This window comes from Drosophila hydei, unplaced genomic scaffold, assembly GCF_003285905.1.
Source record: "Drosophila hydei strain 15085-1641.00,03,60 unplaced genomic scaffold, DhydRS2 tig00008114-arrow-pilon, whole genome shotgun sequence".
NCBI classification, from domain to species: Eukaryota; Metazoa; Arthropoda; class Insecta; order Diptera; family Drosophilidae; genus Drosophila; species Drosophila hydei.
The window spans coordinates 3250291-3388975 of record NW_022045827.1 but is presented as its reverse complement, the minus strand read 5'-3'; the positions used below and the strand labels follow the sequence as shown (position 1 = coordinate 3388975).

General features: G+C 44.7%; 2 protein-coding genes across 3 annotated transcripts; both read right to left on the bottom strand.

The window, feature by feature from the left end:
• Positions 1-537: 537 nt before the first annotated feature.
• On the bottom strand, positions 538-11353 carry LOC111599184 (homeobox protein goosecoid). 2 transcript variants are annotated; one of them, XM_023314769.2, is made up of 3 exons: positions 10597-11353; positions 9608-9975; positions 538-835 (listed from the first exon to the last, which is right to left on the bottom strand). In XM_023314769.2, the coding sequence occupies exons 1-3, from the start codon at positions 11336-11338 to the stop codon at positions 548-550; spliced, it is 1398 nt and encodes a 465-aa protein (XP_023170537.2). In that variant the 5' UTR covers positions 11339-11353; the 3' UTR covers positions 538-547. The 2 variants fall into 2 exon arrangements, 1 of the variants encoding a protein (XP_023170537.2); XR_003944285.1 differs by lacking the exons at positions 9608-9975; positions 10597-11353 and adding an exon at positions 916-984 and having other exon boundaries at positions 780-835.
• Positions 11354-58483: 47130 nt separating this feature from the next.
• On the bottom strand, positions 58484-138023 carry LOC111599039 (protein dachsous). Its single transcript, XM_023314553.2, has 11 exons — positions 137807-138023; positions 126419-128504; positions 76800-77472; positions 74817-75442; positions 73505-73973; positions 71853-72355; positions 68008-69148; positions 67437-67844; positions 66985-67357; positions 63252-64552; positions 58484-63063 (listed from the first exon to the last, which is right to left on the bottom strand). The coding sequence occupies exons 2-11, from the start codon at positions 128435-128437 to the stop codon at positions 59633-59635; spliced, it is 10944 nt and encodes a 3647-aa protein (XP_023170321.2). The 5' UTR covers positions 128438-128504; positions 137807-138023; the 3' UTR covers positions 58484-59632.
• Between the last annotated feature and the right edge of the window lie 662 nt (positions 138024-138685).

Genomic DNA, 138685 nt, shown 5'->3' with positions numbered 1-138685 from the left:
GTATTATGTTTTTCAAGAGGCGTGTCTCGAATCAGGTGTGAACCAACACGTAGCGGGTCTTCTCCAGCTGCCGATGAACTTTGAGAGTGTAATAAAAAATTCATTTTCTCAGTTTTTTGCTTGATTTCTTTTGGTTTGGTTTTTTATTATTTAAATTTTTTGTTTTGTTTGTTTGTGTTTTAATAATTTAAATTTAACATTACATTTATTTAGACTGTTATTGGCTTATCGCTATCGGTTATCGATAAGTTTACACTTACAATTTAATATGCGCTTTAGTTTTAGACAGGGGAACACAAGACAACTAGATAAAAATTCACATGCACGCACACACAGACACACTCTCGCACACACACACATACATTTAGTAACTGTACATTTGGCTAATTCTCTTACTGCTTTCACTTCAACAACTTAAAATAATAACAAGTTTTTCTCTTTGTTGTCTTCTCATTTTCTTACTTATTTATATACAAAACAAAATTTAGTTTGAAGCGCAGCTGCAAATATATTTACAGTTATTGAAGTTGGCTTGTCTTAGCTTAGCTTAGGCCACCTCCAGATCGGAGGATTCGTCCGCATCGCTATAATGGTTCGGATCGCTTTTGATGTGCACCAACGGCGATGCGTAGTCGCATTTGATGCCGGCGTTGCCAGCTGTCGGTGAGCTCGTGTTGCCAGAACTATTGTTGTTGCTGTTTGTGTTGGTGTTGTTGTTGTTGTTGCTGCTGTTGCTGGTGGTGCTGCCGCATTGCTCCTCCTGTAGCTTACGCAAACGCTCCTGCTCCTCGCGCTTCTGTTTACGCCACTTGGCACGACGATTCTTGAACCAGACCTAAAGAGAGAGAGAGAGAGAGAGATAGAAGTAGAGTGAGTGGGTGAGAGGAGGCAAAATCTTGGCTTAGTCTAGGTAACCTTTGATATGGCTTCAAAAACACTTTCATCCGTTTTTCAAATTATATTTTCCATTATGCCCGACCCGCTCGACTGTAAATATTTTAATGTTTTTCTTTTTTCTTCATCTGCTTCTTCTCCACATTTTCTATGGCTGCTCCTTTGATTTTCTGGTTTATCTGCGCCCAGTCAGTTGCCTGACAACGCCCCCAACGCCTGTTTCCTGCCGCTCGTATTCCGCCTAATTAGTTAGCTTATTGTAACTGTAATTAATGTGTGGGGGGAGATATAAATATATATATATATTTATATATATATATATATATGTATGTGTGTTTGCTCTTATATATATAAAAAATGTGGCTCGTTTTCCGCTTGCTGAATCGTATATTTGGGCACTTTTTAATTAGGCGCAGACCACACCCACTCGCCGAGGACGGCCCGGCCAACCCTTTTCTACTTAGTTAATTAAAACAAAAGCTACAGTCAACTGACTTAGGGGTTAATTTGCTACGGTTAAAAGGGCGCTGAGTGTGTGGGTGGGGCAGAGCCACTCAACCTCTCTCGCTTTCTCTCACTCTCGCGCTGAGCATCTGCTACGCGTATCTCTTGTCATTTTGGCTACTGTTTTTGTTGTTGTTGTTGCTGCTGTTGTTGTCTCATTGGCAACGGGGTGGAGCCAAATAAACTCAGCTCTGGCTCTCGCCCAATCCCATTGCCAAATGCCAATTGCAGTTGTTATTTTGCAACCCCCAAAATGCTTTTTATTATTGTTTGTTAAATAAATACTCGAATTGTTGTTCCTGTTCTTGTTGTTGTTTGCAATTGCAATTGTTGTTTTGAGACAACATCCAAAAAAGTTTAATGAGAAAAATTAGAGCTTTTTTCGTTATATTTTTGTTTTTTAAGTTCAAATTTTTGCTTTTGTTTTCATTGCGCGTGAAAAGTTTTGCGACTGCCACGCCCCTACTGCCTGAAACGGTACAATATTTATGCAGCAAATCGACTAAATTCTGTTGAAATAACAGTGAACGGCAGCTGCTCTGGGCTGCACCAATGACAGCCCAGTGCAGTGCAGTGTTGGAAAATGCGCTAAACTCATAAATAGAGCAGAGCAGAGCGTAGCCGTGTGCCCCAACATGAAAATAGAACACAGATCTGCTTGAGCTCATTTAAGTTTACACAAATTTTGTGTAAATTTGTGCAGCTGTTACCTGTGAGAGAGTGGAGAGTGAGAGCTGGAGGAGGTGGGGGTGGGCGGTTGGCTTATTTGCTTAGGATGGCAGTAAAATGGCGGCGCCCTGGCAACCTTTGAACTGAGCTCAGCTCGACAACGCTGCCAATTTACCTTTGAAGTGTGTGAGTGTGTGTCTGGCTGTGGGCATGGTCACGCCTCGCTGCAGCTGTCAGAATGCATTTGTGACAAAATTTAATAACGCAATCTAATGAATTTTTGAATTCAATTTTACAAATGGCCTACAGCAACAGCTGTGTGTGTGTGTGTGTGTTTGTTTTGCTCTATTTATTTTCATAATTTTATAATTTTATGAGCTTAAGTTATTAAAACAACTCACACACTCACATAGAAATAATCTGAAGCGATTTTAATGCATTTTTCAAAACATCAAAAAAACAAAATAATTTAAAAAAATTTAGTTTGAACAGCTAGCAAATACCCTGTACATTACTTAAATCACTTTCTGCATAAATACTTGAATATATAAACGATTATTGCTTACTTTTCTGCTAGCAGATAATCAAAGGTATATTTAGCTTGTTAGCTGGAAGCAGACTTTACTGTGTATATAAAGATTTTAATATATGTTTATAAAAAGCTCAATTCATTCGCCTTGCCTCTAAAGGCAAGCATTTGCTATCTCTATCTCTCTTTAACATTTCAGCTGCATATGCCCCGTGGACTACAGGGTGTCTGGCTCTATATGCCATGAATTTAGCTAGCCGCTTAACTATGTCAACATGCGAGCCATCGAATTGCCTATGCAGCACATTTAATGCGAATGATCTAAAAATCAGTTGGAAAAATATAAAAAAAAATCGCATTTTTTATATGACTCGCGCTTGTGGCTGATTAAAATTGCATATTTTAATTAACTGGGAGCCAGCCGGTCGGCGATACGCATTGAACTCTAATCCGGCGGGCAGCGGTTGCCCGGGCAAAAAACCTAATCCCGTAATTTCAACGGCCAACAACGTTTGGGCTATGCACATATACATATACATATATTTAGAGTAGTGGGTGAGCGTGAGTGTGTGTGTGTGTGTGTGTGGTCGCGTGACCATTGTCCCTAACCTTAGGCGATTGCCACCCCGTTTAAAATCTGACTAACGCACAACATTTGCAATAACCGCGGGCGCGTTTTTTGCAGCCAACAAAAAGTTGCCAAAAATCGCAGTGAAAATTTTGAGAAATTAAATAAACACAAGTGCAAAAAAATTGGGTGGCGGTGCGGTGCGGTGTGGTGTGTGGTGCTGGCCTATGTGTATCAATGAAAATGGTTCGCATGCAAATCGAGCGGCGGCAGCGGCGGCTGCTTCAGAAAAAATGGCTTGCAAACACAACAAAATGGCCGCCGCTGGAAGCGACAACTTGGCATGCATGGCCAGGAAGCAGGCAGCAGGCAGCAGGCAGCGGCAGCGTCTGGCAAATATTGCCACAGATTTTTCAGGCAAAAGCGCATAAATCGCTGATACGTCGAAATCCGTGCGAGTCAAGTGAACATTCGGACGTTGGCCGGGGCAAGGAGGCAGCGTGACGCAGTGGCAGCGTGCATGAAATCCATTGAACAAACAGACCGACGGCAGTTGATTTTTAATTAACTACAAAAGCGCTTTATGGCCGCCACCGACGCCGCCAACGTCGCTTGGCCAGACACAGCTTGTGAAGGCGCCGGATACATGAGGCGTGGCAGACAAAACGTGGCATTTTCTGTTATTGTTTGATTTTTGGCAACGTAAAATGTGCTGACCAGTGCTGCCCATGCAGGATTACCAAAATGCAGCACAGCGTAAAATGTTGCCACATAACTGTATAAACACGCACACAGCCACAGATATATGTGTGTTCATATGTGAGCACTATACACCGACATTGTCGCTATGCTATGATAACTTTGCGCTTCGTTAATCGCCGCAGCTGTGCGCCTAATTTTCATGTTTTTGCATCCTCGCAATATGTAGCCAAAAGCCAAACAAAACTCTGCTAAAAGTCAAGTCGAAAAATTGTCCCTGCACTTGATTGGCACACGTGTGTGTCGCTCTCTCGCTCTCCCTCTTTCTCTCACGCTCACTCTTATTCTGTATGTAGGTGGGGCCTGGGGCGAGCCAAAATGGCGGCTGCCATTGCACAGTACAGAACGAGCTCGTTGCTCTAATTAGTGAAAATTGGCAACGCAAGTCGGTTGGAAAGTTCGTCACCAACACTGGCAAGCGTTCGTTGTTTTTGTTGCTACTGTTTCCGTGTTGTTGGATTAAAAATCGCGCAGCCGTGAAAATTGCTCGTTACGGCTACAGTTGGGTATGCTTTGGTTTTATAACGCAACAAGGCTGTTGTCGAACCAGGTAAAAAAGAGCCTTTAACTGGTTACGTGCAAGCGGTGTGCACTAATTAAAGGCGTAAGACTTTTATCAGAATTCCTTAATTGCAGTTTTTAAATACATTTCACTTGAAATTTATTGAAATGCTGAGCAACACTAAATAATTATATAACAAATATAAATTATATGGGCTATCAATATTTAAGAAAGTATTAATGCAGTTCAATTTGACAAGTACGAAGCAAAAGTGTGAAAGAATAAGTAAAATAACGGAAACATAATCGAGGCGCAACTGCTTGTGCATGCATCTCTATTTATAGAAGTGATCACAGTTAAAATTGCATACATGTGTAAATGTGTGTGTGTGCTTATATTTAGCTCATGAAATGGTAGGCAAAATTTTGGCTTTGTCTCTCTCACACTCTTTAATTTATATTTCGACCGTTAAGCAAAGAGCAAGGATAAAATGGTCGCAACATTTGTGGTAATTTGATGATTTCCAGCACGTGCGACAGAGATGTCTGTCTTCTTTATTGCATGGGTGAGTAAAGCATTTCTTAATGTTTGAGTGATAAGGTGCGCTGCAATTATGTCAGATCACTGCTTATGCTTCGGTAAGTATGAAAATGCTTTAAAATAATGTAAATTTTAACGAAAAAAACACGATAAAGAAAACATTTTAACAGTGATTAATCGCTGGCCGCAAGCCCGCTAGGTGTGTGAGAGGGGCTGACCTTTTAAAAGCTTAGCGACGTGCACCTGTCCAACTCATCCTTGCCAACGCCCACCCGCTACTTTCTGCACCCTGCTAAGCTCAAGCTTAGCGCTTTTTGTGTAAATTTATGCAGCTTCGAGGCCAATTTTCGCTTCACACAATATTTGTCTATGGTTACACGCTTCGACAGCCAAAACTGTAAAGCAAACAGGAAGCGAATGTACAAAAATCTCTCCCCTGCCAACCACTCATCAGCCCAATCTCACCTCCCTTCCTTTCTCTCTCTCTATATCCACCTTGGTGTGTGCCTGGGGCCACAAACGCACTTTGCGCCGCAAAAGTCCCGCGAGAATTGAGAGGCAGCAAGAGCGACCCTTAAACGCTATCGACACACACACACACACATAGAGTGTAAGGCGTAAAATTGCGAAAGCGAAATTGCTCTCAAGTGTTTGAATAATGGAAAATTATGAAAAATAAAATAACAACAACTACAGCAGCATCGACGGGGGGCCTGAAGTGGTCCGTGCGAGTTTTTGCGGCCAGTGCAACAATGTGGCAGCGCTGCGTGGTGGGTGGATGGTGGATGCTGCGCTCAGTGGCTTGATGTTTGCCCGCAGGCCACTTTATTATTGTTGTCTGAGTTTTTTTTTATTTTTGGAAATTAACGAAAATCTGCTGATTCCAGCTCATTGCCATTTTAATTTCATTTGATTCAAACACTAAACAAACAAGGACAAGAGACAGGGGAACACAAGTGCACTGAGCGAAATAGCTAGTATTAAGATATAACTTGTATGAATTATATAGATTACTTTAAGTTGACTATTTCTAAAACAGTTTCACGGCTTTAATCTCAGCTCCACTTGAGCTGCCATCAAATATGGCTGATTTATTTCTCTAAGTGTACTTCAAGTGTTTTGTGGGTGGGCGTTTGGTTAATGTGTTTATTATTGCTACTGAGAGTTGCAATAATAATAATGATGATTAGAATAACAATAATAGTAAGAGCGATTGCCTAATTGCTGCACCGCAGGTGGCCCAGATCCCGAGCCACTTGATTGTGCAACCCACACATCAAAGCGGCAGCAAAAAGGGGCAAGGACTGCCTCCTACCTCCTCTGTGACTGGGGCGCAAATCCGAGCCACAGCGATCACACAATGGCCCAATGAGTGAGCACATTCTATGCCGACCCTTTTTTCTTCCTCTGTTCAAAAACTCTAAAAGCCAACAAAAATATTTAAAGAGATAAATAGAGAGAGAGAGGGAGAGGGAGGGTATGAGAGTGAGAGAAAGAGGGATATAGTGAGATGCTTACTAATTTCTTGGCGACGACAAAGATAAATATTTGCGCTGCGCTTGAAGAGTTTATTGACTTGGCTACGACTACGACTACGACTCTGCCTCTTATGGCCATAATGAAGATCAGCAATATGATAATAATGCTGCTGCTGCTGTTTGGGAATTGGGAATCGGGAATCCGAAAATGAAATCACCTCAATCACTTGAGCTGCGGGATTAGGCGTATTTGACTTGCACGCACCAACGAGAACAAAAAGGCGACCCAAGACTGAGATTGAGGCCTCGAGCTGAGCGACTGAGCGGCTGTGTGGTCAACTCTCTCGCGCCTAGCTACTGTTTTACCCAGCAGCAAGAAGCAGAGAGCAAGCGAGAAGCGGCGACAGCATGCTTGGCCACTCGACTGTCTAAATAAAAATAATAATTGTAAATGATGAAGTCAAAATAAGCAGATCATTTAAATGGCGATGGGAACCCAATTGCGCATACTATTTGTCAGTTTTTAGTGTTTATCATAGATATACCCTGTAATTGCTGCCAGATATAAGCGCTAATAGTGAAGGACTGTCGTAGGACTATAAGCTGAGCTTAGACTTGACTGTGATGATAGCTGATAATTCAGTGCAGATTCAGCTAGAGTTAATTCTATTTATTATCAAATATTTTTCAAACGTGTATTTTTATTAGCATTTTTAATAATATTACACAAAAAATACGAATCTTTAATGCCTTTCCAAAACCTCCTATATTTTTATTTTAATATTAACTATAATTTATCTAAATAGGCAGCCTCTATATATATGTGTTATACTATAAACTAAATATATTAAATGTTGTTCAGATATATTTTTATATCCTCATTGTATTTGAATTGATTAGCTCTATATTGTTGTATATTAAATTCCTCTGTTATACAGCTTTTCTTTGTTAAGCATATTTTATAAAAATCCTAGTCACTTCATATTTTCTGATACATTTAATATATATATATATATTTTATATTATATAATAATAAAACTGATATTTACTTTTCAATTTCAGAGCACAATAGATTCAGCACTTTTACAGGGTATCTATAGTGCGTATACTCTTGCCTGCTAGCACGCTAACTTGTTCGGTGATTGCTGTTGCTGTTGATGCTGTTGTCTTAGGCAAGATTTTTAATAATTATTGCCACTTATGGCATTGCCATAGAGCCGCAGAGAGCCAGCAGAGCGAGAGGCATTTGCTGGATGCGGAATCCGAAGCGGACGCGGACATGGGCGTAGGGGTCGTTAAGTGGTTGGCTCTCGAGGCACTTGGCATGCAAATATGCTAAACAGTAGCCGAGTGGCTGCCCATGGGGCCACAACTGGTAGACGCCGCTCAAGTTGATTATGCTGCTTAAGTCAATGACGAGCGATGACGGTGCACAAGATTTTGGATTTGGCTTCTTTGGCATAATTGTTATTGTTGTTGTTGCTGTTGTTGTCTCTGTCAGAGACAAGTTTCAAGCCTTGTATGTTAATTAAGCCAGCTAGTCGCTCAGCCTGCCCCCTCTATGACCAGCAACTTTTTGGCTTAGAGCTGCTTGCCCAATTTCAATTAAGCTGTTTGTGAAATATCTAAAACTAAAAAATCAAATCAAACTTCAAGCTCAGTTCCCAGAATCAGTTACAAACCCCGGCACATATCCTAATCCGCTTAGAATGCGACGGCTTTTGAATTTGTCGCCTAGGCGAAGGCGTCAACTGCGCCCGCGGGCTAATGTCACAGCAGCAGCAGCAGCAGCAACTGCAGCTTGTTACGCAATTTAATGCTAAATAGCTGTTGGTTATCTTAAGCCGAACGACAAACACGAACTACAAGCATAAACACAACCCCTTGGCACACACTCGCACACACCTTTCAAGTGAGTTGGGCACACGCAAATGTCAACAAATGTCGCACTTGGCGTGCTTCCGCTGTGCGGTGGGTGGTGCGGGTGGTTGGGCAAGTTTAAACATTGACCGGCAGCATATTGTCAAAGCGACGATAATCCTTATCAAGGACGCTTTAGCCAGCAAGCGCGAAAGCCCACCTTCAATCATCAACCCGCTAATCACTCAACAACAACAACAACAACACGAGGCGTCGCTATCAGCGCCATCAATAAATTGCTTACAAATTAAATTGTCAACTTTTGTCGTCACAGAATTTGCTGTTTGTTCGTCCAGAACACTAATGGACTTTGAATGGCTTGAACCACCACCACCACCGGCAGGCGCACCACTCGCTGAGATTTGTTGCTGATTTGCCTAATGTGAACTCCGGTCACGGCGCTGTGCTCCACGGAGGGTTGTAAGCGCCGCCCGGGGTAGGCTTTGCAGGCCTTGGAGATAGACATAGAGCGACGAGAGCTCGCTGCGTGTTTACATTGGCAATGATACGGCCTAACCTCAGTGCTGAGGGCCAGCCCGTGGCCCATTACTCAAATTAAGTGAATCAGGACATTGTTTTGCTGTTTGTCTGCCGGCGCAGGCAGCGAAGCCAGACAAATGCTAAACGCTGACAACTAAATAAACAGCAAGAAGTTCACATAGAGCCAGATTGCAATGCAGATGGATGTGGCTGCTGAACAAAGGGCCAGCTGGGCGGCGGGCGGGCGGGTGGTAGCACTCAATTGGTTTCGCGCGTAGCATTAAAACGAGCGTGAAATTAAGGACTACGACGATCGGATTCACGCTTTAACCACTTCGTAATTGAAATGGCAGCTTGAAGCTGACTAGCTAATGGTTGGCCTTAAGCCTTGCCTTGCTAGTAAGTGGTTAAGGAGATAGGAAGCTCTTGGAGGAAACTCGTTCTATTACTATTAGAGCTCTACTTTGATACCTTGGTTGATTGAATAACTCTGGCTGACTTAATCATTTTAAGACTTATATGTGAAAGACTTGAATTTACTTATCGAATATATGCTTCTTTCTTTCCTTGCTTCTATACCCTCACTGCCTGTCCTTCGTCTATTAAAGCTTGTCTTAGCCCCTGTAACTTCTGTAGCTAAGAATTTACCCTATCTAGTTTCTCCTTCATCCACCCGCTTTGCTTTTATTTCAAATGAGTAACGATAAAGCTGCTCCGCTTGAACCCCTTTAATCAATTCTAAATTCACTTAGACATCGACTTACCTCCACGCGCTCTTCCTTGAGATCGACCTTTAGGGCAAGCTGCTCGCGTAGCACAACATCTGGATAGTGCGTTTTGTCAAACGTGGCCTCCAGCTGCTCCAGCTGCTCCTCGGTGAAGATGGTGCGATGACGACGCTTGCGTTTCGGCGGCGGCCCATGCCCCAAATGGCCTAGGCCCAAATGATGCTGTGCATGGTGAGCCAAATGCGAGTGCGGATGGGCGTGCGGATGATGCGGATGATGGCCGTGAGCGGAGAGTCCAGCGGCCGCAGCCCCATGTCCACTGACGTGCGCCTGCATCTGGGCGGCGGCGACGTGGGCAACGGCCGCGGCATGCATATAATTGGGATAAAAGTTGGGATAGGCCACTGCAAAGGCAAAAGAAACGCTGATGAAATTCATAGGAAAAACAAATAAAATCGAAGGTGGAGCGAAAAATTCTTTAAAATGCGCATAACAAAGCTGAACAGGCAACGGTTGCCACGTGGCGCGCTTCCGATTGCAATAAAGGCCCCTCGGAAAAAAGGAAGAAAACTTTGACGTTTTAATTCATTCATGCCTAGGCGACGGGGACTTTTGAATTTGAATGTGGCGCATGTGGAAGCCCGGGCCAGCGTTTGCATAAAATTCCGTGAGGGAATCCCACGCTCGAATCAACATAAGACCCCAGCCAATGGACTGATAATAAACCTCCGACATACAACCCCCCTGGGGAAGGACTTACAATGCAAATCCTCTCGCCGCAGAAATGGAACGGAATGCGAAATCATCTTTCACGGATCAATGCCTAATTATGAATAATGCCATTCAGGCAAAAAAACGGAAAATGGTTCAATAAATTTCGGAATCCGTTCAACGATCCAAAACAGATAACCTTAAGGTGTTTGCCAGCTCAGCAGAAGCCAAAGGCGTGCCACTAGCTGGGCACGTCAATCAGCCACCCACCCACTGATTGGCTTGGTCGTCTCTCAGCCATTCACTCTACTCACCTAGGAAGTCCGATGGGGAGGCAGCGAAGCCACTCGCGGCTGCCGCCGCCAGATGACCGAGATGCAATCCAGGATGCTGCAGCATGGCAGGAACCCGTTGCGGTCGGATCGGACTGGCTGCGGCGCTAGAGCTCGAATTGGAGTTGGGCGAGGCTGGCGACTCGGTGCTGCGCTTGACCAGGCCCAGGCCCAGGCTGCCATTGATGCTAATGTTATTGTGATTGATGCTGTTGTTGTTATTGCTGTTACAGTTGTTGTTGCTGCTGCTATTGTTGTTGTTGCTGTTGTTATTGCTGTTGCTGGCCGCAGCAGCTGCTGCTGCATTGCGTGATCCTAGAATGCTGTCTATGGTAAAGAGTGATGCGGCAGCAGCGGATGCTGCTGTGGGTCCACTCACGCGTGGACGCTCCTCATCCAAAATTGTGGCACCCGACTGGGAGCCATCATCGGAAGAGGGCGTTTGCGATTGCGGCTGTTGTTGATGTTGCTGCTGCTGTTGTTGCTGCTGTTGCTGCTGCAGCACAGATTGAAGCCGCTGGCCCAGATAGCCGCATTGCTGGGAGTTTAGGAGCATGGCGGTGGTTAGATGATAGGCGGCATTGCTGGCATTGGCAGGCGAACGTGAGCGTTGGATTTGACGCGGCGGCTGCTGTTGCTGCAGCTGCTGCTGATGATGCTCGCCCAGATCGGAGGCGCAGCGCTTGAGCACGTACGCCGCCGGCGGTGAATTCGTTTCGACCATGTGACCGAGTGTGCTGGGCGGTGGCGTTGGGGGCGGTGAGCCCGGTGAGGGACTGGGCGTGCTGACAACGGTTATCTTGAACTTGGCCTTGGCCGAGCTGCTGTCGCTGCTGGCGCCTCCCGCTAGCTGCGACGGCGTGGTCCACAGTGACGACAGAATTTTGGCGGATTTTGTGTTGCGACTTGTATAAGAAATAATTGTTACGTTTGCTATTGGCAATAGTCACTGTAATTGTAGTTCACACACACACGCACAAACACACGCACGCACAAGCACTTGAAACACACACGCGACGTGTTTTGGCTTGTGACTGAGAAGATTTTGCGTGCAACTGAAACTGAACCCTTCTTGTTCGCTCGAGCTACGAAACTGTTTTGAATGCGACGTTCAGTGACGGCTGCGGCGGCAGCAGCAGTAGTAGCAGCAGCGACGACGCGCACGACAAGTTGTCAATCTCTCTAGCATATAAACTCATGCACTCCCTCTCTCTAGCATTCACAGGCACACACACATGGCAGACATTTTCGTGCTTTGGCCAATCAGAGTGCAGCTGGACTTAGCTGAGTCCACGCCTTTGCGCTCGCTCTGGCTACCATATTGTAAGTATAGAAAGAGAGAGAGAGGGACAGAGAGAGAATGGGCGCGAGAGCATGTAGCTGCTGAGAGCGCGTAGTATAAAGTTAATGTGGTTGTTGTTGCTATTGCTTTTGCTCTTGCTCTGCTTTGGTGGTGGTGGCTGATATGGTGGACGCCCTCTGGCTGCCGCTGTGCGTTGCGTGAGTGCGACATCTACTTCATCCGCATTTACCGTTACCCGTTAGCTAGCCGCAAAGATGGCGCGCTGAAAAGATAATGCTGAGCTGTCTCTCAGCATAAAGCTTCCGTTTGCTACTGCTGCTGCTGTTCCGACGTGGGAGTGCTACTCTCTCTTGCTGCCGCAGTTGCTGATGCTACTGCTGCTGTTGCTACGTTTTTTGCTGTCTTTCTTTTCCCTTCTGACAGTTATTTATACAGATAAAGTCATCACTGACAGCCCCCGCGGCTCGCGCCAGCGTGCGAGCAAGCGAGTGCGCTATATATAGGCTAAGCAGCTCGCACTCACACTTAAACATTTTGCCGTAATGTGGAAAATTATGTGCTGGAGTTCGCGCTGCCGAGATTGGGCTTGCGCGGGGGGTTGCGAGGCTACACTGCTCTACTGTCGTCGTCGGCTGCGCTGCGCGGCGCCGTATCTTAAGAAGATAATGACTAAATTAATGCTTTTATGTTTTTGGCAACACATAAACATCATTATGCGCTCAATCCTCGCTCGGGCGCACGCTCCTCCAGCGTTGGGCCGGCGAGTGCGGGCATGGGCGACAGCTGCGGCTGCGTCTGCTTATGTATTGGCCAGTTGAATGTGATGGCTTGTATATAGACAGTGTGTGTGTGTGTGATTGTGTATGTGTGTGGGAATCTCTGAAGTCAGCGCCATTTACTGATTAACTGGATGGAGCAAGAGCTGCATTGTGCTATGTTAGATCGGGTAACGAGACATTGTTAACTGTACTTATGCACATGTATGCGTGTGTATCTGTGAGTGAGCGTGTGTGTGTTTATTTGTGCATATGAAAATATTTTAATCTAAAGTTTCTACATCAAACATGCCCAAATGCAAATCCCAAATGTCCTCCGGGCCACCAAGCCAAATGCAGCAAAAGCACAAACTAACCATTGACTAATGATAAATGCAGTGGCAGAGCCAAACCTAAACCCAAACTGGACGCCCCAAAACCATATGTTAAGCTACGTACAAGTTGAGTTGAGTGGAGCCGGAGTGGCTTATGTGCATGCAGCTCGTATGTAACCAACTGATTATGTGGCCACCGCCCGCGCTCTGTAAAAGGATGAAAGGATCTGAGCGACATGGGCGACATGTGCGACATGTGCGACCTGTGCTGTTGTTGTAGCTCTGCTACGCTCGAATGTTGTCAATGCTTTTAGAAATTATTGAATAATTAAGCATGCCAGCAGCAACTGCTGCAACTACAGCCTCGCACTCTTGCTGTCAGCCAACCATTGGAGCGTTAATAGTCAGCATCAGGCTTTGTGTGTGTGTGTGTGTGGGTGTGGTATTCGTAGTGGACCTCGCTCGTCTGTCTACTATTTGTTTTTGCTCTGAACTTCTTACATGAACCAAAACCAGCAACTCCCGACGGGAATTGGCGACACACACACACTCACACATGCACAAGCACTCACACACATATGTATATGAATGTAAGTGGAGTGCGCCTCGATAAGCTCAAAAGTTGTGCTGAAGCGGAAGGATCCAATTCTCCAACTTTAGCATTATTTGGATTTTTATTGTTATGCTCTTACAGAGGGTATTAGAAAATTGTTAGCTGGTGTGCAATATATTGATATATATTTAATATTGAATATATTTTAAGTTGTTATAGAAAGTTGTCTATAATATATAATAAATATATAATATATAAATATAAATATAATATATAAATATAAATATATAATATATAAAGTTGTCTATAATTAAATAAGCTCAGCGATCAGTGCAGATTTCTTAATGGGACTTGGAAAAAATGTTTCTCTTTATGGACTGCATAAGTTCATAAGAAAAATTAAATCTATTTAATATATTAAATAATTTATTTATTTAAAGTAATTAATATATGATATGCTTTTAAAAAACTAAGTTTTTGTCTAAAATTTAAGTTTTTAAATATTTGTTAGCTTTTAAAATATGAATTTTAGACTTAGAAAGTTGCTGACTTTTGTGTTATATTTATTATTCAATATTTTTGTATTTATGAAGAGCATTCAACATTGAAATATGACAATTCTGTGTATGCAAAATTTTCTCATTGAGTATTTTATAAAATGTTGTCTAGAATTTCTTAATTATGAGTTGAGTATTTAAATACTCATGTGGGCTATGTGGGAATATCTTAGAAATTATGTAGGAATATCTTAGTTATTTAGAAAATGTGCCTCAACTCTATTACAACTAAAGCTATGAAGCTAGAGTTATAATATCTAGCTTTGAATTTATAAAATGTTTTTTAATATTTATTTGTTTTCTTTTTTCCAAATTCCATTCCATATTTTCTTTTATTATATATTAATTATATATTAATATTATATTTATATATATATATATTTGTACTACAATTCTATCATATTTCGAGTTTCTAGCAACATTCATTGATAATCTGGAATAGACCATTTAGAAAGCTTCCTTATAAAACTCACTTCAAGCATATATAAGCTTCGGCTACTTCCGAGAATCCTTTCTCTTCCACTTTTTTTCAGCTACTCACAATTTTTTTCGCATATTTTTTTTGACTCGTTTTTTCTTTGTTTCTATCTGAAACTTTGATTCTGTGTTTTGCTCTGGCTGTGGCTGGGTGCAGGCACTTTTTGTTTTAGTTCGTAGATTGAATTTTAAATAACAAATTAAATTAACTCGACTAAGTATTGTGCGAGTCTTTGGCAACGTTTTCAACTGTGACTGCTCGAGCGTCCACTGGAAAAAGTTCAATTGGCAAAGGACTGTGTAAACACAGTGGGAATAAAAGGTTTTTCTACTTTTGCTACTTCCTTTGGCTTGGCCCGATGCTCGGTTCGTTTATCATGGATTTTTATTTTCATTTCGAATTCGATTTTTCAATTCGATTTTGATTTCGCGCCGGCGGCAATTTGTTGCTCTTTGCTTGAGCTTCAGCGCTTGCCAAATTAGAAAAGTTTCCATTTTTTTCTGCACTCACTGACGATTGCTTGGCATGGATGGGTTTGGGGGAGAGGGAGAAGCGTAAGGGTGTGCGTGTGAGCTTTGGGTATTTGTCTAGTTAAAAATTTAAGCGAATTGCGAATGGAAGCCATGCCGAAGCCAACTGCTGCCTGGTGCCTGCTGCTGACATTGATATGTTAATGGAATCGTCGTCCAGGCATCATCTAATCCTCGCCTCTCAGCCACCCTGTTCGACGCCGGTTTCCCATTCGCTTTTTACTTGTCAATTAAATGTTTAATCCAAATATCGTTTTATGCGTCGCAGTTGCGCAGGCATCAAGGGATCAAGCCCCGGGATCAGTATCCGGATCAGTTTAATCTTGCGATATGCGTAAGCGTGCAAATTGCTATGATTACGCATGCGTCATGATCAAATGCGCCAGCAAGAGACAGAGCAGCGCGCACTCAGCGTGCCAGAGCGAGAGCCAGTGACAACAATCGGGCACAACAAAAGGTGCAATAAAACCTTGCATGCGGCCGTACATAAAATGGAAAACTGGAATTGCACAAAGCCCTAATTCAAACTGAGAGAGACAGAGAGAGGACGAGGGCGAGCGAGAGCGAGCGAGTGATAAATGTGGATGAATGAAGCGGGGCGTGAGGCGAGCCAAACAAAATGGTTGCCTGGAGTGGACGATCCTGCAGAGCAGCAGCAGCTGCTGCCCCTCAAACACAAGCGAGTGCAAACAAGCAGCGCACACTTTGGTCTGTGCTCTGCGGGTTTCTGTTTGGCCATAAACAAATTGTAAATTGTGTTTTCAGACATTTGCGTTTATTTATATTGACATATCCTAACCATATAAATATGTGCCAGTTCCCTGAAAGATCTCCTCCAGATTTGCATTAATTTTAAAAGTTGAGGCTTAGGCAGAGGCGGGGATGCTTGAACTTCTTACTGCCCTCTTAGAGCTTAACTATCTTTTACTTTCTCTTGCAGACTTATATGTATGGCATATTCTTCATCGAATCTGCTCCGAGCTGATCTCGTAATCCGTCTTTTCATTGCCATGTGTTTTGCCTATAGACATTATTACACTAGGTGTCTTGTTTAATAAAGATTTTATACTTATTAGGGAGTATGTTTTAGATCCACATTCTATGCATTTTTATAGAAACTAAAGAGTATTTGTCATATTTACATTTAAATTTATATTTTTCGGCATTCTGAAATAGCTCGACCATTTAAGTTATTATCATAGTCTCTACCATTGACATTGAAACATGAATAAATAATTTGCAACAACTCAATCATTCATCTAAATAAAATTTCCAAGATCTTTCAAGGAAAAAGCTGATTGAGTTAAAGAACCTCGAGTTCCTTTTTACGGTATTCCCTTACGATATTGGTAAATTGCTGAAATTTCTTATTATTTATTATGTACTGAATGCTAAATAGACACATAAAAAGTTCCTTGCATAAGTTTTACGATATTGCAATACGATATTGGGATATATACAAATATGTAATATTTTTTGTTATATAAACTATCTGCTGAATGCATAATTTATGTATAAAAACATGTATTTATGAATGAAAGTTTCAGACTATAAGAGTTTGCTCATAAGACTAGTTACTTAACAATAAAATTGTATTCTACATTAATGAACTTCCTAACTGAAGTTTCCACAGTTCAAACTCAAAAAATTTGTGTTAAAATTGATTGAAATTGAAATGGAAAATTAAATAGAAAACAAATTAAAGAAAATTCCAAGAATATTCATAATTCTTGTCTATCTGTCTAATACTATTTTTTAATGGTAATTTATATTAAAACTTTTATAAATAAACAAATTACGAATTTATATCATAGAATTCATGAAACAGAATAAGAATTTCCAATTGTTTTCCTATTAATTCTCAGTAAATATTCTTCTGCTAGCCATTGGAATTTCATTCTGAATTATGCACAGCATTTGGAATATATTACAAATTACAAATTCTGATCGAGTATAATCTTTTGTCTAGTAGTTGTAGTGGTGGAAGGTGCCTTTGCCTCACTCTGCCTCTCTGGAGGCTGTCATAATTTTTGTGTTGATTTGATGCGTAATTAAAAATTTAAATTATGTGCCTTGAGGATGTGCGCCAGGAAACAAAAGTGGGTGGCAAATATTTGCGAATGGAAATGGCTGGTAAAAGTCAGGAAAACATATATTTGGCAAGTCGCAAAGGCAAGGGCAAAGGCAAAGGCAAAGGCAAAGGACGTGAATAAATTATGGCTGGCAAAAGTGAAAAGCGAATCTAAATTACTTCAACTCAATTAATTAGCCAGTGCTGGACGGCAGGACAACGCGTGTGGCCCGAACTTCGGTTCGTCTGCTATTTGCCTTAACTCTTTTTCCACACAAATCTCACAATGGGGCTGGGGGATGGGGCCATTGTGCATGGGCTGTATCGAGTGCTAGGCACCTTTTGTCAAAGGCAGCCAAAGCCAAACAGGAGTCTACTTTTTATGCCAGCTCGCAAGCAGGCAGGCAAACAAACATGCAAACAAACAAACAAACAGACAAACGAGCAAAAGGCTTGCAAAAGATGCCAGAGAAAACAGAGCCCGAGCAGCAGCAGCAGCCGCAGCAGCAGCAGCAGCAGTTGCCTCTGCTTGGAGCGCCTCGCAAGACGGCGCAGCTCGTCACGCTGCGTTTGTTTGTTTTTACAATTGTCGAGGCCTACGAGGCCTTCTACTGCTTGTTCTTGCTCTCTTTTGTATATGTTGTTGTTTTTATACCCTGTATTATTAGAAAAGGGGGTGAGTGGATGTTGGGTATGAGTTGGCGACATGTAGAGGGAGGCGATGATTCTCGATTAGAGAACAAGAAAAGAAGCTGTGCTCATCTATCAACTATAACACTCAGTCTTCATCTGCATATCTAATAAAGATATGAGATGCATCAGATAATAATGATATATATTGAATGATACTGTCTATACAGATCCAGCTAATATCAACTTGTTTCATTTAGAGATCTGCTGATTAGCTTTTGCTCAGCACATTTTCTTTAGAGTTGGGGCATTAATTGCTTTAAGACTCTCTAAGGTATTTGAATACAAGCTTTCTGGGTCTCAAAAGTGTTGCAGCAGCAGTTTAGTGTTGGTTAACGCTTAAAAGTAAAGAAAGTTAGCTCTGCTATTGATAAGACTTAAGCCAATCCAATCTGATATTCTAGTAGTATAAGCCCAAGATTTTGAAGGCGTATCAATTAAGTGTTGGCTAATGCCAAAATGTTAATATAACTAGAAAACTTAAAGAAGCTTAGCTCTTTGGCTGAACGATTTGTAAGCGAAGCTAAATATATGTGGGCAGATCACTTAACTGAATTTAGTGGCAAGCGCAGCTGCTGAAGGCACTGTCTGACATAAAACTCAGTATCTGGATGCATACAAGTTAGGTAGCTTACACATATATAAATATAATTATATCAAATGTATTAACAATTTATCATCTTACCAGACTTTAACTCAGTTCAAGCTCAGATTTGAGTGCAACTTGAGCTATCATAAATTATAAGATAAATTAATATTTTTTTATTCAATATCGATTATTCACTTTATAGCATCAAAACTGATAAATATCGATTGATGCTGATCATAAATATATTTTTTTCTTGCTTTTCATTTGACTATAGGATATTTTTATAGTCGAACCTACTCCCTAACTCTGGCTCATTTTCTTACTATTCTCTAACTATTTCTCTACCTCTCTCTCTCTCTCTTGCTTTGTATTCTTTTGCTTGTTGTGTTCTGTTTTGTTGCCTCTATTTGCCGCGCCGGCCATAAAAAACAATGGCAAAACAATGGCAGCTACTGAACCAAAGCAAAACCAGATCCTGGACCAGTTTTTCCTTCAACTGCAATCAATTGCAGTTCATTTTTATTTTCTCTGTCTCTCTCTTTCTCTCTCTCTCTCTCTCTCTGTCTGTCTACATACATGGGCATTATGAAAAGCGATCGTTTTTCTGGCCGTTTTTCAATTGACCGTACAAATCGCAACAAGGCTCAGCCGGGATAAGCCCCGTTGTAGCCGCAACAGAGTCTGGCAGGGAGCTCGGCTCTGCTCTCCTGGGCTACATCTAGCTGGGCACTTTCTGCTGCTTGCTGATGCGCATTTGATTGCTGTTGCCATTGTTGCTGCTGTTGTCGTTGTTGGCGATCCTGGTGCACAAAGCGTGTGTAAGTCCTTGGAAAATCGCTTCACTCACTTTTTTGCGCTGCCTTTTTTTTTGTCCCTTTCAATTTCCTGCAACTAATTGCGAGAAAAATCCCTGAGAAACGGCGCAGATTAGACGTATATCTCTATATATATATATTTATATATATACATAATTGGAGCTGCATGTAGATTTGCAGATGGGTCAGCTGTAATGAAGACTTCATCGAAAAGAAAAGGGTGTGAAGTGGTAGCTGCGACGCGTCCACTTGAAAATCTCGTTATCCTGTCAACGCCAGACACAGAGCGTGAAACATGCCAGTCACGACGCGACTCGGTGTTCAGATTCTTTGGGGATGCGCCTCATCAAGTGGCTGCCCCAGCAATTGGCAGCTGCTGGTGCTAGCGTATCGCTTACCATGTTGAATGAAAAGAGCAAAACAGTCGCCCGCCTACAACCACCAAGTGGATCAGTGGCAGCAGCAGCAGCAGCCCTTTTGTCCCATTGTGTTTGTCCTGCTGCTGCTCGGATTGCCGCTCGGGTTGGCTTAGGACGCGGCGTGGTTAAAGCACAAAACTGAGTGCACTCAAACGCCTCGACGGGACTCAATTGTTTTGAGATCAATTTGCAACTTAATTGAAATCCATTTAAAGTAATGAGAGTTACTAACTTGCCTACCCCTAGCCCAGCCACCGGCTCTACCCTTTTACGATATTCCTCTCTATCTTTTTTTGCCTAGTCTCGGCCAAGCTGCGGCTCATCCCGTGCTCAAGAATTATAATCCCACGCCACGAGCAGTACCTGCCGCTCAGCCGCGGACTAGATCAATTTGCAAAACCCTTTTGTGAAGGCAAATTGTCATCTTGGCCCGTTCGCCCGTTTGTTGAGTGTTGCTGAATGCTTGGAAAATTTAGTGTTGAGTAACGCTTGACTAGCATTTCCTGGTGATCAGACTTTGGTATAACTTTAATCAAAGCTGATTCTTTCATGTGAGACTCTAGAGCATAATTATAATCAAGCAGGCACTCCAGTGTTGGTTAACGGGTTAAACATATTGTGAAGGTGTTATATAACAGATATTATATGATGGCCATTTAAAGGTTGTCAAATAAGAAACCCAACGGCAATAGGCTTAAGAAGTAAATCTAGTGTTGGCTAACGGCAAAATGTCAAGTTGTTGGCAGAAAATTTAGTATGTGCAAATATTTCAAATTTTGGAGATTGGAAAGCATCGGAGTGAAAGCTTTCGGAGCCTAAAAGTTGCTTTAGCAAAACCTTAACTGTTGGTTAACGCACAAAAGTAACTGAGGAACGGAGTTATACGACCGATAAGACTAAGGTAAGTTTAATTTGAGATGCTGATAGTATATATTAAGGATTTTAAATTTTTGATATATCTTTAATTGTAAATGCAAGTGTTGTAAAATGCTAAAATAATAAAAACTCGAAAACTCACTAGGCTAAGCTGTTAACCTATTCAATTTGCGAATACTTTCAGATAAATAATATTTTCAAATGCCCATTTAACTAGCAGTATCTTTGAGAGCAGTGTTGGCTAACATGCAAACTCTTAATGCTTTTCACTGACTGCAGCGACTGTACAGTTTCCCATATCCGCACAAGATCAACTCGCAAGTTGATCTAAGTGGAGCGTGTGTAAAGCGTTAAAGCGAGCTGCCAGTGTACAGTGTTGGCAATCGTCAAAAAAAAAAAAACAAAAGTAATAGCAGAAAAAAGTCATAAAAGTGGGGCATTATCCGCTGGAGCTGGCAAAAATATGCAAATATATATGTGCGCAAAATACATTGGCCCGAAATGTCAGTCGGAGTCCATTAAAAGGGAATAAGTGCGTGCAAATCCTGGCCGCAGGATATTTTTCATATTATCAGCGTATATTACTTCATCGAAAATGAAAAGCCTCGCCCCACTCGCACCCTCGCACACACAGAGGAAGCAGCCAAAGTAAACACATGTGGAGTGCCAAGGACTTTCGAGTGGCTCGTGAGTAGTTGAGGAGGATTGTGGATTGCTTTTTATGGCCGCGCGACCTCGCGCCTTGCCACACACAAACGCCCACGCATACGCAAATGGCAACGGACAGACAGGTAGAGCGAGAGAGATGGAGAGGCATAGGCTGGACCACATATAAGTTGATCCCTTGTAAATCTCTAAATTGTTTTATGACCATATTGGAAAAGTAGGTGTAAACCTAATTTTCCTTTATAGGCCCGGCTCGACCTGCGCCCGGGCAAAGCTCATACGAATAACAAAAACAGCAACGAATGAATAAAAGGACATTTGTTGTTCCGGCTTGGACCGCGCGCACAGCAGGATATGCACTCAATCGGCCGCCTCTTCCGCCCTTTGTTTGAACGCTTGTGCTGAGCCTCATTTAAATCATACCGCTGGCCAATTTGCATTCGCACCACAAGCAAATTGATCCGCCCTAATCCCAGGCCAAGCTAGCAACGTAGTCGCAACTCCTTCGAGCTGCGGTCCAGACTCAAGCCCAGAACCTGCCCAGGATTTTCATTTAAAAGAACAACACAACAATCATTGCCTTTCAGCGCAGGCCTTCGGCTTCCGAAATTGAAGTCAGTCGGTCGACCAAGCGGCTGGTCAGCTGGCAAAAAGGGGTTCCTGAAAAGGATTACACTGCAGATCCTGCAGAATAGTGTTGCAAAAGAGAGGAAAATGTTATGATGTTGTTCATTTCTAGTTAAGGATGTTTCAGTTATTTATACAAAAATAATAATTTATATATAATCAATTAAAATTTTGGAATATCTTAGTATTTTATGAATTTATCTCCTACTCAACTGAAAACCCATTTTAAAATTTAACTGTCTAAAAAGTTACACTATCGCCATCTATGTTTCATTTTATGTATTGTTTTAATGCTGCCCAGGTGGCAACGCTGTTCAGCACAGCTGCAGTTATTAGCTATCTGGCATCACTACGACGATAAGCACAAATTCGATAGTCAAAACATGTAAAGCAACAATATAATAAACAAAATTATGCTGAAAACGATAAATAATAATAAGAAATAATACGGACAAGCAAAGCTATGGAAATGGGCAAGCAAAAGAAGCGACGCAAGCAGCGCAAACGCAGACATCAACGCCGCAAGCAAAAGGCGACCACGACAGCTGCATCAGCAGCAGGTGCTGTGGGTGCACCACAGTTGCCCTCTGAGATCTGGTGCAGCACGTACAAATCTCTGCTGGCGTGGCATCAGGCGCAAGTGCGCAGCGTCTGTGGTCAGCAAATAGAGTCGACGCAAGCTGAAAGCTGCAGTGAAAATGAGGAGGAGGAGGCGTACGAGCAGCTGGAGGAACAGCATTGGGTTGCAGACACTGACGATGTGGAGGAAGTAGACGAGGAATACCTTAAGTTTCTGGAAATAACGCTAAAGCATCAGCAGGAATTGAAGCGCTCGCGCGCCGCAGCTGCAGCAGCAGCCGCAGAAGCTTAACTGCCAAAACCCACCGAAAACTTAATTTAAGATTAGGCTTAAGTTTTTATACGAACATACAGTGAAAGCTCGCTTACTGGGACAATATCTGCCGAAACAGTGAGCTAAGAGAAGGACAAAAATAGTTTAGTAAACGTAAAGTGAAATCTAGCTTAAGCCACAATTCGTAATTGAATTCCAAATTTTTGACTTGTAATCGTAAATTTCAATATTTTGATTTGTCTGTTAAATGTCAAAATAAGCGAATGGAATATGACTTATTCTCATTGTGTATTCTTAGCACTAGGAGTTACTGTAAATTAGGGAAAATCTGGAATTTGAAGAATTAGACATACAATTATTTAAAAACAAATTTGAAATTGACGAAAGTTATGATTCTTAAAATATTTTGGAGCTAAAAACATTTACTATAATATGTATAAATTGTGAGATCATTATATTCCAAGATATTACTTTAAGCAACTTAATATATCTAAGATACAAGTAGATTCTGTAGAGGGATGCATAGAGCTATGAATACGTTCCATGAATAGGTTTCTTACGTTCCATAAATAAGTTTCTTACGCGTCATGAGTACGTGGCTTAATTATGCAAGCGCATCTCTTTAAAGTTGTTTGTCCTAGAGAACAGTTGGTTAATAGAGTTGTTACTGTAGACAACTAACACTTTGTATTGCTAGCAGGCGCCTTTGGCAGTCGATGCGTGGGCGTGGGCGTTGCGTATGCATGTGCAACTGTAAATCTGGCCAGAGGAACTGCTTGGCCACATTCCCAGAACTTTTCTTGGCCAGGCTAATGAAGTTGGGAAGACGCACATTAAACTGACCGAGACAAATGGGAGGCCATTTGTAAGCAACACACAAAGAAAGCTTCAAATTAAGGCTACCAACGAAGAGAGAGACAGAGCAACATAAAGAGAGAGCAAGAGAGAGAGAGAGAGAGGTAGCTAAGCTGGCATTTCATCAGGGCAAGCCGAAAAAATATTTAACAGTGTAAATTTATGCGGGACGCCCATTAATATTGGGAAGCAGCAGCCAGATCTCTTACTCTCTCTCCCGCTGCCTTCGCCCTTTCTCTTGTTGACTGGGTCATCAGCGAGCTTTGTGTGCTGCTCCAGTTGTAGGCGTGGCAGCGCATTAGCCGCCTTTCGCGCCGCTTTTCGACAGAAAAACCAAATTAAGTTATCCGATCGTTGTCTCAGCCACAGCTTCTAGCTCCGAGCTCAGAGCTCAGACTGGAAGTCATTCGTTTGTGGAGCAGCAGACGCTATCTGCGAGCCACGTCTGCTGCTCATAGGCCGCAGGTGTCGCAAACTAGAAACGGGAAGCGACCTTTCTATAACTGCAAGCTGCATAAATCATGCAGTGGAAGCAGGTGAAAAAGCTAATACTTAACCCAGGAACACTCAGGGAAGGCCAAACTGAAATTGGGCCTCAAACTTGCAACTCCAATTCATGCTCTTTGCTTAGGATTTAAACTGACTGTCCAGCTTAGCTTTGGCTATATGGGCATATGATTTTAATGGGAATGAAGCTCACTTTTGGTTGCTTTTCTTGTTGGGCAAGCTACAATAAACTCTGTGCTGTGACCTTAAAGAGTGTATTTTTGGGCGCAATAGCATTGATCATATTTTTGTATAGTTTTAAAAAACCTGTGTATAAACATAATTTATTTGTTTAATAACAAGCAAGATATAAAAATAATAGAAGCTTTGCTACCTTAGAAAAACTGGTTGCCGACTTGCTTTCCACTTTAAGTTCAGCTTGAATCAAAGCTCATTAAAAAGAGTTTTTTTTTCGTTCTTTAATGCAAGAGATTTTTAAGCCAACTTTTAATACTGATCAATTTTTTTTTATATGCAGAAGTTGTATATATTTTTTAACCTTGAAACGAAACCACTTTCCCAAACAAATCCATAAGCTAAAACAATCTAATATATAGCAAAATTCTCTTAATTCAAGATGATCAAGATGAAAATGCAATTTTTTTCTAACAATAAAAATGTTATTAAAAACTAAAATTAAAGTCTTAAAATGTTATTGGAATTTTTATTAGCGTTTCTAATAATGTATGAAATAAAGCACACATTTTTTTTAATTAAAAATTTTAATGAATCTATAATAAATTTATTTCATGCTTAACAAAATAAAACTAGACTCGAATCGGGTTATAAGAACATATATAATGAGAATATACTTCTCTCAGTATTAACAAATTTACCTCAAGCTTACTCGAATATCGTTTTGTAGTTGCAGCACTTGCAGACACTCATTTGTGCCAGGATGATGCAAAAGATCATTGAAAATGGCCGCCGGTTCCGGTTGCTCAATGATGCAGCAATTGGCAATGTTGTTGTTGTTGCTAAGCGACAGCTGTGCGAAGCAGAAAGCAGCAGCAGAGGCCTCTAATTAAATGGGTGTAGCTGCTGAATGCTGCTAATAACCAACAGGGTAACAGCAGCAACAGCAACAGCAACAGCAACAACAGCAGCAACGAGCAGTCAACGATGTGGAAAACAAACAAGCCAAACCCAAAGGGCTCTGCTCTTGTTCTTGCCACCTGTTGCCATCTCTTTCCGCTAATGGACTCTTTCATTTTATTTTGCTGCTAGCAAAGTTGGGTATATAGATTTTGTGTTTTGTTGCAGAGTTAGTTATCTATAATTATGTGAGTTCAGGTTTTACTCAAGGACTTACAAATAAAATGAGCCACACTGAAACGATAAAATAGAATAGAAAATGGGCTTATAATATATTTGTTACCATAGAAATATTTTTTTAATTTAGTATTTCATATATTACATTTCCATATGTATATTTATATATAATGTAAAAACATCCACCATTTACTTAAGCTTGCAAGGGTATAAAATCTTCGATTTGCTAGTCTTTCGTTTTGCTATATTTTTTTAGCTTGTTCTTGCGCTACGTGCTTGTCCGCCATGTTGGCAGGTTTGTGTCTGAAGTCTTTTGATTTAGCATGCGATATGAAACACCCCCGACACAGAAAAGAGATCAGGCGAGATCTTGATGTGTCGCATGTAATGCATATATTTTATGACACACCAGCTGAAAAACCTGCTGTTGCTACTGCGCGAATGGAGGCCAACGGGCCAGATTGCTGGATGCTGTGTGAGCGGGAGAGCGAGCGAGACAATCTTTGGTGCCAGACAAATTGTTGCCTACAAATCAATTAAATTGCTAATGCAGCGCGACAACAAACAAAACGGCAGCACCAGCAGTAGCTACGACAACAACAGCAACACACAGCAGCAGCAAATCGTGTATTGGGCTCATAATTTAATGGAGCCACATTCCAGTGGCTGGGCAAAAGCGCCATTGTCATAGCTCCAAAGTCAGCCAATGCCGCCAAAGCGACCGCAAGAAATGCATAAACATATTGCAGATTGTTTTTTTTTTCTTTTTTTTTTTGGCCAGCCTCTGGAGCAACAATAATAATGAGAGGCTCCCCTCCCACATGCAGCCTACAATTTGAAATGGACGTTGGAGTAGGCATACGAGCCTCCATGGAGCTGCACGAAATCAAAACACAGACTGAAACAGAAGCAAATTTGATGGCAAAAAAAAAGAAAAACAAAAAACTCCGCGGGATACTTTTTAGTTTGAAGATAATCCCAAATCAAAGCCAGAGAATAAATGCAAATAAATTTTTAGTAAATGACATAAAAAGCAAGATGTGAGAGGATGGCAGATAGAGCTGCAGCAATTCTAGCTAATATTATCATAAATTTACGATCAATAGAAACAGAAAGAATGCTGCAGTTGGACATAAGCGACCAAACTAATTTCTATCTAATGCCTGAGAAAGAAGTTCACTTGAGATCAGAATTATATGTATGTATATAGATATAAAAATAATATGATAGATTATAGATTATAGAATTATAAATAATAATTCTAACTATACCTATACATAAGCCATGAACGCAAAGAATTTCCTTGCTATTCAAGCTAGAGAGAGGTTGACACAAAAATATGACTAAAAGTTAATTACGTGTTCAATTAAATTATATTAATTTAGTGTTAATTAAGTGATTCAATAGTTTTTAGAATATTGAATATTCTTACTTGTTTTTAGCTCGTTTATTAAAGAGGAAATATTAATTTATTTCTTATGAAATTTCAGTCTTAATCAGTGATGCTGGAGTAGACCAAGCTAGCTAAGTAGTCCTAATAAACTTGTGAGTTGTATTCACGTTCAATAACTGCCGTCGCTGATGAAGAGAATAGCGAATAACATGATCGCTTCTTGGTTATTAAGCGGTAAAATTTGTCAAATTGTTAATGTAAGAGAATTATACTGAATAAACAAAAAGTTTATTATATGGATTAATCTAAGTATTAATCTAAGCCAAATGCCTTTTAAATTAATTTTAATGTGTGACAATAATAATATGTAAAAGCAATAAGACAGCAATTCATAATAATATTAATTTAGAATATATTAATTACATTACATTTAATAAGAGTAATCATAAATCATGACTGTATATAATATTAGATTATCTCATATAATTTTATTGTGCTACAAAACGATTTCTCATTTAGTTTTTGCAGCTTTGTGCCGCTGGTGGTGCCTGCGCTCTAATTCACACATTGATATTTTCATGCGTCCAAACAGCCTCCCACTGTTTGGGCTGTTGTCGTTGTCACCAGCAGCAACAACTGCAATTGTAAACAGGTTGTGTTGCTGGCAGTTCTGCTGAGTCGCTGTCGAAATTCATTGAATTCAAAACCAATTTCAAGTCCAGTTTCAAGTTGCATTTGTTTTAGTTTCAGTTTTTAGTTTTGTTTTGTGTCTGTGTCTTTTCCCATTTGTCGCGATAGAAGGGGCGGCAGCAGCAGCTGCTCTGGCAGCTATTGGGGCGGGGCGGGGCGGGTCGGTGCGGTGTGGAAGCGTGAGAGAGAAAGAGATCTCAGCTACAAACTGCGCTAGCGCACGCGTTCAATTAGCTGCAAATTGCAAATCGTGCGGCGCATGCGCAACGTCCGCTGTCCAGTGGCAACAACATGTTGCTGGTGCTGCTGCTGTTGCCAGCAACAGTTGCTAATGTGTTGTCAACAGAACTCGCGCTGACAGCAGAATCGAAAATATTTCATTTCAAATTTGCGCTGCGTGTGAGAAAGTGTGCGAGTGAGAGAGAGAGTTGTGTTGCAAGTGAGATAGCAACAGTTGCTGTTGCTGTTGCTGTTGCAGTTGAAGTTTGTTTTAGTTTTTTTTCCTTTTTTAATTGTGCGCACTGAGTTATGTTATAGACACAGAGCTCACATCCTGTGTGCCTGGTCTCAAATGTCGCTTTGTTGTCTGTCGCTCATTCTAAGCACAAGCGCTGCTCGTAACTCAGCAGCAACATTTGCATCTGCAGCCGTGGCAACAGCAACGGATTGCATTCCTTTTTGCAGTTCAGTTTCAGCGCGCATTCGGTTTGCAATTTTTGTCATTTGAGTGAATGATAACTGACAGTTAAACAGGCAACCCGCCAGCCCGCGTCCGCTGTCGTTTGCTGCTGCTGCTGCTGCTGCTGTTGCTGTTGTGGCCCTGGCCTGTCGTCTGCTGTCGCCGTTGCATCCTGAGGGCAGTTTTTTGTTTTCGCTCTTGCTCCGGCCAAAGGTAAATGTCAATAAATATTGGCAATGCTGACTGCAGTCGCTGTCATTGTCATGGTTGTTGCTGCTGCTGCTGTTGCTGTTGCTTTGGAATGCCTCAACTGGCAACTGTTGCAGTTCGGCTTGTTATCCCATTCGCGCGCAAGCATAAATTCTATCAACAAGCAAATGGAAATATTAAGTAAATTTAGATGTTGCACTAAGCTAGAGAGGGGGAGTGGCAGGGGCAGGGGCGGCAGGCTGGGTTGCTGCTTTTGTTTACGCTCTCAAAGCAACCGCCGCCGCCAATTCAGCCACTGAGTCTACGGCAGCAATGCGAAACCAACCGCAGTGTAACATACATCATTTTCACACCGAAACACAGTTGATGATGAGACCACGATGAAAGGAAACCTGTGGCAAACCTCAAGGCGAGAATTATGAGCGACAACAACAGCAGCAGCAGCATCAGCAGCAGCGGCAGCAGCAGTAACAACAGCAACAGCAAATGACTTTGAACTGAGAATTTGCAGCTAATAATTTACACAAAAGCGTTTTTAATCATCCTGTGCCGTGGAAGCCTACACGAACGTCCAATAAATTGCCAGCATGGCAGCAACAGCAACAACAACAAGCAGCTAAGGCTAAGAAATATTTACAACAAAGCAATCAATCAGCGCATTGCTCAATACACGGCCATAGTCAATGATACCGCACTGTATTTCGTACCACTGTACCGGGTCTCTGCCTGGCCAATGCATTGTGTCAGTCAAGAGAGACAGACAGACGGAGAGACGGACACTGGGAGCAGTGGGAATGCCAATGGCAATGGCAATAGCATTGCCGATGGGCACCAGATCATTGATAATGATCTGAGCCGCAACTAGAGTGCAAGCTGCTAGCTGCAAGCTGCAAGCTGCACACAGCAGCAACTCCCCCGCTCCAGCCCCCAGGACACATGGTGGAGGAGAGCGCCAAAGACCAAAATCACAAAAGTATGCGTAATGGCCCCAGGGAGCTGAGCGCAAGGCCTGCGGTTGTTTTGCCTTTTGTCTAGATTCTCGCCAGCGATGAGAAAACGCGTCATAAATGCGTAAAGTTGACGACAGCAACAGCAGCCACAGCAGCAGCAGCAGCAACAACTGATGGACAACCTGTGCTTGTGTGGGTTAGGCAAGAGGAGGAGTAGTGCTTGTCTCGGCAGTCTTCATCATATTTAATGGTTGTGTGATAATATGCCACGTTGCTGTTGCCGCTGCTGCTGCAGTTGCTGTTGCTGTTCCTGTTGCTGTTGCTCTGACTGTTGCAGTTTGTACGCCAGCAACATGGCCATAAACAGTCTGCTGCAGTTGCAGTTGTGCACAAAATGCAACGCAAAACTCAATTAAAGAACGCATTGCAGTCACATTGCAGCCATGATACTTTTAGCTAGACGCGGCAGCAACTGTTGCTCATCATTATCGTGTTGTTGCTGCCACGGCTGCTTCGGCGGCTGCTGCTGCTGCTGATGATGATAAACAACTGACATTTTGAAGTGCCAGTTCGACAGCGTTGTTGCTTTTGCTGCTGCTGCTGCTGCTGTTGCTCATAAATATGGCAATTGCTGAGTCGTCCTCATCCCCAACATCATTACGACCAACTGCAGCTTGGGCAGCATCGTTGTGGTCATCTACAAGTTGGTTATTAGTCGCCCGGAATGCTGGCGATGCGCGTTAATTAACTCATCAATTTTTTCATTTTATTCGCTGGCCAGCAGCAACAGCCAAAACGATTTTGGCTACCTACAATACAATGTTGTAGCTGCGCACCAGCCTTAGCTAACAAATCACAATAATTGCCTACCATACCTACCATGCCCTTAGCTGCAATTGTTGCGTGTGAGGTGGCATTCCTCTTGCACCACCCCCGCCTAGCTGTCCAGCCCTTCAGCAGTCTGTGTTTTTTAAGCGAAATTAAGTACCTACTAGAATGTAGTTGAAAATGTCTTTAATAATGACAGCAACTATGTGTGGAACTTGAAAAGCGCGTAAGCATCATCAGCTTCACAACACGTTCATGTGTCGTCGCTCATGTCCATGCCTCTACCCGTTTCCCCTACCTCCGGTGCTGGTCCTTTAGCTGACTGGCTGCTAGTTGCTGCTGCTGTTGCTGTTGCTGCTGCTGCTGTCTGTGCGCAATAATCTGGAACGTCATTTTTATTGCTGCCACTCGCTGGGGCATTCCTCGTGGCTCGATTCGTGTGTCCATTTCTTGATGCCATTCACATTCGTGTGCGCACAGCTCACTGGGCCAACAGTTCAGAGTCACTGACTCAGCTCGGTAGTTCTCTAGCTAACCAGCTGCCCGGCTGCCCAGCTGCCCAGCTGCTTAGTTTCTCAGTTGCAAGTCGCAGTCTCAGCCTGCTCGTTGTCATCTTAAGCAATCATCTCATAATCGGCAGTGGCAGCGATTCTGGCTCCGACTCGAGCTCTTGGTCTAGCTCTCAGACTCTTGCATTTATGCGGCGTCTTCGCTGTCAGCAAATCCCAAGCAGCCAAATCGGTGCAGCAACAACAACAGTCGCTGACACATCGTCAAGTCGCTGATATAAATCTACGCATCGGCTCCAGATCTGGAGCGTATTTTGATTGATTGCTTAGCTTGCTCTGAAGGCGGCTGCAGCGGTGGCCATTTTCTTCCTTTTTGCCGCTTTTGGTGTTAATAATAATTATTTGAAGCGAATTGCCAGAAAGAGAAAAGTTAGAAAGAGAGGTAGATATTAGATAAATTTATATATAAATGTAAGATATAGAAAGAGTTCAGAAAAGTGATTTTATATATATTATATAGATAGTTCTTTAGTAAGATGCAGGCATGTTGCTGAGAGGTAGCCATGGCAACAGTAGTAACATTGCATTCTTTCGCGACGCTGACGTGTGTGGCATGCAACCAAAATTTGTTGGCTTCTGTTGTTGGCTATTGTCATTGTTGAGAGATAGGGAAAGAGAGAAAGAGAGCCAGCAGCCAGCAACAATGTAACATTGCTGCAATTTAAATAAGTGCCCAGCAGCAACAGCGCCAACAACGACAACAACAACAGCAGGCAGAGATAATTGTCGCTCGTTTTGTTTGTTTCGTTTCTAGCGCTCGTCTTTATTTTGCTCCTTTTGGCAACGCCGGCAACACGAAGGTCAGCAGCAACAGCAACAATTGTTGCTGCTGTTGCCTGAAGCCTTTGGCCAGCCGCTTACAAGCGTTGCGAATTCCGCGCGTCTGTCGCCATAATTGTTGCATTGCCCCACTGTCCCTCAACACTTTGAGAGATCAGCAATTGCTGTGGCTGTTTAATGAGTGCAACAGCAACATCAGCGGCAGCAGCAGCAGCAACTGTGGCATGCGAGGTGTCTAAATTAGCTGGGAACGCGTTTTTCGGTTTGGAGAGCGCGGTCATCAAAAGCGGCATATCATCGCCGGTGCCGTCGCTTGTAATTAGGAACAGAGCAGAATGCCAAAAAGTATCAGCAGCTACACTAACAACAGCAGCAGCAGCAACAGCAACAACAATGCTTTGGCTAACGGGAGGATGGTGCCAGAGGCTACACACAAGATTTGTCAGTCGCAGCGGCAAATAATAAAAATCGGTAGCAATTGCAATTGTTGTCGAATGTTCTGTTGCTGCTGCTGCTGCAGCTGCACAAAGGGTTGGAGGCTGTACCGTGGACTCCCTGTGCTCCTGGTGGTGGCCATGGCAACATGTTGATCACTGATATCGTCTGCACGATTTGCACAACAGGTAGACTGCAGCGCCAGGAGAAGCTGCTGCCCATTGCTGTGGCTGTGGCTGCGGCTGTTGCTGCTGCTGCTGCTGCCTGCTGTTTTGTATGGACAGCTTTTTGTGCTGCTGCTGCTGCCTGTTGTTGTGGGTTTTTGTTGATCTGGCAACTTCATTACTTGACAGCGCACGACTTTGATATAGAAGCCCCAGTTCAACTGCAAAAATGCATTTCAAATGACCAACAGCAGCAGCAGCAACAGCAACAACAGCGACAACAGAAGCAACATATAGGCTTTTTGTGCATGTGGCATATGGTTGTAATCAATTTTACAAGTTTTTATTGATGGCAACAGTGTCGCCGCATGTGGCAAGTTGCGTTTGGGCTGGCTGCACACGGTGGTGTCCTTGAGCCAACTGCCAAACAGCCAAACAGCCAACCAGTAACCAGCAACAACAGCGACGACCCACTAAGCTGGCCGGCAGCCAATGGCGGCAAAACACTCGTGTGTGGCATTGTGCAACGTGCCTCAACTGACACCTAGACACATTTTTGCTGTGGCACAAATCAAAAGGCAAACATTTTCACTTTCAATTACAGCAATTAAAGCGAGCAATGATAATAACTTATTTAAGACGCGCTCGGCTACAACGTGGCCAGTTGGCCGTTGCTCGTTGCCTGTTGCCCGTTGCCAGTTGTTGCCACAGGCCAAAAACTGGACGTGCCACGCAACGAGGATGCTGCAACTGCTGCTGCTGCTGTTGCTGGCATTGTAAAACTAGTTCAGCTGCCTCGCAAATTGAATTTTCGAAAACTATGCAACACTCATACGCCCCGTGGGTCCTTGAACCCCGTCGCGCCCTGCCGCTGCTGCGGCTCAGCAATTGCAGCATAAACGCTTTTTAATTGAATACGAATTCTGTTACGCTTCTCGACAGCTGCGGGGCGGTAGGGCAACTGGGGGGGAGGGGGGAGGGTTAGCACTGCCTGTCCTCGATATGCGATTCGCGATCAATGTTGCTGCTGCTGTCGTTGTCGATGTTGTTGTTCTTGTTGTTGTTGTTGCTGTTGTTGTTGCTGCTGCTGCTGCTGTTGTCGTCGCTCGTTTTTGAAGTCATCGCCCAGTGGCTCACTTACAACTGGCCGCCGGGCATCCTTTTTGGTTAGCTGCTTGTTGATTTTTTGTGTCTATAAAGTTTTATATATATAGATTTATATATATACGATAATATATATATATATATATATATATATTTATATATATATATATATATATATATATATATATATATATATATATATATATACGATATATATATATATTGTTAATTTATAGAAGTTTTTGTGGCTGTTGCTGCTGCTGCCGTTGAAATGCCTTGGCCGTTGTCATTAAAACGCGCGATGGGACATCGATTTGTTGTTGTTGCTGCTGCTGCTGCTGCTGTTGTTCTTTTTGTTGTTGTTACTGCTGCTGCAGTTTCTCGTTTTGCGCTGCTCTTCTTTGGCGTTTTCTCTTTGCTGCTTGTTGATTTTTGTCGTTTGCCTTTTAAATGAAAATAACGATAAATCAAAGGTCGCTGTCCACAGCGTACCCAAAATGCATTGCATTTGGAGTGTTTCATTTAGTTACACTGTGCTACACTAAACTGCTTTTGAAAATCATTTTCCAATATGCTATGGTATAAAGATGTAGACAAGCTCATTATAAGCCACACAAAGAGAGAGAGGGACGGAGGGAGTCAAAGTTGTAATTGAAAGAGATTGAACTGAGTTCAGCTAAACATTTAAATCAATATATTTGACTGCATATTCCACTTTAAATCAGTTCAGTCAACAAGCAGGTGGCCAGCTGTAGCTGCCCATTCGATACACACACACACACACACTTATGTGCACACTCACCCACAGAGTGGCGGCCACTCTCCAAGTTTTGTGCTACTGATGAGGCACGATGATTAGCTGAATCCAAGCTGAATCTGCGATGAAGCACGAGCCGCATGCAGTTTGGCTAAGCTAAGGCTAAGCTGATTCTCCGACTGCCACATACCTGTTGCTTTCCAATTGCAACTCGAGCGAAAGTGCAGCCCAGTCACCTGTGCTGGAGCTGGAGCCAGAGCCAGGGCCTTTGGTATTCGCGTATCGCTTAACGATGTTGCGAGTAGGTGGCCCACTGTAACGGTGCCCGGTCCTGAGAACCTGGCGCAGAGGTTAAGCAATAGTCGGCGGCCAGACCAGAGCACTCAGATAGCCCCCACAGTTGCAGTTGGAGCCTGAGACACTGGGATGCCATTGTGGAGGCCTAATTAATTACCACGCCGGTGGCTTTCTCTAATGGCTGCATCGTCTGGCAATTGTTCCCGCCTGTGCCTGTGCCTGTGCCTCGGCTCCTAATGTAGATATTCCATTTGCCATTAGCCAAAAGAGTTGCCAGTGATGAGCGACTGGCAACTGGCGACGTCTGACGACGTCATATGACTGCCTGCCATCCCCTTCAGCCAGAGGTAGGAGGTGGTCTACTCGGTTGTCGATGCTTGATCTGGCTGATGCCTGCGCCTAGCTCTGACTGCTGCACTTAATCTCCAGACTGAGAGACAACAACAACAATTGAGATTATATCTCATCAAAGAAGCACGTTTTTGAAATTACCGTACTAAGTGGGCGTCTAACTGTGCCAGTGTGTGTGTGTGTTTGTCTGTGCTGCTGTCCGCTCAATCTATCCTGCAGCCCCCCCCTTGCGTATGCCACTCATTCAACAAGCTCAGCAAATTTTCTTCAAATTTTCCACGCTTGCTTTATGCAATTTGTCTACTTTGGCGAATTCTGCGCCTACACTAAACTACAAAACTTACAACAGCTTACTTAAAATCAACTTAAGTGTTGTTAGAGGCTATGTTAACCCCATCGAAGCCGTGTTCTTGGGCAAAAGTATTAAGAGCATAAATTTAAATTGAATTATAAGATTTCCATAACATAATATTTTGTTTAAGCTTTGTCTCGTTCTATGTCTAAGCTTGTAGTATAGTGTAATTCTGAATAGTTATAATATACGTAGATAAACCGCAAGCTCAGCTCCATTGCCGAAATCAAAGTCAAACAGACAAACAGAGCTCTGGGTGGGTCTTCGAAGTGCTTATACCCTGGAAAACATATAAAGAAATACATAGAAATATTTATATGATCTAATATTATTATATATTGAGTGCTTAGTCATAAAAGTTTATATAAATTAAGCTTTAGGAAATCTAAAATGTACTGTCTAACGAGGATTCGAAGAGAATGGTAGGTAATCAATTATTTTGGGGCTCATTGAAGTCCTTTATATACCATCATATTGTTTATGCATATGTATAAAGATTTGCTTCTTTAGTTCTATCAAGCAGTCTACTCTTAAAAGCCTAGCTGATTCTGTATATATATAGATCATAGGATGCATAAATTCCTAAGTATAGTTAGTCCAGCAATCAGCCAAGTGGCAAGCTTCTTACGAACTTTCAGGGTATTAAAATGTTTTATTAAAAATATTTTAATGCCATTTAGGATTAAACATGAGGCAAGTGTATTAACCTCTGGCGGTGTGAGGAGGCGCGGGACCACACCGAAACAGCTGCCCTCGAAACGGCTCGACTACCGTCGGGGTCAAATGTGGCTACCAATGGCCATTGGCCATTGACTTGGAGCTGAAGTTGAAGTTGGAGCTGCTGCTGCTGCTGCTGCGACGGCGGCGTTTCGCATTTCACGCGATGCGTTTGTCGTCTTCTGCTGCTGCTGCTGCTCGGGGTCAGGTTCAATTTGATGCGTGGAGAGACGCGCAGAGAATTGGAGGCGGTGCTTGTTGCTGCAACTTGCAACTGGCAACTGGCAACTGGCAACGTGCAACGGGCAAGTGTTGCATGTTATGTTTGGCAGCCCACTGACCAACAGCGGTTGCAGCTGCAGTTGCTCCCCACAGCGCATGGACAATTTCTGGCTAATTTCCCCGTGCAACCCACTTTATTACCCCTCAACCCCCTTGCGCGGGCCGCTCAACTCTCGCGCATTTCTAATAATGCAAATCTCAAGCGCTGCATCTGCAAATGGGAAATGCGCCTGCTGCTTCATGCAGAGCGACAGATAGAAAGAGAGAATACAAGAGAGAGAGAGAGAGAGGGCATGTTTATCACGAGGTGAAGGCAGCGGGTGAGAGGGGCCAACAACGGCAATGGAACTGCAGCAGACAGGAAAAAATGTTTGCAATGCTTAAATAAATAAAATGAAGAAATTGTAGAATCACGACGAGGCAACAGCAGCAGCAACAGCAACTGTTGCTGGCCTGCCATTGGCAATCGCTGCCATATTCTGGGCATATCCGAGGCATATCCATGACTGCTTCGGTTTCATGGCCATGGTTTCATTAGGGCCAAGATTATGCAAACAAACTCCGACAATTGCCACTGATGAGGCAAAGTTGGCCAAGGGGTGGGCCTGCGGCACCACCGGGAGTCCCGTTTCATTTGCAACTGTGGCATTTGATTTGTGCCTTGAATGAAACTTACCTGACATCGTTTAGATACCCTGTGAATATGGCAAGTGCCTTAAGGGGTGTATAATAGTTATAGAATGCAATATCTGATATCAAGTGTTATCGATAAATATCGATAGTGACAATTATAGATTGCAAATATTGATGACAAGACCTGATCGATACTTTGTTGCTACCAGCAGTAATATCGATACGGAAGCTATCGGTTATCGAATTATTGTTGCTTGAAGCACAATAGAGAGATCTGTTAACTCCCTGTGTACTGCATTCGCTCACAAGGCATGGCTAAGTCGGGCATTGTCGCTCAGCTCATTCTTGACTTGCTTCATAATATGCCGTTAACAGCAACTGGGCTAACGGCAACGTTTGTAATGTGTCCAATTGGTTAGCCAGTTGCCTTATCATTGTTTTTTGGCAGATTAACTAGCTGCCGCCCAGGTGGCTGGGGGCCTGGCGGTGCTTGGAGGGGCGGCAGCTACTCTGCTTTTACCAATTTTTCTCACACAGCAGCCATTGCACTGGATGCATGTTAATGATCTTATCGCAGCGCCTAGCATTTAATACCAAATTTTGTTTTATGCAAATGAACCAAGAGCAGGCAGCAATTGCAATTGCAATAGCAACAGCAACCGATTGCAACTGGCAACTGGCAACAGTTGGTGACAAAGTCGTATTGCAGGCGTTAGATTTGATGTTGCTGCCACTTTACGGTATTTAATTGATGTTTAACCTTGGCATGGCCCGCCGTCCGCCAATTGAAAAGTGATACCAGCCAGCGACAACATGCAACGCAATGTTGCAGCTAGTCTCGCCCCCCTCCCCCGCCCCACTCACAACTGCTCAGCTTCTGCAGCCCAAAAAGGCAGCAGATCGTGTGATTTTGAGCCTGCGATAAGCATTGGATTTGCTGCCGTCTCTGCTGGTGCTGCTGCTGCTGCAGTTGCCAAAATTGCCGGCTTTATTTAATAAATCTTTTTATGAATTCAATTTATTTTTCAATTTTTCAAACGCTGCGGCCAGCCCCAAAGAATATGAGGCACAGCTAGCAAGCGGACGGGCGGGCAGCAGGCAGAAGACAGGCGCAAAGGCGATTGCTGCGATGCGATGCGGCTAAAGATTTGAGCTTATGGGGGCCGGAGGCGGAGCTAGTGGGCAGACGGGGGCAGCAGGTGGTTCGTTTGCGTGTTTCATATTTAATCAATTTTTGGCTTATGTTGTTGCTGTTGCTGTAGTTTGCGTCTGAGTCGCACGCTCTTTTATCTGATTAGGCTTCAATTTCTCAATTCAGCCCATTGATTTGGATTTGGATTTGGGTGCGGATTTTCGATTTTGAATTTGTGGATTTGAATGTGGAACGAAGCCAGGAAAGCCGAGATCCGACACGCATACAACTTGTTTCTTGTTAACATTGAACTATTCGTGTTTAGCATTCGATGAATCGATAAAGCGATGCTTATCGAAACAGGACAAGAGTTATGTTTTGAGGGGGAGCTCGTAAGCGGAGAGTGTCCTAGCAGCTACAGTTTGGGCTAAATACAATTAGAAAGGTTTAATAAGGGTTAAATTAAGAGCGTAATAATAAAGGTCAACTTAAGAGTGTAATAAAATGATCGATATTAATAGGCTATCGATATACAGGAAGGCGGCAGTTACTTCATTTTGAAACATACATGTCATAACCGAAGCCCCAACGAAAGCTCTTCTTTAAAATGAACTCAAAGCAGCTTGCAGATCTCGAGCTCAACTCCATTTTCAGTCAGAATCGGTGGCCGATATATTTCACAGCAATACAATAGATTGTGGTGCGATACAATTTCTTTTTATTTATCTATCAGAAGTCGCGGGCCTGCCTTTGTGTGTTCCCATACTTTGCTGAAACTCTTTTTGGAGCTCGTCTAATGAGCGCCTGTTGCAGTGGCACTGTGTTTTCGTTGCCGTTGTCCGGTCCAGAAAGTCGTGCAACCAGAAGCGGAAACAAGACAAATCCCATACCCGACCCAATCCCAATCCCATTCCCGATCCCAATTTCAATTCCAATCCAAATGCTCAGCAGACAATGCAACAGCAGCCGCTGCACATCATGACTTATGCGCTGAGAGAGTTTTCCGCGAAATTTTCGCCACAGAAAGCAACAAAATAAAATAAAACCAGAACACCTCTGTTGCTAGTGTTTGCCATTTGAATCAATGCAACAGCAACAGCAGCGGCAGCGACATTGTCGTCATTCAAGGCCAACAAACTGCTGGCTCACAATGAAATCTGGTCTTGGGCTTGGACTCGAATCTTTGCTTTGACTGTGCCCAAAGCTGAGGCCATAAATTAATCAAGCTCTTGGCGCTGGCTTAGGGCCCTCTCTCCCTTCACTGCTCTCGCGCTCTCTCCCTCTCTCTTCTTTGCATTTGACAATTGTGTGGCGGCTGTCTGCGTTTGTGTGTGTGCATCCTTGTCTATTTGCCAGAGGCGCACTTTTGCTTTTGGGGGCCCTAGCGTCTGTCTTGAATGCGTCCATCTGCAAATCGCTGAGATTCGGTTATTGACAGCCGGCGGCGGCGGCAACGGCAGCAGCAGCGGCAGCGGCAGCCTCTCGATTCGCTTTTGTCTGCGCATTTTGGCCCAATTGACAGCCTGGCAGCAACTGGAACTGAGACTTGCGACTTGGACTCCAACTGTCGACGGTCGGACGACGTCGCGACGTTCCCTGGGTTCTCTTGAGCATTTTGTCCGCCGCTTGGGCGTAGATAATTTATGTCCTGGCATTTTTGCATACACTCGTAATCGCAAGCGCACTTATTTTTACTTTTACTTTTGCCCAGTTGCTGCTGCTGCTGCTGCTGTTGCAGCTACTGTTGTTGCTGCTGCCCTTTGTGGTTGCATCACTTGAAGTAGCCGCCGTTTACGTCGCGTCCCTTTTGTTTTAGTTCTTTTGTAAAAAATAACTCCTTTGTCCTGTCAGTCAGCGGTACGGACGATCGCCAGCTCGACGCTCGCTTTCGGTTGAGCGCCCGTCCGTCCGTCCGCTCTTCCCGCTCGTCCGCCTTTTTCTGTTGCTTTGCATACATAAATTCATCTGTGCCAGTTGCACTGGCTGTTGCCCTCACATTGGCAGTTGCTGCAACTGCAACTGCAACTCTCGGCCTGCACATTTTTAGCATCTGTCGCTGTTAGGGTTAATGTCAATTGGCCTGGCTACTGCCAATGCCATAAATACGACTGCAGAAAGGGAGAGAGAGCAAGGGAGACGGAGAGGGAGACGGAGAGAGAGTGAACAGTTCGGTAAAGCCTGTTAGCCCTAGGGGCTGATTGCATTGTCTCACATCCTGCAACTCAGAACCCGCCTTCAATTTAATTAGCAGGTTCTGCGCTTACTTTCTAATTGCCTGCTAGACGGGGACGGAGGCGTGCTTAGAGCAGGCGCGAAGGAAGGGGAGGGAGCGTTTTAGTCAAGGCGAGTCAAGTAGTAATCATTGTTGACAATCACGAAAAGTTTGCGCAGCAACAACGGCAACAGTTGCAACTTGTTGCTGCCTGCATTTCAATATCGTGCGCGGGTCGACAAGCTCCAACAACAACAACAACAACAACAACATCCACAGCAACAGCAACATACAAAAAACATTTATACAAATTCAACTGGAAAAATAACAAAACGCCAATTAATTGCCAAATAGAATGTTTATCTATGAAATCGTACGCGCTGCAACAACAGCAACATCAGCAACCACTGCAACAACTTGCGCTAAGCGATAAAGGCGTGAAGGAGTTGGAGTTGCAATTGCTACAAAAAAAAGCGCTGCTAAGCATTAGTAAAAGTTAAGCATTTGTGACCGTAACACATTTGAGTTGGCCAATTGAAGTTTTGCTGCTTGTGGGCAACAACAATTGCCGCTGCAAATGTTGCTGATGTTGTTTTTTTGTTCGAGCGAAAGAAAACTAAAATAGTCGACAGTTTAGTAAAATGGCCAAATGGCAAAAGTGCGACTGGTGTTGTTGTTGCTGCTGCGGCTATGGCTATTGCTGCTGTGAGTCAAGCAGCGACATCGGGGCGCTGCCAGCAATGGTGACGATCTAAGCGTCCAACGTGCATCGCGAGCGGCATCTTAGATGCTTATACGACTGCACAAATACCAGCACACACACACACACACTCACTGAGTCATAGAGAGCGCGTCGTGCAGATTAGATGCCTCTTCATACATATGCAAAAGGCAGGCCGAAAGTCGTGTCGGTTGCTGCTGCTGCTGCTGCAGCCATTGTTGTTCTTTTGTGCTGATTGTTGTTGTTGTTATTTTTATTTTTTTTTTTGTGTGGAAGAAATGGCTTCGACTTGTGGCTTAGCCAAAGAGCAAAAGTGAGTGAGTGAGGGAGAAAATGGTGTGAATATGCGAGGGAGAGCTGAGGAGGTGCGACTTAAGTGCAACTTAAATTTTAAATGCCACTTTAATAGCATCATTTGCACACGGCCAGCTTGTTAAGCTGAACAGCAAATTTCTGGCCAAGATTGCAAGCCATGCAGCAAGCATAAGATACAGCTATAGGGAGCGAGGGTTGCTGCTGCTGTGTTGGCTGTTATTGTGCCTCAGCCACATTTCTTGCAAATGAGTTTCGAACCGGAATTGTAAATGTCTGTAGTTTATTTATATTATTTTCATTTGATTCAGTTCATGTCTGCTGAGAAAATAAATCAAAATCACGCAAATTGCTCAATTAAAATTACTCAACATTTTGGCGGCAGCAACTGTTGTTGCTGTTGTGAAATTAGCATTTGAATAATGAATAACAAACTGAATACGCTGAATGCAGTCCAGACTTGAAGCCTGGGCCAACAAACTGCTGTCATGTAAGCGACTAATTAACATGTCAGTCAGTCAGTCAGCAGCAGCAGCAGCAGCAGCAATAGTCGCAGCAATCGCAGTAACCATTGCCACCTTGGAGCCACCCCTCAGCCTGAGCCTTAAACTGTTACGTATGCTACGCACAAATGCCAGTTGAATGGCTTAGAAGCAGCTAAATAAACGCCAGTAACAGACAGCAACAGGCAGCAGCAGCAGCAGCAACCTGCACAAGTTGCTGTCGTCGAACTAAGCAAATCTCTCACGAGTTTCAAATTTGCCACGGCAGTTGGCAGCCGCAGCCAAAAATCGCCGAAAACGTTTAAAATTTTTGAATTTATTAGCCAAAAATGTGCCTGCCAGCAAACTGGGAGGGAGAGCGGGCTGGCAGGCGCAACAGTTGCAGTCAGTCAGCATCGGTTGCTGCTGGGTCCGCACCAGAGCCTCGGCTTGAGCCCGAGTTTTAGCTTGGGCCTGTGGCTTCCTGTGGCAATCTCTGGGCTGTCGTTGCACGGCGCTAATTATCGCTGCTAATGATGCTTTAAAAGGCAGTCGTCGACGACAGGCGGTCGACGCGCCAGCATCAGCAACAACAACAACAGCAACAGTTGCGCAACTGCTGGCTGGCCAGTCGATGCTGCTGATGCTGCTCCTTTCGCTCATCGCATGAGTAATTGACAATTTGCTGAAGTCAGCGTGTCTCCTGCGTCTGCTTTGGACCCTCGTCTCGAGCCGCACACGATACGTGACCGTCCGTCCCAGCCAAGAGAGAGGGAGAGACTCGCGTTCGCTTCCTGCAATATTTGTATATGTTAATTGTGTGACTAATGACAGTCAACTTGTCATATTTTTATCAACATGTGAAGTTAACATTTTTGTTTTGCCTCGTTTGTTGTTGCTGCTGCTGTTGCTGTGGCAAGTTCGGGTTCTAAGTCTTTCGTTTTGCCTCGTCTTTTGCTGCTTTGCCGCCAGCCGCTTTAATCGGGTCACTTGTGTCAAATTAACGCTTTTAGCGTATGCAACGCAGATAACGAGCCAACAAAAAAATCGTTTATATACACATATACTATACTGTCTATAGGTATATATATATATATATGCACTTACCCCTCCTACACCCAGGCACACTCTCACACAAAGTCGGGGGTCTGGTTAAAAAAATTCGTTAGTACGAAAACTCAATCAAATGTCGAAACTTGAAAATCGTGATCATGGTCCTGGCTGCCTGCCCCTCCACCTCTATCTCTTCCTCTTCCTCTTCCTCGGCCCTCTCTCCCCAACTGCATGCCTGTGTCTATGCCCGGCGTAATGGCTGTTGCTTTGGGCACACAGTAAAAAACAACAAACGGTAGCTGCAAACAAGACAAAAGACAAACTTATCGTTTGAATTATCGGCATTTATTTGCATTTTGGAAACCCCACAGCCCCACAGTAGCCCCTCTCCTCGTTGTTGTTGTTGGTGCAACTATTGCTGATGCTGCTGCTGCTGTTGCTACCTATGCTCTGCCTTTAATTCACTAAAAGTTTAAGGCAAATGGTGAACAAAAGAAAGAGCAGAGAAAGAGGAAGAGCAATAAAGTAATGTGCCAAAAGATATCCTAGGCTAAACAGAGCAAAGTTTTAATATTTATTTAAGAACTATCGACAGGTTTAATAGAAAGAATCTTGGGCTTTTGAGTTATATTTTGATAATAATCAATATATAATAAAAATACAAAGAATCTTCAGAACAATTTAAATAGCTTTATTTCAAGCTTATTATACCCCAATTGAAATGTATACAGGGTATATTTTGTAAAGGAAGAAAACAACAGCCAACGGCTCTCAATGACAATTGGCTACTTGATGGCAAGCGGTGAGCGCTGTTAAACAATATCACACATACGCGCTGCCAGCAACAGTTGCTGCTGTTGTTTTTGTTGAGTTTCATGCTTCATGGCTCACTTGGCGAGTGCCTTGCGTTGCATTTTACAGTTAGTACCGAGGGCTTCACAGTCCTAGAGTGCAGACTATATATATATACAAATATATATTTATATACGTTTCAGTGCTGGGCAGTCACACAACAACAACAACACAAAAAAAAATTAGCATGCGCAAAGGTAGTAGGAACAGCAGCAACAGTTGCAGCAACGCTTGGAATGTCAACGGCAGCAGCAAGAGCAGCTGAGATTTTTTGCTGCTATTGCTAAAGGATTTTTCTACTGCTGCTGTTTTGTAGCTGTGGAAAACGTGATCACTTTAACATTTTTGCTTCTTGCTGCTGTAGCTACTGCTGCTGCTGCTGCTGTTGCTGTCGTTGATTTTGAGTGGTTTTAGCAATTCTAATGCTGTTGTTGCCGCACAGCTGCAGCTGAGGTTCTCATATCGATGGCAGACACATGCCCCAATAGCTGGCAATACCGTACGATAAGCGGTTTCTGATGGTTACACTTGAATTCGCCAACATTTCTCATGCCGAACACACAATTTTCTCTGTCACTCTCTCTCTCTCTCTCTTTCTCTTTCTCTCTTTCTCTCCCTCTGTCTGTTGTTGTCTCTTTGTGTCAGTCCGGAAATGTCTGCACTTCATTTTGGCTATTCACAATGAAATGTTGTCGTTGAAATTAAAAACAATTGCAATGTCAAACCACAGCAACATCAACTACAAAAACAACAACATCAGCAACAACCACATGATTGCCTTGTTTTGTGGGCTGTGGCTCTCAGCTTGAACGACTGTCATGGGCTAGTTCTAGCATTGTTCCATTTATGCAGAAAAGATCGTACAGGGAAGAGCTGAAGGGTTGCCTTGGCAGCAGACATCAGCGTCATATTCTCCACCCACATGACAACAGCAACAGCAACAGACACGGAAACAAAGATAACAACAACAACAACAACCACAATAACAATGTCAGCATCATGATCATCATCTTCGTCATCCTCAGCCGTCGTTCTGTTCTAATGTCTGTTGGCGGCACGGCAATTAAAAGGCGCGCTCTTGTTGCTGTTCGCCTCATTGTTGTTGCTTGCTGCGGCAGATGAAACATTGAAATCAACGTTGTCTCCGGCAACAAGACGCGTCCTCAACCACATCTGCGTTCATCTAACAATCAGAGAACGAGAATTGAGAATGAAAACGCGCACGATTGCGATTAGGAGCGACGAGTTGAGTCAAGAACTGTAGACGAGAATCTCGCGCGCAGCTCTGACTATCTAATGCCCCGATCTCTGTGTGTACCGCAGCAATGTCGATGTCGACAGCGCCACCTACATGTGAGAAGCGGCGCGGGAGGGGCGGCTGTGCAGACGAGGGTGTGCGGTGCACTTTGGTTGAGGGCCGAGGCTTTTGTAACTGCCGCCTGCCGTTGAATTCAACTTGCGAACTGTTTCTGTTGCTTTCTCTGTCTCTGCGGAAGTTGTCGCTGGTTTCTTAACCATACACTGTAGGCAAAGCCACTTAAAGGGTATATTCGATTGATTGAAGATTATATAAACACATTTTTATGACTGGATCGAGGGCTAATATCGTGTAGATCCTTCATTTTCTTTGCTAATTTTTGTAGATGAACCCACTGCAGGCCCTGCTCACTCACAATTTAAGACTTTATAAAATGTGAAGAGCTCATAGAACATAGAACAGAGTATCTCGCAGTCAGAGGCCTGCGATTTAGAGTATCTGTTTCTTATAGCTTCGCATAATTGTGCATAATTTGTGCAGATCAAACCACCTATACCTCTGCTGTCTATCTGAAGTCCAATGCACACAATTCGCTGATTAGCTGGCTTTCAGGGTTGGGGGCGGTTGTATTTGTTTTCCCTTTTGGGGTCTGCTCGGTTTTCAGCTTGGGCGTTGATTGGCGTCTATTTGCTGTAGAATTTCTTGTATTGAATGCTAATTTTGCCAGGCAAAATCAAAGCGCCGTTAGAGCCGATCCAAGAAGCTGTGCCAGACAATGGCTACGCTCCATTAATAACTGACAGGCGCAACCAGGGAGAGACAGACGTAGAGAAAGAGAGAGAGTGGACGATGACGAGGACGAGAACAGCTTGCAGTCAAAGCCAGCGACAGGCAACAAACAGACAGGCTGGCAGGCAGGCAGGCACGTCGAGGAGTGGGCGCATTAGCTTTGCTTTTGTTTTGGGCGGCAAACCCTTTTTGGCTAGCAACAATAAATAATGAAAAGTTGACACGACAACGTCATAACCTTTGAACGTGAAACCCAAAGCCAGCCACACGATGCTGCCCCAGATGGAGCCACATTTGCGCAGATGCCAATGCAAATGCAGATGCAGTCGCATCCAGATGCTGATGCTGTTGCTGTTGCTGTTCGTAAACACCCCCACACAGACAAATGCATTCAATTAGTTGCTGTCTCCACCTTTCGCTGCGCCCTTTTGTTAGCTTTAAGCGATCTGCTCTGAGTTATGCCCCATTGTGGTTGACTGCTCTGACATGTTGTTGACTATTCGACTTGCTCTATCGCTGCATCTATCACACTTTACAGAATTGGTAGCAACTGCAGCACAATAGCAACAGGTGGCAGCCGCAGCTTCCAATTGCCAACTGCCAACTGCCAATTGGCAATAGGGGCAATTGGCAATTGGCAATTGCCATTGGCCATGTCGCACGTCGCTCATTACATGGCCTCTGTTCAGCTGAGATTCGCATAGTCTCTGCTGTTTTCCATGTTTGTTAATCGCAAATGAAATCGAAAACTACGTACAAGAGCTATGCAAGCGGGCTGCTGGAAGCTATCGGCTAATGTATACCCTGTACAGACTGGAGTTACTGGAGTTACATGAAATGGGAAAAGGATACCTCATGTCTCTCTCTCTCTCTTTTGGCTGAAGTTCGTATACCCGCTGCGGAAATTCAATTAGAAAAATATTTAGGCATAATTATACTTAGGACTCAAGTTCATTATCATGTCCTGTGATGAATTTCCGCATCAATTAATTAATATTTAGATATTAATATTTCGTATTTTAGTTTGCAACAGCTTCCTGTTTCATACACTTCCATAATGTGTTCATACCTCTATTAACCCAATTTTTTATGATTACAGGGCATAAAAAGTAAACAAAAACTTGCCACCTGAACACTGTTCGCTCCACATGCCCCACCGCCTCTTTCGAGCTTTTTTAGCTTTGGCTTTAAATCAAATTAAAATCCAAATAGTGTGTGTGGCTTGTCTGTCTGTTCGTCCGTCCGTCCAGCGGTCCCTCCGTCTCTTCGTCTGGCCGTGTGTCTGCGTTTGATTTTCATTTCGATTTGCTGGCATTTTCAAGTTTAGTTTAGTTTCGTTTAGTTTTTTGTCTTAATTGGTTGCCTGATAAGATGTGTTCGTTCATGTTGTTGGCCGTTTTGCTCAACCACTCGTTGATAGGCTGTCCCCTGTGCCCAGCCTTCGCCCCGCTTGCCTGGTGCTCGCATGGACTCCGTCCATTCACCAGGGCGCAAGTAAGCCCCAATGCGATTAGCCAGCGCAGTGGCTAATGAGCCGTTTTTTTTCTGTGTGCTGCCTCCCGTTGCGCATACGCAACGTTGCCGCAGAGCTGGCACGAGTCCCAACGGCTTTCGGGGGCCGTTCTAGCTGTTTGCATAATTCTCTCATTAGTCAGCTGTCGTTGGCTTTTCGAAAGTCGAAGTTCAAGTTTTAGCACAATGTGCGGGTGCAGCAAAGCTCCGCATAAACACGTCACCAGCGGGACACCAACAACAAAGGCAACAACAGCAACAGAAGCAAAATAAAAATCAGACTCGGTCACTTAACACTATGAGGACGGCGCTGGCACTGGTTTCAATGACAATGGCTTCAAATGGAACTTGAATTGATATAAGATAAGACGCCTAGAGTTAAGTAAAACAATCTATGAAAAATGATTATTTTATTCACTTTCAAAGCTATCAACCATATGGGCCAAAGAGAAAGGTGAGGTCTTTGATAAGAGCTACCGAAATTGGATTAATCAAAATCAAGTAGTCATATCGACATAGATAATATATCAGTATTGTATAACAGACTTCAATAAGATCTATAAGTTCCTTATTATGTGAGCTCACCAGCTACCGATTGCTTAAAATGTTCAGTTGAAAGCTCGTGTCATTGAAGCATAAACGTCTTGTTAGCAGACCGTTAAATATGAGATAAACAACTCGTGTGTGCGCCACATTTTGGCAACAAATTAAGTGGCACAAATCGATCAGCTAGAACAATGTGTGTGTGTGGGTAGACCTGTGTGTGTGTGTGTGCTTGTGTGCGACTGTGTGTGGGCTGCTTGAGAAAAAAAGACGAATAAAAAACGTTGAATTGCTGCGACGTCGACTGCGACTGCGCAATGTGTCAACGCAGCTCGCCAAATGCCAAAATGGCTGCCAGCTAGATCTGTTTATATGGGGTGCACAGGGGTTGGGGGTAGCGCATGATCAGTGGGGTTTGGGGGGGGGGGCTATAGATTGTTTACTCGCCTGCAGGCGCCAAGTCTTGCGCCTTTGTTATGCAAATGCTGCGCGTTTCTGAAGCCCGTATGCCAAATGAAAAAAAGATATAAAAGAAATACAAAATCCATGCTGCAATGCACGTATGTGGCGCGCATTTGTGGCAATAGTCACCCCCTCCAACTACCCCCCCGCACGCGGCAAAGTGCTCACTTTGCATTGCGCATTTGCTCGGCTTTGGTTTTGGGCCAGTTTCACGATGCGAATGCAAATTTTTGTTGCTGCTTGCCTCAAATATTTTGGCATTTGCGCATTCATTTTAATTTTTCCCAATCGCTACGGCTCGAACCCAGAGCGTGGAGCTGGGCGGCCAGGTGGGGGTATTGACGTTTGGGTTTGGGCAGTTTTCTTTGAGTTTTTCGGTTAGCTGTTTAACCGGTTGCCGTCTCATAATTTGGTTTCTGTTGCTGTTGCTTTGCCTAATACGTGACTATCATGTCATAATAGCGAATTATTAGAATTTAATGCGCCTTGCAATGTGGAGCCGAGCTGCCGGCTAACAGCTAACACAGCAGACGGCAGCAACCGGAGAGACAGAAGACGACAGACGGTCGACGGCAGACGGCAGACGGCAGACAGCAGATGTGGCCGTACTGAACCACTGAACCACAGTCCCATATTTATTCAAGCCTAAAAACCAATAACTGGGTCAACAACTGTTTGCCAGCTTCGTGAGGGGATTCCGAAAGCAAAACACCAACTGGGAGGCTAAACAGCTTTGTTAGATAATAATATTTCTCTCCACGACTGCTTGAAGTTTTGGGATCAATTCGGTTGGGTTGGGTTGGGTTGGATGTGAGCGAAAGAATAGAATATATTTTGACAATATTTTGCATATATTATGAGTATATTACTTTTATGTTAATCTTTTCAATCGAGTAAGAGTTAGGCAAATGAAAACTATTTTGGGAGTCTCTCAGAAGCAGTTGAGAATATGTTGTGTAATATGAAAAGACTTTGGTTATAGAGTACATAAGTCCAAAAAGTTTAAATAACTGCAAATATTGGAATACCTTATGCAAGGTTTATGTCATATATTTATTGATTAACAAGGTTTAACATAAATATTACACAATGAGTGCTATCAGCATTAGCAAAATAGTAATAGTATAAGGCCGAGTCTGATGTGGTATTCGTTTGACTTATTTTGTACTAAATTGTATTTCCTTTTTGAAAATTAAGTATTCACAGCTCTAGTATCATGGAAATATTTACAAAATATAAAATGAAAAGACTTCCAGTATGCCAAAAAATGCTTCGTATCTTAAGAAATGATTGGAGTAGGAATGAAATGATTATTCACGAAGTATACTTTATTGCTATACACTTTAGTGGAATCTAGCACATCCACAATTTGCTGACTCCTATTATTAAGATTCAGTTACTTGAGTATTTTGGCTGATAAGGTATGTATGTGACTAGAGATATACCATAGCTATACTAAAGAAGAATATATATGTTTTGTGCCCTACCAAATTTCCTTTATAATATGCTCAGCGTATTTTAAGCTACATAAATCGAATATAATCCAAGAATTTCAAGTGCATTCAGTGATTTTTTGACAAACATATTTTGAAACATTTAAAGTATATAAGGTATAAATGCTCATACATGCTTAAGTATAATATAAAATATTTATAGATTATATACGAGTATTGAGGAAAGAGTTGTCTCCAGGCGTTTCACTTTGGGGCGTCGTAACGCTTTCACCAGCAATCGATTCTCGTTATCGATTGCTAAACGTGGCGCAACTGATTAGAGGCATGAATATTCATATCGCTAGCTCAAGATCTGCTGCCGTTGCTGCTGGTCTAATCATGGTGATTGTTCAGATTGCACCAGTTGGCAGTTTATCTTCGGTTACGCCCAGCGCTTGTTGTCGTCTCTGATTTGGAGGTTTTGGGCGCGCATTATGTCTTGATTAAGTATACGCCGTGTGCTTATTGATTTAGTTTCACCTCAAATTGCGCGTTTCACGCTTAAGTCAAAGCCTTAGCGCCCGACAGCCTGGGAGGCAGAGCTGAAGTCAGCTATTTGCCAACCGCTTACTCTGGGAACACCTGCAGCTGTGGGTCTCCAGTTGCCACAACTCCGATTACAACTCCAATTGCAGCGAATCGACACGATCGAGTGACGTTTACATGCTTCACACTTTACTCTTTCAAATACCCTGTAGCACATACAAATATTTTTAACTGGGTATAATAAAAAAGTTGGAAACATACTTTTGAAGTATTTTAATACAACACGAGCAGAAACGCAAATTCGTACAGCAGGTTTGGCATGATACATCTTAAATTTTATATTAAAACTTTATTTCGGAGGCTGATCAGCAGTGAATTGAAATGATTTTGCAGTGTATTTTGACTGTATTTTCGTTGAGGTGTGTCCATGAGAGATTTTATATGGAGAAGCTTAGAAGAAAAAGAGTCAACTAGTAGTCTGGTTACATTATCATGTTAGAGCCTAGACTCATAATCAAGGTAATCCTTCATCTTTTATCTTTCTTTTGTTCACAGGGTATCACATAGTCGTTTACTGTTTCCTAGTTTAATATTATTTATTATTTTTGTTATTTCGCAATTCTTTTATTTGTATTTGGTTGCATTTTTTGACTGCTCTTGACAACTACCGCAACTGCAGTTGTCTCTCCATATTTGGGAGCAGTTGGGGGCAGAAGGGGCAGGAGTTGCGTGTTGTCAACGGGGGCGTCTCTCATTTGCTGGCGACCAAAACTTGTAACGAGCTGACAAACGGGAATCGTTGGCGAGGCGTTAAATTTCATGTAGGTATTGATTTCCATTTGATTTGTCGACATGATGCTGGCAGCCCGCCTCTCTCCCACAGCTGCCCCGGCTCTGGCCGGCAAAACAAACAACTGACAATATTTCACAACATTTCACCTCATTAATCAAACAAAATGCAAGGGCACAAGTCCGAAGCCGAACGCGAGTCCAGCTCCAACTGCGTCTCACATTCAGATTGGAATGTTTTTTGGGCATATTTTCAGCAAGTGTCAGAGCGATTTACAGTTAGCTTGCGAAATCGGCAAGGAGAATCACCGCAGCCTCCTCCTCCTGAGCCTGAGCCTGAATCTGTATCTGTGTCTCAGTCGGGCGGCCGTTGACTTTTTAATTGATTAAAATGAGAAATCGTTACGATTTGTGTGCGCTGATTGTGCGAATGATTTTCAACAAGGATCTGATTTCACAACTATATACATAAGCGTGTACATATATATATATATATATTTAGAGCCAAAGGGGTGGCAGGGCTGCTGCCAGAGGTCAACGTGAATTTGCCATTGTTCGGAATCATAATGACAAGTGAACGTTGCTTTCTATAGGACGCTGGGCTGGACACAGGAAATGAAATTCGATACTTTCGATGCGTTCGCAGTGCCCAGTGTTCCCAGTGCCCAGTGCCCAGTCGCAGTTGTTGTTGGTTCTGCGAAATGCCAGATCCCAGGCTCCAAACTGACCAATAATAAGCAATAAAAATTCCGCGTGGATTTTCGGTATATGCGTTGAAGATTTATTGTCGGCTAAGCCGCTTTGATGAGGCCCAGTCGCTGCATTCGATCCCGCTGCCTAATTGTGTCCTTTTGATGCAACTGTTTCGCATATTTGCCATGCAATCGATGCCAATAGAAGTATCTGAAAGTCTCACAGTGCTCCTCCTCTCACACTCGCTACCCTCGTCTCTCTGTGTTCTCAGTGTCTTGGCGACCCCTAGCCTCATTTCTGCTATGCCCCACCACTGACAACTTTTGTACATTTCTTGCTAAATTAACTGAATTTCTGACCCAGCGCAGGACGAGACAACTGCCCAAATCAAAAGAGAGAGAGCAGCAACAAAAAAGAACAGCACAGAACAGAAGAGTTGCCAACAACAAAGGCGAATCGTTAAGAGTCCAAAGATCGCATAACTCGCACGCTGCACCACTCCGCCACCGCCGCCTGCACCACACAGCTCCGCTGCGACTCAACTGTAAATTTCCAAAAGACCAAAGCCGAAACCTGGCTGCAGCTGCGACTGCTGCAGTGAGGGAGAACGGCGGCAGCTGGCAACGGGGGCTGGTGGGGCAAATATGCGCAAACTGCTTGATGTCCACTTAAAAGTGTCAACGTAAAATTCTTGGCTGCCCAGTGCACAAAAAGTGAGTGTTGCCCGGTCGCGAGCCGCCGCAAAAGGGAACGACGAGCTGGAGGAGCGCAGCCGCTGGAGCTAAGGGTGCTGCAGGAACAGCGGGCGAGGGCAGTTGTCAGTGCTCTGCAGTGCTCTGCTGTGCGGTTGCTGTGGTCGACTTCTGTTTTTGGAGCTGCCAGTCGGAGGCTGCCAATGAGCTACAATTGGATATGAATGAGCTCGCAACGCGATAGATATACACTGTCAAAACAACTCAGAAGATTAAGTGATCTCAAAGCGCTTTTCAGACGTGATAATCAGCTATGGCTGAGCTCTTTAGGTTTTGTGGATAAATATCACGGATATAGTTGATAACTTGATGAAATAGTTGCCTCTATGATACATCTATATAGCTTGGATATATCATCAGACGTGTCTGTTCACAAAACAGCTATTAATTAGCAATATCAAGCTCTTACCTCTGCTGTAGGGCATCGATGAATCGTCTCTCTTAAGGTTTGCCTCCGCTCAACACATTTAGTTTTACTGCCTTCGCTTTTGCATACCCTGCACGCATGAAGTGTGCAACAAAAGGGTTTAATAAGGCTGCTGAATATACAACTGTATAATCATAGGAAAGTTAAAGTAATCCTTTTGACTGACTGTGAGAAGGTAAAAACGTTCTATTCAGACATATTTATATTATTTATATAATACGAGTATAAATAGATTTAATTTACATTGGCTTACAAATTTAGTATATAGAGTATCTGAAATGTATGTAGTTTGGTGTCTGTAGCATTCTTACTTGTTTCTTCTTAATTTTTTTGGGGGCTTTTGTTATTTTGGCAGTTGAATTGCGCCTTTCGCCAAACCATTCGGCTCATTTATCTGAAAAGTTTTCTTCTTTCATTTCGGTTGCAGTTTTGTGGCGAGACAGTGGTCGGAGGAGAGCGAGAAGGCGGGCGGGGCTGAAGCTGTAGCTGAAGACTTGTGTTTTTTTTCTTCTTCTCTGCGGTTGTTTGTATATTGTTTGTGTTGTTGTTGTTGTTGCTCTGTTGCGGGCCAAAGTTGCAGCATTTCGAGAATTTGGGTTGCTCCTTTTTGCTGCCTGTAGCAATGTGTATGTGTGTGTGTGTGCGCTTGGCATTTTGTTGCTTTGTTTTGTGGGCAACAAAAATATCACACGAGTATAATTGAGTTTGACACAATAAATTGCTCATCGCGGACGAGAGCTGGGCCAAGCCAAAGCTGCAGCAGCAGCAGCACCAGCAGCACGCGGTGCCTCGCTGTTGTTGTTGTTATTGTTATCGCTGACCTTTAAAGCCGCTGATTTATAAATTGATTCTGTTTAACTTTGTGGCACAGCGGGTTAGCTCCTTTGGGCTACTTGCATCCTCTCGGCAACTGGCTGGCTGGCAAAGGCAAAGTCGCAGGCATTGCCTCCCCATCTGCAGCTGACAACTGCTGCCTCATTTCATTTGGCACATTAACACGTTTGTGTATAAATTCCTGGCTTAGCTGTTGGATATCACTTGCTCTCTCTCACTGTCTGTCTCTGTCCCACTCTTACTATCTCTCTTGTTCGATTCCTAAGCGCTGCTTTAATGAGTATCCAAAGCGTTTGACATTGACGACGGCACGAATATTTCAATTAACTGACAGCTCGCCGAAAATGACTGAACAGCAGCTCGAAGGCTGCGTTTGCTGCTGCTGTTGCTGCAAACCTCAATTGCAAAACTGAGCGACTGTCGCGACTGTCAGCGGGCATCAAAGAGCGAAAACGACGACAACAGCTTGGCTGCTGTTGTTGCCTGTTGATTTTGTTATTTCCGCTGCGCAATGCGATAAAATGCAAATCTCTTTTGATGCTAAAAGGACAACAACAACAAAAACAACAATAGTAACAACAACAACAATGCACAGTCGAAACAATGGCTGCATGTTGCTGCTGTTGGTGGCACATCAACGTCAGCAGGCAGCATCAGCAAGATCAACTCAATGGAGTTGGGGTAGCCGGGCTAATCTTCATCAGCCGCCGTTTGTAGTTGGCATTGGATTTTGCGGTTGGCGCAAAGTGTAAGCCTCACACAAATCCCTAGACACACGCGCAGCAGCTAGCCCAGAGGGGGCGCCGAGGGCCTTGGGTTGAGTTAGAGAAGAAGATGGTGCAGCTTTATCTGCGCAATAGATGGACATTTGGATAGATTGTTCTTGTTTAGCTTTGACGTTGCAGCGCTGTCTGCTGTGTAACGCCCCGCTCGTTGCTGCCGCCCACAGCTTGAGTGGCTTTATGAGATTCGATCATCGCAGCTCCTTTTGGGCCAGCCAGGCGGTGTGTCATGTCCAAATTGTTGAGCCACAGTAGCTGTTGTTGCTGTTGTTGCGGCTGCTTCGGCTGCTGCTGCTGCTTCTATTGTTGTTGCTGTTGCAGCAGCAGCAACAACATTTGCAGCTATGGCAGCTATTATTATATTTTAATGGCCGCCTTTGTGCGGAATTGAGTTTTGGATGGATGGACGCATCTATTCGCCAGCTACATTGCCATTATATTGCAAACATTGCGCGTGTTTCATTATGCGAACGCCTCGTGTTGTTCTTCTGTCCAGTCTCTAATGGCCCTGCCCTGGCATTGGCATTGCCATTGGAATTGGAATTGATATTGGTTTTGTGCTGCTTCGGGATTTGTTGAAACACAAGCGCGCTCATCTTTGGTGGGGAACGGCGCCAGTGTGAGTCCACAAACGTATCGAATTACATGCGGCGGCGTCGCATCTTTTCTTTGATGCATAACTGCCTTTAGCTCCTCCTGCTTCCCTACTCTGCTCTGTAGTTGCGCTGTTTGAGCTGGCTAATATGCAGACTCCCAGGCTAGGGGGCAGCTTCTGCGCTAGCGGAACCGGAAATGGCCAGTGCCAAACAAAAGACTTAGGCAACGAACTTGCTCTTCATATAAGCAGAAAGAAATCTCTTTATTGTGCGGATTGGCTTCATTTGTTGTTGTTGTTGTCGTTGCAGAGTTTCTTGGGCCAATCATGTCGGCAATTAGCCAAAGCCCCGCCAGTTGTCTGCGTGCTCCACCCCGCGCTACATCTTTTTGTGGTAGCAATTATTTTCGCATTTGTTGTCCACTTGAATGCTAATGCCAAGGGGTGAGTGTGTGTGTGTGTGTTTGCGGACTGAGAAACGAGCTTATTAGTGCGCGGATTGCAATAAATTTTGGACAATAATCAAGCATGCGCTACAATAAAAACTGCGCATCAACTCAGCCATAACTTCAAAGGATTTGCCAAAGTGTTAAACTGACATGCGAGACGAACAGACGCAGATAGAGATGCAGCAGGTCCAGTCTGCTGTAAGCCATAATTCTGAATGTGGTCAAGCCGTGAGCTAAGCAAAAGTCCAAGCTGCTGATGGCTGATGCAGACGCAAACGACGCGACGTAGACAGTGGACCCAGTCGGTTTACGAACGGGGGTAAGGATCGCCCCCATAACTGACACTTGCAATGAAGACATTAGCCGCTAATGGAATTGTTATTAAGCCGCCGTCGCATTCGCATTCGCAGTCGCAGTCGCAGTTGCGCCTGAGCTTAGGCTTCGGCCTCCGCTTGATGGCGGCTTTAATTTTCTCATCAGCCGATCATTTGAGTTGAAATAAAATTATTATTGTATTTCATTTTGAAGCGCAGTCGCCGCCGCCGGCTATCGTCAGGAATTTGGCAGGCGGCATACGGCAAGGCGACGCAGTGCAGGATGCAGATTTGAAGGCTCAGCTCGCTCACTGATTTGCAATGGGCAATCGTAAGCGTCATCGTAATCCTCAACTTAATCGTAAGCGTAATCGCTTTATTGTGCGCTTGATGCATTGACAAATTATAAAGGCATAAGGCATAATCAGCCGAGCTGTATCGGCTATGCGACTGATTGCATCTTATCACGCAGCAGCAGCAACTCGCAAATCACTTATTTTGCAATCAGCTGGGCAAAATCGCAGGCGCAGGAACAGAGAATAGGCACACCAACTGGTCCTGTTTCAGGTTCCAAGTCTCCCTTCGATTGCCGTGAAAAAAGCGTTTTGCGACTGCGAGTTACTCTGTATAAATGTTGGAAGGGGTAAGGACAATCTCTTTATTTGTAGAGCTTAAGATGTGCTGAAATATCTCTGAAATATTCAAAGAGCCAAAAAAACATAGATCGAAGCTTTCATGATGATTATATAATTTCGCATCTTATTCTTTTATCATAATCTGATAGAAATTCGAGTCATAATGAAGTCTGTTTCATTAACCCGCAATATACCCGTTTGCCTTTTATGAACAGCGCATGAACCAGCTATTGGAGCCCAATGCCACACTGCCTAGAGCCGTGAGTAGGGCATGGCCTGGCATGCGACTGTCAGTGGTGTGGCGTGGTGGCGCTGCCCTGTTTAAAAGCTGTCGATGTCCCGATTTGACAGGCCAAGTGAAAAATGTCCATGCGTCCAACGCGTAGAACAATGTAAAGGCCCGGCTAGTACGTGTACGTGTACGTGCTTAAAGTTGAGACAGGCCAGCGCAGCCAGCATAGCCACACTGCCATACAACCACTTAAATGGCTTTAAAAATAAACCCAACGGGCCCGTTGCTGTTGCTGTTGCTGTTGTTGTCTTTGGCCTATAACAAATTAAGGCTTTTCACTTTCCGCCGTCGCGTTGCTGTCTGCCGAACACACCCCAAAAACAAAAGGAATGCTGCGTGGCCCAAAATGAATACCTAGGCGAGAGAGCAACCCATAATCATCATCAGAGTTGCTGTTGTGGCTGATCCTCCAGCTAAAGATGCTAGTTTTCCAGTTGTTTGTATTACAAGTAATATGAATTGACGCACAAACTAATAATAATAACCCGGTCGGGAGTGGAACGCCATGTGACTATAACAGAAACAAAAACAAAAACAAGATCCACTGCAATTGATACCAATAGGTGGAAGGAGCAGAAGCAGCATCAACAGCAGCAAATCCAGTCCAAAAGTCGAAACTGGCAAATGGAAATAACTCAACTGGTCAAAAGGAGTGTGCAGCAGAATAATGATAATGACGACAGGGCCTAAGGGGGACCAGACATGCGCGGGGGCCTGCTCTGGAGAGGTGTGTTACTGGCCAGAAATCAGAAACAAATAAATGAGTTCATGCAACGGCTTTGAAATGAAGACAAAGTGCGACGTCGCTCCGACTGCTGCTGCCTTTCAATCCTCAGCCAGCAGTTGGATCTTCTTCGCTTCTTGGCTGCTGCGTCTGCAGCACGTCTAGAATTTGCGGTAACTGCAGCAGCAGCAGCAGCAGCAACAAGGCGGCCACCGCCTATCGTCGACTCAGATTGCAAAGCGCGACAACAAGCTGGAGTGGAGCAGGCTGCTTTGGCTGAGAGCTGCTTGGAGACGCGGCGGTTGCTGCGTATGTGGCATGCCAGTTCAAGAGTTCAGCTACGTTTTTGCCACCTACAACATGTGCAAGACCTTTGTGCAACTACCCAATGTTCTCACTCTGACATGGGCGTGGCTGCCACTTTTGCTTTTGCCTCCCAAAAAAGGAGCATTAAGTAAGAATCGCAGACGACTCCATACTCTATTTTATAATCGAATTCAATTTCGATCCAAAAAAGTTTTCAATATCGTCAACTTTTTATTTTAGGTAGCTAAATGATAAAGCTATTAATTCCATTCAGCCTTACGGCTCTTTTTCGATATACAAGGTATGATTCGAGCTGTCTGATGCATAGTGCTTGCAGCAATATGAAACAACTACACAGTTCATACCCACGATTAAGATTAAGATTGAGATCGAGATTGAGATACCTTATCGGCTTGCCAAGGGCTGCCTTTATGTGTAACACATTGCGTGACATAATTATAATACCCACTGTAAGGGCATGCAAGGAAAACAACAGCAAAAATAATAATAATGAAGGCGTTCTGCCGGCAATCCATTTCCAGCTCTTCCTCGATGACTGTAAATTTGCAGTCCTTGTGGTTGCTGGTGCTGTTGCTGGTTGGTGGTTGCTGCCTGGGGCTGTCGAAACGTTAATGGAAATTAATCACAAACACAACAGCAATTTGTAACATGTTGAATGTGGCAAGAAGATCTCAAGTGGTCTTTTAGTATATTTCATATTTATTTTTGATTTTTTCTTTCGCTATTACAAACTAAGGCTTAAACATAATGCTCTAGATCTACAATGGAATACAGAATATATATGCAAACTTATATTAATATAAATTTTTACAGCTTTGCTAGATCGTAGAGAGAGAATTAAACAATTAGCATCACACATAAAGTGAAAAATAACTAAGAACCTACAACTTAAGAGCTACATATCGTAAGGCATATATCGTTAATCGTACATGTATATCGTAAATGGTATATGCATGCATATATCGTGCTAAGTATGGAAAAACATTTACAAGGGCTCTCCAATGATTACTAAAAACAACTTTTTACACTTCTCCATCCCCCGCCTGCTGCTCCTTCCTCACGAGGCACTCGACTCTTTCTCTTCATTTCTTAGTATCTCAGGTTGATTATTCTCTTTATTTTGATAATGCGATATCATGGTGTGGGGGAATTGGAATGGGAATGGGAATAGAGGCAGACATGCGAGCGTTCTTTTTTTAATATTCTTCTTCTTGTTCGATTCTAAATGGTAATGTTTAATGGTTAAGTGCACTTGGTTCGTTTAGTCGCGTTTCCTTTCGTTCGCGATTCGTAGCGAAGAAAAAACTAGTTTAGTTCTATGCTTAACTCTACATGTTTTACGTACTACTTGTTACGTACTACGTTAGGCTCTACGTTTTATGTCTGCTTTATTATTATTTTCATTTTTTTTAGCTTTTAAGAAATGCTTACAACTTATGGCTGGCTTGGTTTTTTGTCTGTTCGGCCCGTTGGCGCTTCGAGGCGGCCAACCAAGCATATTTATCAGAGAGTCTTTGTTGGCTTTGTGGTCGTGTTACTACTACAATCGTACATATACTATATATATACATTACATACAACAGCTATGCGTGCCTGTGTGTATAAGTGTGTGTGTGAGTGTGTTGGTGTTGGTGTTGGTATGTTGATGTGCCTAATGAGTTCCCAGCAACACTTTTCATCGGAATGTGATACGTAATGAATGCATGACTTATAGAAGTTAATTTAATAGAATGTTAATTAACAACAGAAGAATCGAATAGTAAATAGTTTAACTGATTAAGATAACCTAATCTATCATAGCTAGCTCGATATCTTTTGCAGAAAGTGTTGAGTCTTTTGATAAACGTTTTGGAAAGGCCTCAGAAAAGTGTTGCTTAGACACTTTAGACTTTATAATGCATATATGTATGTGTGTTTGTGTGTGTGCGTGTGTATGGATGGTATTTCATATGTTGTGGTGCAATTAATACTATGCATGTGCAGCTGCGCTCCATTCAAATTCAAGTCTCTGGCACTAACTAGAACTAAGTACGCTAAGTAGGCTAAACTCTAATGTTTGATCACACAGATTTGGGGGGAATTGCGGGTTCAGTACACGGCTAGATGCGGGCGGTGGCTCACATGCGCGTACCCACATTAGCGCGCTGGCTGGGCTGTGGGGCGTGGCGCGGCAGCGAGACATGCGACATGTGGGTGGGCGGTCCGCCCAGCGGCGAAATCGATGGAGAGCGTGTTGCCAGCGGCGAGAGCGAAGGTGAAAACGATGGCGACATGGCCGACGAGGTGCTGAAGCCACCACTGACCTCGTGGCCGATGGGCGAACGCGGCAGTCCGGACATGCTGAGATGGGGCGGCAGACGCAGACCACCCGCATTGCCCAGCACGGGCAGATTGATGGCGCGTGGTGCAACGTTTGTCAGCAACGGTGGTGGTATGTGCGCGGGTGGTGCCTTCAGCACCACACTGCCAGCACCCGTCGAGGAGTGTGAGGAGTGGGCCAAAGATTGTTTGCTCTTGGCGCTGGACGATGCGCCGCTGCCACTGTGTCCGCTATGCTCCGACATCGTGTCGTCCTTCAGTCTTGCTATTTCGGAGAACACATGCGCCAGTGGCTGATACTGCGGACCCCAGTCGAGCAGATAGTCCCAGTTGTAGCTGCCCGTCAGCTCCTCCTCGCTATGCACAATGGAGCTGAGCGAGCCACCTACATTGCTGCCGCCAACCACAACTGGCACCGGTACGGGCACCTCACCATAGCTAGCCATTACGCCGTGTCCGTGACCATGACCCACGGTGCCAATGCTGCCCGCAGTGGTGGCCGCATCGTCTGCGCTGCTGCCACGTTCCGAGCCAGCGCCCGCCACGTCGTTCAGCTTGGCGTAGATCAGATTTGTGATGTCCGAGCGAGCCGTTTCGTCGGCATCGAACATATGCAGCGTGGGCATAGGCATGGCCATGGGCATGGGATGACTGGAGCCGGCCATGCTAGAGGCAGCGCCAGTGCCGCCGCCGCTGGGGTCATGATCCACAATGCCCAAGCGGGCCAGGTATTCCTGTGTATTCTGCACCGAGATGTCCGAAATGCGTCCATCATCGCTGCCAGCGCCGGCGCCAGCGCGGTGACTCAATGGTCCCTCATTGATCATGCGTATCTCCTCATCCTCGCCGTCATCTTCCGCTGAGCCGCGACCACTCGAGCCCGATTGCTCTGAGCCGGACAGCTCTGATGTGGTTGCTGCTCCGGAGCTGCCTGCATGTGGTCCAAACGGAGGTATCTCATCATATTTGGGTGGTGCGAATTGACCAGAGGCAACAGCACCACCGGCAGCACCCGCTGCCGTCATGCCTCCGCGAATGGGCATGGTGTCGAAAGCACTGGGATCCACATAGCTGTTGGAGTTGCCGACGCCCACCGTTTCGCTGCTGAGATGTGGCTTGACTGCGTTGCGCGGCCGTCGACTGCGCATGTGGATGAAAAGGAAGATGCCCGCGGCGGCGCAAAGGATGAGCAGGAGCGTGACTAGCACACCGACAATCCAATCGCTGGGTGAGCCGCTTGAGCCAATGGCACCGCCACCAGCCGCACCGCCCGCTGCACCACCGGCGATGCCAATAGATGCCAGGTTCGTGTTGGGATGTGCCAGCGGATCCAGCGCAATCTCCACGACGCTCATGTTCGTCAGCGAGTTGTGGCGGCCCGACGAGGCAGAGATTACCAGGCTGATATCGCGGCCGTCGTCGATGAGGCTGTCGTCTAGCTTCCTTTTGATCAGCACCGCACCGCTGCTGCGATTCACCTTGAAGTGGCTGTGTGGTGCGCTTAATTGGTAAACCACACGTCCGTCCGCACCGCTATCAGCATCTGTGGCCGTCACCTGGCCAACGACAAAGCCCAGCGGCAGTGCCGCCGATGCTGGCAGCGCGAACCGATATGTGCGCTCCGTGAACTGTGGCGTGAACTCGTCCCGTGACTCAATCTCAACGCGCACCGCCACCCGCGCGCTGCGTCCGCCCATATCGCTGGCTCGCAGCTGCATATTGTAACGCTGTCGCTGTTCGTAGTCAAAGACTGCGGCCGAGCTGACAATGCCCGTGGCGGCATCCACGCGGAACAGACGCCATGAGCTGTCATCGTCAGCTGCTGCCACTAGGCTATAGTTCAGCTGGCCAAAGGCACCGCGATCCAGATCGCTGGCATGGGCACGAAACACGGAGCTGCCCAGCGGCTCGTTCTCGGCCAGAAAGTGTACGTATTCAGCAAGCGGAAACTGTGGCGCATTGTCGTTCTCATCGTGCAGCGACAGGTGGAACGTTTGCAGGCTGCACAATGGCCGAGGCTGATGGCTATCGCAGGCGCGTATAATCAGTTCATAGCTCGTCGCACCACTATCGTAGTCCAGGCGATTGTTCACGAACAGCACTCCACTTACTAGGTCAATGGTGAACATGTGCTCATCGTTGCCGGAGCTGATGTCGTAGACCACCTCTGAGTTGGGCGTGTTCTCTTGATCGGCATCCAGGGCGAGCAGCTGGGCGATGGAGTAACGCAGTGGCGCCAGCTCGCTAATCTCAGCTTCATACTTGGCGCTGGGATCAAAGATGGGCGCATTATCGTTGGCATCCAGCACGCTGACAAAGACCGTAATGCCTGCGCTAGAGTTGGAATTGGAATTGGAACTGGTGCTAGTTGGCGCTGTGTTGCCTTGGCTGAGATGCAGCTGCAGCTTATAGAGATCGTTGCGCTCGCGATCCAACATCTTGACCAGCACGAGCGCCTTGTTGGGCAGCAGCTCGAAGGCGGCTTCCTCGTTGCCTGCGACGATGGTGAAGGCTTGATCCTTGACATCGTGTCCGAGTTGCAGGACCACGGAGCCGAGCGGTGCCGCCTCGCTGATCTGTGCGCGGTATTGTGTTTGCAAGAACTGCGTGCGCCCTGCGCCACTGTCATCTGGCTGCACACGCAGCAGCGTGGCGCCACTTAGCTGAGGCTTGCCCGCATCCCGTGCCACAATGCCCAAGAAGTAATCTCCGCTGCTGGATACCGCAGCTGGCAGGTGACTCATGTTGACCGAAACCACGCCCGTTGTGGCATGCACACTGAAGCCAACCACTGGCGGTTCGATGTGATAGCTAATCCTTGAGTTGCGACCCTCTGCATCCGCATCTGTGGCATTCACTGTCAGCAACTCCACGTCCATCGAAGAGCTTTCCAGCAGCTCTGTTGCCGCGGGCAAGAGCGCAAAGTAGGCGGGCGGCTTCTGTACCAGAAACCTGGGCGCATTGTCATTCTCATCGGCCACTCTGACGGTTAATGTGGTGCGCGCCTCGTGTGCCGCATCAGAAGCTATTATCTCCAATTGATACTCCTGCTGCAGCTCGTAGTCCAGGCGACGCTTCAGCACCAACTTGCCACTGTAGCGATCTAAGCTGAAGTGCAGCAGATTGTCCATTTCAACAGGTGAGTCACTGCCCAAACGGTAAGTCAACGAGGGGTAGGTGTCCACATCGTTGGCCGACAGGGAGGCTATCACAGCGCCCAGCTCGGTAGCTGCAAATGATAAGGAAAAGGGAAAATGGGAAGATAGGCAAAGTTAGTTAGGAAACAGTTCATATAGGATGCACATAAATCCCATTCTCTTTGAGTCTTGTATAGTATTAGAGCTCGGAGTTCTGGGTTTGTCCAATTTGCATTTCATTTTACTTATAACTAACGAAATTGTTAACTTTTCAACTTACCCTCGCTGACGCTGATCACATTGTTGGGCGGAAACGTGGGCTGGTTGTCGTTGACGTCCACGATGTGCACGCGTATCGTTGAGGTGCCCGTCATCTGCGGCACACCCTCATCTGTGGCGATTATCTTCAAGCTGTAGACGTCACGGATTTCGCGATCGAGCACAATATTTGTGCGCACAATGCCGCTGAAAGCGGGCTCAATGACGAAGGCATTGTCATGGTTTCCATCCACTATGTGATATCGAAGGCGTGCGTTGGCGCCTTCGTCGGCATCGAAAGCCTGCACCTGGGCGACGAAGGTGCCTTTGCTATTGCCCTCCCAGGCGGTGGCCACGAATTGTCGCTGCGAGAACTGCGGACTGTTGTCATTCTCATCTTCCAGCTCGACCACCAGCTCCGCGTAGCTGGACAGGAACGGCGACTCGGTGGTGCGTGCCACCAGCACAAGGCGCAGTTCATGCGGCTGAGTCGAGGCCAGTGCAAACGAGGAGCTGGTTAAGGCGCGTTGACTCCTTGAGCTATTCGTGCTATCCTGTTCCAGTTGCTCGGCCTGCTCCAGCTCAGCCTGCTCATAGTGCATGGCACGTCCGCGACTGAGCGACGCTAGCGTGGGCGTAGAAAAGCGATCGTAGTCCAGCAGCAAAGGATTGGCCACACGTATTTCGCCTGTAGCTGGGTCAAGCGCAAAGATGCCGTCGTCATTGCCCGCGCCGAAGGAGAAATTCAGCTTTTGCCGGCGGCCATCGCTACGCACGGCGGTCACATGGAGTAGCTTTGTGCCTGTCGGGGAGTTCTCGCGCAGCTTTGTCCGATAGGTTTCATTCTGGAAGTGCAGCACGGGTACTCCGGGGCTGGCCTCACCCACGAGCAGCTCGATCAGACCAACGCTGCTCTGCGGGGGATTGCCCTTGTCTCGTGCAATAATCTCGAGCTGCAGCAAATTGCCCGTCTCGCTGGCCAGGCTCTGGGTGGCACTCAGGGCGCCTGTGTTGGGATTAATGCGAAATTTGCTGCGCATGGCAGCTGAAGTCAGTGTGCTGTCCGCCTTGAGGGCATAGAGCAGCTCCCCATTGGCGCCCTGGTCTGCATCGTGCGCTTGTACCTTGAGCAGCGTTTGGCCGGGTTGAATGAGTGCTGGCACTTGCCCAGTGTAGGGATAACGCTCGAAGATGGGCTTGTTGTCGTTGACGTCCAGCACATTGATCTGCACAGCAACGCTGCTGGAACGTACCTCGTAGCGTCCACAATCGGTGGCCAATACCATGAAGCTATAGGTGGACTGCAGCTCGCGATCCAGTTTGCTGTGGAAGGGCATAGAGAAATGCAGTCAATTAGTATGCTGAGCGTCAAGAGGAATTCATAGCTGGAAGTCCGATGGATCGCTGATTAGGCTTTATGCTCGGTCGAGAGTAAAAACAATCGAATGGGTATCTTTAGCGACACTAATTAGTCGCCCGCTGCTTTGCTTTAACGTAATCCCAGCCACAATTAGCATCACGAAATGATGTGGAATTAATCCCAGAAACACACACAACAGAATCACGACTAACAGTGGGGCATGGGGGCATTGAGAGGCAGAGGGAGTGGGGGGGAGGGGGAGGGCTGCCAGGTAATTAAGTCATTTGCTTGCCAGCAAATATTGCTGTTGAAATGATCCACTCGTGTTGCAGCTAATCTGACTGCACGCTCAAGAACCCGCCTGTGCCAGAAAGCCCCACTCGACTGGCATTCTGGTATGTGGTATCTGCCACAAATAATAAACCAAAATGATTAAAATCCTAGCCATAGTCAAAGGGTTGAGCAAGTCTCGCTGCTCGTTGCTCGACGCGATTGCATGTCGTCCAATAAAACGAATTTAGCAAATTACGAGCTCATCCAGTTTCAGCTGTAGCTATGCAGCTCTGTAGCTCTATCTCTACAGCTCCATGTTGCCGTTGAGCCTCATTATACTCTGTAGCGCGAGGCATAAACATTTCTGCAAGGCATATGCCGCACATTGATTTTATATTTTTGAAGCAGAGCTGAAAACTTAGTGAAGGGAAATATTTCTTTTTGCTCCAGAAACTATTGGTATATTTTAATTTAAATCATATCTATGGATCTAATTGTATTAAAGATTTGACTCTGGTTGAGCTTTGTTAGGGTATGCAATCTATGTCTGTACTAAGTCCAGTTTTGCTTTCGGATTTTATGAATTGAATCAGTCAAAGTGAAGAAACTGGCTGCAGAAACATTCCGCTCGTCGTCGCATTTTGTTGTTGTCTATTCAAAAACAACAGCAACAACAACAGCAGCAGCAGCAGCAACAGAAATGCCTGCCAAGGGTCAGTCAACAGTTTTGTTGTTGTTGTTGTTGTTGTCATTGTCGGCTGCGCTTGCTGATCATCAGACAGGCGAAGCAACAAGCGAGAGCCTCAGCAACTGCGCCTAGTCTTGTCCGGTCAGTCAGTTCGTCAGAGTCTGCACAAAAAAGTAGCTAGCAGCAACAACAACAACAACAACAACAACAGCAGCAGCAGCAGCAACAGGCTGGACAAGCGGCAGCCACATTTTTGCTGTTGTCTTTTTATATTTTTTCTTCTGCTGCTCCAATCCTGACTTTATTTAGCCCAAGCAGCGCGAGTCCAAGTCCAAGTCCAAGTCCAAGAGCGCGACCGCGAAAGCGATCCAAGACTAACAACAACGTCACGAAATGTCTGTCCCGGCTGTACGTCTGTCCATCTGTCTGCCCGTCCACGCTGTCCAGTCTTGACTGTCGCTCTACAATTCTTCTACCTCGCCATGTGGTGCTGCTGCTGCTGCGCTCTGTTCTCATCGTTGTTTTCCGAGTTTTGGTTCGGTTTGGTTGGGTTCGCTTTTTTTCACAATTTTTTCTTTTAGGTTTCTGTTGTTGGTTTTGGTTGGCGGGGTTTTTCGTTTTTATTGTTTGCCGACAATCAGCGCAAGATAAAAATTGGTACATGACAGCGGATCGCGTTTGTATAAATGGCAAACACTGACGCTACTGTCAACTCAAGTGCTCCCAGTGCTAAAAAGCTAAAGCTAAACCCAAATCTAGAAAGGCATCGGGGGCAATGCATCAAGCGAACAGAAGAACTTCGAGTTGGATCGAGTAGGATCTCTGCCTGCATTTCAGGCCGGAACTGAGCGCTAGTAACGCAATTGTAACACCCCTCCCCGTCCCGCTTCCCCCTCTCTCTTCCTCTCTCTCTCCCTCTCTCTCTTGGTATCAGACGGAACAAGCAATTGTTGTCATCATTGATTGTCAATAAGCATAAATTTGCACCAGAGGGGGCCCTCAAGTACAGAGGCCGAGACCAGCTCCAGACCCGACCTTATAAGCCAGCTCTGCGAAGTAGCAAAAAAGTAGAGCCAATCCTTTTTATGCGTACACACACACACACACATAAAGCTACAAGGCCCAATGCTATTTATAGCTGCTGCGGAGGGTTTTACCGAATCGTCGCTGCGTAGGATGTTGTCTACTTGTAGTTGGGATTCGCAATCGCAGTCGCATTAGTTCGCGTTGTTATTGAGGAAATTAAGTATTTCAATGTTTCACTGGCATTGTCCTTGCGCTGAGATCTAGCCCGCCGATAAGATGTCGCATTGCATTGACCCAAGACAAATATCCCTTTAGCTTAAGTCTGAAGCCTCAATCCGTTTAGACTAACTTAATTTGATGTGGGCTATTTGATATTTGTTATAGGACGACTACTTCATCAGGACTTACCCAACGGTTGTAATGAGTCCACTTGCGCTATCGATAGCAAATTGCCATTGCGTCTCATTGGCCAGGGAGTACACCAACTTGGAGTTAACGCCCAGGTCGGCATCGCGAGCGTTAATGCGGAACACGCTGCTGCCAATTGCTGCATTCTCCGGCACACTGGCCACATATTTTGGCTGCTCGAAACGCGGCTCGTTGTCATTTTGGTCCTCCACGAAAACACTTATGTTGCAATGACCCTGATGGGTGATGGGCTGGCCGCGATCCGAAGCCTGCAGCTGTAGCGTGTATCGAGCGTGTTGCTCTCGATCCAACGACCGTGCGCTCAGCTCGCCTGTTCTAGCATCGATGCTAAATTTATTGCCCAGATTGCCGCCTGTCATAGAAAGAGACAACAAAGCGCATGGCACGAATTAGATTTAAGCTAGTAAAGCCATGTATTAAGGATCACTCACCAATTATGCTATACACGATCTCTGCATTGGCGCCTTCGTCCAGGTCGCTGGCCACCACCGTGTGAATGATGGACGCTTCACTGTTCTCTGGCACGGACAGCCCGTAGCAGGAGCCCGGCCGGAACTCTGGTGCATTATCGTTGATATCGCCAATGGTGATGATCAGTGTGGCCACGTCGAAGTGCTGTCCGGTTGCCGGCTCCGTGTTGCTCTCCGAAGATCGTTGCTTACGTATGGCGGATGTGGGCGTGGCAGCGATACGATTGGCATCGCGCACGTAAATAGGCAGATTGTAGCGGGATTGCGTTTCACGATCGAATTGACCACGGGTCGTCACAATGCCGCGCTGCCAGTCCACATGGAAATGGTTATCTGCTACGCCAGGGGGTATTTCATAGCTGAGATTTGCTGTGGAGATTTAAGTTGAGAATTAGTGGAAGCAAAATAAAAGAGGTCCAATGTCAAAGTAAAATAATAATAGGTGGAATTAGTATGAGTTATGCTCTAGTTGTGTCTTTCTTTCTATCTCTCTATCTATTATTCCAAAGATATATAGTCAAAGTCTACGTACCATTATCGGCTCCATGAAAGGCCTTAGCGGCTACTTGCAGCACAAAGCTGCCGCTGGGCACATTCTCCAGGATGGTGGCTTGATAGACGGCTTGCAGAAATTTGGGCGGATTGCTGTGGCTGCCCTGCACCAGAAGGTGAAGACTAAGCGTGGTCTGTTGCGTTGTTGGAGCGCCATGATCACTGGCCCGGATCGTCAGTGTGAATCTGCCAGTCTTGTCCAGCTGCTCTGAGGCAGGTGGCAGTGTCTTGGCCAGCTCAATAATGCCCGACTGCTGCTTGATGCGAAAACGACCTTCGCCATTGCCGCTGACAATGTCATAGCTTATGCGTCCATTTTCCCCAGAGTCACGATCCACGGCCACAATATGCGTTACCATTTCGCCAATTCGCGTGGCATCGCTCACATAAACTGTGGCTGCACCACCTGCACTTGTGCTCGGCACCACAAATTGCGGCGCATTGTCATTGGCATCCAGGATGCGCAGTCGTACCGTGACCGAGGTTTGCAGCCGTTCCGAAATGTTGGAGGATTGATCCAGTGCTTGCACAATGAGCAAGTATTCCTGCAGCGATTCATAGTCCAGCGGCGCCTGTAGGCTCAAGGAGCCTGTCAGCGAATCCAGCGCAAACAGAGGCGTCGTCTTCTCCAGACTCTCGTTCAGTTGGGGCGTGTAGCGCAGCAGGCGGTACTGAAGCTCTCCGTTGGTGCCGGAATCCGCATCGGTGGCCGTGAAGTTGTGTATGATGGCGCCAACGGTCAGCGATTCGCTCACCTGCAGCTCAATCGGATCGAGCGGCCAGCGGGGCGCATTATCATTGACATCGGCCACCTCGATCTTAACAGTGATCGCGCTGCTCTGCGGATTATTGCTAGCCGAAGTGTCTAGGGCACGTATCTCCAGCCGAAACTCCGATTGAACTTCACGATCCAGCTGACGGGCCACAATCAGATTGCCTGTATTTCTGTCTATGTCGAAGGCACCCTCAATGAGATCCTTGGTCAATGGATTGAGTGTGTATGTGACGCACAGTTGATCGTTCAGCTCATCCAGGCTATTGCTGCTAACTAGAGGCAGCTCCGCGCGCTCATTGGGACTAATCGAGCCCACGACATGACCAACGGTCGCATCCTCGCGTACCTGCAAAACAAAACAACAAAAAAGAAGAAAACGGAGTAAATAAATGCGGCAAAGGCAATTATAGATTATTTGCTGTTTGGGGCATTAAGAGAGTGGGAAAGGGAAGGCGAGAGGAGGACTACATACGACGCTCTACTTGACTGTGACTGTGCCTGGTCTGGGCCGGGGTATCTTAATCTCAACAACAGTGTTGAAAATCCAATCTTAAAGCAATAATTCATACTTCAAGATTACGAAGGCAGCAAACATTTAAAAATTTCATTCCCCCAAAAACAACGCTCGATGCCTGTTGCTGCTGCTGCTGCTGCTGCTTCCCAGGCCAAACGCTTTGTTGGCCGGAGCGGGTGGGGCGGTGCTGTGTTGGCGAACCTCCAAACCACCAAGTGCCTGGCATTGGCCATGGCCGAGGCCGAAGCCGAGGCATTGGCAATGGCATTAAAAAGAAATTATGCATTCCGACCAAGTTGGCGGCCCCGAAAATCACTGAAGAAAAATGTGAGCCGAATTGCAGGTTGACGGCCAGCGAGGGGCAGGGATGAGTGGTGTATGGTGTATGGTGTGTGGTGGTGCAGCGGCAACTCTTCGCATATAAGAATTTAATATGCAAAACCGCAAAAACCGTTTCGCAGCATAAAAACAAAAAAGGTTTTGCGTTGTTTGCCTCCTCGGCAGGGCTCAGTTCTGAGTGTGTGTTGTGTGTGTATGTGTGTGTGTGTGTGTGTGTGTGTGTGTGTGTGTGTGTGTGTGCATCTTGTTTTTTTTTTTCATAATATACATTGAAAATATTGTTTGGGTCGCCAAAATGGAGACACAAAAATGACAGTCACGAGATTTATGCCGCAGCCAAGATTACGCAGGAAGAAGGTCTGTTGACTGCTGCTGACTGTGGCTGGTGGTGCGGCTGCTGCTGCCACTGCTGTTGCTGATTTTAGTGGTGCTCTTTGGTTTGCTAACGACTACTGCTACGGCTGCGGCTGACCACCAAATTATGCAAGGGAATATTGCTGCAAAAATGGACACTGCCAAAATGGCGCATGATTTGTTGTGTACTTTTATAGCTGACTGTATGCCAGACATCAGAGCGAGTTGTGTTGGTGGTGCAGAGACTTGCCGGGTGGTTGAAATTGCTTAATTACAAAGATGCATATTATATGCTGGCTGCATCAAGAGCAAGACGGCGCAAGATTTGTTTGCGAACCTCCAAACAGGCCAGCTCAAGCCACTCAAGCTCCTCCAGCTTTAACTGCTTGGTCAACGCCAACGCATAAGAACAAAGCGAGAAGAATGCAGATGCAGTTGAGGACAAAGCACGGAATCAAAGGCAACCGCCAACGAAACGCAACGAAATGTGTCAATTTTAATTGTTGCCGAAGCGGATTTAAAAGGCGAACCGCGGCCAGACGCACAGGGTCAGCTGAATGACAGACAGAGAGAGAGACAGAGATAGAGGTATAGACAGATAGTTGCAGAGTACGAGAGATAGAGAGAGGGAGAGGCAATTAAATGCATGTCAAAGCGTCGCAGCCATCAGACTCGGCTTTTCGTCCTCGTCCAGAACAGTGTCGGAAATGCAACAGCAACTGGATGAAGGATGAAGCGAACATGCGCAGGCGTCTGTGGGGCTCTGGCAATGGGAATGGGAATTGTTGGTGCTGGATTGCAGATAGGCATGTGTATGCAATAATGTGCAGGGTATGCAAAACATGTGCGAATCGAACGTGATAAAAATGTTAAAAGTCGCATCGTTTTTAACTGCTACAGTAACATGCCGAAATCTAAACAGCGCGACGAAACAACAAAAACTAAAGTGAGAGGAGAACAGCGCATGATTAATACACTTGCAGCAAGGAAATCTGAATTCTGCTAATATATAGTGTATAACAAGATAATATATATATGAAATAATGATACCAAGTGTTGGTATATAGCAGATATATAATATATAGATGACAATATAAAGTAACAACCTAAGCACTTATTATCTTATAATCTGCAGCATAAATAAGTATTCTGAAAACATTGCTTAAAATGATGCCAGTCCTTCTCTGTACTAATGCATTTCATATTTTTTCAGGCACTTAAAACAGTCTCTGCTAGGGTATAATACTCAGTTGACGGTTGCGAATTGCAGTTAATGGAAAAGATGGCTTGGTGCAGGGAGTAGACGCAGGCGGTGCTGCAGTCACAGTTCACAGAGTGACAATTACGCGTGCGCCATGAATAACGACAGTCAAGGAAGATGTTGCCGCTTCATGTCCGTTACCTCCTTAATGTGCCCCTGCAGACAACGTTGTGAATGCAAATCAGGAAGAGTTGTGCCATTCGCGCCCGCGCTGACCACCCTGTGCCGCCCGATAGCCCAACTCAGAGCGCGAGCGCGCTGATGTCTGTTTCCGAGGCTGGGGAATCGTGTTCTTGCCCATTGTCACGTGACGCCCGATGCTACAAATCATCCGCACAAAAGGCAGGCGACAAACGCGCTGATCACGACTGCAGAAAAAGCAGGAAATCAAACGAGCCAAGGAGGGACTTCGTGTAAAACTAGAAGCGTCAAATAGACAAAAGTTTTCCTGGAACCACCTGGAAGAAACCTGCCTGCCTGACTGCCTAACTGCCTGCCAGTCTCTGCGTTTGGGTCTGCCTTGTCGCTGTGGGCTTGGGCTTGGGCTTGGGCAAATGACCCGCCCATAAATCTCTCACTCACCCTGAAGACCAGACTGGAGCTGGTGAACGTCGGCCGATTGTCATTCAGATCGAGCACTTCGACGCGCAGCATTCGCAGCGTCTGTTTGGGCGGATTGCCGCCATCGGTGGCGGCCACCGCCAGGCGATAGATGCTGCGCTCCTCGTGGTCGAGGACGACGCGTGTACGAATCACGCCTGTGTTGGCATCAATGCTGAACAGGCCGTGGCCATCCGAGTCACGACCCTTCAGCAGCGAATAGTTGATGGATGCATTCTGGCCATGATCGCGATCGATGGCGCGTATGCGCACCACCTCGGTGCCCGGTGGCTGCTCCTCGCGCACGCTAACCACATCCTCCTGCGGATCAGCTATCTCCGGCGCATTGTCATTCACATCTGTCACATGAACACGCACCGGTGCCCGGGCACTGCGCGTCGGTGTGCCCTGATCCCTTGCCTCCACCATCAAATCGTATAACTCTCGCAGCTCTCGATCCAACGGCTCGCGTGTGCTTATCTCGCCTGCAATTAGAAGCGAAGAAGAGAAGCATTTTTTATTAGTAATTAATCAAGGTTCAATAGAGGAATGGGAATATTTGACTATGGTATACTCTATATCTTAGTCTAGGATTAGAGTAAGGGATGGCTCGGAAGTAACTGCTCTCTTATTGTCTAGTACTTTTCCTAGAATAAAAGTTGTTCTAGGTAGGACTTCGAAGACCACTGTTAGCACTCAACTCACTCTCATAAAACAGTGAGTTAAAGAGAGCAAGGAGAAACCAAAGAGAGAGAGAGAGAGACAGAGAGTGAGAGCTACCGCTAACCATTGTTGATTAGTTTGGAAAATGTGGCTCGTAACTGGGTCGCAGATGATTAATGCCAAAGTGTTGGCTGCTGGTGTGCCAGTGGTGCTGGTGGTGCCTCCGCCTGTTGCCATCAAAATGTCATGCCTGGCAGCGTGGCGGCCAAAAGAAAATCATGTCAGGAAAAACGAGTTTGCCAGAGCCTCTGTTGTTGCTATTGCTGCCAGGATTAGCTGCACGCGATTTCCATATTTAATTTAAATGAAGCGAGACGCTGGCGCTGGTACAGACTGTGGCTCCTTTGCAGCCAGGCCCCTAGAGCGGACACGCACACTTACACACACACACATATACACACATACACACACACACATACATGCACAGTGGCCTGCAAAATGTCAACCCAATGATATTCCATTGACGGATGAGCTGACAGCGTTAAAACTGTTGTTGCTCAAACACTAATGGTCATGCGCTACTCCTGGCCTGCAGCCGAGATAGTTGGCTGCCGGCTGCGCCATCTACCCATCTACCCATCTAGCCATATCTCAAACAGATCGCATTTTATCGCTTGCCCCATCGTCAGCAGCGCCGTCGTCGTCTTCGTATGGGGAACTGGTTTCCGTTTGCTCGTGCGCGTTTGATCTATGGGCGACGTGGGCAATGCCAAGGAGCAGTGCAGAAGCGACAGCCAAGTGGAGCAGTAATGAATGACCATGGGTCATGGCTGCTGGCTTGACAGTGGCTTCTACTCGGACACGAACTCTAACGGCGTTGAGTGAGCTGTTCGGCGCTGCGACATTTTGCGGATTGGCGGCTACCGCGCAGCGCGAACACTAATTTATGGCAAGAGGATGCATCGACTCACCTGTGACGGGATGCACCTGAAAGCTGGAATTGGCTGGCAGCAGGCTATAGCGTATGGCCGCATTCTCACCCAGATCCGCATCGCTGGCACTGACAACGCCCACAACTGCGCCGCGTCGTAGATTCTCCTCAATGCGAAATTCGTAGCTCTCGCGCTGAAACTTCGGATCATTATCATTGGCATCCAGCACGCGGACCAGCACACGAGCACGCGCATGTGCTGCCGGTGTGCCATTGTCGGTGGCCAGCACGGTCAGCTCATAGCGATCGCGACTCTCTCGGTCCAAAGCCGCACGCAGATAGATCCAGCCGGAGTTGGGAAATATGCCGAAATGTTGGGCAAGATCTGCATCCGGACTGCCAACGCTCGCCAGACTCTGGCTGGCATTATCCGCGCCCGCATCCACGATGCGATAGGTGATGCGCGCATTGTTGCCCGTGTCGAGATCGCTGGCATTCACCTGGATGATCTGCAACAAAGAGTTGAGAGTTTGTGTTAATTTGGAGTGGTCAGAGAAGGAGAGAGTGAGGCAGAGAGAGAGAGAGGGAAAGAGATCTACATGCCAAACACGGCTGGCGGTCATCAATCATCCACTGAAGCGGCGGCATTGGAATCTCTGATGCATGTCTGCGTAAATCTCTAGAGGAATCCCTAGAACTGCTGCAACTCGTTTCAGCCTCGTGATGCCAAAAGATATAAAGTGATTTTATGATCAAAACTAGTTCAACAGGCAGCATGCCGCATGCCGCATGCAACATGCAACAGGCCTGGACGTGGATGCAGCAGCAAAAGCAACAGCAGCAGCCGCAGCATCTTCTCTGGGGTGTTGAGATATTTTAAAAAAGATATGACGCCTGCCTGACAAAAGCGTGACTTTTACGGGCTGTTAATCAAATTTATGTTGCGCATTTAGTTTGCATTACAAAAATTTATTTTTCAATAAAACTTCAGGCAGTCAAACGTGGCTGGCAAGTGGTGCAGCTGGTGCACTCACAAAAATACTAAGTTGTTAGAGTCTCTTAGAAAAAGTTTGTCTCTGTGACTAAACTCAAGTCCAGTTGTTACCAAGTTAGTTCGAACTATCTTTCTAGAGTAACATTAGGTATGAAATTCAATCATTCTATTAATGGAATTCATTCTATTAATGAATAACAGAGTCTGTAGTTTGAGTCGTAGTACTCGCTCTCGACTAAGCCTTCTGAAGGAAATTTAAATACAATTTTATTTTGCATAAGAAATTTGTATTTCTATTTTTCTACTAGAGTATTTTTCTAAGTGTAACGTTAACAAGTTAACAAGTTTTGAGCCTTACCTGTGCATTAATGGCCCGCGATTCGGACACATTCACCGCATATTCGTCGCGTTCAAAGACGGGCGGATTGTCATTGACGTCCTGAACGTCAACGAGTATGGTGAGATCCGCAGAGAGAGGCGGTAGTCCGCCATCGGTGGCCGTCACAATTAACGAATGCCGCTGCGCGGTCTCGTAGTCCAGATGTCGTGATAGCACAAGGTGGCCCGAGCGTGCATCGATAGCAAAGAGCGCAGCGGCCGTTGGCTGCGCCTTGCCACGGGCCGGCTGGGTGGCATTGCCCGTAATGCTGTAGGTCACTTGGCCGCTGCTGCCCGAGTCCTTGTCGTGGGCATGAGCGGCAAACAGCGGTGTGCCCAGCTCGGCATTCTCGGGCACCGATATGCGCACCATGCTCGTCTCGAACTCGGGCGCATTGTCATTGACATCCTCCACCTCGATGTTAACTTGTGTGTGGCCATAGACGGGCGGATCCCCGCTCGTCGCCTGTATGTTCAGCAAGACCTGCGCCTTGGCCTCGTGGTCCAACGGATGGGCAATACGTATGTTTCCCGAGGCGGGCTCAATGCTAAAATACCCATCCGGATCGCCCGAGTATATAGAATAGCGTACTGGACTGCGTTGAGCTAAAAGTTGAGAAAGAAATAGAGGGAGAGAGAGAGAGAGAGAAAGAGGTTAAAGAAGATAACACAAATTGATGAGAAAGAATGTCAAAAAGGGGAAGCGCGGGTTCAAAGGGTTGCCAAAAAGATGCCTCATTAAAGGCAATTCAAATGCCAGCGAGGCAAACAAAGGACGCGCAATGAGTTTGCAGATGGAACAATAGAACGAAAGAATGAACGAACACTGAGCCGGGTAACAGATTGACACATGAGAGCCAGCCGAGGGGCCAGGGGCAACGGCAGCGGGAGCAATGAAAGGAAGTGCACAGCGAAAGCAGCAAATTAAAGCTCAAAATTCATTTTGCATAGCCGTTCAAGAAAAAAAGCCTGCCAACTTCAGCCAAGCCGCAGTCGCAATCGCAGTCTTTGCTTCAACTCCTCTCTCCAGCCTCAAGCCCCAGCCTTGCTTCTCCCGGCAGACAGGCACTCGAGCTCGTGTCTTGGCCTTTTGTATCAGCGAGCGAGCGAGCGATGACGAGGACGTGGAATATCGTTGATGGGTGCAGATTTCTGCCGAAATTTGCGTTTGAAGTGTTTTGCTTTGGCTTTGTTGTGCATGTGTCCTCCCCCTCCCCTCGCACTCGCCCTTGGCCTCTTCCTCTTGGCTGTGCTCCTAATTCGTTCGCCTGCTGTGGCTCTGCCTGTGTCTCTCTGCCGGCCAGTGGCCCATTTTGTTGCAAGCAAGCGCTCTGCCACTCTTTTTTTTCGCTTGTACAAATTTTATTTTAATTTTCTTTAGCTTTTTATATTGTTGACGGAGAGTATAACCATTTTCACATATTATATGTCACATATATCAGAAGAAACTCCCATGTTCTGGCTGCATATCTTACTTCAATTTATAAAGCCAAACAAGATTTGTAATAAGACTGTTAAGAAAATCTGGAGAATCTTCGTCTGTCGGAAAGTCTATCAATAATTAATGTCGTGTATAAAAGCTGCCTATAATATTGTCTAAACTATATTGTTGTATTGACTATATTTGATCTTCGCTTCTCAACCCTATACACATCAATGCAAGGGTATTAAATAGTCGCCATGCTGTTCTCTCTTGGCTCAACGATTGGAGCATTCAACCGTTGGACCATTCGATCGCCCGCTCATCCGTCCGTCCGTCCATCATATGCGCATATTTTGTTTTCCAGCTCACTGAACTAATGAATGCAATCCAATACAAAGACGTCGCGACGCTGGCCGCCAAGTTTGGAAGCCACGGTCTGACCCATGTGCAATATATATACACACAGCTTGGCCAAACGGATGAGTCTGCCCTGTGGCGAGGCCTGGCTCCAGTTGGAGTTGAGATTTGTGCGGTACTCACCGGTGTCACTGCTGGTGGCTATCACCGAGCCAACGACTGTATTGCGGGGCACATCCTCCTTTACGTAGTAGTTGTAGCGTGCCTTCTCGAAGATCGGTGGCCGTTGCATGGCATCGATGATACTGAGGAAGACGACTGCATCGGTGCTGGTGCGCAGACCACCGCCGTCCGTGGCTGAGATGTTGAGCATGTGCATCGCCTGGGTGCGCACGGACAGCATGTCCGGCCGGATGACGAAGATCTCACCGCTGGCACGATCAATGCGAAAGATGCCACCCTCATTGCCGGCCACAATGCGATATGAGACCTGGCCAAAGCTGCCCGCATCCGGATCCGTGGCAACCACAGCCACAATGGGCATGGGCGTGCCGGTGGTCTGTGCAGGTCCAGATTCACGCAGAGATACATTGTATTCGCGTGGATAGAACACAGGTCGATTGTCATTCACATCTGTAAGCTGGAGCTTGATCATGGCCGTGGTGCTTAGTCCGCCTCGATCTGTTGCCAGCACTGGGAACTCGTAGCTGTTGCGCCGCTCATAGTCCAGTTCGCCGGCAATGCAAATCTCGCCCGAGGCCGAACGCACCTCGAACTCCGTGAGATGCTTGAACCCCTCGCCGAGCGTATAGTTGACCATGGCATTCACGCCGCAATCTGGATCGCTGGCCGAGACCTGAGGGCGTAAAAAAGGAAGTCAATATAATAATGATTATTATGGTGGTTATGGTGGTTATGGTGTTGTAGTGTGGTACCGTTGCTGCCGGTTAAACGGTTGCTCTGCCAATTACAAATGAAGTTGTCAAAATTTTAATTTGATTTAAAGGCAACGGCTTAAACCCCGCACGGCTTAACTTAATTTGCAACAGTCACTGGAGCAATTTGTTCTGGTCATGCTTTGTATAGTCTCGAGACCTGCCTGGGGCTGCGGCGTATTAAGCGTATGTCAACTTAAATTTAGGTTTTTATTTTTTTGGGGCTTTCAACTCTGAATGCGGCTGCTGCTGCTGCTGGCGGCGCAGTACAGGAGCATTGACCTGGCTTTAATGGCTGCCAATTAGTTGGCATTTGCGTAATCAACATTTACATTTTACGGGCTGCACGCTGCTGGCCTACGCCACCCTAAAAATAGCCCAGCACCAGGTAGAAGGCGGGGCAGTGGGGTGACGGGGGCAGTCACAGAGTCAGCTATGGCATTTTGCCAGACGCCAACGAACAACGAGCACAAAAAATCAGCAATTAAAACTGTCATTATTTCACTTTAAATAGTGGAATCCCCCTCTGCTCGCCGCCTTCCCTCTGGAGGCTTAACAGACGACAACAAGACGGGAGCTCACAGTCCGCCTCCCTCAGAGTCTGTCTCCATCCATCCGTGTCTCTGTCTCTGTCTCAGACTCCCAGACTGATATGCATTTAAAGCGAAACGTGTCCACGTCGCGGCGACTCCTCACGTTCAATTTCTGCGCTAATTACACTTTTTGTAAGCCAAAGGCATCGAACTGTTGGGTCGCAACGGTCCGCCTGGTGAAGATCTGCTTAGATTGCTGCTCCGCTGCTCTGCTGCTCTGCTGGGCTGCTGTGCTGACTAAAGACTTTCATTAAGCTTAGTTGGCAGCCGTTTAAACCCGTTTAACCCGAGCGAAATTGTCGCCAAGCAACGACAACGACGACGACGACGACGATGTCGTCAGAGCCAACAGATTGGCAATTTTATCTGTCAACAACATGGAACTGCTGTTGAGAAACACGGCCTAAAGACAGATCCCGACGGCTGCCCTGGCGCAGCTGCTAAAGACGCCCACACGAAATAGCTGCTGGGATGAGCAGCCAACGCCTGGACCTGGCTCTGGCCATGGCCCTGGCCCTGACCAAGTGGGCTTCGCCTGGCCCTCTCCGATAACTGCCAGCAGCTGCCATCTCCTGTATCAACAGCAGCAGTAACTGAACTGTAGTGAAAGGTAAATCAAAACGGAGCATTCGCCAATTGCCAGAAATAAGTACGAAAACAATGAGACAAAATGTAGAAAGAGATCAAGAACAAAAAACATTGGGAAAGGAACAATAACAATTGACCAGCCTGAGGTAGAGAGATATTTAAAAGTCAACTTACATCCGATTGTTCCTCGGGGGGCTTTATGACTGTATCGCTTCCCTGAGAGCTTGTTTAAACAAGAGTAAAGACTGTACATATTTATACTTATATTGTAAAAAGTCAACATTCCGTTCGATAAGATATATACTTAATGGGCTTCAAAATGTCATACTCAATGCGTTAAAGATTTCGTCACCAAAATGCTTCAATACAAGAGCTAAGTAGTGATAAAAATCGAGTTCGTTGCTCAAGTCATTCGTTTTGCCTGCGCTCGCAGATACAGAAAGCGTTGTTTGTCGTCAAAACTTCTCAAGAGTTATTCATCTTTGTCAGCACGCACTTCCTCGCACACTCAGCCAAACACTTGTGCGGGGTGTGTGATTGAGTGTGTGTGTGTGTGTGCGTGAATGAGAGTGTGTGTATGTGTGTGTGCAACAGCATTCAATAACCAATTATGGGCTAACAAGGCCTCAGTTTCTTGACTTGAGCTCGAGATTCAGCACCAACTCCAACTCCAACTCCAACTCCAACTTCAACTCCAGCTGCGGCTGAGGCTATGGCTGCGGCTGGCTACTGCGACCGCTGTTGATGTATGCAAATAAGCTGTCAAAAGTAATTTCATTCAATTACCTTATTTATCGTACGAAACAACCAAAACGAAGGAGAAATTCTGTCATGGCCAAAACCAAACAGCTCGGCCTGCTCGGCAGCCATCACGAAGCTCGGCCAACAACAATGCGGTCGAGCTGCCAGTTGATTGCCCCGCTTCTTGGCTAACTGGCGTGTGAGGCTCGAGGTGCTGAGAAACTATCCGAGCAGCGCTCCCCATGCAGCCAGCCAGCCAGCCAGTCAGCCAGCCAGCCGCCCAGCCACATCCTGGGCCATCGGATCGTGGTTTGGCTTGATTAACACCTCGACCAGCTAGGCAACAAAGCAGCAGAGCAGCGGGCACTGGATGAGAGGAAGAAACATTGCATTTGGGGCTAATAGAAGGTGGCCAAATGTCGGTCGTGTCTCTGCCGCGGATTATCAAGCAGCCAGCGCGTTTGATAAGAGTCGGACATGTCTTGAGGCCCGTGGCTTACTGTAGTTGCTGAACCGTCTCGCCACTCCTCCTGTGCATCTAATGCAGCATGTGGCAGTTGCTGTTGTTGTTGTTGTTGTTGCTGTTGTTGCAGCATAGGCCAGGCAACAACGCAGCCTTGCATATTTTTATGCAATTTCCGGCAGATGTGGATGATTTACCTGCCCCATGAGTGTGCCGCAGCGCGTCTGATGAGAAATGACTACGTGCCACAGTATCAAATGCGAAGAGCGCAGGGGCAGCTGATGCCAGGTAGAGAGGGAAGAGCGAAGAGTTTAGAGTGCACAGTGCTGATTGCCAAATACTTTGAGCTTATGCGAAACCATTTGAACAACATTCATTCTGAAGTTGAATGTGAGCCGTGTCTTCTACCCATGACAACTTAGATTAAATGTTAACGGTTTCTAATAAGCTTGTCTAAGTGTTATCGATTAATCGAAGCTGCTTAAAGCATTCACAATTATAATAATCATAATTACACACATTTTTCCACACAAATGTAAATAAGACATTTGAAATATTGTGAAATATCGCCGAAATTCGTGCCTAACTCTGACTCATTTGGCTTAGATACAAAGCTTTAATCTCCTGTCTCGTGCCTCGTGTCTCTTGTCTCGGTCGACCATTAGCATACCCTACTTATGGATCAATCAAGAGTCTCAAGCCAAGCTATCAAGCTACGCTGTAATCCAATCTCCCTGGCACACATTGCAATGGGGGCAATGAAAGTGTTTGCTGGCTTGACTATTGCTGCTGCCGCTGCTGCTGTTGCTTGTGTGGTTTGGCGGTTGCGTGGGTGGCAGCTGTGCTGCGCGAAACATGTTGTGTGCAGAAAGCGTGCAATTGTATCGATTGCTAAGGTTGACCAGCTGAAATCGAATTAGCTTATAAAAAATATGAGAGCGCTGGCCCCCCTCGTACCGCATGCGGCATGCCACAGTTGGAGGCCTGCGCTGGCTGCGTCGTGTGAAGATTTCACACTATTACATTGATTAGTCACGGGTCCCCGTGTCTTGAGTTCCCAGTTTCCAATACCAATTGCCAGGCTCAGTCTTGAAATTTCCGCTATGTCTGCATTTGCTTGTTCTGCTTTTTTTGCCGCGTCTCCTGCTGCTGCGGCTGTGACTGCTGTTGTTGTTGCTTTTTCTTCTTCTTCTACATGCCACCTGATTTATGTTGACGCCTTATCAGCGCCTCTCAATATTTATTGCAATTTTTAGAAATTATTTTTTTAAAAATTCAACGCGTTCGGCACCCTTTAGCCGAACCGCAAGATTTATATGTGAGCAGATGTGAGACTTTGATGAAGAGTTGCTCTCTCTCCCTCTCACACACACACACACAACTATCCCTGTGTGTGTGTGGTTATTTGCGATTGCAATTTAAAAGTTGAACCACATCCAACATTCACATTCACAAAGTTGTGTTCTTTGTCGCTGCTTCGGTGAGTCGCAAACACCGAAAAGCAATTCTAACAGTTGTTGGCAGCGCACCACCGCACCAACAGCCCCGCCACGCAGCTTGTCGTGTTATTAACAATTTTTAATTTTCCGGTATAGATTTCTGAGCCACAAGTGCGACGATGCGACGTGTCTTCAGACTTGACTCTGAGTCCTCTCTCTATGTTTGCTCCACCTTGTCGCCGGCTGTGGCCGATGCTGCGGCTGCGGCTGCGGCTGCGGCTGCGCCTGCTCTGACTGTGGTTGTGACTGTGGCTGAGGCTGCGGCTGCGGCCGTGGCCCGGAGACTGGTTGCATCATCAAAATGCATCTAACAAGGTTGTTAGGTGTTAAATAAGTGTGCTTAAAAATTTATCTTGTACATTTTCCTCCATTTGATTTATGTTTTGCGCGCCCCAACCAAAGAAGTCAAATGAGTCGGCGGCGCTGTGGTGTGGTGCAGCGGTGCTGTGGTGGTGCAACGTTAGTTTTTTTTAATGTTAGTCAGCAATGGAGACGGGCACTTGGGCACTTGGTGGTGCTGGTGTGGCAGCTGTTGCAGCTGTCTGGCCACGGCCACGTTTCAACTTTGAGCCAGTCGCCTTTCGCTCAACGTGCCAGCAAACAAACTTTTGCTTTCGCCACAAAAACAAAGATCCGATCCCCAGCACCGAGTCTAACTCCATTTTGGACTCATTGGGCGCCCACTGCCATCTATTGATAAATCAAAATTCCAATACATGCGTGCCAAGCAGCGGGGCGAGGCGGTGCAAGATTTGCATTTGGCCGCCAGCTCCGAGCTGGACGTGGAGCTGAACCTGGAGCCTGTGGCTGGACTTGACTGTGACTGCAACAACAACAACAGCAACAACAATTGCAACGCCAAATGGCCAAAAACATGCGAAGCCCAACTGTAAGACAAGGTAACTAAGTATGCAAACGCTCACTCAATGCTCAGCATGGCCAACAACAACAACAGGCGCAAAAAACCTCAACCTCAGCCACTGCCACTGCCACAACGAACGTCACAACCACCGCGAATGCGTTTCTTGTGTTTGGCTAAAAAATGCCTTTTTGCTGTTCCTCTCGCTGCTGTTGTTGTTGGCAGTTGCAGCTGCCACCCGCCGTCGTCTGTCCGGACTCGACCAAAAACAAAAATCTTGGCTTAGATGATGGATCGTTGCATAAACTCGTGAACGTTGCCAGCTCCACGGAATGCGCACGTCCTCACGTCGCTTAGAAATGTGCGTCGTCGTCGCAGTTCTTCAATTGTCGGCCAAAGGCAGGCGGAGAGAAAGCCAAGGCTAAAGTCAACGTATTCAAAGTGTTTGTGACAAAGTTTTAGGATTAGAAGCACATAGAGAGGAGTAATGTCGTGCTGCGTGACACGACACCAACAAATGTTGTGTGACCGTAGCGAAACTCGTGCGTGTTAAGCTGGAGACTGCAGACTAAGAAATCTTAATTATACCTAAGGTTAACTTAACATATTCTTCCAAGAATTCCATGTCAGCATCTGCGTATTTCATTGATAAGAAAAATCATTTCGATCTAACTCGATTCACTTCTCAGCTATCAACGGCTCAAGCCCACAAAAATAAAAAACTTGTCAAATTCCTATAGCGCGCTCCTCTCTAGGTCCAGCCCAGCTCAAATGAAGCTACCTTATCGATAAGGAGTCATTCCTCTCATTAAGCTGCAGTTCCTCTCGCATTCAGCGCTAATTAAGTTGGATGCACGCTTCACGGACTTCAACTCGTCCTAGATGCTCGCATCTTTCCGCAGCCTGCACAGCCCACGCGGCGCGCATTGCCTAATGAAATCAAGAGCAACAGGAAGTGATGTGGTCATGGCGCAAATCAGCAGCAGAGTCGCAAATGATGCGGGTGCCCAGCCTCGCTGAGTCAGTGGGAGAACCAGAGGCTGCATATGTCGTCTGACTGCCACAAAAAAAATAAATAAATAAATAAAAGAAAAAAAGCATTCTAATTGGCAGGCAGCGTGGGGCCACAGGCCAAGAAAAATCTGATTTTGACATGGCGCCCGCTTCTGTTGTTGCTGTTGTGGCTGCTGTTGCGGCTGCAGTAACGGGTAGCTGGCAGTTTTTGAGCCTGAGAGCTGGAAGCTGAAAGCTGGAAGCTGGGAGTGTTCACTAACTGGAGCAGCAATTAATCAAACAATTTTAAATGTTGCTTGGACAACATCAATTAAAGTGTTGTGCGAAATTAATAAAGTAAACTGTCATAGAGGAGAGCAAGTGATTATATGATAGATACCCTCTAGCCAGATGTTAGATGCCTTATTATTATAACTTAAACGATGGGTCTGCTGAAAATCGATATTTATTTATTGGACAATGTGCAAGAAATTACTTTATAACTGTACATAAAACTAGAATTGATGCAGACAATATGAAATTGTCTTTCAAAACATCATAGGGTTATCGATAAAAGCTCATGCCTTGAATATATTAAATTTAGTATTCTTATGTAAGAGATTAAAAGCTCGTATGCTCAAGTATAGTTTTGCTGATTATATTATTAAAAATTTCGATTGTTTTTTGCATATATACGTAGAGGGTATTATGGCTGCTTTCTCATCATCTTAGCCTAACAATTTTATATTTGTATGCTCGAACTGCTTTCGCGTTTGTCACATGGCAATTTGCTTCCGCCCAAAAAAAAAAGAAAATAAACAAACAGCCAAAAAACAACGAACAGCGAACAACTTATGCGTTGTCGCATTGCCAGTTGTTGTGCGATTTATCGATTGTGCCAGCAACAACAACAACAACAACAACAGCAGCAATAGCAACATCAACTGAAAACAGTTACAAAGTCTGGGAAACTGCGTTCACTGGGCTTTCCTGCACATCTCTCATGCAGTGACAACAGCAACAACAAGCGCAGAAACGAAAACAACAACAACAACAGCAACGACAACCACGTTGTTCAATTTTCCTGTTAGGTTTTAATAAAGCACCTTTTTTTAATGGCCAGCATTTGCGGTTGTTGTTTGACTTTCGCCTTTTCCACAATCCGCAAAAGTCGCACCAAAAATTGTAAAACTAGGAAATTGTTCAATGAGTTTCAAGCGGTTGTTGTTGTCGCCGAGTGGCTGGCAAGTGCCTAGCGCTGCGAACTGACCATAACTGCCAGTTGCATCTCCATCTGCAATTGTGTGTCTCCAGTTGACTTCTCTTCGCCTCACTCTTTCTCTGGCTCCATCTACGCCGAACTGGAGCAACTGGGCCACACAGTGCGCCGAGAGCGAGCAGCTGGCACAGTTAGCCTGATCCACTGCTATCCAGCGTTTATATCGGGCCTTTAACTAAAAGGCTTGCGATAAAAATCACAGCAGCCCTTCCACAACAACTGCCATCCAGCACACAGTTTCAATTCGGAGCTAGGCTTGGAGTCGCTGCAACCACGCATTCAATTTCGTCCGCCCACGTGATTCCATGTTTCGATCGTCGATCGCTGATCGCTGATCGTTCTCTAGGCCAATAACAATCACAGCCAGAGTTTGTGTTTTGGATATTTGCATAAATTGTGCTAGCAGCCACAAAAAGTGGAACTCCAAGTCCCAATATCCAATACCAGACCCGCAGCCACAGTCACAGCCAAAGCCAAAGCCTTAGACTCACTCAGCCTCAGCCAATCTCAAGCCGAATTCCCCTGTTGCCCAGTTCTAGTTGCAGCCGCCGCCTGGCGAGCGAAAAATTGCAAATTGAAAATGTGAAGAAGAGCGCATAAATTTATTGAGATTGTGTAAATATTTGCGCAGCATCATATGGCCGCAAAAAAAAAAAGGCTCCCGGAAATTGGATGCTAGGCTCTATAAATCAGACAGCTAAACGAGAATTTGCCAAAAAACAAAAATTTAAATAACAAAAAGTCCCAAAGAGCATTTTTGACTCAAAACAAACAAAGTTGCAAAAAGCTTGAGTTCAAAAAAAATATATATATATTCGTGTTAAGAATATATTGCATATTATGAATTGTGAGCAACATGTTAACGTAAATGTTTATCTAAGAGAAAATTTTTCGTTTTTACCCAAATTTATTTCTCGAATGTTAACAACTTAGATCTGTGTACATGCACAATTGATATCTTATAGTGTCTGTATGGTCTCATAAATAAGACAGCTCTTTGTAGCTTTTTATTTCATTGTCGCTGACTTTGGTCACTTTCGATTTGGGATTTGAGTTTGAGTTTGAGTTGTGGCTGGAATTGGAGTCGGATTCGGTTACAGTTTCGGTTTCATTCGCCTTGCCATCGCTGGCTGATAAATGTGCGCAATGGCACGTAAAGTGGACAAGTCTGGAGCTGGCAAGTGGTTAACTCTAACGGTACTAGGCAGGCAGGCGTACCAGACAGCCGTGGGGTGGGGTGGGGCAAGCAAGCGAACAACCGAGCAATCCATAAGTTAATCAAAAGTTCAAGTTTTTGCCAACCGACTCGTTGTTTTTCTGCAAATTTGAATTTGCGTAATTTAAAGCAATTCCTGTTATTTGGCGACGCACCCACACGCCCGCGCACCCCTTTAATGCATACAAGTGTTGTGCCAGCCGGCAGCCAGCGGGCCAATAGTCGCATAAATCAAACCACAAAGTGGTTGCAGCCCGGAAAGCCAAAGAGCCCAAAAACTTGGCTGTGTGGAACGCATGTGGATTGCAAGTGGAGCGTGGCCAAACGATTTATGCGATTTTAAATATCGATTTTGTTGATTTTTGCGAGCTTTTTAGCCTGGCAGGTGGTGGGTCGTTATTCGAGTGGTGCCTGCGAGCCAGGCCAACCGATAACCGTCGCAGCCAAATTAATTATGAGTGTGTTTGACCCTCCCCCTGCACCCAATTCCAGCCTCTCAGCGAAGCCAAATTCAATTTTCACTTTCAGCTCCGGTGTTGGCCGCAAGTGTTTTTCAATGTTTGGCCTGAAATATTTGTAGCCATTAGCCAAGCGCACTTTTTCACTGCTAAAAGCATTATGCAAACAATCTGCAATTAAGTTGTACCCCACACACCCCGCACCAACTCGGCTAGTCTAGTTTATGCTGGCTCCTGTGATTTATCTAAGTGCCAGACAGTGGGCGTCAGGCGGGGCGTGTGTTAATTATGCACTAACAATGACAAATGCCCGTCAGGTTAGCTAATCAGTTCGATTTGCTAGGCGCGAGAGTTCAATGGACGCCCTCAGCCCCCCCCGCCAAGCCTTCCCTCATAGACTGACCACTGAGAAACCATGGAACAGCTTCGCATTCCTTTCCATTGAGGCCCAAACCGCAATAGCAGCAGCGAATTAAACCGCAAATATCAATTTTATTGTCTGGCCAGGGCAGAAGCAACGGCTACGACTGAAACCGCAAAAAGTACAGATAGACTCGGGTCCAGCGGCAGAAACCTAATCAAAAAACAGCTTCTCATCTTCCTGATGCGATTTGTTCCGACCACAGGAACAAATGACAGCGATAATGAAAATGTAAGATCACAAGTTGGCAGGCAGCCTACTCGATTTCCATTGCACAGATCACTTTCACTCGCATCTAGTCATGAGCATTGCTATCGTCATAATGCTGTGACTTTTGATAGACCGCAATTTATGGCTGACTTTAGCGAACTATGTGAGCGTACAACTGTGTGTGTGTACAACTGTCTGCCTAGCGCAACATTTGCGACGTACAATAATTTTTGGCTGCTGCACAGCACAGCTGCTGCTGGCGGGCATAAATTGGTTTGGGCTTTATATTAATGCAAATATCTGTTGGGGTCTCTGCGTTGGCGACCCCCCGCCAGCACCAGCACCAGCACCAGTCTCTCAGCCTTCCATTGGCGATTGCTGCGCCGATTGTCTGTCCTGGCCAGTGCGCAACATGTATATAAGTGCAATATTTTTATACCCTATATAAATCAAATTGATAGTTAGGGTATGTTTGAGTGTGGAAATATCTTAACCCGGAACATTCACTGTACGTAAATATATAGACATAATTCGTGGTAGATGACTCGTATACGATTTGAAATGACACTTGATAATTAATTACAGGGTAGCTGCAATTCGAGCATGTCCCACTTTAGCATTTTCATTGGTTTTCTTTTATTTTGGCGCTGTAGTTGGGTGCCTTCCGTTAGCTTCCAGAGCTGAGCGCTTGTTACAAACGAGTTACAAACACCTGTCATTACTATGGCAAATGGTGGTGCATATTGCTGTGGTGCATATTGCTGCCATAGACGGGGCGCAATGACTCTGCTGCTGCTGCCCAGACTGGGCCGCGTCTGACACTCAGAATTGCATAAGTTCGTCGCGTTCGTCGTTTTTATTGTGCCGTTGTTTATGAAAATGATAAGCAGACGCGATTTATGACCAGCAGCAACATACAACTACAACAACAACAACAAGCGACAACAATTGGCAAAACAACGCGCGACTTTTTAATTGGGACGCGCTCCATTGTGGTTGCAGTGGGTGTGTAGATTGTATGCGGAGCATGGGGGCCAAAGTTGGCCACGTATTGCAAATTATGGGAACTAAAACAAAAGACTTAGGCAACGAACCTGCGCGTGCACTTCCATTGACCATTAAACTGCCGACCAACGAGCTGCTTATGCAATGTCCCGAAACTCGTTGCGCCTAATGACGGAAATATAATGCGTTTGGCCGCTCCAAGCTGCACCACTCTCGCACCACTCACTAAGCTTATCGCATGCCATTTTAATAAACCATTTTTTCAATTAGCCTCCTCGTCGAGGGAAGCGCTCGCACAAAAAGCGAGCAAATCCGATGCAAAAATGCGCATAGTTTAGGCCAAAAGCCAGCCAGCCAGCCAGCCAGCTAACAGCTGCAACTGGGGCAAGTGGGCCATCGACGACGACCACGACGACGACGTCGCGGTGGCCTAATAGAAAAGCCAACAAGTTGACTTGGCGGACTGCCTGACTGTCCGACTGCTGGTTGCCCGGTTCAACCAGTCTCTCTCGCTCTGTTGCATGCACCGCCAAATGGATGTGGAGTCCGAGCGTCGAGCTGTTGTCCAAGTTATGAAGACACAGCCAAATAGTTTTTGACAGTTTCCAATTGGCCGCGAAATTATGTCGCTGCTCACGGTGGCCCGCAGCCTCATCATCGTCAACAGCAACATCATCATGATGATGCTGATTATCATCAACATTGTCATGGTGATACAGTCACTGTCTTAGACGTGGACACGCACACATCAAGTTGACAACTTCAGTGAACGGCTCAGTTTGTGCAATGCGACTGACAGCTTCGAAGTTAGAGTTCGCATGACAAACAATGCTGCTTTCGATACAAAACAAAGAGAATAGATATGTTATGAATAGCTTATGGAAATAATATCTAATGAATAACACGTTGCTATTAGCAATATTAGTTCATAACTGCTCTAGGTGAAACCAGTTTAGCAAAAAGTTTTATGGACAACTTTTGAGCTATTGATAAGTTAACTTGCCCAACGATGAAAGTTGCAGCATTTGAAATCTGTGAAGCGACTTTTCAAAATCATACTTTCATTCAAAGCAAGCGTTAAGCACCTGCGACACCCCTTGATAATCGGACAACTGGTCATTTGCAGGATCTCGGCAGCTGATGGACACTAATTGATCATCGAAATAGCTAAATGACTTTTGGTATTTGGAAAGTTTCGCAGCACAGTAAATGCAAGTCAAAAACGCTTAAGAAAATCAATGCAGTGCTCATAAGCGGCACGCATGAGGGGGCGGGGAGTATTAGACCGTTTGACCGTCTTTTACGAGCCGGGAACAAAACTTTTTTGTTAAACTTTCAATTAAAGTTTTTCTTATTGTACAATAATCGACTTTCTATTTGCTAGTTGTAGCTGGCTACTTCTCGGTCCAGGAAAATGAGGGGGAAAGGTGGGCAGAGGCAGTCAATGCAAATGGTATTTGATTGCTCAACTTTTGGCGGCCCAAAAAAAACAAAAAAAGTCAAATAAAAACAAACCTCGCAATCTCCCAGTGCAGCGTTTTGTGTGCCAATTTTGGTCAGCGATGCGTGACTTTGTCGATGTCGTGTTTGTTGTTTTTGTACGGGCGGTAGGCGGTGTAGGCGGCCACGGAGGCGGGTCAGTACACAGCGGTAACTGCGGCGACTGCTGCTGCCAGTCAGAGATGCCAAAATGCCAAAAGAGCCACAAAGACTATAAAACAAATTTGGTCAAGCCAAAAAGGAAGCCTTTTTTGAAGTGATTTATGCTAATTACGAGCAGCAGCAGCAGCAACCCACAAGCGACAGCAACAACAGCAACTGCAACTGCAACGGCAACGGCAACGGCAACAGTAACAGCAACAGTTGCTACAGCTACAGGAAAGGGCGTTTAGCAAACAATTTTCCGACTGGCAGTGCCTGCACGTGTGGGAAACTCTCTGCTCTAACCCAAACACACACATATGTACACATATGCATGCTCGAAAAATATATATATCGTATCGGTCGTATATGTTCGTTATATATAGAAAAGTAATTTATTTAGTGACACGCCCACCAGCGATATAAGCGAAATAATCTTAGTTTTTCTTGGCGCTGGCACAGGTACTGGGCAACTGCCAACTGGCAACTGGCAACCGGCCTGGTCTGAAGTGGTCACAATATATAATTAAAATCAAAAAGGCCAGATGTTGCCAGCGCTGGGCTTGCAGCGAAGCGTAAAACAGTCAATGATAGCAGCAGCAGCAGCAGCAGTCGCAGCAGCAACAAGGCATGCCGGCAAAAAATGAGAATCAACGCAACGATCGATAGAATAGAATGTGGCAACAACAAGTAAGAGTGATCTAGTCGAGAGTAAAGTACTAAGAAATACCCTGCAAAGGGTTTTCAGAAACTGCGGCTGGAAAGAAATCCATATGAATTTATATAAATAGATAAGGATATAAAATAAATTAAAAGCTGGTCATGGTAGTCCGGATATATTTCTATACACTTTGAAGTTATCTGCAAAATATGTTTCATAAAAATGCTCTATATAAGCCCCAAAATACGCTTTCTTAACGCACTTTCAATAGCTGCAGGGTATTAGCAACAACTGGCTTAAACAAAGAACTTAAAATGGAACGCGAGCGCGGAGCTTGGAGCTTGGAGCTTGAAATGTGCAATGAGATTGAAAAGGGCGCAGATTGCCCAGTTATTAGCTAAGCTGAGAGTTCAGGCCAGAGCGTCTGGGGGCGGGGGGCAGCCAGCAAGCGGCATAGCCTGCTATTAAAGCAATAAGTTGGACAACGAAAATTGCACATTGAGTAACGAAGAGTGCTAGGAAAATGAAATGAGCCAATGGCAGCGAAGGGAAGCAAGACACGGAACTGGCATGAGCACGGAATGCTGGATTGAGTGGCTGGCGAATGGCGAGTGCGTCACCGCGGCAATCCCGACCTGCCTGTGCGTGTGCGTGTAAGCCAAGTTGAGAGCCATAAAGCCGAGTTATGTGGTAATGATGGCAACAAATGGCCAGAATGCATCGGAGCCACGCATAAAGCATGTGCGGCCACCTCTGGCCAAATTACTGTACTTGCAATTGATGGCCAGCAGCCGTGTAATGGTCAGCGATCAGCCAAACAAAGAGCAGACTGCCAACTGAACAGGCAAAAGAGATATCAGTTAACTGTCGATAGGCACCTGTAGAAAGTGTTGGCAGCAGGTGCAACTCGGCCAAGTCAAAAGCAAACAATTATTCAAGCCAGAAGATCAACAAAAACTATATATGCTGGTTGAGCTCTACTATACTGATCGATAAACAAAAAACTGCTTTACTTAACGGCGAGTTTTATCAAAAATGATTGTTAAAAGTTTATTTGAATTGATCGATAATATATGGAATACTTGAATAGCCCACAATATGGACTGAAGTATTAAAAAGAAACAATGAGTATATATCGATAAAAGTTAGCTATCGGGACTATCGATCTTCGCCTAGCCTTAGCATTCTATCAGGCAGATAAATGCGCTTGGGAAATTGAAATTCCCGAACATGACTTGGGATAATCACCGCCCCCAAATCGAAGGAAGGTAATGGAAACACTATACGTACGATCAAGTGCTCCAGTAATTGCAGCTGCTGTTGCTGTTACGGTTGCTGTTGTTGGGGAACTAAACAACTTTTAGATGATTTTTCGAGTGAATAAAACAATAACAACAACAAGTGCAATTGGGCGGGGAAGGGGCAAAAGGGGAAGGGCCACTGTTAATGGGTATGCGAACCAGATGCGTTGCCCTGCGATAGTTGCGGTTGGGGTTGGGGCTCCGGTCGTGGTTGGGGCTGGTTCTCGCTTCATAGTCTCAAGTGTTTGATGGTACTTAAAAACTACATTAAAAAATAATAACAGCAAGCGACGCCGAAGTTTATTGAAGGCACAGATAAGTGATCTTGTAATCATCGTGTGGACGAGACTGAGCAATGGAAGAGGGAGAGGGGAGAGGGAGAAACGGGGGCAGACGGCGACGTATGAAAACAATAAGAAATAAAATCGATAAAAATGCTAAAGAAAAACGAAACGAAACGAAACACAACGAAACGAAACGAAAAGTTGGCATTAAAAGCTGATGGCCTGTCTGAGACGTTGACTACGGAATCGGTTTGGTCTGCGACGGGTGCGTGCATTGCCATTGTCCACGGCCAGGGGAAGAGGTGGACCTGGGGTCGACATGTAAGCCAAGTTAAGGTGTGTATTTGCCATAATTTGCCACAGCGAACACAAGAAAATGGCTGCAATGCACCAGAGAAAGACACCGAGAGAGAGAGAGAGAGGCAGCCACAGATAGACAGAGCGAGAAAGGTAGAGAGAAAAGGGAGGCGTTTGCTGGATGAATGAAAGCGAGGACAACTCAACTGTCGAGGAACTTGAAGACCACTCGGACCACTGACAACGGCACGTCATCATCAGCAGCGTCATCAACTTTGATGGGGCACTCGAAGCGATGGGCAATGGGCAACGGCAGCCCGAAAAAATAACATTACATATTTTGGGGGCTGAATAAATATTTCTCTGCAGCGATAGCAATCACAACACCAACACACGCACACACACACGGAAGAAGCAGAGAGCTGTGGTATGTAGGCAGCGGGTGCGGTAGTGCGGCAATTTGATGGTAGATGGAAGATGGAGACGTAGACGGCGCTCGCATGTGCGCTAAAATTGAACAAAATCATCAAGAGTGATCGACATGTGAGCCAAAGTTAATAACAAAGCCACTAAGGCAAGGGCCAAAGGGAAAGGGAAGGGCAACTGCAGCAGAAATGAAGTTTTGGCCGGTTGTTGTTGAGTGCGGGGAGCAGCTGCTGTCGCTGCTGCTGCTGCTGCTGCTGCTGCTGCCGTTGCTGTTGCTGATGGAGGTGAAACTGAAATACGAAGAGCGAAATGATTTTTAATAAGCGATAAAGCAAAACTGCTTATTGGCTTCTTCTGGCAAAAGGCCAGGTGGAGCCGAACCGAGGCGAGTCGAGCCGATGCCAATGTCGGGCTGGGTCTTTGCCGCAAATATTTATGCGCGCACGTTGCGCTGCACAGGTCGAACGGCAACGCGCAACCGGACGGGAGGTTGCCACAGAAATTATATTGAAAGCAAAGCGAAAAGCCAACAGCAGCCGTTGCAGGCACAAAAAAATATGTATAAATATACATATATATATATATATATGAAGGGACAAGCGGACAGAACTTTTTCGATCATACTCATCATTTTTGAAATTGCTTTCAACACCAGTTGGCAGCAGTTGTTGTTGTTGCTGTTACTGTTGGCGGTTGTGGTGCAGGTTGGTGGTGCGTAAAACCATCAACGGCGACGCTTGCATCAGCGATTGGCAAGTAACACAGCTCAGTCAGCGAACGGCGGGGGCGGCGGTGCTGGCGGTGGCAGCGCGCGTGGGGTGTAACCCACGGCGGCGTACGCGCACTTCGTTAGCCAATGCAACCAGCCAGACTCCATTTGGACACGGCTGTGTGGCTGTGATAAGCATTTTGCGTTAATTTGCTCGAATGTTGCTTAATGTGCGCCCAAAAAAAGCAGAAGAAGCTGCGACAGACGCTGGAGAAGTCAGGTCTGTCCAGGAGGGGGAAGCTACTTCCATTCTAGATGCTTTATCGCTAATTGGCGAAAGCAAAGCATATATAGCTTGTATTTACTGTAAGCAAATAACAATTAAAATGAAAAGGCAAAAGCAAAAGCGATTTGGCGTTGCAGCTGCATATAAAACAAAAGACTTAAGCAACAAACTTGCCAAGTGCTTATCGCAATGGAATCAGATGAAGCGGCAACCAAATTGATTGACAGCTTCGCTAAATCATTTGTGCTGCCAAAGTGTCAGCCAGGTCCTTGAGCCAGAGCAGAAGCGGCATGAGAACGAACTGAAGCAGGAGCTGATGCTGAAGCTGGAGCACAAAGCGGCACCGACTGCTTCAGCCGATCCACATAAATACACACAATTGACAATGATAATCAAATGTTATGCTAAAAATCTGCCAATGCCAATGCCAACAACAACAACAACAGCATATGCAAACGAACTGGATGAAAAAGAATGAGCAGAAGAAGCAGCAGCAGCCGCAATGCGCACAGACAATGCGTACAAATCGTTGACAAAAATTTATAGTAGCAAAAGAGGCAGCCAAAGAAAAGAAACTAAAGCATACGAAGAGGGGAAACCGAGGAGGGGGTGCACAACTAGACAGCACTCGCAGCAGCCGCTTGTTGCTGTCCTTGTTGTTGTGGTTGTTGTTGTTGTTGAACAACAACCGAAGACAACAGAGCTGAACAGAGCTGAACAGTTCCAAGTCAAGAGCTTTGCACATCCTTGCAGCTAGTTTGCATACCAGACTGCAAAGCTCCCCCCGCAAATGTTACACTGAGAGAAAAAGACTCGTATTCGTAATGGTACATAGCATGAGCGCCAAGTGGCACATGGGGTATACAAAATACATGTTCTTTACACATAAATTCTGTTTAAGAATAGTAAAACTAAGATATTTCAGCTAGAGTTTAGTTAATTCCAACCTCTAAGCATATATTTCGTGCACTTTTTCTCTAAGTGTAACAAGCCGACTCGCCGCCAAAATCAGTCAGCCATGCGGCTTCCGACGACGACAGGGACGGAGACAACGATGCTATCCCTACGATAAGAAATTAAATTAACGAGATATGTCAACGATGAATTCATTGCCAAGGTTTAAGCGCAAATGCCGCCATTCTTGAGCTGCTGCTGCTGCAGCCGCACCACAGCTGCTCTCCACTTACCCCTTGCCCGCTACGGTTTTTGCATTTGTGGTTTGCGGCATGCCTGGCGCAGCGATTAGCTACGCTTTGGCATTGCGTTTAGCCCAGCGCAGCCAAGCGGTGACCCACATGGACATTCAGTCAGTCACAGGTAGCAAGCACACACACAAGCAGAGGTATCCAAAAGGGTCTGGATTTGAGCTCCTTTTAGCATTTGCCTGTGTCTGCCTGCTTTCAATGTCAATGTCTGCCCCTGGCTGCCATTCTTCAATATAATGACATCACAAAAGCCTCAGCTGAAGCTATGGCTAAAGCCAGAGCTCCTCTTTTCAACAGCCAATAAGCCGCATGGCTGGCTGTTCCGTCCGGTCCTGTCCTGCTGCCTGACTGGGCTGTACGATTTTAATCACATTTCTTTTGAATTAGATTCGAATTGTTGTTTCAGCAGGCACACACACACAGACAGTTCTGCTGCCTTTTCATGAGTCAATCAACAGTCGCGTCTTTTGCATATGTAAGCTCCCTTCCCTCCCAATGGCCGCCCCCTTTTCAGCGCTTCTCAGAACTAAACAAAAATGTGCATATATATACATATACATATAGGTATATATATTTCGATTTCGATTCAATTTAAGCTGCCTCGCATTCGATTTTGTTGCAATTGCCTTTCGCTTTTCTTGGGCAGGCAACTGTCAGCGCAGGTGAATTTATGTGCACAAACCTAACTGGACAGTAAATCATCTGCACCACCGCAGCAGCAGCAGCAACAGCAACAGAAACAGCAGCGCTGATTGTCTGCTACCCAGGGCCAGGACCAGGACCAACTGTTGCCTTCTTGGATTCTTTCTTCCGCTGTTTTCTGTATAAAAATATTTCACTTCTGGCAAAGGCTATGGTGACAAAAGCAGCGGGCAGCAACATGTTGCTTGTGCAGATATTGTTGTTGTTTCGCTGTGTTGCTGCGGGCTGGTTGCTTGCTGTTTTCTGTTGCTGCTGCTCTTTGGCTCTTCTAACTGACAAAAAATGTTCATATTTAAAATGCAATACGCTAAAATCAACTCTAACCCCGGCCCCATTTAAGCCAACAGCCATGCTTATGAAACACAACAGCAACATCCACCGCCACAGCAACAACAACAACAGCAACATACTCCGTAAGAGGTTAACATCATTATTTCACCTTCTAATCAAAATCTAACCATGTTTGTGCACATTATAAAGTCGTGTGTGTGCATGTTGCTGGCGTGTTGTTGCTGCTATGGCTGTTGCTGTGTTGCTGTGTTGCAGGCGGCGCCTTTTGCCTGCCTCTAAATGTCAAAAAAAAAAAAACAAAAAAAAAACGAAAAGCGGTTCACAGCGTTCGCTGTAGCTGATATCAGCTCACACTTTGAGAAACGTATTTATTGCCATTTATTGGCCGAAACAAATCATGCGCGACTTGACCCAAAGAGAGGCCTGGTTCAGGCCTGTTCAAATTTTGTGGCCAATTTGTGTCATATTGTCGATTGTCCAGAAATGAAGCCATTACATACTCTTGTTGTTGTGCTTGTTGTTGCTGTAGGTGCAGTCGAGCTAGCGACTTATCTGAATGGGCGCCTGGTCTAGGGCTGTGGCTGTGGCAGCAACTCCGTTTGGCATCTTTAGCCGCTCCGCACTTCATTAGCGTGCAATTTAATTTGCACACACACTCCAAACGCATCACATACATACATAAATAGAGAGAGAGAGAGAGAGAGAAAGAGATGGTGCGGCATTCAGCAGGAAGTCGTTGCTTGGGCAACGTCTGCCAAAGTTAGCATTTGCCGCTGCCCCCAAGATTTATCAGCAATATTTTTGTGGCCCGAGCTAAGGCTTGGGATGCCTCTGCCTGCTGCTGCTGCCTGTTGCTGCCTGCTGCTGCAGCTATTTAGGCATGCGCATGGTCAACAATGTACAGGTTTCTGCTGCAAGTTGCAACTGCCGCATTTGCTCGTATGTTTTTTTGGACTCTCTTTGGGTTTGTTTGTCTGTTTGCTTTTGGTTATATTTACTAATTGAATCGACACCAAAAATGTAAATGCAACAACAAACAACGCGCGCTCCGGACCAACTGACACTGACAACAACAATGGCACCAGCAGCAGCCGCAGCAGTTACAACAACAGCAACAACAACAAGCTGCGACCACTTCCAGTTTGGACTTTGCTACGAATCAAGCACAGCAACGGGCAGATGCTGCAGCAGCAGCAGCAGCCAGAGCCTCAGTGCCTGCTTATGCCGCCACGCAAAGTAAACAATGAGAAAATTTATGTTAGTCAAGTGCGTTTTTCAACGGAAAATAAGCGAAAATATATAAAACTATTGCGCGTAACGAGCGCAACAAAAAGCTGAAGCTAAACTATAACTCTCTTATGCCCTTGCCGTAGGTATTCAAATTGAAAAGTGGAATGTGTGATATTTTTGAGAGTGAGAGACAGAGAGAGAGAGGCAGAGAAAGCAAGAGTATATGTAAAATTCTAATCAGTGTTAATAAACGAGTCGATGTAGCTATGTCTAGCTAGCAGTATGATCAAACTTGGCATAGATTCATCTTTTAGCTGAAGGCATTTTTATAGAGCTGATTGGTCACGATCTTGCATAAGGGTATTTAGTTTTCGGCATTTTGTAGCTAACCCGTTTCTCTGCTTCTCTTTTTAAGTCAACGCGCATTTTTGTGTGGGGCTTTTGGGCTATGCAAAGTTATGCAGCGAGTGGGGCGGGCAATCGGAGGGGCAGCTTCAGGAACTGGTGACAATCAGGCGACGACGACAGATGTCGCAACAAGCTGAAGAACATCAGCTGCATCAGCAGAAACGCAGATTGAGCCAACTTCTAACTGTACTTGTGTGTCTATGGCCTTGCCGCCGCCGGCATGCGATGACGAGACGCAGACGGAGTGGAAGACAAAGACAGAGACTGATAAACAACAGCAGGAACAACAAAGTTGGAAAGCAGCGCACGGCACGCAAAACAGGCATCAATCATGCGGCAACTAACCGCCATTGAAGCGTATGCTGATGGCCAGAGTCGGGGGCAGGAGGCTGGGAGCTGGGAGCTGATGTTGCTGTTAGCTGTGGGCACTACGCCATTTACATGAGGCGACACCTTGAACTAGTCGGCCAAGACAAGCCATCGACTCTCTAGCTCTTGGCCAGAACTTGTCATAGGCAATCATAACGTTGGCAGCCAGCAGATGAACGGCGGAGACTAGAGATGGAAGCGGGTCTGGCATAACCGTTTCCCGTTTGATAAGCGGCGCTGAGTATCAGTTGTTCCTAATGAGGCTGCGGCTAATAACTACTACTAGTGGGAAGTCGACTGATGCGTTCGAATGCCCACGCCCAGAGTCACGCCTCGAAAAGTGGGCGCGCAAAAGTCACGCGAAATGCAAATCGAGCAGGCAACCAGTCTCATGCTTAGACGGGCCAAAAAGCTCAAAGCGCAGCAGAAGTTGGCCCTTTAAGCCCAGCTGCAGCTGTTGTTGTTGCTGATGCTGCTGCTGTTGCTGTTGCTGTTGCTGTTGTTGTTGCAGTCCGTAAAAGGGTAAAATGCCGTAGAGCACATAGACACAGTCGCTGCAGCTACGCGAAAATCTGCTAGAATTTGCCATTTTGGGCACAAAACATTTAGCCATTTGGCTGCAACAGTCATGTAGCCTGCATCATGCCAAAGGGGTCTGGGTCGGGGCTGTGTCTTGGCCAAAGCACACTCTCACACACACACACTCTCATATACATACGTGTGGAGTACATGCAAAGCATGGCCATTTGTAATTACCAACATGGCCGTCTGCCAAAACAAAAGACTTAAGACACAAACTTGAGCCAAACATTCTTTTTTCTCAGTATGTTTGTTTTTTTTTCCTGCTTTTTTCTGGTTCTTTTCATTGTTGTTTTTTTTTTTTGGTAAGTTTTGTGCTCGCAAATTGTTGACCAATTTGTGACCCAAAAATGGGCTAAGACAATATGACAGCAGCACCCACAGTGCCCACTCGCTGCACGCACCACTCGATTGCCTACAGCATCCGTAGCAGCAGCAGCAACAACAACAGCAACTACAAATGACCACTGACAGGCGGCAGTCAGTGTCGGCAAGAATCTCACAGTCACGTCATCAACATAACATCATGATGAACAACAGGCAGCAGAAACTTGACTGCTGCTGTTTGTCAAAATGGCCAACTGCAAAGGTCTGGGAAGGCGGTACATGTGAATACCTTCTAGAGGCAATCAGTAGCACTCAAAGGAAAGCATAATATGAGAATGTAAAGCAGGAAAGACAACAAAACAGAATGAAAAAAACTGGCAGCATAAGAGCTAGAAAGAGAGAGCGAGAAATGGGTAATAAAGTGAGAGACAGAAGCAACCGCAAGAAAATGGCTACCAAATTTAGTGGCTCTTCGGCCAACTGGACTTAAGGGCTCTGCCCCAAATAACATATGCACGTACTATAAATAATACGCCCTCATGTTGTTGTTGTTCTTGTTGTTGTAGTTGGCATCATAAGCGGCTTTGGCGGCACTCGCTCTTAACTCTCACCTGGCAAATTAGCTTTAACGCTTCATTCTTCGCTTTTATTTTATGGCCAGCAACAGGGCGTGGCCATAATTGTCTTCGAGAGAACAAACAGTGCAGCTTCAGTTTCTTACCTGTAAGTAGAAAAGAAAAAGCAAATGTTAATGCGAATATTTTTTGCTAGTTCTTAAAACATTAGGAAACAACTCAATTAGCTGTTCACAATTTGCATAAATTATATGGTGAGCTGCGATAACAGCTAAGTGAAAACTGCGTTGCTCCCCAGCAATGTGATTAATCCATGTGAAAGTAGAAATTAAATGTTTTAAGATGGAGAAGGCTGACTGTCACAAGAAGACTGAAAGAGAAAGATTCAGTTGTATAGAGTGGCAAATAACGACCCAAATGAGTCAAAGAAAGCTTTTTAAGAATGTAGACATGCGTAGACATAGGTGTGCCCTTTACCTGGAAATAAAATATGTTGCCTTAAGTCTTAGCTTTGACGTAGGTATATATATATATATGTAACATATGTACATAAAAGTTAATTTGACGCATGGAGCATTACAAACTAACATTCTTATCTGTTAAAGCTTTATGATCTAACCAAAATCAACACAGATTCGTTCGTTGTTCAAGACTTGATATAGATTCCTCAAAAACTTAATATTTGCTCATAGTTACAAGCATCCCATCAATCAGTAAACTCCCAATTATAACCCACTTCAAGAGCGTACAGGGTATAGAAATTAATTAAAGCACCTCGAAGCACAGTCAGCCAGAGCCTCAGCTGCTGAAGATTGAGATCTTTGTCTTAAAAGCTGAGCTACTGGCTCAGCGGTTACTTTCGCCTCGCTTAAATGTTCTCTATGGCCAGATGGCACTTCATCAAATGACACGCCCACGCCGCCCAATAAATGCCGCCATATTTGGCCAGATTGTGTCTCTATTTACGTGTGTGTGTGTCTGAGCAATTACGGCAACTCATTTCACTAAACGACAAATGATTGCGGCGCCCACTCGGCCAAAGGCAAAGATTTTGACTCGTCGAACTGTCAAATTTGTTGACAGCTAAAGTTGAGGAACTTGGAGGAGACAAAGACCGCGGGCGAGCGGGGGCGTGCACACACGGATGCAACGAACTGGGTGCCAATGAAAGCATCTCTTAAACTATGTCAGCTCTGGGTGGGGGCGGGCAGGCAAGCAGGCAGCCGGGCGGGCAGCGTGTCTTCGCTTTTTGTTGTTACGTTACACAGCACGAGTAGCTGCCATTCCAAGAGGCCATAAAAAAGCATGAGCAGCCCATAAAACTGAAAACTGAAAACTTGCAACTCGAAACTATGGCAGAGCCAATGCTTGAAACGCTCACAGCCAAAAAAAAAAAACAAAACCAACAAAAACAAAAAACCAAATAAACATTTGTGTGATTTAGTTAACAAAAAGAAAAATGAAATAACAAGAAAGAACAGTTAGTTAAGTGCTGTTTGACGAAGTTTGAATGCTCTATGCGCACAATTTCTTGTACTGAATACGCAAGAGATCAGTGGCACCAGCCTTAAAATTAGATGATATGATATACAATTAGTAGCCGCATTTTCTGGTCATTGTTAGGTTCTGTAATATGAAAAATTGATATCTTTCTAGCATTTATTTTGTATTTTAAAAAAAATCTGATTTGTAAGCCAGTTTGGTTGACACTTCGACTTAGCTGGACTTTTTCGTTAGAGTATGTTAAAAATCAGATATGTTAAGTTTATTTTAATGTAAATTTGGATTCAAGAGCTTCATCAGCTTTCAGAGAAGCTTAGTCAACAGACAATTAAGTTCTGTTCGTCTGTGTTATTTAGACATCTTAACATCGCTTCAAGGCGTTACAGATTTCATAAAAATTTGGCTTTACTCTTTCAAAAGTAGTGCATGGAAAAATGAAATAAAAACCAAGGTAGGAAAAATGTTCGCCGCGGTGCAGTCAGAAGAAGGCAGCAAGAGACAAAAGACGGAAAACAAAGAGACATAAACGTCCACCCACTTGTTGCTGCCTGGCTGTTAAAGTGTCAGTTACAGCCGAGTGGAAGTGGCAGTTGCAGTAGCTGCAACAGCTAACTGCTAACTGTGGCAAGCGCTGGGAATTCAGCCTCATCTGGGTTATGTGCTGCTGCCGCCGCTCGCCCTTTTTAATTCGTTTGCTATCGCTGTGCGGCCTGTAAATATTTGGCATTACGGTTGCCAGCAAATGAAGTCGTTGTTGTTGCTGCTCCTGCTGGCAGCTTATGTTGGCCAAAATGTTGCCAGGCCGTTCGACATTTGGCAGTTTAGCTAACGCCCTCGGGGGCAGCACTCATTGCAACAGCCAATGCCGCGTTCAGCTGCAACTTCCACTTGAGCTGCAGCTCCAACTCGAGGGTTTTTTTTGTGGCCCATCCAAAAGTGGTTTTTGGCTTCAGCTGCTTTAGCTGTTGCCTTTTTTCATTGACCGCTCGTTCAGTTCAATTATTTATGTTTAGACACCGACATGTTCGCAGCCTCCCTCTCTTCAGGCGTCGCCTAACGGTTGTTTTTTTTCGGTCTGTGACAAGCGACACTTTTATGTGTCACTGGGTTGCCAGAGAGACCGCCCGTTCGCCTCTTTGGTTTGTGTGTGGGCGCAGTATAAGCCATTATTTTGGGCAATTAAATCCAGCGAAAGATGATGGCAACTCTTGTTGTTGTTGCTGTGGTTATTGTTGCTGCCGCATGGCAGCTGCACAAAATTCTTTTTCTAATTATTACGCCATTTTGTTAGCCGTTCGCTTTAGCGCATTCTTCATCCACTCATTACACGCATATTAAAATTTATTGCAAAATTTCTAAAGTAATTTCTCATAGAAGACGAGTAGCTGCGGCCCATAGAAGAAGCAGCTGCTGCTGCTGTCCGTTGCTGCCGCTTGATGAGTACTCAACGCCTTTAGTTCCCTTTCTGGCCAGCAAACGATGCTCATTGCTTTTGCAGTAATTAAAGCGATTCAATTTTCTGATTAGTTCGCCGTGGCCATGAACACATTACGAGCCGCAGTCCAGCTTCAAGTTCAGAGCAAGAGCCAGAGCCAGAGCCTAAGACAGAGACAGAAGCAGAGGTTCGGCCGGTTGGGTCTCTTGCCGAAAGCCTGAACCATAAAATGCAAAGATGCAACCACCCATCGATGTGGCAACAACGTGGCGATAGCCATGCAACTATCAACCAGCACTTGTTGCTCTGACTGTGTGTGTGTGTGTCTAGTGTACTGTAGTGTGTGAGTGCTCAGGTTTTATGCCCTTGCAGTGAGCATAGAAATTTTGGCACGAAATGTGGAACGAATTTCTAGCATAGCTAAACACTGATCTTTGAACGTTAGTTTATATGATCAGCTCTTACTAACTTTACCTATGTGAGCTACGTAAAGTCTCATTTATTACAGCAGCAAGTGGTTTAATAGCTTTATATATAGGTAAGTGCTGAAGTACTTACAGAATCGTATATATTCCCATGATATATATAAGGATTTGAGGTTTTATCTTTAAGAAGATTTGATAGTTTAGTATACTAATAGTTTAGTATACTTACCCTATATGAAAAAAACTTTAGTTTGGTTTCATTGGAGTTCAAGTCTATGTTTTTCACATCAAAAGTCAATTTATTGCTAATATTTAGACAATAAAGAAAAGTATATGCCTCTTCTATATATTTTTCCAATAATTATATGATTAATGACTCAGTCTCTCAGTCATGCACCTATATTTCCTGTAGCATTTGAACGATTTACAATTTGCCGTTAGCAAATTTAAATGTTAAATGCTTGGAGCACAGTCTCTAGACTCGCAGCCAACCTCATACGGATCTTCGAACCTTTTCGGCGCGCTCAATTTGATTGATTTTGTTCAGCCTGTTTGTTTGATTTGCAATTATGAAATCATCTGCTGTTGCAGTTGCATTTAGCTAACTGCATTTTTGTGCGTTGGCCTCGTTGAATTTTAATTCACGAAATTGTTTCAAATGCTGAAAAAGCGACCCAAAAATGGGTTCATGATTTACGCAACACACACGCTGCAATGCGCTCTGCTGTTGCCTTAGGCTGTCTGCGGTTGTTGTTGATTTGTCTGTTTGAAGCGCTGTCCGCTTGGCCGTTTTTGGGGAGCAATACGATGGCGCTCGGTTTCATTCATGGCTAGTGGAGGAAGCCATTCATCGCGAAACTGTGAAAAACTCAATCAATAGCGCACATGCCGATGCGTTGCTAAATGGCCATTTGGTGATTTGGCCATTTTGATCGGCTTCGATGCGAAACGCTTTTTAATGGCAACATTTTCCAGCGACACTTTTGTCATCCAGCGAACTGTCGTCCGGCCCGGCCCGGTCTTGGCCAAATTTGAGCTATGTACGCCTATTTTTGGCAGCAATAAATTACGCACGGCTCGAATTGAAACTGTTTGGAATCGATTGGGCTAAGCGGGTCCCACAGATCGTCTCGGCGGCGACGGCTTCGGTTTCAACTGCTTCAGCTGCTGCGACTAATGAGCGCTTTGGCATTTTGGCCTGGCTAAAATATTTGTTGTTGTTGTCTACAAAAATCGTTTTTTTTCTGCTTCTTCTTTACAGTTTCTAGTTGATTTTGTATATTGTGCTGCGGGGCTGTGCCTTGAAATTTATTTAGCAGCGTTTTGGGCGTTGCGCTGCCGTTCGACAGGCAGCAACAGCCAACAGCAACAGCAACAGCAACAGCAGCAGCAGCAACAACAACGACAGCTCATAATTAATTGAAAATAATAAATTTATGACAGATTTTCGACTGACGTCGACGCCTGCATGTGAAGTCGACTCGCTGTGTGTGTGTGTGTTTGTCGCTGGGCTGGTTAATAGTAACGGTTAATGGTGTAACGCCAGATGAGAAAGCACAGCCACAACAGCAGCGGCGGCAGCAGCATCTAAGCAACATACAAATAGGCCAACAGAGATTTTTAATTAAAGCATTTTGTCCGTTTTGGGCCGCCTTGCCGCAGCCTGTTCCTGGCCAACCAACTATTTGTGGGTGTTGGTCGGCATTACCAAACATGTGCACGCGCAGCTATCTATTTATATATATATACATATGCTTTAAGATATATGTGTATCTTGCTTATCTTGAAGTTGGTCAACGCACTGCATTGAACCTGGCCCAAGAGGTGGGCCAAAACAAGTGGCAGGCTCCAGGCTAAAATGGCCTCTAAGAAAGTCTGTAAAGTGCCGACGAAGCAATGCCCTCTTAAGAATGAAATGGATCCTAAATGTAGCTATTGGGCTGTTGAATCCTAGATATTAAGATCTAGGCAATGTCCCTTGACTATGTGACTTTTGTTACATGGACAAGCTGCACTTGCTTCTTTAACATTTAGACAATATATGAAAGTATTTATAAATAAACTTGAGATATGCCTTGAAGACTGTTTACGATGCTTACGGAAGCAAGCTAACTTTATATACACCCAACTATAGATCATGTTTTTTAGGCTTAACAGACAATCACAAAACTGCTCTTAAATTTCATATGCTTGAAAGCATATTCAAAGTTCAAAAGTTCAGACACTTAAATATTGCGTGTCATTCAATCAGTAGGCATAAAAAGTTTCGATATTAATATATATATATATCTATATACATATCCATATGAATATTGAGTGTCGTGACACGCTGTTAATTTTACAGCTCACGACTCAGCCCAAAAACAGTTGCACACTTTAATGGGCATTTGTTATATTTAATTCATTTTTTATACCGAAAGTAAAGTCTAGCATTTGAGTGCCTACTTTCAGCTAGTGTCATTTGGGAGATTTAAGATTCGAGACGCCAGCTCGAGCTGTGCCTAATGCTCATTTAAATATACGTTCGGAGCTCTGCTCCCAGCTCTCTCTGCCACTCTCTGTAGCAGCAGCAGCAGCAGCAGCTGTTGCTGCTGTGGTTTACGTTCGGGTTCCATTTAAATTTCCATTTTGTGTTTATTAATCAATGGATGACAAGCCCAGCGATAAGCCGGACAGAGTGTCTTTCTCTGAGCCTACCAAAATGTATTTATGGGCAAAGGTGAATTTTATTTTTGTGGTGCTTTTTTTTTTGGTTTGCGGCCTTTGCGGCTGTTGCTGCTGTCCAAATGTTTCTGTTTGGTATTTAAGTCCAATCAATTTGCGGCTGTGGCCCTGGCCATGGCCCTTACTCTCGCCCTTTCTCTCAGCAGCCTTTTCTCTTAATTCCAATGCGCTATCAGCGCAATTAATAGCAGATTATGCAAATCAAATGCGAGATATATGTGAGGCATATGATAATATCCACATACATATATACATATATATCTATATGAAATACGTTTTGTATTTGAGAAGATGTTGCCGTTGTTTCTCTTAGCCCATTTTGTTTTTGGGTCTTGTTTACAAGCTGGCTAAGAATGCGAGGCGAAGCTTTGAAATCTAATTAAATTCTTAGCTAGCCGCACGGGGGAGGAGTTAGGGGTGAACTCTGGCTCATTCCAGGTAAATGAGTGCTAAATTGAAAATTGTCTTGTGTCGATTAGGCGCGTAAATCGATAAAAGCAAAACCAATTTCCGATTGGGGCTGAGTTATGTGCGGCACGATTTATGGCTAAAGGGAGAGCAATTTACAATTTGCAATTGCATGCAACAGATAGAGAGAGGCAGACTGATAAAGGCAGCGAGCGATAGAGGGAGAGCGCTTGATGTGCTGAACAGATGCCTCAGCTGCTGTTGATGCTGATCAGCAATCGGCAGCAGCAACAGCAGCTGCTATCCAAAACCAAGCGCGAATAATATAAAATTAATTAAAGATGCTAAAGATAATTGATTAGGCAAAGCGATTAATAATGCTTCGTTTAGAACGCTCACTGCATAGGCAAAGGTACCCCATAAAACGGCATCAATTACGTGGCAATTGATAAACGACCAATGATAGGAACTTTCATGCAGTCCATCAATTCACTTAGTTCTGCATTAGCATGAAGTCAACGCTCAGAGATTTTATAGATTTCGCTGCCAATTTCATAGGAAGCAAATGATTGTGCAATAGAGATTGACAGGTGCTGGCAATAACATCAAAAATCCAATTTGTTAGCTCTAAAATGAAAAATCTGATTAGAATCATTCAAATAAGATATAACTTTGCCAGGAGCTATGCAGTTGCAATCCTTGCCATTTTGGAGCCTGCACTTATATTCATTAACTACGATTTCTTCACCAATTTGTTTAGGTTTTTATGGATGCTAAGACTTCAATCTTAGCTTGGAGCCCAGACAGAACTTTTTCATTGTGAGGTAAATAATATTTTAGAGCTTTACTTCTGTTGAAAAGCAATGTTCAATCAGGAGTGAGTACTACAAGATATATTTCGAAAAGTAAACATGTTTCTTCCTTAAGCTTTCAAAACATTTCTACTTGACAAATGGAAGATGATAATAAAAAACATTTTGGCATGAGAGACATCAAATGCTTACCGCGCCCATCTTCACTCAATAGTTCCCATCGACTAGTACTTGTTGCTGCCTGGTAAGTTGCCACTTGCCACTTGCCACTTGCAACCTGTAGCTGGCCACTTGCAACTGTTTAACTAAGCAGCTTCCTGCAATAATTCGCCGCTGCCTCATAAAATTTTGCAAATTATTTGCCAACTTTTGTTCTGTTCTGCTTTAAGCATACGAAATGTTAACGACTTGAACGTACTGATGAGGGAGGGGCTGGCGGTTGGTGAGGGGAGGCCGCGCTCAAGTTATGCTCTGCGCGCAACTTGTGTGGCTGCTGCGGCTGCTTTTCCAATGCCAATGTTGTTATCTTTTTTACTGCAAATTATTAGTTTTTACCGCTGACGACAAAAAAAAACATACACAATCCAAAAACAACTGCAGAAGCTGCAGCAACAGCAGCAGCAGCAGCAGCCACAGCAGCAACAGCAACAACAACAGCAGAAAAAGAAGACGATAATTAAAACTCTAATTGTATGCGCTACCGCCAAGTCGCAAAGTCCAACTGCAAAGTCGGAGTCTCCTGACTCTGTGCGGCTCGGCGTTCAAGTCGTAAACTGTCCGATTGCTGGCAGAGAGCCCCGTGCTGTGAACGGCGCACATTGTTGATGCAGCCAGTTGCAGGCAGTGTTACTCCTGCAATGTTGCCCATTTGCTGCCACAGACTAACAAAGTAAGCAGCCCCCAAAATGGCCGCCATGGCGATGACAACTGCAAAACAACTGCAACTGCAGCAACGGCCTCTGTCTCTGTACAGGCTGCTTGCATATTTGGCAAACCACAAAGTGTCTGTGCATTTCACTCCCTTCCACTTCAGTCTGTCAGCCTGTCTGTCAACTCACAGAACCGACACCTGAGCTCAGCCATCAAAAAACAAAAAAAAAAAAGAAAAGAAAACCCCCAAGTAACCCTGAGCAGCAGCCCGCTTTGATCATTTGCATCGAAGCGCAAAATCAATTCGTCTATTTCACACACTCCACGGGCTGTGAGGGGGGATTTCTAAGTACTGAGGCGTTTTGTTTTACACTACATGCAAGCTCAAAAGCCCACGAGCGTGTTGTTCTGTGGTTAACTAAACACTTTTGTTACAACATTGCCGTCTGTCCAGCGTGTCTGCCTCAATTGGAATCTCTGTGTCTCGCAGTCGCAGTCGCAGTCGCAGTCGCTGTCTGTTGGCCCCATTAACGAATTGAGTTGGTAATCCGATGCTGACGGCAACGTTGGCGGCCATACAAAAGTCCATTCATGAATAGCCAAATGAAGTACCAAACAAATAACCCCAAACGACGCCGGCGGAGCGACAAACGATTCAAATTTCAAAGCGTCACCAAATTAAAGCCTAAACAAATTACCAATATGTCGAGCTTGAAGACTTGTATTTAATAATTTGAGATGATACATGAAATCGAGCTGTTCGGCTATTGGCATATTTAGTTTTCAGGTCTCAACTTAGCTTAGAAATGTCTCAATACACAAACGAATTAAAATTGAAAAGCTGAAAATAACGAAAGACTTAGGCAACGAACTTGAAAACTTTTTTTCAACTTCGGAGAATTTAAAATTTACATTCAATACATTGAAATTCGTAACAAATAACAACAGTTATGGGTAGATAAAGGGCCAGAACTGAAGCTCCACCTCATTTTATGGCTGCCCTTTCTCGCTCCATCTCCTGTTGTCATTCGCTCTCGAACATTTGCTTAATTTGAGACCAAAAGAAATGAAGAAGGAAACACAAAAGCAGCCGCAGCGACAGACGCAGACACAGACAGTTCGTAATTTTCAGTTTTTATTGCACCTCAAATGCTCCCCGGCCCGACGTGCTCGCCATCGCTCATGCCCGATTGCTGCATGATTATTGCGTTGATGAAACTAATTATATAGTGCAGGGAGACAACGACGCCGCTGACGCTGACGGTGACGCTGACGCCGCATCCCCTGCAGGCCCCACCCTACAGCAAAGTGACCCTACTGCCAGCTCTAGCTCCCAGCCACAAATGAAATATACACGTCAAGCATTTTGATATATGAGTCAGGCGATTGCATAAGCCGTACGCAGCGGGATCTGCCTGGAACTCTGCTACATCTGTCTACGCTCTGCGCTCTGCGCTGTGCGCTGTGCGCTGTTCGCCGTTCGCTGTGCGTTTCCCGCATGGCTTATCAATAGTATTGTGGACAATGCCAAGATGCATTTCATGTGCATCTCGGTGATGCCGGCGATAAAAAGAACGGGCCACAACTCTATCGATAGTAATCAATGTCATATTTAATTCATTGTTATGGCCTTCATAAATCTGCGCTACGCTGCGCTTCAGCGAGTGCTAACGGGCCACATGGGGAGGGGGTGGAGAGGGGGGCGACTAGCTGTTGTGCGTGTGTGTTATTAAGGCAAGCGTTAATAAAAATGTCAACGCGATCATAAACTGAACAACAGTCGACATTAGGGCGTTGACGTCGCGGCCAGCGTCGCTGTCGACTGCGCGGCACATTTTCATAGCCAGCATTTAAAAGCGCACATAAAATGTGGCAGGCGCAGTCGCAGTCGCAGTCTAGAATTTCGTGCATGCGTGGCCAGACCCAAGTTGATACCAAAAAATTGACAGTGAGAGAGATAAAGACGGATAGAGAGATAGAGAGAGAGGCAGAGCGCTGGCGGCGCTATTAAATTGGTAACATGCGAGCCTGTTGGTTAACTGAACGCGTTGCTCGAACTTTATGGCTTTATGTGCCACAAATGTTTTATTGCAACAACAACAACAATAACGATGCAGTGTAGCGAGTGTAGAGCTAAGCGTCTTCCTCTTCTGCTTCACAAACAACTGACGTGTAACACAAAGTGAACATGGCATTATTATGGCTGCCTGAGCTCCATAATGACAGCTGATTTGAGTTCTAGGCTGAATGGGGGGTGTGGTCAGTGGGTGCATTGTTGCAGCAACTAAAAGTGCTGCTGTTGTTGCATCTACTCTTGTTAGCGGCAACATTAGCCTAAGATCTTGACATGTGTTGACAAACGTCTGACAGGCAACAAGCCAAGTCACATAATACTCACACACAGTTTCAATTAAAGCTCAGTTTGGTTGCTATGAAAGCGCAGCTTACCTGCAAAGAGAATGAGAGAGAGAGAGTGCGTATTAGTTAAGTGCTAAAATAAAAGAAAAACTGCAAAAAAACGTGAATGTGCTAATCGTGTTGGCAACAATCGATTGACCAGCAACAATGTTGCCGGGCATTGCGCGCCAACAAATCAAATGTTGCCATGCAATGCGCCCAACACGAGCAGCAGGCAACATCGGCAACAACATTTATGAGACAGCTGTGGCAGCGCCAGCTGAATTCTACAACTTCCTCTCTAAGCTAAACACACACACACACAAATACACACACATGTATACACACTCTGAGTACAAGGCGCAACAAAATGACGTTCCTGCTTGGTTGCTTGGCTGCTTGGCTGCAGCAAATGCGAGAAATGCAACAAAATTAACATCATCAGACAGAAATAATCTATAATGAACATAAATCTCTTTTTCTACAACAACCACAACAACAGCAGCAAGAACGACACGCCGCTGCCTCCTTTGAGGAAGTACAAATTTACGTTTGGTGTTGAAATGAAATGCTAGAACCGACTCCAACTTCATAACTGCGAGTGCGATCTTCATACTCAGGCGTGTGTTAACTGCACGTGTGCCTGTACTTGTACTTTGTACTTATATTTATTGAGCACGTTGGTGTTGTATTTGTTGTTCTTTGATGCACTGCTCGAAAACGGAAAGTTAGAGTATGCGGTCGGATTAGAATTTGGGCAAAGTCTACTTTGGGCTTTAAGATCGATCGTAGACAAACAGGAGATATATGATCAATCAATCACTAACAGTTGATATCAGATCAAAGCATAGTCTATATTATATTATCTATATTGATTTTGTCTCTCAAAATTACGAAAAATCTCTTACAAAAACCATCCCAAGGAATTCATTGCATTTGGTTCAGCTCAGATAATTTCTCCAGTGCTTTCGTCAATCGTTGTTAGCTTTTATGGGCTTCAATTATATTTTTAATATTATTTCTGCCACGCCCACTTGTCAGCTTTAACGCATACAAAAAACACTTTTACAGCTTTTATTAGACTCGAAAAAGAGAGCATTCCGCAGTCTTAATGTCTTTTGCTCTGAGAACTCGTCTTTATCTGCACTGAGTCGTCGTGTATTTCTTGCTGCCTTCAACGCTAAAAATATTTGAGAAATTTATGCGTTTCTGATAAATAGAGGAAATGTCTGCACAGACATTGAGCAAATTATTAGAAATATGCGCGTTTAATAATCAGCCAGGCCGGGCCAAGCAGCCAGGCAGCCAATCAACCAGCTAAACTAACCAACTAAACTAACCAACTAAACTGACCGACGACTAACCAAGTGGAGAAATGTTTCTTCGTCTCGTAGCGAGCGTCGCGCAGCGCTCGAGCTGCTCACTCAAAATTTATTAAGTTGTCAACGCAGCGCGGCTCGCAAAAATGTTGGCAATGTCTACAGAGCGAGCGCGCAGGGGGCGACACAGAGACGAGTGCGTGAGTCTTTTCTTCTTGGCTTTTTATTTTATATATAAGTATGGGAGCTGCTGCTTCCACCACTGGTGCTGATCGCGCACTGCTGGTGGGCCGCCTGGGCCTTGTGTCCAGTGAGAAGCCGTGGCCATTATTTGCGCCGTCTTATTTGGCTTTGACTCCTCATTCCGCCATCACATTCATATTTATTTGTGTTTGTCTTTGTTTTCGTATTTTCCATCTTTGCTTTCATTTATTGTGCGTTGCGTTTAATGAACTTTAGCAAATGTCGGCAAGAACTATGATTTGTGATGCCCTGTAGCCAGTAGGCGTGGGTAAAAGAAAGGGGTATTATTACGTAAGACCCAACAGGGGGTATCTCCGACTCTATAAAGAATGCATAACTATTTTGTCTGTCATAAATTTCAAAGCCATTTAAAGTTTATCTACCGTTAGTGTATGGGAACAATATATGAGATATGGAGACATTCAAGCAAATTCTGCCTGATTGGAGCTAAGTTATAGATTATTTATTTTCATAAATATCCATAAAGAAAGTGATTTGCCACCTGAAAATAACAAAAGACTTAGGCTAAAAACTTGCAAAATATTGAAATTATTTGAAGATATCTTACAAAGAGTATTACGTAGTCGCACAGCCTCAACTAGAGCACTCTCATTTGTTCGCGCTGTTGTTCATGCTTTGTCTTGTTTTCTTTTGTTCATTTCCAGGTAGCATTTGGCTTAGTAGCTAATTTGCATTTTTAATTTGTTTGCCGTTTCCCCCTGGAACCCGCCTCCAGTGATAGCCCCTGTAGCCATTTCCGATTTGAAGTCATTTGGAATTCATTTATTTGTGTCTAAAGTGTGTCCAACTGTCATTAAGAACGCAACATTTACAGGCGCTGGCAAATTATAGGGTCGCCCACACAAGAACAAAAGTTGCCAGCGCTCCGAAGAAATCCCATGAGAACGCATAATAAAGGAATGCAAAAGATCAATAATTGATTATGCAAAATGTTTAGCTAGTCCCAGGCACTCCCCATGAGCAACAATCTTCGACTGTGGCTATGGCGAAGACTCAAACTGAAGAGGGCCACCAATTTAACACGCACGCATCTTGACCAGCCAAGTGGCATACACCCGCTGCCGCTGTTGCTGTAGCTGCTGCTGCTGCTGCACGCTTAATGCGCATCAAGTTGGTTAATTTCAAGCTGATTGCCAACACGAGTGGAGAGCAAGGCAAATAGTTGCTGCTTGTATGCAAAATGAATGCAAGCGGACAGCAAAAGGCAGTCGCACAACAAAAGACTTAGGCAACGAACTTGCCAGCGCATTTGAAATTAAATGTTTGCTAATTTGCCCGATTGGTGGCGTGTTCGCTTTCGTTCTGCTCAAGGCAATGGCAATGGCAATGCCACCACCACTGTCACTGCCACTGGCAATGGAAATTAATACAAAAAAAGCAACAACAAAAAAATACAAACAGCAAGGCAAAGAACATAAGCTAGTAAAATACTCCAGAGAGTTTCCACTTTCAATTTCAGAGGCTGCATTCGACTCGTTTTCAGTTTGGCATTCGTAATGCCCATCGGCGCTGCCTAAAAATAGTGTTGAGCCGGAGCCCACTTAAGAGTTTGTATGCGTCGTCGCCGACCCTGCCGGCAGCTCATCCCCAATCCCCAGACGCTGCCAACAGGACAGGGACATGGACAGCGACAGGGACAGGAATATGGACTCGTATAGTCGAACCGAGCTCGGACGGCGACGGTCTGCGGCTTTGAGCTTTTTTAATTGTCGACAATGTTTGTTGCAGTTTTTAATGAAATTCATTTGTGCAACGATGTCGATTGCAACAGTCCACTCCAAGCCTTCGTGGCCTGGCCCTGAGTCCCTGCCTCGCTTTACCGCGTCTGCGGTTTGCTTTTTGGCTTGTGGCTGTTCCCTTCGTTCCGTTCGTTTGTTTGTATGTTCGTTTGTTCGTTCGCCTGGGCACATTGCGACGTGTCCTCCAAATAATTCATTAACACTTTGTCTTGTTAACTTTAATTTGATGCTGCTGCTGCTGTTGCTGCTGTTGCCATGCCCCATAGTCTGCCCCTTTGGCACAGTTTCAATTCCCTTGCAACGCTGTTGCTGACAATTTAAATTGTGCTTCGAGTGAAGTTTATTGCGTTGCTTGACAAATACTTTTTCGGATTTCGTGTAATCCAAGTATTTTCACTTCTTTTCGACTCTTGGCTCCTCCTCTTCGACTTGTGCTACTCTCTTGACTCATTTAGTCCCCTCTTACCGCTCTAAGCTCTTTGCTCTCGCTCCTTATCTCTTACTGCCTCTTATCACCTCCGCCTCCTCGTACCCTCGTTCAATTTTCCAGATTTTGTTAGCTTAGTTTTTGACCAAGAATCTCTTAATCCACCTCCCATGTGTATAAAATTTCAAACATGCCAACATCGATCCACTTTCGTGTCCATCAAGCATGGCCCCCGAGACGAAGCCAAGCCACTCTGCTGCTTCTATGGAAGTAAGGACGTTTATGTGCTCACTCTTTCGCACACACAGGCTATCCCGCTCACGCTCAACAGTTGGTAATCGGATATTTTTGTTCCCTTTGCTGCTTAATGAGTTGTATGCACAAATTTATGATCCGGTGGGCAGGCGCAGTTCTGTTCAAGCATTAGCTTCGATATACATATAAGTAACTATATATATGTTATATCTCGATCAAATCGAATATAGCTCATCATCAAAGTACAGTTAGGTGGGCAGCTAGCAGTTGATTGATGCCAATTGATGGCCCGTCAGAGGTTACAATTCGCTCACAAATTCGACTAACGAGCCGCACAGCCAAAAGACGTTATAAATTTGCCAATAAACACCAGCCACAACAACAACAACCACTGCAACAAGCATAAAACAACTTGAAAAGAGAGTTGCAAATAAATTTGTTGAACTTGTGCATAAAATGAAGCCACAAAAAGTCAGCGGAACAACTGCAACAACAACAACAGCTGCAATGTAAACAGAACAAATGTGCAACTGGCAGAGAAAGAAAACGAAGAAGAAGCAGATGTGCAAAAAGAAGAAGATGGAGAACAAGAAGAGCAGGAGAAGTGCATAAATAAACGTTTAAATAAAGCCAAACGGCAACTTCGACACCCTGGCCAAAACAGTTACTTTTTAATCGGCGCGTTGTCCTCGACCACAAAAGTTGGAAGTTCAATTTGCCAGCGCATCTGAATTTAAGGCTCAATACGCCACAGCGTAGCTTCATGCCACATAAACTATAAGAAAAGCAGCTCCCCCGCTGCCCCGCATCGCACTTGGCCTGCCAGCCAAATTAAAATGTTCTTTCAACTACGAACTTTCGACAATAAATTGAATTGAACAACAAAAGCAGCCACAGTCAGGCAGGAGTTGGGTGGCAGACACAGTGAAGTAGAGAGAGGGAGTTGGGAGTCGGGATTCGCGGTTTAAGTCAGCTTTTGTTGCTGTGCTGCGCTGTGCTGTGCTGTTGCCTTTGGGTGTCTCTGGCAGAGCGCAGAGTTTGGTTTGTCTGGAGTGTCAGTTCCAGCGCTGGGCACTGGTCAAAGACATTTGTCATGTCATTTGTGTCCGTGCAGGAAACGACATGCGTGCTAATGTGTGAGCGAGACGAGCGAGGGGTGGGCGACTCGAGGGCTGGCAATAACCCAAAAACAAAATAAAAGAAATAAGGATGAGTTTATCGATATTAAAAGATCAGAGGCGAAGCGGGTGCAGTGCGGCCGCTCAGCCAAAGCGAAAGCACAAAAGGTGAAGCAATGCGAGCAGTAGAAGGTGGAGTAAGGGACGGTCAACAGAGGGCACGCATACACTGAGAAAAACACAGCAGTGAACTGTGTATATTTAATAAAAATAAAATATTGGGAAACTATGATTAAACTGAAACTTTTTTAGCTGTGAATGAAGAGCAATATGAGAAGAAGAAGAAGGCCTCATTTGCAATATAAAATTAATTTGTACTTAAATTAGCCTTGGCTTTAACTAATATATAGTAGACATATCTAAATTCATAAATAACACATCACATCAGAGAAGATTCACTCAAAAATAGAATATTTAGTCTATGAAATATTTTGAAGGTATTTTATAAATATTCAATAAAATTTATAATAAATATTATAAAAATATTAAAAAAAATATAGATAATATTTTTTATTTAAAAAATTAAAATTTACATTGCATATTTAGGTTAAGTTCAGATGCCAGACATAGCAGACTATTATGAGTCATTTTTCTCTGAGTGTAGGGGCAGCCCCGCTATAACTTTAGTGTTTTTGCCGGTGTCACAAGTTCGCGCTGCGGCGATACACGCATTTTTTGTGTGGTTATTGAGGTCGCTGCAGTGCGAAGCTGAATGCGGGGATTCCGAGTGGGATATGGAGCTTGCTGGAGAGGTTGGAACTTCGGAATCGGCTGCGTTATCGCTTCACAAATTAACAATCAGCGGCAATAAATGTTTGCGTTTGTTTATGGCGAACCATTGGGTTCAGCAACTGGCCCACAGGCTGTGCGGTGTGAACTTACAAGCCGCTGTATGTAGGAAGTGTGAGCGCGAGTATGTGGAACTCCTTGGTGCTGCTTTCCTTATCGGGCTCGGAGAGTCGGCGCTTGGGCCGTCTTTTTGTGTTTAACAAATTCAATTAAGCATTTTAATATCTCTCTGAGCCGAAGTAGGTGTTGCCCATTGGGTGTTGCACCAAAGCGACACTGAAATATTAACTTGATTTAATTTATGAATTCCATGCGGACAATCGAACGACTCCGCCACACAATAATTCAATTTCAAGCGCTTTCATTTCCGACAGTAAGAACTGCGCTTTTAATTAATGCGATAAGCAGCCACTTTCGCAGGCGGCACAGCTGAAACAGAAAGCGACGCGAAAACTTGTTCATAGAACTGCAGCAAAAAGTATCGATAGCTAAACTGGATTTGAAAGCAATTTTCTTCTATTACAACAAAGACATATTCTTGGTTACAGATCACTTTGAATTATTCTTTATCTGAGTGTGCTTTGTGTGCTTGTGTGTAATCGATTATTATCGATTCTTATGATCAGGCATCAGAGTCGATTTGATCTTGTTTCTATCTTTCCAAGTAGAAGCTAACTATGAGACTGACATATTAAATGTATGAATAACTTCAAAAACATTTTCTTAAATTCTACATCCAGTATCGATAACATCGATAACATTAAGAGTATCTATAATACACATTTGGATTATCACAATATACTGTTAAAACAATTTATTTTTAACGTAATATTTTGTTAATCAATTTATGCCTAACGATATATGGTATAGATTATCGATATTTATTGAGCATATTTTTTTGTAATAAGTTAAATTATTTTAGATTAACCCTACAGTATCGATAATCGATATCGATATTAATGTCATCAATGCCAAATTTGGCACTGCCTGAGGACACCTTCGGCAACAGCTTGGCAGATTGCATTTCAAGTGCTTCATGTTTGGTCAACTTTCCGGCTGACCCTGCTCAGCTGGGTTGTCTAGCATTGGGCTGTGTGTTCTATTTCGCCTGCAGTGCTTGCCCTTCCCCAAGGGCATGCCAGAATCGAGAAGCGGAGCACAGGTATCGAGTAGCCGAGTTGGCAAGGCAGTTGGGTGCGCGCCGGGTTTCTTTTTTGCAAATTGCAACTGCAATTACTTGAATTTGGCTGCAAACTTTTGTGTATATACATTTTTTTTTCATTCTTGTTTTTGAATTTTGTTTGCGTGCTGCTCCCTTTGTAATTTGTGCTTTGGGTTTCAATCAGCAATTTTGCTTTGTTATGGCCCTTAATCAATAACTGTTGCGTTGTGTCCGCTCCGGTACCTCTCTCAGCCAACCAGCAACAGCCATTTGCTGATGTCGTGGCAGCTCATCAACAACTTACAAAGTTGCAGTTTTATTGCCACCGGACGACGGCGACGACCACGACGATGACGGCGGCGGCTGCTGTAGCGGCACAAACAAAGTATTATTATGTTTTCCGTATTCTCGGCTGCCTCTGCCACTTTTTGAGTTCCTTTTTTTTCGGGTTGAGTTGAGTTTTTAATTTTGAAGTTTTTCTCTGTTTTTATATACATTTGCAGCATGCATGCATCGGACGTAATCGAATGTTGTGAGCGATAAAAGCTGCTTTGGCATTCCGATTGTTTTTTGTGCTTCTTGTTGTGGTTGTTGTTGTTGTTGTGGTCAGCACGCGCTTGATTTATGGCCAAGTAGCCCACTGGTAGCGGCTATCGGCTATAAACACTCAAATCAGCTAATCACTGTGATTTCTCAGCTCTAGCCACGTTTTGCATAAGTCACCTAATAATCAGCATAATTCATTATTTATATTTATGCGCTCGCACCGCCGCACTGAGGCATTGAGCCAGCCACCGAATATACATAGATCGTTAGATCTTTGTGTATATATTTTGTTGCTGTCTATCGTATCTTCCATCATCGTCAGCGTCGTCAACTCGACAAAGTGCCAACAACGGACAAGAGACAACAAACAACAAGCTGCGAACAAAGCCTGCCAATGACTGTTTAAAATTCAAAACGGCGTATAAAAAATAAAACAATTCTAATGTACGACTAAGAGATACTCTGTAATAAATTAGTATTAACTCTAAACTTATTTCACTTTTTATTAACTATAGCTCGACATAAGTTTTGTGATATAAGATGCAAATGTTAGTAGCTATCAATACATCAAGTCTTGATTTATGGAAATTTGATCGATATTTGCACAATCGAAATATCGATATATCAATTTTTCCAATATTTGTAGATAAACAGAACGAGTTTCTTAAACTGTTTTATTTTTATTTATATTTACCATCTCAAATACCCCCTCCATCGATGCTGCTCACGGGGTATAACTAAACATAAATACTTGTATTTCTTGTATCTATATGTATCTATAAATATGCTTTTTGCTTTTCACATATCATTTTGGCATTAACTTCTTTTCACGCACACACACACACACGCACACGCGCACACACTGTGGGCACGTTATAAAAATGATTGACAATTTAATTTCCAAGTCCGTTGCGGCTGTGGGGGATTTAAGAAATATTTGGCTTTGATTTGATATTTGGTTTCTTATTTGTTGCTGTTGGCCTCATAGAAAATATGCAAATCCGTACACATGTTAACAGTCCGCCGCAATCTTTGTCTTTCTATAAGCTCTTTTTTTGGGGGGAGTGCGCCATCATCATGGGCACAAAAAATGAGAATTATTGTTAGAGTATTTTGGCTGTCCCTGGACATTTGATGGACCAACAATGGTCGAGCAAATCAAACATCTTTTCAGCTGAGAGCAACCCACACGCTGCGGAATTTAGCCGAAATTGTGGTCAGATTTCGATTTGCAGCGTGTTGCTGCATGAGCCAAGGCGGAAGCTGCAGCAGCTGCTGCTGCAGTAGAAATCGCGAATCAGCTAAGGCACAACTAAAAAAATCAGTTAAAAAGGGTGCCACGAGAAGAGAAAGACAGAGAGAGAAAGAGAGAACAGGACGACAAATAAGCAGGCGTAGATGAGAAGCACAGAGAAACAGAGAGAGAGAGCGAGCGAGAGATCGGCAAAGGGCGCGCTGTGGCAACTGTGGCAAGATGCACGTATGCAGATTGCTGGCCAAGCTGGCTAAAAACTAAGACTCTGTAGGATCAGCGAGGTTTTAGACACTGGCACTGGCTGTGGCAGGGATTTGAGTATGTGTTTTTTTTTCGGGCTCAGTTGCCTGTTGACTGCTTTTTATTTGTCGCTGAAATCTTGTTTGCTTAAAAGTAAAAATAATTAACTAATTAAAATTGTGAACTCGCTTGTTGCAGTTGCTGCTGCTGCTGGTGCTGCTGTCCGCATGCGGCGCTATGCCAAATAAGCAACAGCAGCATCAGCATCAGCAGACATTAGGGCCAAATAAGCTGGCAACTGGCAGCATTTTTTAGCTTTTATTTTGCTGTGGTAAATACTTTGACTGTGCAACGAGCACTTCGACTGCGACGTCGACCCGACAACGATATGCAAAAGCTATCAACGCTGCATCTTGCCAGCCAGCCAAGCCGAGTTTGTGTCCTCAGTCTTTCGTATTTCGTCTGTAGGTACTTGTTGCTGTTGCTGCTGCTTTTTGTGTGGTTCGTTGCCTTGTGGTTTTTGGCTTGTAAGCTGTTGATATGCTCATTTAGAATCGCACGTTTTTTCAGCAGAAGTTGTTAAGAACACAGGCAGCAGCAGCAGCAGCAGCAGCAGCAGCAGCATCAGCTCAAGTGCGGACGACGGAGGTAGAACGAGCTGCTCAAAAGCCAGCGTTGATTGCTACTCCATATGCAAATGCTGTTGCTACCACACAAACACATACACACACACATACGCATCTATATAGAGACACGCACTTGGCCTGACCTCCAACACCAATTGGCCAGGCCTAGACTTAGTTGCCCATCAATCAACGCACTTTCAGTTTTTTTTTGCTCTCAGGTAATGGCGGCTAAGAGCGGTTTGAGCCGCCCCAAAAACAAATGGGGAAAGAAAAAGAAAAAGCCGCATAAAGTGCTAGGCGGAACGCGGCTGTATTGATTTTGGGCCAGGGACAGAGTGGGGAAATGCTTGACCAGCTAATGGACAGCGAGACGAGTTAATTGTTTGAGCTGCGCACACTTGACAACGCAGCTCCAGCTTCAAAACCAAGTCCAGCCTCAAAAGAAGCTATTTTGGCCAACATAACTGAAATTGACGGCGCATTCAGGCAAAAGGCAGCAAAAGGAACAGCAGCCAGGCATATTTTCTGCCTGTCTTTCAGAGAGTGAATGTGATAGAGAGCGAGTGATAGAGGCAGAGGGTGACGGAGAGCAAGAGAGAATGCGCGCGAGTGGCGGCGGCTATGCAAATGCAGTAGCCAATGCCCTCGGGTTGTTGTGATGTGCGCGAGCGAGCGCGCGCGCCCGTTCCTTCACAGTATGCAGCTCCTCGTTGCGAGCAACAGTCCTAACAGCACTTCTCGCTGTGTGTATGTGTGTGCGCTTTAATTGCACGTTTAAAGGCAGCTACAGAAGCGGCATTTACTAAATATGGCCACAGCCAAGGCAGAACTTGCAGCGCTGGCCAAAAAGCGCCGCCTGCACGCGTGTCTGGAACGGGCTTTTGGGCCACAACTCCACTCAGAGAGTCCGGGCCTGTTGTCGCGTTTGGGCTGCAAATTGATGCGCATTTGATGTGTGATGACGACGTGCATACACACACACGCACACATGCGCAAACAGTATCGACTGACGCAGTTTTTCGGTCACTGGCAATGCAAAATGCAAACGGCGACGACGACTGCGACTGCAGCAGCGAGTGGTAGAAAGCCGCTCCTTTTGGCCGCCTGGACTGGCTGGCTGCCTATCAGTTAAGGTTTATTGATGTTTTGATTGTGATCAGCGCTTGTGGCTATTGTGGCTCGCTCGCTCGCTTGTGGGCTGTTTGCTTGCTTCATGGTGTTTGTTATGGCTGCCTCTTCATGTCGCTGTCGCTGTCGCTGTTATTATTACTGCTGTTGTTACTGTTTCCCCCTGGTTGCTGCATAGCAGCAGCAGGAAATGCGATTATCTGGCGATTTTTAACTTTTGAAAATTGTGTCAAAAATTATGTTGTTGTCCCGCCGCCTCAGCTCGCCGTCTGTGGGCGGTTCGAGACGAGGCACAAGAACACAACTTAATTAATATATATTAAGCGTTTTAAATATCAGCGCCAGTTGGTAGCACAAATAGTAGCCGCAGCCACTGCATATATTAGGCACCCCGCAAACACAAATACAAACACAACAAGACAAACACACACACACACACATACTTGTTGCATGGCTCTTGTAGCTCGTTGTTTGCTATGATACAAAAGACAAGTACTACAAAATATCGAACCCAAAAACCGGCTCGGCCGCTGCGCCTGCGCCATGATTTTCCAACCATTTTGTCTCACACACAAACACAGCCACGCACAACTCCTCTCTCTCTCTCTCTCTCTCTCTGATATACAGAGAGAGCGCCACTCAGTTGAAGCGCTGAATTTCTGAATGACAAACGCTGAATGCGCCGTTGCCAGCAGCAGAAACAACGTGCAGCAAGTGAGGTGAATTCAACAAGCGCTCGCTCTCTCTCTCTCTGCTATGCTCTACTGTGGCATTTATGGAATGTGAGCGCACAAAAATGCGTTAAAGGTGTTTATAAAATTAAAATTGTGCAAAACAAGTTGCGTACGCAGCGTCAAAGAGAGCAAACTACAGAGAGAGAGAGAGAGAGAGAGTGATCGTGAGTGGAGAGTATTATGCTCATGGAGAGAGAGGTAGAGGCGCAGAGATAGCGAGAGCATGTGGCAGCAACAGAGTCTGAGCTCATGTTTAGAAAAAAGTGAATTGATGCAAGAGACAAAGAAAAATTGGTGCACAGCAAACGCATACGCAGCAACAGCTAAGGGGTAGGGAGACAGAGATACAGAGAGAGGAGAGGAGGTAGGTAGGGTAGGGAGTGGGGCACTGTATGTGTACTCGATGGCAAAACCTGCCACTTGCACCCTCAGCGCAAACCAGTTCAATGGCATTAGAGAAGCGGCCACATAACTTGCCAAATGGGCAGGCCCAGTTCGTAGATAGAGGTCCCCTCCCTGCCCTCTATCACGCTGCTCCCAGCAGCTGCCACTTTTGTAATTGTGGGAGCCTCCAAAATGAGATTTACGTAGATTAGCCAAACAATGCGAATTTACAACAACAATCACAACAACAACAGCAAAAGTAATAGCAACAGCAACAACGGCAAAGGCAACAAATGCAACTAATTTCAGCGCCGGCTGCTGCAGCAACAACTTTGGCTGCCAATCTGCTCCGCGTGCTGTCCGCCTGGGTGGGTGAGTGGGGGCTTGGCGGGGAATCGTAGCGGGTGCCAGCCAATTGCCAGCAACTAGCTGCAACAACAACATGTAATTGCATGTAATTTAGTGTGTAACTGCAGCAACAACAACAGCAACAAGAGCAACAAATCTGAGATGACAACAACACGCTGAACAAATTATGTTGTCTTAGAAATCAACTGACTGCTGCGAGGGAGGCAGGGCCACGAGAGCGGAGGGTTAGAAATAGTAGAGTGGGCACGGAATAGGACGCTCCAGTTGGCGCTCCACTTTCGGACTGTGCAGCATTCTCGCTGCGCAATTTGCATAATGAGTTTTTAATTTTTCATTTCAATATTAATGCCGACTGGGCGCAAGTTCGTTGCCTAAGTCTTTCGTCTTGCGGCCCGAATTAAAGTGTAATTTGGTCAGCCATTAGATGGCTGCCAGCCAGCCCAAAGTAATAGTCCATCTCGAGGTCGCAGTCACAGTTGGAGTTGGAGTTGGAGTTGAAGTCGCAGTCAGGCGGCATTTGATCGCCTCTAATTAAATAGCATTTCCGCTCCCGCTCGAAAATGATATAGTTGCTGGCAAAAAAGGTGTGGCCTAGATGGGAACGGCAGTGGCCCGTCCAACTGTCTGCCTGTTCGTGTGTAGGGCATAAAATTAAACTGAGGGCTCTGAATTTGGTGCAAGCATTAGTATGGTATTGGCCAAAAATTTATGGTATTTGATTTGGCTCAACAATTTGCATGAGCTGAAGCAGCTACTTGAAGAACTGGGCCAAGCGGCTTAAGCTGTAGACTTTCAATAATGGGCAATTTTCTTTATGGGTCAGGTTAAACATTTTAGTTATTTTTTCTCTCAAAACATTAAGTTTTCGACTCTTATGTAAATTTACAATAAACAAAAAATTATTTTTTAAATTTGTCTGTGGTGCAAACTTCAACTCATCATACCACAGATCTTTGAGTCATTTAGTTTACAGAATTGGCTCACTCACTTTTAAAGCTGCTTCATAATAGCCAGCTCGTTAATTTGAATACCACCTTGAAGTACAAAATGTTTTGATGTCTCAGCCACTTTTTTCCTAGGCTAAGCTATTTGTAAATAATTATAAACTGTGTGGAATACTAATTATAATACCAGAACTTTCGCTGTGAAACTCTCAGGGCGCTCTGTTAACTTTCGCAGCTCCAGCTTTGGCATATTTTTGTGTGCAGCTCTCTAGCTCAAGGATGGAGAGAGAGGGAAAACTTGCCCGTTGTGTAGAAGCAGCGAAATTAAAGTCTGCGACTGCTGCGGCTGCTGCTGTTGCTGTTGCTGTTGCTGCTGAAGCTGCAATTATCCTCGATGATGATGGCGAATTCCATTCGCAGCTGCGCTCAGCTCTGTTGTCGGCCAATCGATGGAACGTCGCGTTGTCCGTCGCCCAGCCCCGAGCCGTACGGCCTGACCGCCCTGCGCCCACGTGCAGTGCCAAAAGTCGAGCAAACAATGACGAGCAGCTGGCAAGTATTTGTTGTTCTCACTCGCTGGGCGACTCAGTTATTTTTCGCTTTTGGCTTTTTCGGTTCGGAACTGGCCCGATTCCCAGTTTGTTTTAGTCAAATATTTGGCTTTTTGTTTCAGAATTGTTTCGGTTTATTGTTTGTTTGTCTTGCCCAAACTCTCATATATTAAATATATTACGAACTTTTTTTTTTTTCGTTTTGGTTTTTTAATTTTCTTCAGTTGTGCGCCATAAAAAATGTTTAGTTCGTCGTGGTCGGGTTTTGTCTCTCAGGCCCTTTGGAGCTGCTCGTTGTCTGTTTTTTTTTTTTTTTAGCTTTTTTCCTCTTTTTGGTTTTTTTATTATACTCCAAATTCCGATTTGCGTTTTTTTGGAGGTAGCTTCGACTTTTTATTGTCTTCACAACCACAGATTGGCTTCAATATGAAAAAGAAGTAACCCGAGCACAGCTCCTCTCTATGTGTGTGTGTGTGTTTGTGTGCACCGAATTTAGCTTTGTTTTTTTTTTTGTTTTTGTGACCGCCGATTTTATGATTATGGAAGAGCTCCGCGCAGTTTGTCTACCCATCGATATAGCTATCTCTTTCCCAAAACTCTAGATGTATATCGCAGACTCAATCAGTTGTTATGTTTTTTTATTATTATTATTTTTTCTCTTTTTTTTCATTTTTGCGTGAGCCAATTATGCGTTTTGTATTTCGTATTTTGTATTGCTTTCTGTGTCTGTGGTTTAAATTTTGCTTCGAGGGCCGGGACGGGTAACACCGAGACGCAACTGATTTTCTTTCATTGTAATTAAGGAAACGTGACTTTTTTCAGATTTCATCGAAAATATTGTTGTTGTTGTTGGCACAGAATTGGCCAAGTTGTTATTTCAAATTGTTGTTGTTTTGGGCCATCGTAGGCTTTAATTTCGTCCATCTCTCGCATTTGCTGTTTCTCTTGTTTTGATGAGATGTGATTTGATTTGATTTGATTTGCGGAAATGTCTACGAGAGCGCCCAGTAATTGGTCGTAGACAGTGAAACCCAACATTTTTGACTTACTAATCACAGGAAATACGAAAATATTGCCAGCTAGCTCACACTTAAATCACTTATAAAGCGCCTAACAACACTGGAAACTCAATTATTTATAAATATTTGCATATGAAAAGTTAGTCAATGGATGGGCAATGCACTACAAGACGTTACACAACACTGAATAATCTAGCCAATACAACTAAATCGAGCTAATTTAATTAATGAAATATTTAATTTATGAAATATTGAATTCAAATTCTTTCTACCTGCCCTTTACAACATCACTTTACAACACTGAAAATGCTCTAAAAAAAAAAGGTAATCAATGTTGTTTTTATATCTGTTGCCCGTATTTATAAATTGTTTCTGTTGTTGCGTTGAGTTGAAACTCGTGTTATTAAATTGCTGAGAAGTTTTTTGGAATCTAAGCAACATTTTTAGTAGTTTTTTTGTTTATTTTGATTTCATGGGCTTCTTTCTGCTATTTGCGAGTGGCGCACAGCGAGAGACAAGCGACAAGAGAGGTCACATTTGATAGTCCGAACAAAATCTTGTCGACGTCGCGTTTGTGCCTGTGTGTGTGTGAAAGAAGAAAAAAATGGGTGATAGAAAGACAAGAGTCTGCGACGGAGTTGGAGTTGGAGACTGAGAGCCGACCAACAACAGCGAACAAAATGCCTTCGTTAAGCGCTAGAAACGGTTTTAGGCCCCGGCCTCATGTTGCTGCTGTTGTTGTTGTTGTTGTTGTTTCAGTTGTTTCTTTTTGGTTGCCCATTTGTTTTGTGAGCGGGGAAAAATGTTATAAAAATGTAATTACCCGATGATGAATGGATTAACTACAAAAGAGTGAGAAGCCTGCATTGCTTCGGGTGCGGATGGTAACGGGGGCACAACAGGGGTTGGGGGCCTCAACATGGTGGAAACGATTTGGAATTTGACTGCCTAAAACAGTTAACAAGGAGGAAATGCCAACAGCCAAGCACCGAAGCGGATGTACTCTAGATGTCAAGTGCCGATAGCCTATTAAAACAATACAAAGTTGGAGGCAGCCATTGATACAGTCACAACTCAATTATCGATAAATAACTAACGATATTTGCTTATCGATTATTGAGGCTATATGGGCTATAGACTATAGGCATCATTATCGTGAAGCATTTTTACTAGAACTAGTGACTCTCTACCCAATTTGACTAAGCTTCTCAATTAGGAATCCTAGCACAATTAGCTATCAGGATTTGTTTCTATTAAAAGCTTAACTGACTACATAAATTCTTCTAGCATCTCATTCACAGAGCTGTCCACGAGGTATTACAAACTTAGACAAATAGCCCATAGGGCCTGCCCTTTGGTTAGAGTATGTGCACAACAAGCTATGCACAAATGTGTCTACGAGGCATAAGGCAAGCGGCAAGCGGCAAGCGGCAAGTAGCCGAAACGACAGCCACCGCAATTCCCTACGGATGTCGATGACTGAATGATCGGACCGAAAGTTTTGGACTGCGACTGGGTAATTGATGCATGAGATTAGTTTGGGTTTCAAGTACGTAGAAAATCCATAAGTGACGCTCGTTGTGTGATTCGAGTCACTTGGCGAGTCAAGCCAAAAAAAAAAAAACAACAATAATTCGAAAATGGGTCAAACAAAAGCTGCTGGATGGATAAAAAGATGGATAGAGCTAGATACAGACATATGTTCGCCTGTTCACTTTTCAGTTTGAGGTAGGGGCTTAATGACTCACCTTGAGTATACACCTGCCCACGGGCTCGTTCTCGGCAACGGAGACGTTGTAGAAGCTCTGGTCGAAGATCGGTTCGTTGTCGTTGACATCGTGTATGGTGACCAGCACCGTGGCCGTGGAGCTGAGCGGCGGGTGTCCGCCATCCCGAGCGATCACCGTCAGCTGTGGCACCGGCTCCGTTTCGCAGTCAATGTGCGAGCGTGTGGTTATCAGACCCGTCTGCGCGTCAATCTGGAACCACTGTGCATGCGTGTCGGGCGTATCGGCCAGGGCATAGCTCAATGCCGCATTGTTGCCTTCATCTCGATCTCGGGCCATGACCTGCAGCACCGAGGTGCCCGGATCGGCTACCTCCATAACGTTCGCATGGTAAACATCCTGCTCAAACTCGGGCGCATTGTCGTTGACATCCGTTACTCGTAGAAAAATGGACTTGGTGGCATGCAGGGGCGGCGTGCCCTTATCCGTGGCCACAACGCTCAATGTGTAATTGGAAGTGGCTTCACGGTCCAGCGGCAGGTTGACTATGACCAAGTAGATGCTATTGTCACGCGTGGTCAATGCGAAATGCCCATCGCCACCGTTCAGCGAGACATTCACATTGGCGTACTCCGTCTTCGAGTCCGGGTCGTGCACGGAAATGCGAGCCACAAACTCGCCCGGCTGTGCCGACTCCGAGATCTTGGGCGAGGCATCCTCGCTAAGAAAGATCACATTGATCGTCGGCTGATTGTCATTGACGTCTGTAACTCTTATGGACACGAAGGCTGTCGTCTCTAGTGGCTGCTCGCCATGATCCTTGGCCACGACGACCAGTTCATGCAGCTCCTTGGTCTCAAAGTCCAGCGGCTTGTTTATATAGACGGCACCCGTTCGCGCATCAATGCGAAACATTTGCTCCTTGTCGCTCTGCCTGCGATTGATGGCATACTCCACCAGGCCATTCTCATCGGCGTCCGTGTCGGAGGCGTATACCTGGAGCACACTGGTGCCCACTGTCGCATTCTCCGGGACCGTGGCAAAGTATCGACTCTGATTAAAAATCGGCTGGTTGTCGTTGACATCCTGTATGGTTATGTTGACGGTCATCAGACCTCTCAGAGGCGGCGTCCCACCGTCCAGAGCTTCTATCAACAGACTATACGCGGGCGTTGTCTCCCTATCCAAGAATCCGCTGATCTGCAGATCGAGATATAAGACGCCATCCCGTTCCCTATGCGAGGATAGGCGGAAGGCATCATTCACGTTCCCGGAGACAATATTGTAGCGCTGCGTATTGTACGGCTCCAGATCCAAATCTCGAGCCGGCAGCAGCGTGCGCTTCACCTCGCGCGGCGTATTCTCCGGGAACTCGATGTGCATGGCCGGCTGCGGGAATGTCGGCGCATTATCGTTCTCATCCCGCACCGTGACCACAACACGCACATTCAGGCCACTCAGAGGTATGGCAACGAGGCTATATGATGCCCGCGTCTCTCTGTCCAGGCGCACCTTGGTGCGTATTTCGCCTGTGGTGCGATCGATGGCCAAATCCGTTTCGACGCCCGCCTCCGCCACAATGATGTAGGGCGGGCCGCTGTCTATGCTGTCAAAGTCTCCGATATAACCGATCTGATGGTCAATGGGCACGCCCTCAAAGACCTCCAGACGACGTTCGCGCTCCTTGTCCGACGTGCCCGCTGCGCTGCTGCCGAACAGGCTGCAGGAGACTAGGAGCAGCCAGAGCAGCGTCCAGCTCCGGCAGCAGCTGTTCGTGTTGGCGGGTAATGTTGACCTTGAGCTGTGCCGGCCGCGTCGCCGGCATCTGTGAAACATTGTGTAATCTTTCTGGGGCGTTCTGGGCGTGGCACGCCGTCTTGTGTTTGCTTTGCTGTTGCTCTCGCTGCTGTTGTTGAAGTTCACAGAACTCGACGTCGAACTCGCACTCTTAAACATTTCGTTTGGTTTTTGGGGCTTGCTGTTGCTTTTGCTGTTTTGTTTCTTCTTCTTCTGGTTTGGGTATGCTGAAAGACCCAACATGGCGTTATTCGCATATCGCCGACTGCGTATGCCCTACGCTACGTCCAGCAGCAGGCGCCATTTTGTGCTGCAAAATGAAAAGAGAACAGATTAGTTAGATGCCAAACCGAGTATGTTCAGGGCATACATTAGTCGGCTATTCCCGACAAGCTTCTTTGCTAACATATTCCCGACATTCCTTAGTCAAACATCTATGCTTAAGTAAATGAACCAAGGCTAAAGCTCTTAGTAAACAGTTCTACATATATTTTTATAGACAAATGGTATGCTGTAAGCATAGAGCATAAACGTGACCAAGTAATCCCTGCCCACGCTTGGAGCAGGCCTGGTGACGTCTTGTTTTTGGGGCCTTTTGATAGATGGCAGCTAATAGACTGATAACTGCACTAACGCGCTTAGCAAACTGATGAAGCTCATCACGTTGATGGGCCGCGAGCGGCTTACGCATTGTCCAAGCATCTGCAGCGCAATTTGAAATTCAAACGAGGAAAATGCCGCAAAATGGATACAAAACCGAAGCTGAACGAAATGAAGACAAAAGAAGCTCCAGCATCAGGCAACAACAGAAACTACCTGCGTAGCCAAAAGGTTCAAAGGCTAAAAGGGTCTCAGCTCTGTTCGGCTCTATGCTGGTCTTTCAGCTGAAATGTTGACGTACTAAAACTGATGGCACACACACATACACACACACACATAAATACTCAAACATTTAGAAATCGAACAAACAAAATACAAAACTGAAATTTTTATTGTGTTGAAATTGGATTGGATAGGATGGGATCAGCCACAGAACAGCAGAAAGATATGGCTTAGAAGAAGGGAGGGGGCAGAGAGGGATAGAGGGAAAGAGAGAGGAGAAGCGGAGAATGAGTGCTGGCCAGCAAATTCGTGGTCAACAATTTAGTTAACAAGACCATGACTAACACTTTTCATATTCGGCACATTCGAGTGGCCCCAAAAAAACACAGAAAAATACAACAACAACAACCAGCTACGCGGTGGCTGCTGCAATTTTAGAGATTTTTCTCGCGCGATAAGCAAAAAAAGAAAAGGAAAAGGAAAATGAAAGAACTTAAAATACTTTCAGCGAGTCTGCTCAACTTGCAGATACGCTTCTTAACAGGTTCTACGAATGAATATATTGCGATCTTTATCTATCATTTATGGGTTTGAGTTAGGGTTCACAATTTTTTCATCTATGAGATCAGCTGGGTACATAAATATATAAAGATATATATTGATCTTTCTTGTATGCTAAAGAATGAATCTACAGTTTGTGCGAAGAAAAGTTGAGCCACAAGAAACATTTTCATGACTCAAAGCTCAGCTCACTTTAAAGCCAACCTGCTCAGCAGTTCCTTTCAAATACAGGGTATATTTATGATTATTAGATTGTTTCAGCAGCCCGCAGCAATTGGAAATGCCCAAAAAGAAAAGAAATTTGTTAGTTTCACATGGTATTTGGGTTCGTGATGTTCCTCGCCATAGATATGTATCTGGTAGTGAGGGAACAAAAAATGCCAGCTCATCGCGCGATGATCACAACAGGATCAAAAAGAAAGCGAGCAATTAAAAGTGAATTAATAAATGGACTACGGTAGAGGATTGCATGCGAGCCGTTGCTGCTGCTGCGGCGGCAGCGGAGCTCAATTATGTGACAGCTTGAATGCCTGATTGATATAACGTAGGGTATGGGGCAGGCTGCGTGTCCATCAGGCCGTCTAATAACTTAATAATGATGGTCAGTACCTTCCTGGAAACGCAGCCATGACATGAAAATGTAATTTAATAAACTGCAAATGCGAACCGGTGCAGCGGGCCAAGCGAATAAAAAAAGCCGTAGAGAAGAGCGAGATATAGAAATAAGAAAAGATGCATTAGACATGAACCCCCGGTTCTGGCTTGAAGCTCCAGCCTGACACTTGACGGGGCGCATACGCAAATTACCTCTGGGAGATCGGAGACGAGTTGCTGCAGTAGCTACTGCGGAAACGTCAGTTTGATTTGCACTTGTCATAAGTTTAGATGAACTGCTAATACCCAAACACATTAGAAAGCGCACCACCAAGTGGTTGCGTGTGTGTGGCTCTGACTGCAACGCCACCAAGTCCACGCGAGTGTGTCTAATATCAAATGACAAACTTGTAATTAGACATATTGTAGTTTGGGCTTTGATTTGTCTGACCGTCAGCTCCTGAGCATTAAAAGAAGAAAAAGAAGAATTATTACTTTTCCTGGGACTGTCTTTCTGTTTTTCTCAATTTTTGTTGTTGGTATTTTACGAGCTTTTGCGCTCGTAAAGGCTGGCGTTAATAAAATCTACTTAATGGCAAATAAAAGTTACAACAAATACTATATAACCATAACTCCATCAGAATGGAATACATATAAAAAACAATAACGAAATGCGCATAAACTTTACGGCTCAACTAATTAGCCAAAGGAGGGGCAAAAAGTCGAAACACAAAAGGAGAAATAAAAGAAAAAACCTGAGTAAAGGGAAAGAAAGCCCCGTAGCACTCGCCAGACTGCTGTGCACAGTATTTGCTTTGATATCAAATAAACTGACGAAAAGCAGGCGCTGATCAGCCAACCATGGCGCCGCAATTTGGGGCAGCCAAGGAGTCGAGCAGCGCCCGTCCAGCTGCCAGGCAGGAAGACGTTTTAAATCACAGAGCCAGCCGCGGACACTGCCTTTTACATGAGCAGTACACATGTTTCTGCTATCCAGGCGCTCACATTAATTGCTTATAAAACCGAACAGAAAAGAAAAAACTAAAAGAGGATGCTAGCTTTGGGGTTGCCTTGGCTTAAATACTCTTACAGATTTATGGCAGATGTAAACTATAGTAATCAGATCCTAGTAGCCACGCAGTAGACAAAAAATCAATAACCTATAATATTGCTAGCTATCAAAAATATGCTGCTCAGGGCAGAAGTGCAGTTCTATGTAGCTCTATAAAGTTTTTATATCAAAACTCAAATGTTTCTATAAAAGCTTTGCAAGAAAATCTAATGAGTTTTTGATAATGCTCTTAGCTTCAAGAGCACATAAGCTATATGATATAGTAAACTGATTCAGTTGATATTCATCAAATACCTTTCACAACATACCATAACTTCATTAGAAAACAAACTTCCTATAGGTAGACAGTCAGCGAATATGGCCGCAACGAGTCACCTTTTCGACGTGCAATAATGTATATAAATTATGAGTTGGAAGCTGTCTTTTGCAATGGGTAACACATTGCTTAACACATTTATAATGCCCATTCAAAGGGCATAAAAGAAAAAATTAACTGATAATACGGCTGAGCACTGCAGAAAGGCCAGGGAAACGAGACAAAAAGTCAAACTTGTCTGCAGTTGTCTGTTGTTGTTGTTACTGTCACTGTTGTTGCTGTTGGGTATTCATGATTTAACTTCAAATTATGCAAAATTGTTGTCTAAAACCGGCGGCTAAGTAGGTGGTAAGTAGCGCTTTAGAGCGTGTTTAATTAAATGTTGAGTAATTTATGAAATGTGCGAGATGGAGCTGGGCACATGGAGCCAGTGCTCACTCAAGGGTATAGAACAGGCCAGCGAACGAGGGAGCGGCCAGTGGGGAGCTGAGTTGTGGGGGCTGTTAATAAGTTATTTCTAATGGCTTTCTAATTGCCGTACAACGTCGAGTCGGACTTGTGGTCGAAGCCATAACAGCAGTAACATTTTAATTGTTTGCATATTAATCGAGCTCATTTAGATGCAAATCGTCGTCTTGCATATCGTCCATAAAATGAGTTGCCGTGAGTTGTTTGCAATCAGCCAAGCAGACAAGACAGCAAAACATGCAGACAGTTAGATATTTAAGAAAGCGTGAAGTTCGCATGAGATTTTCCGCAACAAAAAGTGCGAAAATGCAAGTGAAGGTAATTGTGAACGCCCCAACAGCTAAACAACTTCAGCTGACCAACAAAGCACGAAAAAGCTTTTCATTTTCATTACAGTTTTCGCTTTCAAACAGCAGTACTCCAAAAAAGAGGGGTAACTGAACGCCAACTGTATATTAAAGTACAACAATCGATAATAGTAGGCGTTTTCTGGTCTGAAGGCAATTTGGTTCTTGGTAAAAATATTACGGTGGATACTTATGAATAGATTTAAGACATAAAAGTTGAAGTGCAGACAGCATACTAGCTTAATTATCGATATATTTTCTATTAATTTACAAGCAAATTTATTTTAATTAATTTTTTGTGTGTTTCGTTAACAACCTCTCTTGGCAGTAAATACCATGTTGGCTACTTTGTTATTGAAAAATGATCAGTAAACGATATTAATCGATTTTAATCAATATGATACAAATCTCACAAATCTTATGGCTTCGCCATTAGCCACCTTTGGCTCTAAAACATATCCGCTTGTAGATAAATCGGCACTTATCGAACATGATGATAAACTGTAGATACTCTCATCTAGCTAAGTATCGAAATTTACTAAGCACAAATTACTTTCAATCAAAACTCGAGTTATCCATATTTTCTTGCAATTAGCTGTTAATGAAAATGCTTCAGTTGACAGGAAAACAGTTGGAATTGGTAACGCAGCTAGCCAGAGAGGCAGCAAAACAGTTGATTTGTCTATATTTAGCTTTGCCTTTGCCTCTTTTCATATTAAGTGCCATTAATTAGCGGCATTTATTATATTATTTATCATATCTTATCGGGAAACAGCGTCCGTCAAGACGTCAAGTGCACCAATTTCCAAAGTGTAAGAAAATATGAAATGACGCTCACACAGATTACAGATTGCCCACAAAAACCAAGCCCCAAACTGAACCTGAACCTGGCACTGAGGCTAAGGCTGAGGCTGATGCTGATGCTGAGGCTGAGGCTGAACTGGAATCTGAATCCGAATCCGAATGGGTTGCAGGTTGTCATGTCTGTGTCTTCTAATCTTGAAACTGTGTGCGTCTGTGTGTGAGTGTGTGTTCTGCACCTGCCCCACGGCTTGGTGTTCTCATTGCGGTTTATGGCACTGCGCCCAGAGAGATCTTTCACAAATTTATATGGGGTATTAATAGATTTGCAAGAACCGGAAGCAAAAGCAAGTATAGCATTATGGATCGTATTTATATGTTTTTCTCTTTCTTTTTTTGCTTTGGTTTTGGGGGTAGCCAAAAGCATTTAGCAATTATTGTCATGGTCAGTGTGTGCCTCGGCCATTGTTTGGCATATTTTATGGCCATCATAAAACTGCAAAATCAGCCAACGAAGAAGCTAATCTTGTGTATCGTTGCCATAAACAACAAGCACATATATGCGGCCCAATCGAACTCAAAAATAAATTTGTAACGTTTCGTTATATTTATCGCATTTGAAATGATGCTGTAGACGACTAGTTTAACTCTATAAAGAATGCTGGCCCCATTAAGACAATCAAATTATGTAGACTGAGTGTTTATGAGCTCGATCTACAAATGCAAATGCAAACTGGCATCAGCACGAGGGACGAATACAAAGCTCTGCCACACCGAAGCCACAGATACACTTGTTACACCTCAACAACTCTATCGCTTTACGACTTTGGGCTTCATTTGATATCTCATTCAGCGTGCAATATACACACGCACACACTGAAATGCTGGCGGCACATGTGGATCGTAAAACTAAATTCCAAACTAAACTAAATCAAATATGGACCAGCTGCCTGTTCGGGCACGTTTGATAGTCATAAGATAAGATTCAACTAATTTAAAAATATATTTTTATTACGCACACGTTTTTCGATTGCTGCTTCAGGCAACACAGATCTATAATTAGACCAGATTCTTTAAATACCATTAAAAGAGAAAGAGAGAGGTCTCGGTATTGCGAAAAGGGTCGTTAGAGAACCTGATAAATCTTTGTGGTTATCTTAAGTTATTTGGGGGAAATTAATGGTATATAAAAATTTATTATATAGAATCTATATAGCTAATCAATTTTTTTTCTTAATATATATAAATATATATATTTGTGTTTCTAAATAAAATTAAATTAAAAAAGAAAAATTTGTAGTCGAAAAAATCGACTGTTAATTATGTTCCATAATATATATCCTATATACATACTACATATTCTGCAATTCATATAAAAAGTTCATCGTACTTGCAAGTTCGCTGCCTAAGTCATTCATTTTGGATACCTGCAAACAGGCCAATGCAAGTTCGTTGCCTAAGTCTTTCGAAAGTGAACTATATAAAAGAGAAACGCAAGTACGTTGCGTAAGTCTTTTGCTATGGATTTCTTTTGAGGAGTAATTTTGTTATTTATAATAGTTCTAAGTTTAGGTAGAGGCCAATTGTAATATGAATGAAAGATTCCCATTCCCATTTACTGACAATACTTCTAAAAGTCTCGTCTAGGATCCACTAAGTGCCAGACTACATCAATCAATAATAATTACAAGACACTACTCAACGACTTTCGTCCTCTGCCTGTTCTCCAGATCATGCCCTACTCCATCTATTGGCGTTGTCTGGCCAACTGAAACTGCTCTGAAATTAACAATGTTTATTGTTTTATGCTTTTAATACGCACAGAGAAAATATTTATGCGTAGTTAGCACGACTGAGCAGCCGCAGGCACAAACTCAATCACAATCGAGCAAATAGCCAAGCTGCAGAGCTCCCCAATCTCTAGACTGTTGGCGGATGAAGACACTTGCACAAAACGATGAACATATTCCAAACTTAATCACAGGCTAGCACATTCGTATGTCCGCGGTGCCAACTCGCATGAGACTCAACAAAGAAATTAGCGCTGAGCTGAGGGCAAGAGTCGAGCGGGTGTTTGCAGCAGCCGCAGGAGCAGGTGGCCAGCATGGGCATGGCGCGAAGGCGGGGGACATGCTGATGGAGCCGCTGGATACGGGTACTAGGTCTGCTGCGTTGCTTTTCCCGAACAGCGAACAGCGAACCGCGAAACGTTTGCAACGGCCGCTTCCACGTCTAATGTAATTTTCTTGGCACGGCGCACGAGGCGCGCGTGTGGTCTGCAAAAAGGGGGCAGCTGCACGCCTGATGCCCGTTGTGCGTGTGTGTGTGAGTATGCTTGTGTGTACGCGGGGCCGGGCAAAAATAGATTAAAGCGTAATTTTTGTTTGTATAGCGCTAAGCATTGCAGCAATTAGACGCCAGCTGGGAGGGGCGGTCCGAAGTCTTCAGCAATTTAAAGCGCATTAAATTGCGTTTTGCAAGTTCGTTGCCTAAGTCTTTCGTTATGTCGCACCGCATACGTCACAGCAATGGCAATCACCCGCATCTGACGCACTGGCGCAGAAAGATAAAAAAACTGAAAATGAAAAACAAAAAAAAACATGCCAGAGACACTCTACCGTTAGGTTGCTGCATCCAAGTGCCGCCGGCGCTGATAAGGCAAAAATATGCAGAGCAGCGCAGCAACGCGGCAGCTGCAGCTGTGAGAAGCGTGGAATGAAAATGGGAAATGAAAATTATATTTTCTTCGCTTTTGCTGCCGCTTGCCGCTTGCCACTCGCCTTTGGTTCGCCGCCGCCGACAATTGAGAGAACTCGGCGATCTTTTGTTTCTCTCCGTCCCTCTTGCTCTCCCTTGCCCGACGCAGCGCATTTGGAAGGAAGTGTAAATTAAGGGCCATAAAAAAAAAAATGAAATCCCCCGTTCGACTCGCTGCAGCCCATTGTTGGCCCAAATGTTAGAGCCATTTTCAGTTAGAGTCTCAGCTTGCCTTAATGTCAAGCTATTTTGGCTTTTAACAGCAGCACGAAAATTGGTTTATAAGTGCCTACACGCACCACGCACTCACACTCAGACACACTCAAACAGTTTAGAGCGACTTTTTGTAATTATTTCATATAATTTTCAGTGGAATTTTTAATGCACTTTAATGGCAAGAAGCATTAAGAAATCCGAGCACGACAACAAATACTTCCTGAGTATTTTTCTTCAACTGCTTTTTATGACGTCCCAAAACTCAATTTGGAATTACGTGAAACACCTAGATGAGGGGCGCTTAAAAATACTTGCAGGTCTTGTCAGTAGATTTTCCAGGAATCCGCACGTTTGGCGACACTTTATGCAGGCGACTCACGTATCGCCCGGCTAGATAACGATAACTCACTGTTCACCTGGCCTATTGAGAGATTAAGTACCGATATTCTCTGGTTTGCTTGTAAAACAGGTAGAAAATCAGAACTCAAATATTTCAATACGAAAATCCAGCAAACTGTATTTGCTTTTCACATTTTCCTCACACAACGTTTTTCTTCCCTCAAACAATGGGCAAAGCGGCAAATGAAAAACATTTGGAAAAGAAATGACGTAGAAAAAGAAGAAGCAGCAGCAGGCATGTTAAAAAGCAAAGTGTGTTTGTGTGTGTATGAGAGTGTGTGTCTTTTCCCCTTTCGGCCTTTTCATTTTGTGTACACATTTCGAGTCTACTTTGGCTCTGATCATTTAACGAGTCAAATTCGATTACCAATTTGAGTATTTCAAGTTGTTTTCACTGCTGCCGCTGCTGCCGACGCAACTGTTGTTGTTATGCTTGTTATGCTAGCTACCTTTTACCTGGCTCATCTAATTAGGCTAGCGAAAAGCAGCCTAAGCAGCTAGGTTCGATGTGTACTAAACGAGCTTCTTGCTACAGAATGAATGAATGGTGAATAATATGAGTACTTTGATTTGAATTATGCGAAGCAGTAAAAGTACTTAATATAGTATATAATATTTTTCTGCTGATTGAAGATTTCCGTTTGAGTCTTATGTGTTCCTTGATCAGCATTCTTTAATGACAGCAATGCGAATTCCTATTTGAAAATACTTATAAGCCATATACAATATACCAGAGATACTTTTGAGAATGTTTTTCTCACTTAGAAAAGTTAAATTTGTATTAAATTCTTCATTCTCTGATTGGAATTACATATTATATGCAACGTATATGCTGTGTGTGAGTAGTAAGCATATTTAGATGAGTTTCTATGCCGGACTCCAGACTACTAGACGTCAATTGAATACTATTCATATTTAAATGTAAGCTTGGTTGCTTGGTACTTCAAATTGCATATATTTGTATGAACACAATGCATGTCATAATGAATATTTTACATACTTCAATGAGTACTCTGCAAGCATTGAATACTATTCTCATGCTTGGCATACTTTGATAAGCCTATTACTTTTGTGCAGCCTATGAGTATTTTGTCTATATATAACCCTCCTAACTACGCATTATTGCCATGAAACTAGAAGGATTTGGTCAATAATTTTTCAACTTGGCAATACGAAGCTTTAGCGCTTTAAAAATGTCACTTGTGTACTTATGTATTATTTATCCTTTTTATACTCTCTTTATGCTGTGTTTTTCTTACATTTTGTGGCTAAATGCTGTCAATATTTTTCACCAAAGGCGCAAACAACAAAACTTGCTGCCTGCCACTGCCACCAAATGCGATGTTGAGTCGATTTGTTGTTGTTGTTGTTGTTGTAGCTGCTGCTGCTGGCCACACGGCCAAAGCGAGCCAAAAGAACTCGTTTGACTTGTTGAACAATATTTCTTTTCGCCTTTTTCTGGTTTATTTCTTTTTGTATTTTTTCTTTTTTTTTCTTTTGATTATATATTTTGTGTGTATTTTGTTGTTGTAGGGTGCACACACATATACATAGAGAGCGAAACGCGCGCACACTTGCACACACACACACAATCACGGAAATTCTTTGCAATTTAATTAAAATGCAAATATAGCAATTTTCTCAACATTCGGCATTTATTAACTCGAAGCCCACTCCGAAGTTTTCCCAAAAACTCAGTCAGAGACTTGAATTCAGATTCCGTTTATTTGCTTCTTATTGGTTTTATTTTGTTTGGCTCTTTTCCTTACATTTCTGCTGCACGGCGAAAGAAAGAAAATAGCGAAGAAGACGACGAAGACGAAGAAGACGACGACGACCGAGACGGCGACGACGGCGACGACGATCGCGACGAAAACAAAATAAAAACGCGGCGACAAACGCTGGCAGATGTGAGCAGTTGGGGTTGGGGGCTAAAACGAGGCGGGGCAAGCGCAGAGACCCGAGCGCCTACTGTGGGTTAGAATTTTTCTTTTGATTTCCACAGCGAATTATAAAACTTTCGTTTGCACACTTGTTTGTCGCAGATACCGCTATTTGGGCACTTGCCTGCACTTGCACTTGGATATCGAATTATCGATATCGTTTCTAATACCGATTCGACAGATTCTGCAGACCAC

Bases quoted from the DNA above. Each gene is read 5' to 3' on its own strand.
- LOC111599184 (XM_023314769.2), bottom strand. From the start codon at position 11,338: ATGGTCGAAACGAATTCACCGCCGGCGGCGTACGTGCTCAAGCGCTGC. The intron at 9,976-10,596 runs GTGAGTAGAGTG...TTGCCTTTGCAG, and splicing joins CTCCCCATCGGACTTCCTAG to TGGCCTATCCCAACTTTTAT. The intron at 836-9,607 runs GTAAGTCGATGT...CTCTCTCTTTAG, and splicing joins TCAAGGAAGAGCGCGTGGAG to GTCTGGTTCAAGAATCGTCG.
- LOC111599039 (XM_023314553.2), bottom strand. From the start codon at position 128,437: ATGTTGGGTCTTTCAGCATACCCAAACCAGAAGAAGAAGAAACAAAAC. The intron at 72,356-73,504 runs GTGAGTCGATGC...TTCTAATTGCAG, and splicing joins TCAGGTGCATCCCGTCACAG to GCGAGATAAGCACACGCGAG. The intron at 69,149-71,852 runs GTGAGTGAGAGA...TTTGTTTTGCAG, and splicing joins GCTCCAGTCTGGTCTTCAGG to GTACGCGAGGATGCGACCGT.